Raw genomic sequence first — 121896 nt, 5'->3', positions numbered from 1 at the left:
ATGCTTTTCGACGTTAAAGACTGAAAGCTTTGTAGCCCATGGGACATCTCAGTCTAGAGATACTCTGTAGCTACATTACTGACAAATGAGACAAGGGTCTGTCAGTGACCATGTGCATTGTGTCCAGGATCAGATTACTTAAAACTAGATTTTGACAGGCGGTGCCCTCTGTTGTTGTTGTTGTTGTTGTTTTGTTTTTTTGGGGGGGGGAGGGGGAGAGAGACTCTGCAGCACTTTTAGCGCTGCCTGGTTTGTATTCCAGTCTCTGTAAACCCTAGAGATGACTGTGCGGGAAAATCCAGCAGTTTGAGAAATAATTAGATCAGCCTATTGGGTATCAACAACCATGTAACATCAAAAGTCACTTAAAATCACGCTCTGGTGCTTAGTTTGAACTTCAGCAGGTGGTCTTGACGATGTCTACATGCTTAAATGTATTTAGTTGCTGCTGTGTGAGCGAAAAGGAGGAATGGTGACAATTTAAAAAAAAAAAAAAAGACAGAAGACTAAATTCATTCAGTAACATCTTATTAAATAGTTTTAGGGACAAAGAATAAAACATTTTGTTGCTACAATTAGTTTACACAATTTATATTCCAGAATGTTTAGCAAACTTTACTCCATTAAATATACATTTGTGTTTTTACATCTATTTAAAGTTTCTCAGCTTGTTCTTGGATTTATATTGGTAATGTGTTAACATGGACAGAAAACAATGTTAGAGTAAAAAAATACAATATGAAAAGATAAACAGGATTCCACCAAACCACAGATTTGAAATAGGGTTAAAATGTATTTACTTTTTAAATAAAAAGTACAAGAAAATGGTGCGCTTTCCAGCATGATTTAAGATTCAAAGTTATGATTCGTTTCTTACAAATATTTGCTTGCAAAAACATAAAAACTATGTATATAAAAAAAAACATTTAAAAAGATAGAACACTTAATACACAGAAGTATAGTCTCCAGGTAATGACCCCTTCAAAATAACTGAAAGGGATTGATGTCTTTGTGTTACGCACCTTATGGTCACCTTTTTAAGAGCCATGTGAATGTAATTCAAACCAGAAACAATGTTTTTATTTTGTTTTTTACTGTAACTGGCTGCTTCTTTCACAGCTGTGCGAGAGGTGCATGTGTACTAAATCCTACAATAAGACAGGAGTACAATAATAAAAAACTGGAGGAAGCTGCCATGAGGCACAAAGACATCCCATGTTCATCTTCACATTAAGCGATAAGGCAGGTTTCACTCAGCTGCTTGATAAACAACAGGCTCTTAATAAGGTGACCAACGGGTGTGTCCTCCTCCTGCATTCAGAAATGGTGACAATAAAAATTCCAGAGGAGAAAAACAAGGTACACCAATCACGAGGACACAGATGCATCTTCACTGCAGGGCCAAGAGTGTGCAAGGAGAGACTGATGTGATGGGAGAAGTGCTGGTTGCATGAACATGATATGACACAGAAAACAAGGTCACGAGTCGTGTGCATGCCAGAAATTTACTACAGCAGGGGCCAACCCCCCCAAAACTACCCTCTATCTCCGTGGAAGCTGCTTAAAAGTCTGACTTTGATCACTGCCAGCTCTTAGAGCTAGGTTACATAGTCACGACACATCAGCTGGAGTGCCAACAACACACTGCTTATTTTACCAACCACCTGGTAAAGTCCCTTTGCAAGTCAGCCAATAATTTAAACGAGGGAGATGAGGTTTTAGATTTACAGTTTTCGCACGTCAGTTATCTCTAACCCTGGGCTCTTTTGTGACATCATTACTCTGTTTTTTTACCATCTACTCTGGATGGTCATTCAGTATTTTGGAAAAATCAGTCTGCGACCTCGTAAGGAGTTTCAGCGGTATAGTCAACGCAAATTATATTACTGTAATTGCATATTTTATTTGACAAACAAATGGAAATCTATAAAAATGTCCCAACACCTTTAACCCTACCTAAAGAGTGACGCCCCTGTAGATATTAAGGGTCACATAATTAATAACTATGGTTTATTTTGGCGTAACAAAGTATGAGACGTCACCAAATCAGAGCAGTACGTCATAAATGGAACTACAGCTGGACCTGTTTTAATTAGGTCATTAATGTTCACACCTCCTTTAAAGTCTTCAAAAGCACTGTAGTAATATTTCAGGTTTCCAGGTTAGTGCGTATGAAGTCATCTGGACCCCAGTCTTCTTGGCACCATTACATGTGCAAACAGTACTTCGTAGTAAAAAGGCCCTGATCTGTAAATTCTGAACTATCCAGTTCGACATTTAAAAGTGTTCATCTTTTGCTTTCAAATGCAACATGATAGAAATGGAATGAAATAGAAGCAGCTTTTATATTACGTCAGAAACAACCCTTTCAAAGCCTCTCTCGCCGGGTGACCTTCTAAAAGTACCGATTGGAGCTGGGGCGGAGGGCAGGAGTAGCTGTCAATCATTACCGGTCTTTACAGGGCTTCAACAAGTAAACTAAAACACACTATTCTATTCTGAAAGGGACGCATAAACCCGTTAGACTTTTTCTTTTTTAAAACCCCCCATAAATAAATAAATAGCTTTAATAAGAGATAAAAATGGGGGAATCTGGAATGAGACTAAACTAATCACGTCTCTCAGTAGCAACAAATGTCAATGAAAAGTTTTGGTATATGGTAACAGAACAGCAGAAATACAAATAAAGAGCTTTGAGCGTTTTGGTTTTATAAAAATCTCAAGTGGGCTACTCTTTATTTCTATGCATCATTTTTTTATATTGTTGCCAACTCTGTGGTATTTTTTTCAAAAGCTGCTCTTTATACATAGAAGCAGCAGAGGCACACAGTGTGGTCAGAAAAGAGTGGCTCTGTTTTTGGGGTGAGGGGCACGCCTGGGTTAATACCGTACAGACTGCAAATGCTTTGAAACTTAGTAGGAGATGAAAGAGAGCGCGTATTGATGACTGAGGGAGAGCAGGAATGTGAAGAAGAAGTCATGACCAGAGTTAAACAAGTAAACATTGATACGTCATGACTGTCTGGGAAAAAAAGAACCCCCCCCAAACTGCCACACTGCACATGTGAGCTGATGAAGGGCACAAAAGAAAGAAACTGTTAGATTTATATACTCTATAGTCAGCAAAATACACTGTCCTTACCTCCCAGTACAATTATATAGCCTTTAGGTAAATCCTACCTTAATATACATCCACAGTGACCCCAAAACTGTGAGACAAGTCCCACATGGAGCTGTGCGAGAACACTTATTCTCATGTCATCATTCATCAGTTTCATATATACTCACACAAGGTCTCCCTGACAAGGCCACATGTCCGTGTTACTGTGCGCATTAATGCAGCTCTTATAAATCCTCTGCCGTCACCATGATGATAGAGGCATTATTAAAAGCTTGTCTCATTAGTTAAGAGCCAGCATGTAAAGTAAATAAAGGGTAGCAGATTTAAATTAAAACTTTAACGAGCATGTTCAGGAAAGGCAGAGTTTTGGTCCTGTTAACAACTGATGAATAATACTGACATAATCTAAATAAATGTAAACCGGTATGTTAGTGATTTTCTTTTCTGCCCAGTAATATGGGAGAAGTCTTCTGAATATTAGCACTTCATTATGAAATAATATGGGATGCGAGCCTCTTTAGCGTGAGCGTGTTTTACTGAAGAATCTGTGAAGTGACATTCTACTTTGAACTCAGGAAGGAGGTACTACAAAAATAAATCTCACAATCACTTCACATGGCTAAGGGGACCCTACAAACTACTTCCATCATTCTGCATGACCCCCTGTTGTGCAATGCAGTGCTCGTGCTTGATCTACAGTGGCTGCTGGTGTGTGCATGTGTGGTTGCATAACAAATCCAGAGGGGAACGATTCCTAACATGATGCTCAAGTCCCATATTTCAATCTACTGTGCTTTGAGAAGAATGTATGCAACATAATTTGGGCTGTCTCAGTTAGCAGCGATCACGAGTGAGTGAGCCATTAGACATTCAGCTCCGACTGCCTGACATCCATCTGTCTCCTCCTGGATTACTCCATGCACACATGCACACAAACAGACTGATCTCCACATGGTGACATCTTTTATAGCATGCTGTGGCTTGCTATAGCATGCTTAAAATAGCATAGTGGGAAGTGGGAAGAGACTGATACAAGCTATAGAAAATAAACGCATATAGTGACAGGGTGGGAAGGGGGGGGGGGGTTGGTGCATCACATTTTCTTCCACACAATCCAGTGCCGCTTCCGTCCTCCACTCCCCCATTATGTTGACTTAGTGTACCATCCCTTGCTCCCCAAAATTCAACCATTTCAAGGTTTCTCCAGCCTGCTGGTTATACCCGACTCTCTCCCAGTGCTGCGCCGCCCTCCCCTCCCTTTGCCCCATCCCCGTGTCCCATTCTGTTCCTGCAGGCTCCCTGTAGCCGCCCCCAATGGTAGCCTGTGAACGTTGGGCTGATGGGGAAGTTCTTGAAGATTCGGTGTCTGCGGATGAAGTCCATTCCAAACGGCAGGTCGTAGGATCTCATCCCTTCCAGTTCTGCTGCACTAAGACCAGAACCGCGTTTCAGCTTCCTAATACCTCGTTCTTCAGGAGAACCTGAGGATAGAGAGAGATTAATAATGAGTGCCTTAAAGTTCACAATTAAAAGTCCAGGCTAACAAGGAATAAGCTCCACAAGTCTTCTGCTGCTGCTGTGACTTTCTGATGTTTGTGAAGATGGAAAGAAATTCGTAAGATGCGCCTCCGCCCATTCATCTTCAGTTGATTTTCCAGGTGGCAGCAGGTTACGCTCAGACGACTCTCTCAGCCATGTTTTCTTCCACCTTTCCCAGCACGACCTCGAGGATCAGACATACGACCACCCCCCACATGTAGTGCCTTGTACGATACCTGTACCTGCTTGGCAGTCACAGCCACATGTTATGATCGTGTTCCTTAAAATCTTTTTTGCACGCTCCAACAAACTACCATCACTTTCTCAAGCAGCAATAACTTAAAACACTATTAAATGTGAAAACATTCATTCTTGTTCAAACTAATGAAATTAAAAACCTTACCAGGGATGGTATTGTCCAAAATGAAGGCGACAGACCCTCCGACGAACATTGCAGTGGTGAGGAGCACATTTAGCACTTGGTCAATTTCAACAATGCCTGAGAAAGACAGAAGTCGTGAATGTAGTACAATTTGTTTTTGAAGTTACAGCACTGACACAAAGTTAAACTGATCTAATCTCTGGATTGGAGAAGTCACTGAACTTCTGATTGACAAACAACTACTTCCTGACCCACAGCACTCTCCTACTGTTACTGGTGCTCCTTGTAAAAGTGAAAATGAGTGACTGAAAGTTTGATTTCCCTTCCGTGCACTCACCGGTGACCAGTGGGTTCTGTTTGAGGTAGTTCGGCAGCATCAGGCCAAAGAAGATCGAGAAGCCCAAGACAAAGAGGTTCCTGGAGGAGTTGAGGTCGACAAACTGCAGGTTGGACAGTCCCACTGCTGTAATCATACCAAACAGGGTGCAGAACAACGCTCCCAGGACTGGGTCAGGCAGAGAGGCAAAGAGGGCACTGAATTTACCCACGAGCCCCAGCAGCAGCATCATGGCAGCTCCATACTGGATTACACGCCTGCTGCCCACCTGGAGAACCAATTAAGACTTTTAAAACACCTTTTTAAATAAAGAGCAGGTAACATGAATACAGAAAAAGTAAATAAAGAATAAAAAAAAACCCCAAAACATATAGTGTGTTACCTTTGTGATTCCCAGGACGCCTATATTTGGACTGGAGGAAGTAGAGCCATTTCCTGTCCCGAAAAGACCATCCAGCACACAGGAAATGCCTTCTATAAATATTCCCCTGCAGAGACAAAAAAACATCATAATTATAGTTCGGACCAGACAGTAAACTGCCTGGGCTGTTTGTGACGAACTACTGAAGTATGAGAGCAAATAAGGAGGTGGAAAAACAAAGGTTACCGGTTGATGGCGTGGATGGGAGGCGGAGGAGCACACGACAGCCGAGCGCAGGCGTAGTAATCTCCAATTGACTCGATGATGCTGGCCACCACAGCGCTCATCATACCGATCACACCTGCAGCCGTCACCGTGGGAACGCCCCACTGGACTGTAGAGGTAAAACATGCTGGTATTTTTATCCATCATCATGCTTAATGCCAACTTTAAACTTTCATATTATATTTCTATAGTCAGTCTACAGCATATATACAATTTGTAGACCTTCCTCTTCATTAACACACTCACAGGGGTAGGGGATTTTGAACCATGGTGCTACTAAGAGGATCCCTTGACGTGCGTCTGTGCGGGCGTAGAAACCGTATTTGTCCTTATCTGGTGGGAAAACGTCGGTCACAGTGAAAATGAAACATAACAGCCACGACATGAGAATGGCCATTATGATCTGCATGAAAGAGAAAAGAAAAAGCTTATCAGACTTTTACATAACATCAAAAACATGAAGAAAAAAAAACAACAACACCCTTTACCCTTTTTGTATATGTTTTTATTACTTCTCTCCAGCTATCTGTTTATATGCAGAGTATGTGAAAGAAATCATGACCTTTTGGGGTGTATGCATCAGTTTATTAAATTAAATTTGCCTTGGTTATACTTAGACCTGTTTATCCTAGAAGCTAATAAACTAATACATCAGGAGGTGAGTGTTTGGATCTTCTTTGGATACAGCTTTGTTCACATCATGCTGTCTGACTTCACATGTGGACTAACCATTCTACACATTTGGACTAGGAAAAAAAAATCATTTAATGATTAGTTTAAAAGCATTGCAGCATAAGACCTGAGGCCAATAAAAAGACATAAAAGTAATTTGAGATCGTTTCATGAAAAAGGTATAAATTAAAATAAGAGCAGCAAATAAATAATTTAATGGTGTTTTTAATCACTTCACCAGCAGGGGGAAGAAAGTGACTGATTTACACAGTGCTCAGACAACCTGGGGAGACGGACGTTTGCTCTGCTGAATAATTTGTGACTTACAAGAGAGAAAAATATTAATAATTGGAATGAAAGCAAAAAGTCTAGACACTGTTTGTATGCAGGCACTTACAGCATGTTGTGTACTTACAGGAAACATTTTGAAGACCTGGAGCCTATAGGATGTCCAGCCCTTCTTGGCTTTGTAGATGGGCAGAGGAAAGTGAACATTTCTGGCATACTGAGAGAAGAGCAGCACCAAGAAGATAGTCCTGCAGAGAGAACCAATCCTCCTAAGTTTAGTGGTGACATGTTATACCGCATATTCTCTGCATGACAACCAATTCTGCAAACATATTCCTTTAAGTCCTGCCTATGTCTGACAAGGACTCCAGAGGCTTAAGAGCCAATCAATTATCCTAACGGCCCAAGAAATTAGTTGCAATTACAGCCACAATACCTCAATTCCTGTGGGCGAGAGAAGAGGCCCTCGAGCTACAGTGTAAACAGCTATGACACAGCAGAAGCTGATGTCACACCACCTGAACGTCACATTATGAAGTGCATCATCCTTCATGAATCAGCCCTCTGTAGCTTCACAGCCCACATGATCCAGGGTTAAGTGCTTCCTAGATTAAGTTTTAGTGTGGTCATCTTAGCCACTCAGGTCTGGCTTTAACTAGAGAAGACCCACCCACCTGTTGTTTCAACCCTCTGTCTGTGAGGGGCAGCCAATCAGAAGAAAGCTGTCTTAAAGGGAGAGACGCTAGGACAGATGGACTGAACCAAAGTTGAGTATGAGATAAATAGGGATATTTTATTTAAACTGTAAATCATGCAACGCTTCTATAGTAGAGTATAGGAATATAATTTATATGGAACTGGAAAGCACCACAATGTTACACCCCAGCTGTCAAAAAAAAAAAAAAAAAAAAAAAAAAAAAAAAAAAAAAGTTAAATGTACCTCTAAATGTATCATGACGAAAACATTTAAAAGGAAAACTATGTTGTTTCCATAACTGAAAACAAAGAATTTAAATAAAAAACAAAACAAAAAAAAAAACCCAACTTGCCAAGTAAGTCAAAATTTTGAATCATCTCAACTCAGACATACCTTGAACTTTTGAGATACTAACCCGAAATTTTGACTTACCAATGGCATGTTTTCCCCATAGACAAACAAACTCTAGATAGTGTCTTTTTAAAGACAGTGTTATTGAGGACACATTGGCGTGTCCATACTTACAGCATAGCAATACCCCAGTGTTTTCCAGCCCTCTCCCCTGCAGCCTGGAAACCAGACAAGCCGATGAGGGCCACGGTGGGAGTGATGGTCAGAGGTCCGATGTATTTCAGGAGCATCCCGGGGAGACCCAGCATGCCAATGCACACTTCAACCATGGATGACACAATGATGGCACCTTGGATCTGTCAAAACAAAAATAAATAATAAATAAATACATTTCTGTTCTGCAGAAACACGTGAGCTGACATATATGCACACACACACACACACACACACACACACACACACACACACGCACACACACACACACACGTAGATGTGTGTATATATACATACCTACCTACCTACCTACCTACCTACCTACCAAGATTCATGCAAAATGAACATTTTCATAAATCAAAACACAAAGTAAGGTTTTGTACGTGAGGCTATTGTGAGACTGCTCACTGTCAGTTTGCTTAGTATTAACTAGGTCTGTTTACACTGTACTTGCACATATCAGTACTTAAGCATTAAATAAAAACCCTCAAATTTATGAATTAAAAGCAAACACTGTGATTGTATAGCACAAGGTAACAGAGTCGGCAGCACTGACAGCGATAATCCTGTTTGCCTGGTCTTTCTGTTCTCCTCTGTCACATTTTATCAAACGTCTGTTCCTTCATTCAACAATCTGATTCAGTCTGATCGAGTTTCGCCTCATTCACGTGTCACATAACAAACAATTACTCAACCGGCTTACGCAAATGCAAAAGGTTAACGCAAATTAAGAGCATGTGTCACACAAACCCAAACCCTGCAGACATATAGAAAACAGTAATGTCTCTATTTTAGCAGCATATATACAATGTTCAACTTTTTAAACATCAGCTTAACAGACATACTTTTCAAATTTAGTTGTTCAAAAATGTGTTATTTAAGTGCAGTTCAACAACATTTAGAGAAAACCTGCAGTAAAGTCAGTCACCCCTTCCCACAAAGATGTGGTTTGGAACAGTGTGAGTGAGTGTATGTGTGAGCGTGTGCATGTTTCTTTGCCTTACCTCTCGTATCCTGGGCTGCCAAATGTGCTCTGTGTTGAGGAGCTCTGTACCGTTTAATGCTGGAATATCTGCTTGTGGAAAAAGACGAGGAGATGAGCGATCAGAAACCAACGAATCACAGATCTTTGCAAGGCTTTCCCACTGAAAGCCAGCCAGACCATTGAGATATAATATATTGTAAAGTAAAGATAGATGACAGTCCTCTCTTCACCTGTGTTGTTGCACTTCCATTTCTCCAGTGACAGGATGGCTCTGGCTGGTGCGAGAAAGGCGAAAGCACTGGCCTGAAACAAAGGAAGCCTGAAAAACATGAAAAGCTCACTTTAGATATTAAACACTTAAGCCAACTAAGCCATCTCTTTAAGAAATAAGAGAACCATTTCGGGTTAGTTGTGATGTACTGAACAAAAAGATGACCTTTTTCAAAATGTATTTATTGACAGTTCACAATTTAAAAACAGGGTTATTCAGCCTCAATTCATAATTTAATTGGAGCCAAATCTGCTTGTCTAGGGTGAGATACCCCATCTAGCTGAGGTGCTGTGAAACACTTTCACTAGCTGCATAAAATGTTTTGACAAGAGTTAAAAACAGACTTCACATAAGCTAAATTTCATCAAAGTTGTAGAAATAGTTTAGGAAGTGTGGCTGTTTAAAAATTAGTCACATTTGGGACATTTTTGCCAAACTTCAGGGGGTTTTAGTCATATCTGGTTTCAATTAAGAACTTCTGATTTGTAACCCTAGCAGTACAATCATTAAAAACTAGACTAGACCAAGTATCATTTTTAGTTTCAGTGAGCCAAAATTAGATGAGTGTTCACAAGTACTCCCCCACATGCTGCTCCACCTGACCTTGATTTCCATTTTTTAAAAACATCACTGACAGTATTGCATGAGAATACACCTGGACTGCTGCTGACTAATCTAAGGACAGTTAAAAAGAGGAGAGCTAGTGGGAAGGAAAAAGGAAATGTTTCTTAAGAGGAAGTGAGATTTCATGAGCGCTAATTATGAATTGGCAGCACATCTGTTTGTTTCGACTAAAAGTCAGTGTTTTATGTACAGCTGCTTCTTGTCAGTGCAAATATACAAATCAATGAAAAAACTCCAGAAAATTTTATGTGGGCCTCAAGATTGATGGTTGGCTCCATAAAACAAAATATTTTTAACTCAACTTTATCCCCGTGTTTTTACCCTTTTCATGTTTATCATTATTGCTGTAATGTTTTCTTTGCTTTTCATTTTTAAAATCTGTTTCGTCATGTAGGCTTCATGTGTGCTTCAATGTGTAACTGTAAAACAAATCACTAAACATTTCTGTGTATACAAGTCTCATGTTTGCAGGTAGCAGCTGTGCACACAAGCAGGACACTTTGGGTAAAAAGAGAGACACTTTCACCTTTCCTGGAAAAGCATTTTGCCCTTTTTGATTGACCTCACTTGGCATGATGACTCAGAAATCTTCACTGCATATCACCCCCACCCACTTTCCACCTCTTTACAGCTCTGCACGTGTTCTTCTGCGTCATTCCTCAGTACACATCTCCAAACCTTCCCCCCCCCCTCGTCCTGCATTCAGTCTATCACTGTGGATACGATCGAGTCAGTCACTTGATAGCTGAAGAAATCTGAGCAGGGATGAATATGTCTGTAACCAGGCTTGTTAACAGGTTTGAACATGCAGTTAGAGAAATAGTCAGGTGAAGAAATATTTAAATGTTGAGCACCAACATGACATTCTAATGAACAGAGAGAGGCCCAGAGGACTGATGGGCTGGGATATGCATAAATAATCAGCCTAGAATAACAGTTTTTGTCCATGCTGATCTGCCTTTTTCTTCATTTTTTCTTTTTTTTTTTTCCTTCATTGTTAGGGAGTTATCTGGTACATTATAAACAATCCAGATGTGATGGAGTATGACTATTACAGATACACTGTTGCTGTCTCCCTTTCCCCCCTGCTTTTATCCTCTCCCTCCCTTAGTGGTTTCCATTCAGTGACATTTCTCTGGAGAAACGAATCCACTGAGAGATGGACAGATAAGCACCGTCTGTGACATCAGGGCAGCACTGCCTGAGAGAGGGGAAGCTGCTGGTATGGCAACAATGACGGGCTTAACAAAAAAAAGAAAAAAAAGACCAGACTGTGTTTCAGTCTCCCCCCTCCCCATCTTTTCTATGAAAAAGCAAAAACTGAGCATGTGATTTATGTTTTAGATGTTTTTGAGCACTCTACTACACAATCAGTAAACATATACAATCTACATATTTAATGATCCTTTTTCTGGCATTTATAGCATCATGTAAGACTGGAGATAAAGTTTATATTTTGATAGAAACTCATCAGTTCACAGGGGGAAAAAAATATTTTGCAAGTACAGAATTTACTTTTTAAACTATAACAACTAATCAGCAACCGAAAAAACAAAAACAACAAAACAAAAATCTGTCCTTTTCTGCTGATATCAAAAGCTGATATTAACCTCAGCCTGATGCTGAGACATTACATTTGTGGCTGATAATTGGCACAGACACTGAAAGATGTAGATATTTACCAGGCAATCAGATTTTAGTGGGACGCATTATGGGAAAAGTGGGATGCAGCACTGTTGTGGTCCTAAAACACAGAATATTTTCACTACATTGTTAGACTATGTCTTCAGACGTTGGAGACCACTAACCCTTGCAGAGCTGTCAGTTTTGTAGTCTCCAGATCTGTTCTGTCACAGAAACATATCAACATCTAAATGGAAATGAGGACTAAACTCAAATGTTAAAATGCAAGTTGTATAGAGTGTCTGAAATAGTTTGCCACATTGTCCAACAGGGGGCAGCTTCTTCACTTTCAGATTGACCCATTATATGTCCACATGAACTGTCTGTAAAATAAGTTGTGGGAAAAAAAGGACAAGACAATGGGCTAATAAAATTACCAATAAACGTAAGGCTGTTTGCTCAGCTTGCACAAATCAGTGACGATTCAGGACTAAATCACTTTCTGAAGGTATGACAGCCCCAATTAATGTTTCATGTATTACAGTTAATAGTGGAGGAACTGGCCAAATGTATCAGCTGTAGTTGCTATTAATTTATTAGTTGTCAAAAGGGTTTCAGAGGGTTTAATCTACTTGGGGTTGTGCTGTTGTCCAGTGACTCATCCCTAAAAACTTTTTTTTTAATGAAAGTACAGACCCAGAAGAGGAGGACAACAGTTAAACAGTTACATTTGTGATTGACATGACATTGACCAATCAGCTGAAAGAAGAAAAATAGGGTCAAAATCCACACTTGGAACTTGAGCGCAGAGTTGCACACATATTTTTTTTTGGCCAAGTCCACACACAAAACCTTTTCTTTCTTTCTCTCTCTCACACACACACACACACACACACACACACACACACACACACACACACAATTTATGACCACAATTTGAGCTCATAGAAGTGCACTGAGATTACTCCGGTGACTCGGGAGGCTATTTCAGTCAAGTAAACTCACTGTTGCTTTCAAAACAAACAGCCTGAGATCATACGAACTTCGTGACAAGGTGCATTAGCCGGACAAAAACAGCCACTAGAAGATGGTTATTGTGAATAGGATAACAACAGGGTCAACAACAACACTGAGGTAAGCTGTGGTGCTAAATGATCTTCAGCTGGACTTGAGAGGCTCAAAGTAAGCTATAAAAAGGGTCCACACACCATCGCATCACCAGCAGCAGCCTAATTTGTTGACAGCTCATAGGTTAGATCCATGTTTACGCGTGTGTGAGCTTATGCAAGTGTTGCAGCAGAAATCGACCATCTGAGCAGGCATAATTTTTCCTAATCGTCCTTTGTGTATCGCTTCTAGAGTAGCCTTCTACTGCTACAGCACATCAAGGATTGATGTGTTGATGCTCACATGCCTACCTTAGTTCTAACAAGTAACCTGAGACTTTCTCTCAGCTCAAACCTTTCTGGAAATTTTTTGTGTGTGTGTGTGTGTGTGTGTGTGTGTGTGTGTGTGTGTGTGTGTGTGTGTGTGTGTGTGTGTGTGTGTGTGTGTGTGTGTGTGTGTGTATAAAACCCCAGTAAAGGGGCAGTCTCTGAAATACCCAAACTGCCACCAAAGTCACACAGCTGGGTTGAATGTTATCAGTTCCTCATTGTGTTTGGATGACTAACTGCATCCTTAATGTGATTGTCTGATTAGAGATTTACAGGTGACCACATGTAATGTGATGAGTGTATATCTTTTTCTACAAGGTGCTGATTTTTAAGCCACTATTTGTCTGTTAATAAAATAAAAGGAGGAGGCAGGATAACTTTCACACACTTTTTTCCTTTCCATCAAAGTATCAGTAAAAGTCATAGAGTCAGTGTTAAAATGAACAGCCTGTGTGTGCGACTGTCTGGGTTTATATGAGTGAGGTGATTTGGCCGGTGTTGCTGCTGCTGTGCAGCATGATAACGAGACCAAGACTCTTCCACAACAGGATTGAAAGATTAGGTTTAATAATAAAAAAAAAAAAGGAAAGAAAGAAAACGAGCCAGGGTTCTCTCGCGCAACTGCTCCTTCTTTATGAAAGAAAAACAGCACCTCTTGCCATCATAACTCAACTTTCATTAAAACAGACCCCAGAGATGTGATAATATCCATGACAACAGATAACATTTTATACCAGTCATTATTTTCTGGCAAGTGATAGGAGTGATATAACCTTAAGAGCTGAATAAGGGTGAATCACCGATTACAAAACATACCTCACATTAAGCATGTCTGATTTTATGTTCGTCGTAAATAACAAACAAAAGTAGAAAGTGTAGAAATAGTGCAGAGGGACCGTTACCAAATGAAGAGTTTAATTCTTTGTATTTCCAGAAAAACAAGTATGAAGACAAAACGCGATACATTCTTGAGAAAGGGGGTCAAAGCGAATCATTCCACACATCTAAACTGGTAAACAGGCCATCCCTCCTGGAAAAGTCACTACTGACCAAGACATGCCCGTGGTTAATCAGTTATTGCTTCCGTGTTTTTCACATTGCTTGGCCAGAAGTGATGCAATAGAAGAACCACATGTTGTCTCAATTTCATAAAATATTACAGAAACACAGCAGAGAAATTAAAATGCTACTCATCCATATTTTGATAGAAACTACACGTAAAAGATAAATAAAGCTTGTATGTAGTAGTGCGTATCTTTGTGGATGCAAATTGGACTAATCTGCAGCTCTAAATTAAAAAGATGCAATTCATTTACTCAGTTCATGTAACGCCTAAACACACTCACAGTTACTCAGGGATGAGAGACAGCGGGGGAAGAGAGGTGTGTGTGCATACCTGCAGCCCAGTGTGGTCTGTAGCAGGGTAGTGATCCCCACACAGAAGAAGATGGTCCCTATGAGCTGACTGGTTGCCCACTGATCAAAGCCGACGCACATCGCCTCAGAGAGGAGGAACGGCACCGCAATGGTTCCACTGAAACATGTCAAGTAGTGCTGGAAAGACAAGATGGCAGAAGGTCGTTCCTGTTTTTTTTCCACCATCTACTATAGAAATTTAGTCCACCCCCTTCCCAAAAGCCCCCGATAACAAAGCACAAATGTTTAATTTTATAATTTGGATCCTCACCATCATTCCTTTAGGCTCATAAGTGGAAAATATAATGGGAAGTCTTTGACCCTCAAATGAAACTATCTGCATTGTTTATATGGTTACCATATTCCCAGAACAGATTAGTCTATTTCCCCATTTATAATCAGGGTACCAGTCATCCAGTTCTCTACTACGGGAGTGGACAATCCAGTTCCGCTCCCACCTTGCTCCACCTGGAAATTCCCAAATCTAAAGAAAAGCCTGTTTAGCCTGTTTACCTGTGCAAACCACAAAGAAGTCTCAGGTGAACTGAACAGTTAATTTAATATTTGCATTTATGCATCAGCTAACCATTCTTAACAGGCAGATTATTAAACTGATTTATATTCTGAGCACAGTTGGATTAAGAGGACAGAAGGAAAAAAAAAATAGACGTCACTGACATAAAACATAGCTTAAAAAGCATCTGCCACACCCTTATCATAGAGTGTGTATTTGACATTCTCAGTCCATATTAACCTCCTAAGACCCAAACTCTTCCACAGCATGCATTTTTAATTTCTCTTTGATAGTTGGGCTGATTGGGTCCTCATGAATGTAAAAACAAAGAATTACCAGATTTTTTTTTTTTACTTAATTTTTGTTTCTAAGAAAAATGAGAGCCACATATGAGGATATTCATTTAGAATTTTGATAGAACAGTAGCAGTATAATGTCCTCGTAAGTGGATATCAGGCCCCTGTACAGCAAAATTGAGTACTTTGGTCTAAATAACCCAAAATGTGATGTCCACATATGTGGACGCAGGGTCCTAGGAGGTTAAAACAATTTAATGTGTAGGTTTACCTGTAATCCCAAGAGCACACAGAGATACCAGGGTGGGGTGTCTTCAATGGTGTAGATCATATCCGACCTCCTTGCATCAATACTGTCTGTACTGTCCAATGTCTCAGACATTGAGCTCTACACACATAATGAAACACAAACAGTATTATTATCATTTTAATCCACTTCCCTTTGCATCAGTGCATGTACTTTACATAGGATGTACAGGAAAATAGCTGCCACATGTTGTGTTAGTGCAAGAGAAACGTGTCAGAGCAGATCTGAGGAGAGCTCTGTTAAATGTCTCAGACAGAGCTCTACACAGACAATGAAACACAAAGAAACTGTATCCTGTTAATCTACACTTCTCTTTACATGCATGCTATATGACATGTACTGGAAAATAATGTTACGTCAGTGGAACATGTCTGAGCCGATCTGTGGAATTTTATGAATGGAAAAATACCAGAGGTAAATTTCTGTCTTACAGAAAAGTGCAGTGTCATGGTGACATTGAGAGCAGAGAACCACAGAGGAAGATAAGGAGTCATTCTGATGAGTTGGTCTTTTCTACTAAATATCTCATCAGCATCTTTCTGTACTACAATGAGGTTAAAGTTTTTATGTAAACAAAAATAAACCAGGAAAACAGAACAACAAAACATAATTTTTCTAACTTCTACTTTGGAGATTAGAATTGAAAACAACAGCATGTTTACAGCAGAAGTTTATACTATAAATAGTGAATCACATGAAAGGGTTTTACTTATAATGATATGGCTTTTGTTTTCAGGGAAAACCCATGAATGGATACTTATCATAATTACAGGTTTTAAGCTTCATGATTGCCACTTACTGTTAAAAAAAAAAATGGAGGTCATAGCTCACTTTGGCTTGTTTTTATAAACAATGTAAGACATGGGTATACATTCCCTGATCTACATCCTGTAGCTACGGCATCAGTGCAAATTCAGCCTTTTATGGGAAGAACATTTTAGAGAAATAAAAACTTCTTTAAGATTTGCATACCCCTTTTCAATAACATTTAAGGTCAGCATTTTTAGAATAGATAAAAACTTTGCTTACTTATTTTTGTTGTCTCAAAACAAAAGGTGAAAAGCATCTATTAAAACTTACTGGATGTGATTTTTAAAGAAACAAAGCAAACTTTGCTACACATCACAGAGACATCACTAGGTCTTTAGACCAGTGGAGCATTGAGGGCTGTTTGCTTTATTATTAATAAATCAGTCTTTGATAACAATCTCAAGTATGTAGGTGAAAGATGAGTTGGGGGGAAAAAAAGAAATCACTGAAATTGTTTTGCTGAGCGCTGCTAACAAAAAACAAAAAAAACCAAAAAAAAAAAAAACCACAGAGTCAACAAAAGCACTTTATGAGTACGCTTTTTGAGTCATTGTGCCAAAATAGTGACTTGGCTCTTTCAAAAACATCCTTTAAGATGACTACAAAAACTCATGAGGAATTCACTTTGACGGTTTTTACTCCTAAGCTACCTTTTCGCCTCCTTGATTATCTTTAGTGTAGATGGCCATCAGCTCTGTGTTCTCAGTGTCCTGGTCACCACTGGCGCCGCTGACTCCATTTACCACCACCTAAACAAATACAAAGAGTTTCACGTCAACATTTTACTATCCCAATTTGCCAGAGCATGCAGGAAAAAACAAAAATCACAGTTTCTCAAAAGCAGGTTTGGCGCAATGCTCATACCTTTCGCTTTCAATGTAGGTTTTGTCAGCGTGCCAACATGCAAGCTGAAGCAATGTCAATATTTGTGTGTGTGCGCCAGTCTATATGTTACGCAGTGTGGAAGGCCGGATGCACTTATGTCCCCTGGACATGGACATGTGCTTCCTACAGTATGCAAACTTGTAACCATTCAAACAAATTTCAATAATTGAATATGCATTTGAGGTTTATGTACGAGAGTGCGGCTTTGCTGCATTTGTCACAGCATTTAGGTTAAGAACAATCAGCAACGAGGAGGAGAGAAAGCAGTAGTTTGCATAGTCAGGAGTGTATGCAAATGTGCCCACCAAACCCAGAGTTTTTACTCTACAGTCCTCACATGCAAACATATGGCATGCATAGGCCTCCAGATTAAACTCTGAGCGGTGGAGTGGATATTGAAGGTTATCAGGGAAACATGTCAGATCACCAGGACAATTAAATGCACACAAAATGTCAGGCTCATGTTTTATTTCCCTTTGTGTTCCACTGAACAGCTTCAGTAAATGCCTCCAGAGAAAATTCTTTTAAAGAGGGAACAAAGCTTATCTAAGTTTCTAACAGGAAACCAGCTGGCTCCATGGTCACCCTCAAAGCTCTATGGGAGGATTTATCGTAGTTTATACCTTGCTTAACCTGTGTCACCTGATTATTTAAACATTTAAGGGTATTAAGAAGCCACATGAAAATTAATTTCATGTTTTCCCCCCTCTTTTAGGACATGAAAGGATGTTTGCTAGCACTATTTAAATCTTCACCAGTTCCTGAAGGAAATTTCAGGTTCTTTTTTGTGTGTTTTTTGTTTTGTTTTTAATTTTTTCATTATATGGAAATATTCTGGAGAAGTGCCAAATTAGAGTTGCTTTAGGGGAAAAAAGATTCTGCTAATACAACTAAGACTTTTTCTAAAATGAAAAAGTACCTTATTCAATGTGAACACTTTTAGACTGTATGGAAACAATATGGATATTGTTAACTGTAAACAGTCATTTTATATTGCATGTAGGACAGGCTGGGTTCATTTTTAACTCGTGCTGTATGTGAAACTTAATCTGCAAAGCTGTGCAAATAATGGAGAGCACATGGGGTTTCTTACAAGTTACAAATTATTTTACTTATATTTATATCTTATGTAATTTTATGATTTAGTTCCAATGTACAGCACTTTACGTCAGCTGTGGTTGTTTTAAAGTGCTTTATAAATAAAGATGATGATAATTATAAATAGTCAGTCCTTCTGTTACCTGGGGCCTTGTTATGGGACCAACATGCTAACATATAGGTAGTCCAAATGTCTTTCTCCTCTCCAGTCTTAAGACGCCTCAAGGGGATCTTGGCCAGTCCCCAGACCTCATGACCTGATCCCTGCGCATGTCGAGGATCTACCCTGGTCCAAAACCAGATACAGGTGGTAACTCTATAATAAACCTTACTGTGAGAAGTGGCCATAAGAAAATCATTTGTAATTTTCACTAATAAAAGTTGGTCATATTTAAGATGAAGCATTAATTAACGGTAGGTGTTCTTTAAGTAGTCTAGAAGAAACAGGGTCTAAAAGACAGTGTATGTGCAAGTATTCATCTCAAGGCAAAAGTTCATACTTCATACTATTCTAAACGCTCTGATTTCGACAGTTTCGTTCTCTTGGCTGTGCAGGATTAGCAACTGCAGATATCTGGAAGATGGTTATCTCTGCTGCACAGACCTGACTGAGCACAACAGTCCACACTCTCCTAATTGTAAGGGGCAGTCAATCAGTTGGCTTAGTGTTAAAGAATCCCAAATGGCTTTTATTAAGGGCTTCAGTAAGATAGAGTGTAAGATAAATAAGAATTATTTTAATCTTTGAATCATGCAACGCAATTCTAGTAGACCAAAAATATAAACTTAAAAGGAGCATAATAGCTTCTCTTGTCAGCACAGAACATGGGCAAATCTCCTGCAAGAAGTAAAACACGTATGAAAAAGAATCTCTTAAAACATGCTATGTTTTAATTTAATGGAGCTATAAGAATTAACAAGCATATTTGTGTGGAGGAAATCAGATTTGATAAATGTCTCTGTTGTGATTTTGCCCACTGACCTACATAAGGCAGCGGCCTGGTGCCAAGAGGACAAACAGAGGAAACGGATGGAAAAAGTATTGGCTGCAGCATGCATTAAGTGACCATGAAGTAAGAGGTTCGTGTGCGACTGTCTGCTCCAACACATTCCAGGCAAAAAGCAATGCCAAATATGATTGCGTGAGTCAGAAAAGAGTAATGTGAGGAGATGTAGGACAATCCCAACTATGTGCAAACCCCTGTCTTTGTCTTCATTATACAAGCATGCTTTAGGTGTGGCTGTGGTCTCTGTGGGAACATTTTATTTATGGTTGTATGTACCGGAATTGGGTAGAAATTTGCCCCATGTTTGCACTCCTCTTCATATTTTCCTGCTTCACTGCTGCTGTCCATCGATTTGGAGGTGGTGTTCTTCCCCACGCCCATGCTTGTGTCTTCGTCTTCTTTCTCGTTCTCTGTTACTCCTTGGTCTTGTTGTGGTATGGTTTCAGATGAATCCTTCAGGGTGATTACATCGTCTAGGAGTGCCTCTTCTGCTTAGAAAATGAGACAGATAAGGAGGGATTAATATTTGATTTATTTACAAGGGCAACATTCCTGTGATAAAATCAGGGCACTGCAGGGGATGATGGGTCAAAATTTCTGGTGGAATATATTAAATTCTCAGACTTTGTTTTTTTTTATTCTTAGTGTGATTCACAATAATAAAGCAACAGCATAAACACAATTAAATTGAACTGTTCATTAAGGGATCATGAGCCATTGTTCAATACATATTTAACTAGCTAAGATATTGCTTTTTCACTTCAAGATCTGCATTATTGATACCTGGTGTCTTTTGAAGAACCAAGACAAAGTTAAGAAGTTTTGTAAAAGCACAAGAAATAATTATGACATAGTTCTAATTAAGTAAGATCTGCTTATTGGAGCTATATAATCTGTTTACATCCTGATAGAGAGTTCACAGAAGATTTGGGAAGTGAAAACTACTCACAGGTCTAGAAATCAGCATGTAACTGTTCACATGCAACTTTATGCCACTACTACATTTATGGATTTTGAAAGTAATTCCAGGTCCAAAGCTACTTTTTAAAAATCCAGAAGACACAAATATTACTCCTTTTGAACTTTGTGGATCTAACAGAAAGTTTATCAGTGTGATTGGTTTTCTGTCTAGTTGACAGAATATTTTTTTCCTACAATTCACTTTGTTTTGTTTTTTTTGCTTGCTTTTACATTCATATGTGAAAAGTTAACCAAGTCTTGATTATATAATACCTTAATGTTTTGTTAGTCAAACAAAAACAACCCAAGAAACACCGCTCTGGTCATTATACAGATCATTTTTCACTATATTAAGAAAACGGTCATCTTAATCTGCCTTAATCAAAACAGCCTGCACAAATTATCAATAACCAGATAACTTGTGAACTAACAAGGGATACATGTCAATCAGTAATCCATGCTGCAAACAGGTCTTTGACAAACAAAAAAAGGCACAAAGAGGAGAGCCCATTAAAAGAAAAATAGTATTTGATAACAACAGGAACAAAGATCACTGTGCGATGATGCAGGAGGCAGAAAGAGAAGGAGTTTTAGCAGGCATGGTGCATAAGACGTACTATTTTTTTTAAATCAATGTCATTTCTGTTTTGATCTCTTTTTGTTTATGCCTAAACTGGTTTACAAATTTAAACTGTGCCTTTTGTGGTCAACTGACACATCCCTAGAGGATAAAATGCTGCGAGTATTTTACATGTGACCTATCATCCAAAAGCCAGGTGTTCATGTATTCACATGTCCCTGGTGTGGTGCTCCTGCCTGTGTAGAATTTTAATTAATATGCATGAACTGTCTTGTTGTGACAATAACGCACGCAAACATATAGAAATTACATAAATGTCCCAGATGTACACAGATGTAAGCATAGGTTTCCAATGTGATAAACTAGAAACAAACTCCAGATGCATATTTACACGTCTAAATAACTGAACAAAAATAATAATAGTGACGTTCATTAGGACAGCTGTATTAATGAGCACACGGACAAATTCTCACTGAGTGAAAACTGCTGTATACATCTGATAAATACTCTGATAAATGATTGCCAATGCAGGAAGTGAAGATCTCCACACAGGAAAGAAAATATAACCACCAGCACTTTTTGTAAGTGTGGTTTATGTCACCAGTTGTTATTTTTGTAGTTTGTTACAGCTTTTTAAACTTCAGTGAAGTGATATTGCATGACTGCAGCTGTATTTGTCACTGTTAAGGAGGAGAGACATGCTATAATTACTAGAAACCAAAGGTTTTTTTTATGGCTTGGTTGATCCCTCTAACTGCACTTTTAAAGAAACCAGTCCTCGCTGACATCTGTCACAAGCTAAGGTATACGTGTCGCTTAATCAAGAATGTTTGACTAGACCTTTCATCCTTTTCCACGGCCTTTATCCCCACTTTCTACACAAAATATGTTTAATAGACTCTTCAGTACCACTTTGGTCTCAAAAATGATGGCTGGAAAGCAAATTTTCATTGAACTTGTACTTTTCCATCTCATCGCTATCTAGAAGACAGTACTACTGGCATGAGCATCCTGGTGACTGCCTTTTGTATATTTCTAAATGGCTACACTCGGAAAAGAAAACCTCAAATTTGTATTTTGCATATGTTAAGATTTTCAAAGACATTTTAATATCAAGTACCACATTATTTTTTTAAAGTTAAATCATTTCTGATCACTAGATCTTGACTGGAGTATGAACTAAAACAATTATTTTGATGCATTTCCCGTTTGCTCGTTACTGAATGATCTGGAATTCTAATACGTTTTAACAGCTCTGCAGGAGTATCATGGTATGGAAAGATGCAGACACTCATATTGTGATACTGGTCTCAGTTTACTGAAGCCAGATATAGTTTTCCAACCATTTGCTCTACGAAAAACTACATGCTTACATTTTTAATCTTTAAACTGTTATCAAATGTCAGCAGCTGTCCACGTTGCTTGCGAATCCCATTTTTGTTGCGGCTCATCGTCTGTGTTGGATTTTGTTGCATTTTTCAGTTTTTGACATTTTCAACCTAAAGCCCTCCCAAAATATCCTCTCCCACCCAGTCATATTCCTGCTTGCAGTGTAAGATGTTGGGATAGTTGTAATACCTAGATGACACATCCCATCACTCCTGCCAAGCTGGGCGGTTGGGAGCATCTGTGTGGAAGGAGCAAGAGAAGGGGAAAGGAGGAGGCAGTATAAGAGAGGACGTGAGGGGAGGGGGGGGGGGGGGGGAGAAGAGGGGGAGGAAGCACAGAGAGACACAAAAGGGTCAAGGATAAGGAGGAGGAGGGAGGTGAGACATAAGTTAATTTGACAGATAGCATTTAATCACAAGCAAGAGTTATTACCGTGTGACTGATGTGCCGATTGTAATTCAGACTCTCAGCTGAAACATGGTTTCAGGAAGGCGGCAAGAGCTGTAGAGTATTGCAAGCCTTCTGGCTCTTCAACAAGTGCATGTCTTAAGCACCTTAAATTGGTCTTATGAGAAAAGTGAGGGCCCAGCTGAACTTTAAAGACACTTTAAGCACACTCATAATTGCATGTAAAAGCCATCTCAAACTAGTCAGACAAGTTTTAAAGAGTTAGGACCAGATTGTAATTTAAATTGTAGAACAAAAATCTCTATCGCCTCTGCTAAATGACTCAAAAAGATCTAAGTCGTACAGAGACAATAAGGCAAGTAATTCTGTTATTCTTATAGGTAATAACTGAAAGACAATATCACCAAATGTGGCAGCACTCCTCATTCTTCTTGGCATGTTGATTTTCATTTCAGAGTCATCAATTTTTAACCAGGGGCTTAGATTTCATTAATGGTGGGCATTTGTTATTGTGGAGGCCTTCTACTTAAACACTTGAATCGCACTTGAAATTATGGATGGATATCAATTTGTTTCTGATACTGAGGCCATTTTTAACTCCGCTTATAAGTCTAATTATCTATTAATTACCTTATTCCTGTGAAAACAAAGAAAGGTTTCCATTGTGAATAAAACAGTTTTATACGAGTGAGCACAGAATAGAAACACTACAGGAGAGAAATAAAAATAAATAAATCTTACATGTGAGTCAAGTGTTCCCATCAGGAGCTTGAAGTAATTGTTTTGCATCATACAACCATTTGTCACCATTATCAGTTCCTTTTATCACTGCCAATCTTTGAGGCATATGATGATGGATTCGATCATTTGCTTCTTAATTTTTACCTCTACTTTAGGCTGTGACTTAACATGACAGGAAGGCTCAACAATAAACTTCGCAAAAGCAATTCATTCAACTCCTTTAACACTCTTTACCCTGCAGCTCTGCCTTTATTTTTTCTCTTGCTAATTATTACCAAGTTTAAATCTTCACTAGACACTTACACTCAATTATTTATCAACATTTTGTTAGGTAAACCTGTTCAACTGTTTGTTATCAAATATCTAATCCACCAATCACATTACAGCAACTCATTGCATTTAGGCATGTACACGTCGTCAAGACGACTTGCTGAAGTTTAGAATGAACATCACAATGGTGAGTTGCATAAGTGGTTTTGGACGTTGCACGCTTGTTCGTGCCAGACAGGCTGATCTTAATATTTCAGAAACTGACAAGCTAACGGGATTTTCCCCACATAATCATACCTAAAGTTTACAGAGATTTTTTGAAAAATGGGCTAGAATACTCATTGGCTCAAAACAGAACATATGTCTAATGAAGAGTGTTTTTCCTGTATCAGCATCAGCCTTCCAAGGGGAGACTACTCAAGTAAGCATAATCAATAAGGCAGTGATTCTCATATCTGTGCATTTTCCTGCCATGTGATAAGCAAAGTGTTCCATTAAATCATTTTACTAAAAGCTACTAGTGATTTTGTTTGGCTCTGTTTAAAATCTGTGGGCAAGACAAATTTCCTCTATGCAAAATATTAGCTCAGTGTTATCACAGAAATCCCTGCCATAACTACAAAAATAAGAACATCATACTAAACCACTGTCCCTTAATATTGTCACATGATGAGTTATTAATCTAAGCAATGAATACTACATACAACACAAGAAATGATGGCACTTAATTAAGCTCAGTGCTGCCTAGCCTATGACTCTCTCAGTGCTGTGAATCATCTCTGAGATGTGGAATAGAATAGAAAGTATCCCAGTAGCCTGTCTGCCGGTGATGATCGGAAATCTGTGTCGTTCCCTCATCCCACCCTCACCACAAAAACATGGGGAACTGGAGCGAGAGAGGAGAACTGAAACTGAGTATATGCCATTACACAACAAAATCAAAATCTGCAGTTTTATAATCATGAAATGTCACATTATGTAAAAGCAAACATAACAGGACAAAAACAGGGAAAGTATTCATGTTTGTAAGAGAGACGATATTAGAGAGATGGGAAAGCAGCGAAGAAAGAGTGAGACAAGAGGGAACAAAGACAACTGTTGTGGTTATTTTAAATCATCCCAAAATACACAAGCTGCTGGACATTTGAAGGATCTATAACCATGGTAACTCGATCTGCAGATCCGCTGCAGGCCTGTGCCATGTTGTTTGTTTCCACACCAGATGTTTGTGTTGGCGCTTTCATCTCCAATTTATGTGACAGCATGCACATGTGTATGAGGACCATCCCCTCCAGATGTTAATCTGGGGCTCAAAGTCTAGACGACATTATGCCTGCTGCAGGACTGCATAGTTCAGTTCAGTCTTTAGTTCAGCAGCAAGCACTAAACTAATGCTTAAAACTGCTGCTTTTACAATTACAGTTTAAAGTAGCAACCCCTTTTCCTAAAAATACCAACTGAATAAACTTCATAGAAAAGCATGACTTCAGATGTTTGAAACACAAAAAAACAAACATAAGACTTTAAATGAACTATTACAGACTGGCAAAGGTTTTCAAATAATATTCATCCAATTTAAAAAAAAAAAAAAAAAAAAAAAAATGTATACAGATTTCCAACACGGTCCAGTCAATCTGAGTCAGTCTGTGCTGTTGAGTGCAGCTCATTTGCAACGAGCCGATTGCTTACCTGTGTTATTTGGCACTTAAATTGCAGTCCTGCAACAATTACTATTTAGGGATTTTTTTTTTTTTTAAATCTGACTCTGAAAGTAGTTTATATGAACTTGCCTAATGTGAATTCTCCTGCAAGTGGTTGCAGACTTGTTCCTGTCTTTGAAACAACCATTTAGAAGGAAACAAGATTTCAAGTTCACCGCAATCCACTTTCCCCCAGCATAAAAAAAAAAATAAAAAATTAAATACAATTAAAAAAAAAAAAAAAATGTACCAATGTAAACTCTCTAGCTCATTAAAGGAGACACCTTTTATTTTTTTCCTGTGATCCTATTACGCAATATCGGCCAGTCTTTTACTTTTTATTGTCATTTCCTTCCGTGAGCACTGGTGGGTTGAAGGACAACAGTAGCACTGTACTTCTGTTATTTTTTTGTGTATTCTAATCCATGTCTGGGGAGGTGCTAATGAAAACAAGAGTTATATCTCCTCAAAGCTGATCGTATTTTCTCCTAATGAAACAATGAAGCTAAAGAAGCCTTCTCTGAAAAACTATTAAAAAAAGAAAAGAAAAACAAGCAATGATCGCATATTCCCATCTGCATTTTGTTGTCAGAGTCTTGTTACTTAACATCTTGTAACTACTTCAGTAGGTTTTGTTTTTAAAATGCATTACATACTGGAGGAAGCTATCAGAATCAGAGAAAACAAAACCACAGGAGGTGCACAGTAGAAAAAATTTCCACAACTGTAAGACAGCCAGCAGACATAATAAGGACTGTAACTGGAAACTACTATTCATTGCCCAATGGGATTGGGAAAAAACAAATGTGAATAAATGGAATTAATAGAATTAAAAGTCCTGTATTTGAGAATGTGGAAGTTAAATTTAAGAAACTCTTTTTTTGCTTTAATCTATAAAAATATGATCTATTAAATGTAAATGCTGTTTGTCTGGTTTTGTAATCTTCCTGCAATTTGAAGCGCAAGAACGTCTTTTGTAGTTGTCATGTTATCATGAATCCAAAGTTTCACAGTGCAAAATGTACAGTCATGTACAACGCTGCAAAGCTCCACCGTTTCTCAAGCTTAATAAAGAAAAAAAAAAAAATGTCATTATCATGTCAAACTTAAGCTGCTGTGAAAGTATCTGGTACCAGGAAAAATAAAGCTGCAAAAAATTTTAAAGTGAAGAAAATGAAGTTAAAGTTCAAAGTCTTTCTGACTTGGTAAATGGACTGGTTCTTGTATAGCCCTTTGCTACTCAAGCACCCAGAGCGCTTTAGTTTTTAGGTCTTTTACACACTTAAAAACTCACCTCTACTCATCAGAACTGGATACTTACAAGTTCCTTCCATTAAAAAAAATATATATATATTTTCATGCTTTATTATTTAAAGTTAGTTATGTATATGAAGATAAAGAACAGGGGACTACTTTCATTTGTATATACAACTGTGCCTCACTTGTCCAGCGGATTAAATTTAAAATGAACATGCATTTGTATCTTTTTATAACACAGTAAAGGAAGTGCGTGTCAACTTGAATAATGCCATCTTAAGTTTACCTGTCTTGTCCATGCTTTGCATATGTATGAGACGCATGGAGCAGAGTGTACAAGAGTGAGTACACGGGGACCGTGAGTCTTTAGATGTCATGTGTTGCTACAAATCTAGTTTCCTTATCAACAGGTCTGACAAGCAGAGCTTAACTGTATGATTGTAGAGGCTCCATTGTAGCTTTATTATTTTGTTAAACAACAACAGGTTTTATATTGAAGAGGCTATGATGTAGAACCATCTTAGCTACATTTGTGCTGTTTGCCTAAGTTGCCCTGCAATGTTGAAAAGATCATGGCAGATGGTAGTAGTAGGCAAAAGTGTGCAGGAGGAAATAACAATTAAAGTTGGGCAATATGTAAAAATATTCCAACCGACAATCGTCAGTCCAATAACCGACGATAGTCGATATATTCGAAAATGTGCAGACTTTTTGATGGCCGGAGCAATATAATCATGCATGGACTGATTTGAGCATTTAGAACACAGAAGAAGTCCAAACAAGGATGAACTAATTGCCAAATTGCACACTGGAGGAGAAGGTGCAGACAGAAATGGACTGATACCTCAGCGAGGAGGTCGTAGATGGAGAAGATGATACACTGGCTTTGTGGAAAATGCATGAAGAACGTTTCCCACTGATGTCACACATGGCACGGAAATATCTGTGTATACCAGCCACAAGCACACCTTCAGAACGCGTCTTCAACACCGCTGGTAATATTGTTAACCACCTCCACACACTGCTAAAACCTGATAAACATGCGGATTTTCCTGTCAAAGAATTTATAAAACTTTGTTTGGAGGGAATATTTTACCTTCTTTTGTTTGTTTCAGTATTAATATAGCTACTTTCTGAATAATTCATTCATTCATTCATTCATTCGAGATGCACCAAATCACACAAAAGACTTAACTTTACGCCTGAGGGTTTTTTTTAATGTTCGCTGGAAGAGACATTTTTTTATTTTTAACTTTTTTGTTGACTGGTCGAGTGTGTAAGATAGATAAACAGAGGCTGAACAGAGGCTACTGCCATTCTTTCTTTACATTATGAGTTTGAGTGAATCATAATTTCTTATTTTAACCTGAAATTTTATAAAAAGATGGATTTAGCTCCCAAGCATTGGAGACCAATGCCTGAACACCCAAATAGGTCCCATTTAAAATTCCATGTATAGTACAAATTCTTTTGCTTGAAATGCCTAACCCTAATTGCTACAGTGCATTTCTAAAGCAAAAATGCTCCAGCAAAGGTTTGATTACTGGTTTTGTTCACCACATGTTCTAGAGCGTTCACTACTTACAAAATATGCACGCATGTGGTCATGAGGCAATGAGGTGCCAGGCAAAACCTTACATGACAGGGTACACGTGAACAGTTCTGATTTCACTATGAGGGAGGGGGTGAGGACTGCAAAGAGACTGCAAGGACATGTTTACATTGCTCCACTGGCAGCAAGTTAACCAGAGTTTAGTAGACACAGAGATCCCTCAACAGTAGAGTAACAAGGACAACATGGCTGTAAATACTCCAAAACTGATCAACATAAACAGTGCGTTTAATAAGCAGGTTTGACTGATGATCAGAGTTTGATGAGTCACAAAATTGGAAAAAAACCCTCAACTGACAACCACAAAAATTAACACATGATGAAAGGTAAGTGTTACAAAGGTAAGTGTTTCAAACAAAACCATTTCAGGTTTCGTTTGAAACCTGGACCTGTTTGCTGGTTCAGGAAGCGCAGTGAGCTTACCTTTTTACTTTTATCTCTTGGTGCGACAGGGGAGCAGGGCATTTCATGCTACACCAGCATGGCTCTTCAGCTGTTAACACTCGCCTCATCAGACCTCAAGTTACCCAGAGGCTGCTGGGATACTTCCTGTCATATAGATGACTCGCTCTTTTTGTGTGTTGTATGTAGTTTTGTGGGTTTTTTCTGGTCTAAAATATGATTACCTCTTCTTTTTTCCTCTATTCAAGCAGATAGTAACCTCACGGAGAACACCACTATTTCAAGTTGCTGTAAACTTTCAGCTGATGAGGAAGTGAGAAAAAAAAAAAAGGAAAAAAAGTGTTTCTAATTTCCCTGTTCATGAGAATTGTAAGGGAAGTGGGTTAATTTGGATTCACCAGTTAAAAACAAACCAACAAGCAGGACAGACAATAACATTTAGATCAGGAGATGTTCCCCATTTAATTGCATTTTCATCCTGTTCTCAAAGCATCACCTACACCCACACAGCATGCCACCAGCAGCATATGAACAGATTTGTTACTGTAACAGTACACTTTGCTTATAGGTCATTCCACCTCCTACAGCCTTAGGCATTTTTCCCACCAAGCCCTGCAGCGATTAAAAACTAAATGCATCCCTTGTTGCTTAAAAGGTGATGCAATCCTTTAAGTCTACTTGAGCCAGAGTCTTGCTGGACCTCACAGTAGGACAACCAGTTTCACCTGCTCATAACAGTAGGGACCAATTACCTTAGTTTGGCCAACTGTACAGTTTCATAATCAGCTTTGAAAAAATAAATAAAAATGCATGACCTGGGTTTTTACAGAAAGTTATACAATTTCAATAAAAGTGGGTCATCGCAAAGAAAATGTAACTGAAGTTCATTACAACACTTTACAACAACAACAAAAAAAAGATGAAAAAAAACTGGCTGTGGCCTGACACATTTAAAAATGTGCAAATCTGGGTTATGAATTAGCAGGTGGGTGCAGTCTGCATAGGTTGGATAATGAGGTCAAACTCATTTTCATTGTCTGCAAAATGTATAAATATTGGAGAAAAAAAATTCAGCTGTATGTAAAGACACAGCACCAAACCCAAAGAACGCTTACAATCATTCTGTAATCAAATATAAACACAAATTGTCACAGGGCTGCTTTTGTACAACATGAACTTTTTCACAATTCGTATAATTCGTGGAGGATGTCAACTCAATTGACGGGCACAGAGTGCTTTTAATCTTTTGAGATATATTTTTTTTTATGCTCCATGTGAGAGTAGTACTCTTCCAGCAAACGGGAACCCTCTGAGTGATGCAAGTGCACAGCCATCTGTACAGTCTACATCTAAGCACACTGTTGACACATCAGCAGCCAGCATATTTTTAAATTTCCGTGTGAACATCAGCTGTGAAAGCAACGGTTGGAGCTAAAAATAGAAGTAAATAAATAAATAAAAAAGGACCAACAGTAAAATCCAGGCTTTATTGAGCCCAAATTCAAAATATTCAACTCAGGAATATGCACCTAAATGAATATGTTTAACGTGCGTAATCTAGTTTCTTCAGCAGGGATGCATCACGCTGGCAACAAAGAAAAATTAGCCATAAAAATAGCAACTTTTTCCAACCCTGACCAAGTTGATTTTTTGGCCAAGGTTTTTTTTGTTTTGGTTTGGGTTTTTTTTTTAACTTAAACTCAATTGAGCATTTTTTTCTGATAAAAGGATAAAATGTAAAATCTGTCTTGTGATTGAAAGCACCAAAAAAAAAAAAAAAAAAAAAAAAAAAAAAAAAAAAAAGTATACGCTCAGGGAAACAAATAAGGAAAAATATATCCACGAACAAGCATCAACTTATTAAAAGTTGTGCTGTTGAAATTTTGACTGAGAGCAATTAACTAACCCTCTGATTTTCTCTAGTCTTATTGCCATAAGCAAATGAAGCAACTGAAATACAATCATGAGAAAGGCAAAACTCAAACTGTGTGTTGAAATCTGCACCGATGCAACGCTGCTGTTCTGAGCATTTTGGCAGCTTCCACACATGAAGCGTTATCACTACATTACTTTTACTCTATTAGACATTTGTGTGAAATGTTGTCAAAATTCATGCTGCTTGAGTTTGAGTTAAAATTTCTATTTGTTATAGCATTTACAAGAATGATGATCATCTAATCAACCTAATCTCAGGTCTTCAACAACCTATTTCATTAGAGTTTAAACATAATTTGTCTACAATTTCACCATTAAGACTAAAACCATCAGAGCTGTAACTTGTCACTAAACCTTTTAGTGGTCCCCCACACTCGTTTCAGAACTCGAGGGGGCCAATCTTTCCAAGCTGTTGCACCCAGTCTGTGGAATACACTTCCTCAATTTCTACAGTGTCTGGACTCGGTGGAGACCTTCAAAAAGCTTTTAATTAGGCCAGGGTTTTTATTATGCATTTATGACTGTATTGTGTTTTATTACCTTTCTTGTGAAGCACTTTGTGACATATGTCTGTGAAAAGTGCTAAATACATAAGTAGTACAGTTTCATAATCATCAGTTCCTCCTAAAAATGACAGACTTACAAACGGTGATGCATTTTCTGTTGCACACCTAATCACTTCTTAGGAATTACTAATCACTTTGGTAAGTTTAACCTTTTAATATTAACAGAAATTTAAAAACACACCCAGCACACAGACACATTTTGCAGAGGAAGTTTTGCATGCCACGTGATGCGTGGTGGTGTAATACGGGAGGACATGCGCTCAGAGAGATAAAGAGATGCTTTTTTGAAAAGGAGCTATGAAGACCATAAGTCTCCTTGCAGACAGGGATGCTAGCAGAGTGTCCCTGTCGATAAAAGAGCCTTACAATGAACAATTAAGGTAACCAGAAAAATGCTTAACCAGCTTTCATCGAACAGACTCCTCTAAAAACCAAGTCAATAGGATTCATTAAATTATTTTAGCCAATTTAAGGCAGAACATTGGGTATTTAACAACATATGGGTTCTATGACATCAAATTAAATATAATATTGGGTCATGACGTGACCTGGTGGAAAGCTTGAACTCAGATGGACCACTCCCATTAAGCAAGCAGACAGTAAATAGAGGTCCTCTTTAGTATGGCGGTAGCAGTCCATTCATCATTTGTCATGCTGCTCATTAAATTTTTATGAAACTTACACAAGACGTGGGTTATTGCTCTGTTCCAATAGTTACAAAACTGGTCAGCCTGAGGAAATGTCACATGATTAACACAAGTGTGACAAAAACTGGATGAACTATGGATAAATCCATTTTTTATCTTGAAATTTATTCAATTATATTTCTAATAGCATTTTGTTTTGGAGCTGAGGCTAAAAGTAGAATTAGCATTACTGTCTGCAGCATAAAAAAAACAAAAAAAAACTTATGCTCCATAAAATGTCAGAAAACAGTTTGTTATGAATATAAAAGTAATTTGCTTTGCTGGGCCTGCACAAAATCCATTATACTAAGAGAAAACAGCCATTTTGTAGATAAACTAGTTGAATGTTGCTTCAGCTGTACTAACAGATAATCATAAAGATTCTGTCCATAAAAATTGTGAACCGAAAGGCTGACAGAGCGACTGCAGAAGGCTACCACTTTGGTGTCCTCAGACTCATCTCTTATTGGTTCAGATGATATGGCTAAATTGGCTTTATCAGGTGGAGACCTCCAGCTCACACTAGAGTGACCTGCAGACGATTGTGAAGTAGCAGGAATAAGAATTCCTACCCACCTCTGAGTCTGATGCCATGCTTCAGGGAAATGGATGAAGTGCCAACCTTCACCTTGTGTCAAAGACCAGTTGTTTTCCAAATGGAAGACTTAGAGAATCTCACGGTCTTGTTCATGATAAATGCTGACAGATGGATTGAGGTTGCATCTGCAGTGATGCCACACCGGTGTGTTGTGATAAAGAGAGTTGCCCATAAAAGCGAAGCTGTCGAGTTACCAGTCATTCTATGTCCCTAAGTTCATCCATTTTTACGAGCTTTGGGTAAAGAATGAGATCACAGGTACAAGCAGCACCCTTTCTCCAAAGGGTGATTGGCCTCTCTCTCAAAGATAGGGTGAGGAGTTTAGTCATTCTGGCGAGGCTCAGTATTGCCGCTACTCCTCCTCCACTTATATGCTGAAACCTGGCCCCAGATATGCAATACAAAAAAAGGATGGATAATGGGGAACAATGAATTCTGAAAAATTTATTTAAAAAAAAAAAAATCCCTCATCAAGGTAAGCACTCAAACTACATATCTCTACCAAGGCCAAACTTCCTCCATATCATGTAGGAACTGGGTGCCTCAATTCATAAGTATATGCGGATCCACAGGTATTCTCCTGAGATTACCAGGAAAATGTCTCACAATATTTCTTATTCCAATTTTACGTACATTTGTGAAGATATGAAGCAAATTGCCCAAGTTCTCCACACTAAACAAGAAGTACTTACTAATTTTTTCCTGTTCTGATTTGATACCTTACTCTCAGGCAATGGCTGACAAGTACAAGCAAGTACTACCCATTGTCACTGACATTTGATCCAGCTTTTTGAGTCAGGAACAAAGACCGTGCAAAAGATGAATATAGGTATCACACAGTGGTGGCCATTAAAAAGAATGCAGGTTATAGGCACTTCTCAGACCTCAAATAGTGTTTTATACTGTCTAGGTAAGGACAGAGACAAATATCAATCCCTATACAGAATCCTACATGAAGGAAAAACTAAAAATCTTAGAACCAGATTGACTTCAAGGGTTAGTGATGTTTATTTTAAATCACTTCCCAGTCTGACCAAGCCCCAATTCTAGTAAAATCTTCATGCAAAGTGGTATATAACATTGAGTCATCCTGCTAAAAAACAGACAAAACCAACTAATTGCATAATCTCATTTGTGAAGGTAATTTAACACATATGGGTGTCCTCAGGTGGGGTGCAAGTATTATAAAAAATTTCCAGTATTAGCATCATTTGAAGTACAATGTAGACACAATAAGGTTGGTTTTAAGGGATCAGTATGGATCTGAGAGGACCTCTACAAACATAATCTGAGGCTGTGGATCAGGTTTCAAGTTCTAAAATGTTTATGTAAACAATTTTACATAAATTCACTCAGATCAGTCATTTTAATATTTAGGATATATTTTAAAGGAATTGGTCTTCACTACACAAACACTAGCATCTAAGGAAAAACCACTTATACACAATCACCAATAAATCAATAAATGGCTTCAGTGGGCACTTCCATCCACACATCCCTCCTCCCCCTTAGAGAAAAATCTTTTTTCTTGGGGGGGGGGGGGGGGAATCCATAGAATCCTCATTTTAATTTCACAACTCATTACATCAAGCCAGATGTGACCCAGAAGAAAAGAAGGGTAAAACAGCGCAAATAATCATAATCAACAGCTGTAAGGGTAGGCAGACATACACAAACAAATTCCTCTGTGAGGGAAATGTATGGACGTTGCAATTTCAAAACAATCCTAAGACAAAACAACAGCTCAGAAACAATGCTCCACTAATGCTAAACATAATAAATTATTCACATAAGAGGTTAATACAGCAGGGTATGTTTTTCAGTATTTGTTACGCAAGAGTCATATGGGCTGCCATGCTGGTTTTACCCATTTAATCCACACCTTAATCAATTATATCAAACGAACAAACAGGAATTTAGACGGCTGCATGTGTAGCTGTCAACTTTATAAAACAGATTCCTTTTATTTCTTTTTCTAGCAGAAAATCAATGTTATAAAGCTATAAATAAAACAGAAGTCAACACCACACAAGCAGACACATTTACACAGTACAGTAGGAAGGCACAGCATGACCCAGCACTACAGTGTAATCTTAGTCACATGCTGCCTACACCAAAAAGGGCCAGAATCTGCGGCCCAGTTTGCCTCTATGAGTCTTGTCCTGGCCCCGACATTCTGTTAGGTGAGCCACTGCTCTTTTCAGTGTGACCAAGATGAAATGGTTTAACGGATTAAAAGGAAACAATGTCCAGGATGACTGCAGTTTAGTGTACAACCTTAACCGAACTGGAAATAAACCACACTGAAGTCAGAGAAGTACCTTATTTTACAGTAGCATCGAATAAATACACAGAATGTTTTTAGCATGACTCACAGTTGATATATAAACTAATGGTAATACCACTGCTGTCCATGAACAACCTGTTCATGGACAGCTAGTTATTATTTTTTTTTAAACATAACTGACAGATGAGAGAGGGGTGCCGCTTTGTGGGAACACTGGCAGGAAAATTTCATCACTTCATCCACTGCTCTAAAATAATCTTTTCCATCAATTTCCATCTTTCTTTGTTTTCCTTTTGCTGTTGACAGGACTGGTTCTTAGCCATTTTCCTCCTCCTCAGCACTATGTAGCATCTTTACTTTCCTTTCTTTCCTTGACGTGATCGTGACCCACCACAATTAAATCTCAACCACTGACCTTTGCTCTTGCCAAACAACCAGAATTACCACTTTCCTCAGTTTGGCCTATCAGTCAGGCATTCCATCTTTAAGGTTTTTTGAGGATAACGGATGACAGAGCTTCAAAGGGAACACCTGGTCCCAACAGCCTGTCACATTTCTTTCTATTTCAAGTGCTCCACTTTCATTTGGTCCCCAATATGAATAAGTGTGACTGGCTAAACAGCTTACAGAACAATCTGTGGTTACAAATGGCTTTTCATCTGTATCTTCCCCTTTCTTTCAGACAGTCACTGCTGCACTCACTGAGCTCCCCCCCTCTACATCACAGCACCTATGGATCAATAGCTCATACATCTGCCCCAAGGTTTATTAACTGCCATCTGTTACATCTGAAAGACTGAAAACATTATTAGGGCTGGGCCATATCATACTATACCAATGCATGAGTTAAAATTACCTACCACGCAAATAAACAAGACAAGCCCAAACACTTAGAGCAAGAGCTTTGTCAATAGTATTGAAGTAGTTTGCCTGTTTACAAGAGGTCAGACCGCCAACAAAGCACAATTCTTTGGCTGTTTCACCTCTTGAGGGGGAGAAAAATAAAACAAATCATATAGAAAACCAAAAACACCACAGACAACAAGTACAATCAAGTATGACAGCATGCAAGGAGATATTAGCAACTGGTGATGTGTGACCCAAAAGTAAACGAACCAATGGCACATCACTGGAGCACTCGCTAGGTGCACTCAATATGACAGGAACAAACATTGCATGGAAATTAAGGATGTAGTTAAATGGTGGAAAAGCAGGGCTTTAAACAGCGAGTTAAAACATCCCAGACTTAAGCTGCATCATCGTATATAATGCTGTGTCACTACAATTGCACTGTAATAATGCTGGTATTGGCACTCTGATAAAGCCAGACTTCAGTTTAGGTAGTCTGTCATCGATGACTGTAGATTACTGGGAAAGGATGGAAAACGCCCATCATTCTGTGTTGCAAACACCAATAAAACTTAGTATTTTTTTCTATATTGTCATAAATATCATTTTAGTAAATTTCCTTAAAACCCCCATTATCTATGAAGAAAATGGCTGATTTTAATCTACTATCCAGATAACATTCCTAAGAAAAATCCTTTAAATATTCTTTAGCTGTATTTGCACTTCTCAGTTTTTCATAATTTAAGTTCAACAACTACTTAATTATACTTGTATGGGTTTATATTTGGGATTACATACATGTCTATTAACCCAGGACATCACTCCTTGTGTATGCATCCTTTTCTTTTGCATGTAGTAGGTCAGAAAAATCTTGAGCTCAAAAGCAGGTCACCTCCATGTCGATGCATACTACCTGTGAATATTCATCACCAAGAAAAACAGCTACACAAAATTAAATAAAAGAAAATCTAAAAACTAAACTAAACACAGCTGAAGAAAAAAATGTCACAAATCTTGTCCACTCAAGTGCTGTGAAAACTACAGGTTAAATGACATAGGATAATACCTTGCATGTAAGGGTGGTGCAGGGATGTACTACAAGCACTAACAGACTGCAGTAAGAATTTTCAAAAACACAATTTTAGAGGGGGAAATGAGGCTAGAGGAATTGTTTATTTGTGGACGGGACACAAATGTGCTACTGGCCATTTGGTCTGGCAAAAGTATTTATTTAAAGCTTACAGAAAACCAGCTATGTTACACCACGGTATTTATTTGGTAAATGGAAAAAATGCACTAAATCCCCTGCTTAAACAGCAGTTGCGTTGTGTGTTTTGTGGAAGAAATTTATATCAAATCAGTCCACAACCCCATCAATGCTGGCATTATAACTAATGTCAGCAGTTTGAAAGAATAAAACGGCCAAATCTCAGTCATATTACAGATTAAAATATCTCATGGATTGCATTACTGTGACACTTCTCATGACAATTGTGACTGATCTGAGGACCCTGATGATGACAACCACAAGCTGAAAGCATTACTTTCACAACAAAGCCCCGTGTAAGCAGGTGCAGTTGTATCAAAGGTCCCTGCTCTGAGAATGGCAGTTTCATTTGAAATTTAAACTACTCAGAGAGGAAAATAAAGCAGTCGAGCTGCTACCTGGAATCTGGGTGTTGATACAAAGTAAATTTTATAATGCAATTCTCATGCAATCGTAAATAGCCATGTCACCTCCAGGCACTGCCCATTTGGCTTTTGGGTTGGGTTTTTTGGGCCACTTATTGGTCATGTGATAGATGCACATGTACTGTGAGCATACACCCACCTGCCTAGCCACGTTTCTAGGACACTGCCATTATCAATTGCCAGTAAATCCTAAAAGCCAAATGTGCATTAGTGTAGCAGTTAGTGCTGCTTGATTCATTAAGGGTTTTTATTCATGCATACTTAGCCTATCTGTATTATGTTTTGTGTGTTGTAAGAGTCACAATAAAGCCCTCATTATCTAGAAACCTTGATACATCTGCCCTAAACCTCATACTGATAAGTAAAAAAAAATATGAGCTAAAGAGGAGAAAGGTGACTAGTACTGGAACCCTAACAGAACCCTGGCTATCTGGGCCTTTATTTTCACGGTCACACTTTCAGCATCAGCATCGCCACGGTCGAGGCGGCCCACGAAGTCCTCTGAGGAGAGAGAGAGAGAGAGAGAGGGGAGCTCACACACCTCTAACCGCTAGCGGTTATCTTCTGCCAACTCCAGCCCCTAAACTGAGACGGCGTACAGAGTGGGAAACCAACGCAGGGGTGCCTAACACTCACAAGGCACTGGAATTAAAAATAACGTGGCACGTTTTGCACTCACCTACCTGATAAAAGAGTAGACAGAGTCCACTTCCCTTCTCGGCTAACGCTGGCTTGTCCCCGTGGCTTGTGTTGTTGAAGCTGTGCGAGGCGGGAGGCACGCGCAGACGACAGTTGAAGGCGGAAAGTGGCTCACACGCGCGCAGCGGACGGCGGCGAAGAGATTGGGAGACTGTCCTTAAACCCAGTTCTTCCTAGACGACCTGCTTCCCCTCGGTTTCGAAACAGCTGCGCGTGGACGGATTTCGCCTTTCATAAAGCCACGGGAATGACGCTCATCAGGACGCATGCCCACATCGCCCGTGACATCGGGTGCCTATGTAAGCTTTCGCCCCACCTTAACCAATCAGAAGCGACTTAGAACGTGACGCAGCCCAGACTCCCCCCCCCCTTCAAGGACAGGTTCTGTAATTATAACCCCGCTTGTATAACCTGGCTGTAAGTTTTCTGCAGCCTCCTAAACAATTAAAACGAGCTTTCGGGGCTCTGGGCTTGTATTGTGTATTTAGGGTTCTGTGGAGAACATCCTCACACAGAACATCACATCCTTGGGAACAGCTGTGTTAAGGACCAAAACGCTCTTCAGAGAGTGATCCGTACAGCAGAGCACTGCTACAGGATTGCTCTCCCTCCACTTCAGGACACCTACACCAGGAGATGCCGGACTAGAGCAGCGCAGATACTGAAGGACCCGTCCCATCCTGGCAACAAACTGTTCCAACTTCTGAAATCATCCGGGCTAGGACAGAGAGACTCAAGAGGAGCTTGTATCCCCAAGCCTTCCGGGCCCTAAACCATAACATCCCCCCCCCCCCCCCCCCCCCCCCCCCCCACAAACACACACATACACCCGCCCTCTCACACAGCATCCATAAGTGACTGAGACAGGACTCTCTTCTAGACACCCACCGGCACAATGTACATTTCAAATTCTTTTTTATTTTTAAATATGTTCATATTGTCTGAGTAGGAGTGGTGCAGTGAGCTCAAGGGGGCGGTACTGGGAGGCAGGTGAGCCACAGGTGGTGGCGATTATGTGATGACAGTGTCTTCTTTCTGTTTGTTTCTGTTTGAAACATTGTGTGTATCGCATACTTCACATTCAGATTGTCTGTTCTTATTTAATTCGCTTAATGTACAGAATTCACCTGCTTGCTGCATACAATGCTACTACTGCACATTCACCTAATGTATATAATATATAATGTTCTTCTTCTCTCCCCCTTTTTGCACAAGTCGAGGAGTGTGTCAGGTTACATTTCACTGCGTGTTGTACTTGTATAACTATGCATGTGACGAATAAAGAATCTTGAATCTTGAACTATCTTGGACTCATCATGAGATCCCTGCTTTTGCCACTGTGTTGTAAAACTTTATGTTTTACAACTGATAAATATGTCTAATTACTGACTTCAATCCCAGCTTTGGCCCTTAACCAATTCCTGAGAAAATCAATGCGTGCTTTTTAGCCTTTCATGTCACACATTACAGTGATGTTGTGCAACCTGTTCACCCAAAGCCTGAATGTTCAATCAATAAATATGCTGCTAAATTAAATATGTTCATGTCATTGTCTTCCCTTTTGTGTTAACTTGATCTACTCTGCACATTAATAAGCACCACTTAAAATAATAATTTTACTGTATTCAATTCTATTGTTTAAGTGGGTGGGCTTGACATTATCAGGTTAGTGGTCACTCTGAGGGATCGTATCAAAGTATCAGTGTGACCCCTGTCAGGCTGAGGAACGCATTATGCATGCAGTAATAGACAGTATGATCAAGAAAGACTGGAAGAATAGCCGTAATTGCATAAGCCGGGTCACACAACAGGGCAATGCTCCAAAGCCAGCATGTAACACTAAATACAGAGGAATAGAAATTGACTTTTTATAATGAAAGATTTTCTGAATCATCATTTGAATGCACTGGTTAACCACTGGTTAACCACAATAAAGAGAAGAAGTCGCACCTGTAGACAGCATCTTTAATTACCTGACATCACAAAGGTCCTACTGTACTGTACATGACACTGTGGCACTGTGGAGTCAGCATGCTCACAGATACTAAAGAAAAGGTCTTAGTTTGATGTGTCTTTCTTCACGGTTGTGCAAAGACTCATTTTTGTAATCTGATCAGCAAACATAATCTTCCAAAACAAAAATAAAAAAAGAAGAGAAACATTTAAATATCCCAAATTCCAACGACGCTTACTAACCATTTTTTTTAAAAGTGATTAACATTGAAATTTCTTAAACAAATATTGAGCACTGGTCCTATTCCATCACTTGGTGGAGCACAGATTAGACCAACACAATGCATTAGATATAATTATTAACTTTACATGTATATACATATACACTGGTTTTCTTCAGTGGTATATCAGGTGCAGGTATCTACAGTGCCTTTATTTCAGGCACATATAATACATAGTCATAAAACTGTAGTGCAAGCTAATTCCACATGACATATCTGATGACAAACATGCTTTAGTTCATGTCTTTTTTTTTCACTGTGATTTTTTTCTCCATCCAGTGCTATAAAAAAATCTGAGGAAACAGCAGGCTTTTCCATATGTGAGTGTATATACTGTATGTTATTGTTAAAGTTAGTATCCATGTAGTTTGTCAATTTCTGTGAGCCTCTTCGTTCCTTGTGGCTTTTGTCCGCTGATCAAAGCACAATCAGCATGTCTGTTGAGCCACCGAGGACAAAAAAGTCATCCAAGAATGTCTCCTTTGACATGAGGCAGTTTTTGTAATCCAGAAACAGTCACAAGATACCATTAAAAGAGTGTGGCGAGAAATAGAAAAACCTCTAGTCCCTGCATCTTCACTGGAGCTACATTATGTATCAGGGTGTCTTACGTTATTGTGGAGTCTGCGGCATTGGGTGGAGTGCATGACTTTGCTCTGTTTGTATGCGAGTTGTGCTAATGAAGGAAAACAGCTGAGGACGTCCAGATTCTTATATCACATTTTCAAACAGCTGCATGGAGTTCATGATGTTCTCGTCCTGCAAATAAAACGATAAAGAAAAAACATCTGTCAGCAAATTCAGAAGGAAACAAATGTTCACGCTGATTAGGTCAAAGTTTCAGATATAACAAATGGCCATGGTGGCACTGTTTATAGCCAAAAGAACTGAGTCATTATCAGCAACTGCGAATATAAATCTTCCACCATGTCATGTTTCTTTATAGGGGCACAGATTAGAGACTGAGCTTGTTTTTACAAATATCTAATAGACAACTAATTTCAGTTTTTTGATGTGCTTGATAGAGAAGAAGACTGAATGTAGTCAACTGAGGCAATGCTGTATAGAAGAGTGATGTGAGACACTGAGAAAGTCATGCAGAAAATACAGAAAATGAAATCTAGGGTGTACTTAGAGCCCTAGAAAAACATTCTTTTTCACCAAACTTTATATTCAATGACACTTGAACTGGTGTTTGAGACCACTAACTAAGGAAAAAGATTTACTGAGGTCATCGATCAAGTCATCCCCTGGTGGTAATCCATCTATTACACACAGCCTGTTGGGGAAAAGCAGCAGCATTCAGTCTATTGTTTGTGTTAATTCAAAGTTCTCAGATTGTAATTCTTTTGCGCCTTAGTGTTATCGGTATTTTTAAAAAAAATTGTGTGTAAATAAAGCATGCTACAGTACGTCTACAGTTTGAGTAAAATAACTGGAACACTCTCTGCTCGTTACGTAAATGCACTGGCTTGAATTTTCCATTTTTATCTCTGTTGATTGAAGCATGTTAAAACAGCTGCAGAGCTGCATCAGAGGCACTGACCAATATTTGAGTTTGGGGTAAACAGCACACACAGATGGTCTCAAAATAAATAATGACTAATAATCTAAAAACCCAGTGTTTTACACCAACCAAAACACAAGATAAGTTAGTGTACATACTTTGACCTCAACTACTTGTGAAGTCGGTAAGAAAACTGACATCCACGAAACTGCGCATACAATCTAAAGAAAATTTTGTGGTAAAACAGTTAAGAAACGGGGTCAAAAGTCAATTAATTGCCTCATTACAAGTTTTTACTTGCTGGTAGTGAGTGCCAACACTCAAAACTACCCTTTATCAGGAGATAATGACTTTTACTGTTGCCCAGTTAACAATTTACAGCTTTTGGAGGTGTGTTTTAAAATTTCTTTCTTTTCCAGTACAGAGATGTCTTCCTGGTAAGGCCTACTGACTTTACTGTAAAAAATCTAAGAAAAAAAAACTGTGTTTATGTCAAGGTTGTCTAGCAGACATAAAAAATCTGAAAAAGTAGCCTGCCCAAATAACTAGATGATGAGTAAACACTGTTTTAGTGTTTGTTAACATTGTGTAGATACTGACTGTGACAAATTAAACACCAGGAGCTTAATATAGCAAAATACAGAGGAAGTGCTTTCCTTCAGAGAATGTTCATGATTAAGGATATTAGTTTATAAACATTTTTCAACCAAAATAGTGTATTGATATGAGGAACATCTGGTTCTGGTTATTAACTGCAGAGATATCTTTGAGGATGTGAAGCTGAGTTTTTATCACTGACGTTTTTAAGTTCATGAATTGGGTATTAAAAAAGGAAATTAGGTGTAATCAGGTCTCTTTTCCTTACAGTACTGACTGTGAGAAAGAAGTGGAGACACATATAGAAGAACACAAGATTAAAGGTGATTCAAAAATAAACACGCTATAATTAGTAAAGGCAAAGTCCGCATATAAATACAGAATATGATCATTACAGACTAGAAAGTGTAATATTCCTCCAAAAATAACATGTCAGGGTTTACAATATGTGTGAAGGGAGATAACACTAGTCAGTGTGAGTGCCGTCATGCTGTAGCTGACATTGAACCAAGAACCTTGATCTACTGCAATACTGTAATTGTGATTTACACTGACTGGTGTGTGGGACAAAAAAGTGTGCATCACCTTCTGACAGGTCTCAATGAACTCTTCAATAGTCACTACACCATCTCTGTTCCTGTCCATTTTCTGAAAAAACAGAAAAAATAAGAAGAGAAAGCAGACATTAGTGAGACAATATTTACGATATTTAACTCTTAAGAGACCAAAATGAATGAGTAGGGTCATTTCCAACCAAATTATATTTTACAAAGGAAAACTTTTCATAAATGGCTCTGTTTGCGTTTATACCTAGACGTTTGTCTTTATCTATGACAGATATTCTAAGATGCTCTAATGTAGTTATGTATGGCTTACAATAGCTTTTATGGAAAAGGGAGTCAATCTGAGCCATCACCAGTCTTTTCATCATAACTTTGGGCATTAGTCATCTGCCTCAAGGCTAAATCTTACTACCCCTAAGTCTGTTATCCATGACTCAATGAAAAACTATAATCTAGAAATTATATTTAATTGTGTGGAATCAGAACCTGAAAGAACTTGTCGACATGTTCAGAGGGTGCTTCATCCCGCACGCAAGGGTAGGTATACCTCCCCATCATGTCATAGATCGACTTCATAATTGCCAGCATTTCCTGAAGAGAAGCAGAGAAGGAAAGGGAGTGAATATAATTCACTTTTTACCTAAAACAGCCAACTGTTTCAGTGTTTTGTTTACCTACTATGAATTTTAAAATGTACAAACTCTATATTATATGATTAAAATGGAAATTTAATTTAGTTGTCCCATCTTGGCTGTTTTTAATAAAAACAAAAAAAAGCCAGTCTCTGAGAAAGATGAGATTGTATCAGGGCAGATAGATAGAGACAGACAGCCCTTGAGGCTAAATGTCTACATATGTTTATTTAGCTTGAAACTGCCAAAGGCACAATCATCATTCAGGTCACCTATACCATGGAAAACGAGTATAAGAGCTCTCCTTTAAATGTCTGCGACTGGTGTAGTTTCTCAAAGTGAAGCCAATCAACATGCTATTCTCTACAAATACAAACAGGCATATCTGCCCCAAGAAATGGGCTTAATATGCTTATTAACACCTTAATAAGCAGTTAATAAGCATTATTAAAATGCTTATTAACTGCTTAAATAGGACATAATAGTTATTACTAACAAAAATATATAATTCTGCCTGGTTTAAGGCCCCTGATCAGTATCTAGACCCAGAATCTAGATTGAGAAGGTGAGCTAGTGAGTGTGGTTTTTAAAAAAAACAAAAAACATTTATCTTCTTGTAAAGCACTTAAGTGTACACATATGAAATCAGTTATTAGTTGCTTCTACTTCATGTCAGTTTAAACAGTTTTGGATGTAACAAAGGTGACAGAATATGAAATTTGTCTTTGTCTTGTCAAAAAAATGACATATCTTACACGCACGCACGCACACACACACACACACACACCTCTTTGGTGATGTAACCATCCTTATTAATGTCGTAAAGGTTGAAAGCCCAGTTGAGCTTCTCGGTGACCGAACCTCTGAGCAACACTGATAGGCCGATGACGAAGTCCTCAAAACGGATTGAACCGTTTCTGTCCATGTCAAACGCGTTGAACAGGAAGTGAGCGTAGGTGGTTGCATCTGTAGATGAAAGAAGATGCGGATTTAATGTAGTGCTTTTAACAAAGCACCCAAAAAAGCAAAGGAGAGGGAGACCCAGTTTTCAAACATTGTTAACAAGTTTTCATGATTGAAGTTGGGACTTTGGAAAGGCTGTTCCAGAGGTTAGCCTGCGGTTTCAATTCTAGAACTAGTTTTTGTGTGTGTTTTGATGCGTCCTGTTGCAACACTGTTGCAGTGCATTGTTCTTGGGTTGTAAAGCTTCGCTTCGCCTTCAATTCAGTTCAGTTTTATTTATATAACACCAAATCACAACAATAATCACCTCAAGGCACTTAGTATTGTAAGATGAAGAACCTACAATACAGAGAAACCAACAACAACCAGACGACCCCCCCATGACCAAATATTTTGGCGACAGTGGGAAGGAAAACCTCCTTTTTAACAGAAAGAACCCTCCAACAGGGGTAAGGGGAGGGAGACATGACACTCTTCCAAAAATGCCTCATGTCATTGTACCCAAATAGATCAATTTTTGTGTCACTTTTCTCCAGAAGGCTTTGACTTGTCCGTGTAGTCAACACCCTTTTAGTCCATGGCGATGTAAAACATATTCAGCCAATAAAGCTGGTGTTTCACTGGTTTCCAGTTCATAGCAGGCTTGAGCACTGATGGCTCCTGGGTTGCTCCTGAGCATCCAAAGCAGCTTCCTCTCATTTGAAGGTGGCAGTCTGGGTATTCTTTCAGACTTTGTCATACTGGACTTTTCAGTTTCAGATTAATTCTGACACACTGTGTATTTTTTAATGCTATTAAATTATTTTAATAGGGCAGCATTAAAGCATGATAAACTGAATTTTAACTGAATATTGCAGCATGTGGCTCTTGTAGCCACATACTTTTACTTCTCATACTAAATGCTTTTAACTCATTCCCCCTTTGACACCTACTGGGGTAACCCTTGTTTCTCTTTCCTGAATGGAGGCATATTTCAAGCCTGCTTCAGGAACAAAATAATTGGGTGTGCATCTTGTTTAAATCTTGTTTAACCTCCTAGGACCTGGCGTCCACACATGTGGACATCACATTTTGGGTCGTCTAGACCAGCGGTCTCCAACCTTTTTTGCGCCATGGACCGGTTTATGCCCGACAATATTTTCACAGACCGGCCTTTAAGGTGTCGCAGATAAATACAACAAAATAAAACTAGTACCGGTACCAAAAAAAGAAGATTTATTCATAACACACGTGAAAAGACCGAGGAAAACTGAGTTAACGATAAAAACCATAACAAAATAACGCTGAAAACCGATAAAAACCCTGAAACACATACATTTCAGACCTGAGCCTCAACTCTCGTGGCCCGGTACCAAACGACTCACGGACCGGTACCGGTCTGAAGCCTGGGGGTTGGGGACCGCTGGTCTAGACCAAAATACTAAATTTTTCTCTACAAGGGCCTGATATCCACTTAGGAGGACATTATACTGCCACTGCTCTATCAAAATTTAAAACGAATGTCCTCATATGTGGGTCTCATTTTTCTCAAAAAAAAAAAAGAAATCAGATAATTTTGTTTTTACATTCATCAGGTCCCAATCAGCCCAAATAGCAAAGAGAAATTAAAAATGCATGCCATGAAAGAGTTTGGGTCTTAGGAGGTCAAAGTTATGAAATATAAATCAGGTGTGGAAAAATATGACCCTCAGTCCCTCACTAAAAAGGACAGAAAAAGAGGAGATTGTTTTAATGTCTAACCTCCTTGGGGAAAGAACTGAGAATAGATGGACTTGAATGTCTCCTCATCAACCAGTCCGCTGGGACACTCCTGCTCAAGAGAGGAGGAAAAAGGAGATATACATGTTAGAATAATAATTCAGCTCTATATAAAGCATAGTAATAATAGCAAAGCAATTAGGCTGGTCTCAGCAGAAGGAGCAGCTAGACGCACGTTCTTGAAGCCTCGATACAGAGACTGAAGCTCCTTCCTGGTGAACTTGGTCTGAGCCTGCAGCTGGTCCAGCCCCTCTGGCTGGTGACGCACAGTCGACAGCTCCAAATCACTGTCGCTGCTGTCTGTGGGAGGAAGAGAGACAGAGAGAAAGGGATGGATAGACAGACAGAAAGGAGGAAAAGTAAAGAAGGGGAGAAGGAGAGAGAAGTGATGAAGGGAGGGAAGGATGGAAAGAAAAAAGAGGGAGGATGGGGCAGACATTGAGTGAGAGGATGCAGGTCAACATTCGGAGATGGGGTGTGGGTGGGTTCACACATTCAACAGGAGGAGGCATAAGAGGAAAATGTTCGAAGTTCAAAAGAGAGAATTATCAAAAAACTGTGGAGGAGGAAAAGGCAGGCGAACAAGGGAGTAAAATAAGAGGAGGAGGTACTTTCTTTATGGTGGACATGTCACCAAACTTGGAGGGTCATTTTATGAGAATTCAATCAATGCATCCCACATGGCCCCATCAGAATCAGCTGATATTGTTGGTCAATAATGTATGAGTAGTTTCTGAGCTACAGGCCCTTGAAATATATAAAAGGAAGGTTGAAATTTATCACTTTTTTTTATTGCCTTGTTTAAACATAGTTAAAAACTACAACCAAATCAGTTTTAATCAGGTTCAAGCATTTAAAAATGAAAGGCCATTAAAAAGCACTGAATTCCAGCCAATCTCTATGTACTTCAAGGGCCTGTAACTTGGAAAGTATATTTATAGTATAAAAGTAAAAGTTTGCATGCCTTCATTAAACATAAAAAAGTTATTATAGAACAAAAATCAGCCTATCCTGAAGGTAGACGTGTGGGAAATGTTTCAAATCTGGCTGACTTTATATGGAGCGACTTTCAAAACAAAAGCCACCACAGAAAACCTAAGTTTGATCATTTAGATCAAAGACACTTTCTCACTCAAATGAAGTGTCGTGACATTGGTTACCATTGCACACTAAGAGAAAGCACTGCACAGCCGGGCAAAAAGAAAACACTTTTAAAAAAGGAGGGACGTTTTCTCCGTTTGGTTGGACTCGTGCTGTTACATACTCACCATCTTTAGACAGAAAGAACAGAGGTGGAGGAGGTGGACGGGTGTCGACACCGAGATGGAGTGAAAGAGCGTAAATGGAGAACAGTGGGAGAGTGACAGTAAGAGGAAGAAAAAAACAAAAAACAAAAAGAAAACATGTCAAGTCAGATCGGACGCTGTGTGGTTTACACGCTGGGTCCAAAGGAGAGGACTCATGTCATATTCGGATAAAACACCCAGCAGAGCGGGGAAATATGATACGCTGTGAAACATAAACCCAAACCACAGAGAAGGGGATTAAAACTAGAATGTGATCCGCTCTTCAACATTTCTTTACAGTTCATTTATTCTTGCACAATGTGAGAAGAAGATGGCTTCTGACCTTGTCTGTATGGGTGCAGCTGTCAAAGACGGTCATGCTCTTGTAACCCAGTTATATCAGAAAAGGCACCCGGTAGGATGAAATACTTTCTCAAAAGTCCACACATTTTCCTTTTTCCCCTCTAAATTTTCAGACTGTTCAATGCATTTTTGCAACATTTCTGCAAAAAAGTTTAATTTGCCTGCTAAAGATTCTAATCTAAAATGAATCTAACCTGCACATTTTTAATAATTTCAAATTCTATTAAAGAAAATAACGCTCATATGATCCCATCAGAGCATGATTATTCTGTATCTCCTGCATGATACAAAATAATACAGAATAACCAAGAAAAACTATTGGTGACGAGAGTTCTGCAGGTCAGCATTTAGTTTGTGGAAATAAAAACCTGATTCATTATGAGCCATAAACATTCAGAGTTACGCCTTACTACAATCTAAAACATGGGATGATGGTAAGTATTCCTACAGAAAGCACAGGTCTGTATATCAACCTTTTCGTTGTAACGAAAAGGCTTTTTTTACTCTACCCACAATCCTAAATTGAAACAGTGGCGTCTGATTGGCGGAGGCATCTGTTACCATGGAAATGTTGAACCCAGGGCTCAAAACTTCAGAAAATTCAGACACACAGAACACAATCTACAAAATACACTGAAAACTATTATAATACATTAAGAATGAAAATGGCAGACTTCACTTTGCTGGGATTTGCAATGCATTATGTAATAATGTAAAGTGTTAGGCATAATTTTAGAAAACTATCTTAATCGTTGATTTCTCTTTGGATAAAAGTAAATCAGTTTTTCTTCTTTGTTTTACTCCTCATTTATTTCTTTTAGAGAGGTTTTATGCAGTCAAATAGCCTGTGCCCAAAATGCTTTACTTCTACCTCTAATTTAATTACATGTGAATGTTCCATGTATAGTTTGTAACATAAATAAAAGATAAAATGTCAAATTTAATGGAATCTGGTGAAATAAAATTGACTTGATTGGCAAAGATTCAATTTATAAGCACATTTTCCTTAATGATTTATTATCTGAATAAATAAACCTTTTAATTATATATATCACCTGTATTTAACTCAAAATTATTGCTTCATTGAGGGTGAAGAATCATGTTTTCGAGGGTGCTTAAACATGTTAATGTCCACTAAAGTCTTTAACTGGCCTAAGTAATAGCTGATCTTTCACGTACTCCCCTGGCTGGAGAAGTACCCTGGGGGTACTTGTACTGGTACTGGGGAATCATTGCTCTAACAGAAGTGATTTCTGTAGCTACTGTACTATACACACTCTGAGGTACTGGGAAAGTATGGTTGTTTTTTTAAACATGTGTCAATTTTAATGTCACTAACTGTCACTAAAACACGAGCCAAACTGCTGCACTGGTATTACCATGATAGTTAATTCCCCCTTTAATGCCCCAGTGCTGCAAATACTCACCAGACCATCAAATATGTATTCATGCCAAACTGAAATCAAACTATTTACTCCTGTTTGAAATTAGTATTTCAGGAATCAGTAATACACTGTGTATTTCTATAATTGCCATTTTTAAAAGATTTACATATTTAAAGCTTCGGGTTAAAAGAATATACATGTGAGCAATTATTACCAGAGGTTGATAGGGACTGACTGTCAACTCACATCAATTATTCAGCTAACAAGCTTTAAAATGATGCCTGTGTAAAACCAAGCCAAAAAAAGTCTTTATTGTTTACACCATCTGTGGCTGTCTCATGTCTCTTACAGCTATGTCTTCTTCTCTCTTGATAATCTACACGTATCCAAATTGGGTCAGACACATTCACAACATTCACAAATTGCTCCGTGTCTTTCCTCCTCCTCACTTCCCCCCTCCTGTGGCATCTCACCGGTCTCAGTGATGTCGATCAGGCCCAGCAGGTGCATCAGTTTGAGGAACATGATCACCAGGCAGACGATGCCAACTGTCTGGAGTCCCTCCGTCTCCCATCTTACACTCATCTTCCCCTCTTCTTCTATCTCGTCTTCTCTTGTTATTTTCCTTGCCTCTATTTCGACATCACTGGACTCTCTATAGACACCTGTCTTAATCCATCTGCCTCTCACAGTCTCACTCTTCTCCACTGCCTTTTCCTGTCTCTGAAACAGTGTCAGTCACTCATCACTCTTTTTATGTCACATTTTTTTCTTGATGATTCTTTATTTAGCTCTCCCCCTCTGCCTTTTTAATTGACTGCCTGTTTTTTTTTGTTTTTTTTTTTACCCCGGTGATCTGTTGTGCTCCAATGAATGTTACAGGATTTTTTCCACAATTAAAAGCAGGGTGTGATGGTCCAACTCCCTCATGAACGTCAAATGCTTCAGATGAGAGTAAAAAATCCCCCCAAAAAATCTGGATCACCACGTTAATCCACAGGAAATCCAATCACACAAAGAGGAAGCTCAAATATTCTCACACCACATAGATTAGGTTTTTGGCAAAAAGCTGAAGCTGGCTTGGGATTTCTCCAGTAAATATTATTCCTGCCGTCAGTGATAACAATAAAAAAAATTATCCAAAATTCACAAGGAGGTGCATCAGGAAAATCCACCACAGAACAAATGACTGATGCTGTGCAGCTTCCTCCTCTATAGCCTCCCTCCATATCACACCTTATTCTCTGCTAATTAACCTCTGAACTCCTGAGGAAGCAGAGAAAGTTGCATTTCTCCCATTTCCATCAAAACAACCTCAACACGAGACCGGAAAATACATCAAATCAGTGCAGGACGGCTTTAAATAGGCATGGCTGACAAAGATTAGAATGATTTCTGCTAAATGTGACAAGCGGAAAAATAATTTGCCTTTAAGGACACAGAGAGGGTGGTGACAAAGGTCAACAGGTGTCCTGAATCTCATTTTCCCAGTCATCTCCGTGATCCACTTTCTAATTGTTCCCCCGTCTCTCTTGGGATCTGCAGCACAGATTTAATGCCTCGGTGGAGTCCTGTCACACACTCATTCTCATGTAATAAAGAAAAACAGTGAGACAAGGCTCCCTCGGGCCCTGTGACACTTGTTCAAAGCTCATTTTACTGTGTGCCTCCCTCTAGTGGAGACTAAAGAGACAACATGCACAAAGTGCATGATGTAATATGAGGATGTAATTCCATAGACTAAGAAATTGTTTTTCTCTCCATTCACAGTTATGTCCATGCAGACCTTCTATAATTTCCTACTCATTCAATTTGAAACTTTAGCAATAAAATCCAGCGATAAATCATAGATAACAGAGTCTACCATTAGTGGATTGTATTAACTCCTAAGATCATAAGATGCAGCTTCTTAAGCATATTGCTCTAAATAAACAGCATTAACTGAAAGTGACATTCATCTCACATCATTTGTTTTTCAGATCCTGGAGGATGGAGCCATTAAAATAAGAAAATAATAATTAAAAATGACAGCTCTTACATTAAGCACATACGGGGCTGATTGATGATGCTGGAGGTGACCAGGATGGACAAGATTAGAAATAAGTACATCAGAGGAACAGCTCAGGTTGAGCAGTTTGGACATGTGCAGAGGAGGCAGGATGTTAAAGATGGAGCTGCCAGGGAGAAGAAGTTGAAGACCACAGAGAAATCTCATGGATGTAATGATGGAGGATCCGCAAAGGGAAGATATGGCAGAGGAGGACGCTAGAGACAGATCTGCTGTGGTCTGATAGTTCCCTCAACTCATTCGCACTTTTATAATATTGCTGCTCAAATTCACGGCAGGCTAAAATGACCTTTAGGCCACCGGGAAATGTTTTGGTGCTTCCACTTGCCAGTCCACTACTGCCTGCTATTTTGATTTTATTGATTCACAGTTCAAATAAATCTTTTTATCTTTTACTGTGCCTTAGCCCCTCAGCTCATCAGTGATCTGAAACAAACAGCATTAAAGCTCTTCTCACTTTTAGTTGATTGCCTTCTGATTGGCTGCCCCTTGCAAACAGAAGGTGGGCTGATATTATAGAAGTCCAAGAGTAGAAAAAAGTGTCAAAGCTAAAGTCTAAACCCTGAGCTTTCCTTTCAGAGGAATTAATTGCACATATGCTGAACTTATTTGAAACTTTGGCCATATTAGATAAAACAAGAAGAAGCACAGTAGGTCCTGTTTAACTGAAAGCATTTTCTAAATGTACCAGCTTTGGGAAATTGATGATACGAATCATAAATTCTGAGTAATTTATTAAATTGATCTAAAGGGCTTCTAAGAAACATGAAAATGAGCAAAGAAACCAGAGATGAACAGAGTGAAATACTCACTTCCTCCTTATCTTTTCTTACCGTACACTGACGCCACTTGCCACTTAAAATATCCAACACAAACCGCCAGTAAAACACCAGATACTGGTATCAGAAAGCCCCGAAATAGGGCTCATACATCTCTAAAGCCAAGGCTACCTCTGCCATCGATTTCATCCCAAAATAGGTCCTGGACTGATCCCAAAAATCGACATCAGAGAGCACCGGCCTGAAAGGTCAGTGGTTTGGTTTTAGATCACATCACTTAACTGAACTATAAGCACACACACATTTACACAAACACACACAACAAGTGCCAATGAGTGAATATTTTTCGTAGGGTGAAATCAAAGGAGCTTTTGTTGAGTGCTGATGATATAAATAATTCATCAAATAGGCCACGGCATCTTCTGATTAATAGGCGACCACTAATGTATTGCTGATGCTAAATGTGGAATGTTTTAGCACATACACAGTACCAAAATGGATTCTGAGATAGCCTCCTGATGTGGTTTAAAACATACTTTAATAGATATTTGCCTGTCTGGTTCCCCCACGAGATTATAATCAACTCTGTTGTGAAAACACTGAATTAATGAATATTTAAAAAGCCTGTTGTATTGTATTCTCAATGATGAAACAACGAATCTTTTATAAACACAACTTAAACTCAAAACGTTGAGGCAGGAAAATGTGAAAAGAAAATTAATATCTTAAACTGCAAACACAAAGAGAAAAAAAAATGAGGCGACATAGAGATCAATTAATTTCAACAAAACCTCTTGGGTTACATCTAAGGAAGACCAGTTCAAGGACCAGTCCTGCTTGTCATCCAGATGTATAGGGATTGCACCAGTTGTGACTGAAAAGTGGTGCAATCCCAGACAAATTAACTCTCAATTAATATTAAACTGTGGTCTTATCAAAACATCCATAGTACCCGTCTTTGCTGCTGCTGATGGAATCAACACACTCTTGGAGCTAGAAGATCTTTACCACCTCATACCACAATACCTGTATTCACTTTAGATTTAACTTCCTTTAGCATCACACTTAGATTTTGATTTATTGAGCTCTTGACTTTCCATTTACCACACACACACACACACACACACACACACACACACACACACACACACACACACACACACACACACACACACACACAGTAGCATGAATGTAAATGACAGAAAAAAAAACTCACTCATCACTCATACACCTGGAAGAAGTCACACTGCCAGGGAAATTAAATTAGTGCACATAATTGGAGCTAATTTTTCTGAATTTCAGGAGCTAGACTCCACCCAAAACACTCCTCTTCCGGTCATATGTCTATAAATACCTACTTGCACCACACACACATTTATTCTTGTTTCACCCTCTCTCTGCTCTTTGTCTAGTTTCCACCCGTCTATCCCAATGAGGCATTCCCTAAACCGCAGCCCCTCGTTATCAATAATAATAACGAGAGGCAACTGTTGTGCTTTGATGCTTTATAGATAAAACTGGACTGGATTGAATTGAATTTAACATTTTGCATTTTGGGTTGGTGTCCTACTGACATGAATTAAATAACATAAACAAAATACAAACTTTCATTTTTATTGCATATATAGTTTAGCTTAAAAATGTGGATTAAGCTTTCCTGCCATAAGATCCCGATGCACATATTCAAGATTTAAAACAAACAAACAAACAAAAAACCTTAACTGAGTGTGAGGGTGCACTGCATGCTTCTTCAGATACATACATTTCTCATTTCAGCATTAAACAGTAGTATTTTTATATTAATATTAATGTTAACTTTACAGTATTAAAGCAAAAGCTGATTAAAATTTTGTATGTCGTGTTACACCAGTTCCAGTTCATTGTATTAAACTGTAGTAACTGTTGTAATCAAGTGGTTTAAGATCAGGTGACTGACTTGGCCATTCAAGAATATTCCACTTCTTTGCTTTAATAAACTCCTGGGTTGCTTTGCCTGTATGTTTTGGGTCATTATTGTCTGTATAATGAAACACTGGCCAATCAATTTGACTGCATTAACTGGATATGAGAGGACAGTACGTCTCGGAACACCTCAGAATTCATTAGGTTGCTTCTGTCCTGTGTTACATCATCAATAAACACTAGTGTCCCAGTACCACTGGCAGCCATGCATGCCCAGGAAATCAGACTGCCTCCACCGTGTTTTACAGATAATGTGGTATGCTTTGGATCATGGTCTGTTCCACACTTTGCCATCATTCTGGTAGAGACTGATTATAGTTTCATCTGTCCAAAGAATATTTTTCCTAGAACTGTGCTGACATTTTTAGATGTTTTTTTTTTTTTTTAAGAAAGTGCAATCGAGCCTCTCTATTCTTGAGTTTTATCAGTGGTTTGCATCTTGCAGTGAGCCCTCTATATTTACTTTTCATGGTAGACTTGGATATTGCAATGCCTAACCCCTGGAGAGCATTGCTCATTTGGTTGGCTGTCTTTAAGGGGTTTGTCTTCACCATGGAAATGATTCTGCGATCATCCACCACTGTTGTTTTCCATGGACGTCCCGGTTGTTTTGTGTTGTTCAAATCACCAGTGCTTTTTTTTTTCTTTCTCAAGATGTACCAAAGTGTAGATTTTGCCACTCCTACTATTGCAGAAATTTGTCTAATTGTTTTTTTTTTTCTGTTTTTGCAGGTTAAGGTCGGCTAGTTTCACCTGCATGGAACACTTATTTGACTGTACCACGTCTTTTCACAGCAAAATCTTCCACATGTAAGCACCGCACTTTAAATCAACTCCAGGCCTTTTATCTGCTTAATTGATAATGACATAATGAAGCAATTGCCCCACCTGCCTATGAACTAGCCTTTAAATCAATCGTCCAAATACTTTAAAAAAATGGTGGCACATGTTGAGCTGAAACTCCTAAACCCTTCATCCAGATTGAACATGGATACCTTCAAGTAAAAGCTGAAAGTCTACACATTATGTCCATCATATAATTTAAAATGGAGTATGTTTCAGTAAACGGGTAAAAAACAACAACAAAAAACCCCCCCAAACAAACAACAACTTGTGTCAGTGTCCAAATATATATGGACCTAACGACCTAATGTAGAAAAAACTTAAAATCCATCCAACTACAATAGCAGATATATATTCCACTTCCTGTATCGGTGATGACGCAAACATTCTGGTGACAAGTACTTAAAGATGATTAAGGCAATTAGAAGATGATCCAGGAGTGGGATAATGACACTGCAGTTGGGAAAGTCTTAGTGGGAGATGTTGAAGTAGGTAGTTAAATAGATGAAGGCACATGATGGGAATTTTGGAGGCTACTCAGGGATGGCCAGTGTCCTTCAGGGTCCTGGAGGAGTACTCGGGGCTCCATATTTAGGCGGTCTCAGAGAAAGCTTGTTCGATACTTTATGTATAATTGATGTGAAGTAATGCTAAACCTGGGTGTAGGCTCTAGTATTGGAGGAGAAGAGGAGGAAGAGGCAGAGGTGGTGTTGGAGGAACTGAAGACAGTAGAGATTGAGAGGAGTGATAAATTATGTAAGGACATTACTAGCGTTTTTGTTGAATTTATTACTTATGATGCCGAGCCATATGAGAGGCACTAATGTGCCGACTGGAGCCTTCCGGCTGTAATTGTCTTGGCACAGTGACTGTAGGGCACTCTGACTCGCTGGCCTTCAGCCCAAAACTCTAGTCAAAGGGAAAAAATGCATCATTCAAAGAGCAGTGTCTGATGTTTCTTTTGCTGTCCTAAAGGTACGCTGCCTGTTAGCCCTTCAAGGCTTCACGAAGTATCAGGCATAATAAAAGCCCATTAAACTTTTCAACTCTGAATATAACATTAGAAAGAAATGTTAAAAGCCCCCAAATATTACAACATCTACAGAATTTCGAAAAAGAAAAAAGGGAAAAAAACATTAGAAGTACTTTATTTGGATTTTTGTACTTCACAGACAAAATGTGAACAAAGACTCAACAGAGACGATGTAGTCGTGACCTTTTTTCCACTCTTCACTCAGGCTTTTTTCAAAGACCCTTGTGCTATAAATAAGGCTGCTGAGGTTTGTCAACATGATGTCAATTTCTGATTGAAACATAAAAACTAGGACATTAATGCTTTTGAACATTGAAGTGAAAAAGGTCATGCACTGTTATCTTATTTGAAAAAAGCACACAACATCTAAGAGTTCAATATGTTCTGTCGAATGGGCTCAAGTTCCTCCTAGCCGATGTGTCTGACTCATACACAATATAAAACTTCGATGTAGCTTCCAGATCAGAAAAATAAAGCCAATGCAAAGTGTCTAAAAGCTGTATTCAACATGAAAATTACCAGATGGAGATAGCTGTGGTTTCAAAAAGATATTTGGCAGTATAGAAGTTTATTTCTGTCTTGTCCTCTGTCACCTACCTCCCCTGTTTCCTGCTCAGTCACTCATTCCGAGTCATAAACCTTAAACCTTAAAGCAAAGGTTCCTATGCTTTTGTCACTTGAAAGTAATAACTAATAAGAATAACGTATAAAGCTTAATATTGTATGGTTGTTATTTACATAGCTCTCCTACAAATGCTACCCTGGGGTAAATGCGTTTTTTGGTTAAGAGCACATTAGCTGTGCCACCTGTTCATAAAGAACTTGAAATAAACTGGACTCCAATAAATATGAATTAAACATTTTGAAAAGTTAAATTTCAGTATCTTAAATTACTCCTGTACATGTGTTTCATAATTTGTGAACACATGCTTTTACCTGTGTGTCTGCTCTACTTATATATGTATATTTCTTTCTTTATTTTTATTTTCTTTATATTTTTTTTACAATGAGTGTTGTAATTTCAAACATTTATTTCTTATGATTTAAGCTCACAGAGTCAGGCTTATAGAAAAAGTAAGCTTATTGTTGAAATTGCACTCCTTATATTAATATATTAACAAGTAGTTAAAACATCTTTGCACTGATAGAAAGAGGACTTTCATTGGTCCATTAAGCTCATACTGGACTGTATGTGGCCCACTATGTAAAATAAATTTGACATCTCTGATGTGAAGGGCTCATCAGCTGCTAAACACCACAGTTTCTTCGTCTTCACGTCTATGTTTCATGACTTGCGTTTGTACTTTTCTGTGATGTAATCTAGACAGTATAAAATAAACCAAAATGAACTTATCTTAGTTTGTTATAGGAGGCAGTGTGGACATCACTATTTGATCACTCTCCAAATGATTGACATCCACTAAGAAAGACTACAAATACTAGAGTTAAATTTAAACCCTTTAGATATGCTTAAAAACCAGCACAATGGGTCCTGTTGGTTATATTTGTCCACATATTATTTTCATATATTGTCTATAAACGTATTAATACTTAATAAATATTATTAATCAATTAACATGTAAGCAACAAGTTGTAACTGTTCCAAATTTCATTGGTGATAACATTCAAATGCAGAAAACCGTTGATTGGCTGAAGCGTACAGTTTATTAAAGATACAGTGATTAATACTGGAGTATTATTTCCTGTGTTAAAACTAAGTAATCAGAAGTCTTGGATAAGTCCAGCTGTGTTTACTAGGAGACAGAGATTAATCACAGAGAAATCTGATCATGCGGTGGCGGCCTTTAAAAGTCCAAAAGTTCTTAAATGTCAATTTTTCACGAGCTCATCCTGACAACTTTTTCTTTTTTTGGGCAACCCTTTACACAGTTTGTTTTGCTAAACTCTCAAGGGAGCAGACTATCTTTATTTTCATAACCAAATTTGGAAACAAGCAATGTTATGTAAAGATTTTTGTAGAAGTGTTTCCATAATGGCATGCAACACCACAGTTTATTACATAAACCATAAACCGCATTAAAGCCTCATAACTTAGAATTTATACGCAGTATACAAACATTTAATAAATGATTTATAGCACACTATAATGTAAGCAGGTACAAGTGTTTATACATGCACATGTAAACAGTAATAACTCATTGAGTGGAGGCTGAGGTCTTATAAGTTCAAAAGGCAACATGATACAACTCAGCGGTCTTAATGTAACGTTATAATTGTTGATTGATTATTATTAAACACTTTTGATATTATCATATAACTAACCTACAGTGCAGTGCACTCAGGCAGTGCTTAAAGGTGTATAAAAGTTTACCCAGCAAAGGCTGCAGGTGGGCTGTTACCTTCAAACGAGGACATCGGCTCCAGGATCCCAAACTGCTTGAGAACTGCCATGAAAAGGATGATGACCACGCCGATGGCGAAAAGCTCCATGCCCTGGATCCCCATGACTTCAGAACAGGCAGGAGCCCACTCAGGGCCAACCAAGCCCCCGGGGATAGATGAAAGAAAGCTCGGGTTGATGCGAGTTAGCGCTCTACTCAACAACAAGCGGTGTCAACAGGGATGAGCCAAGAGGCAACAGGAACCGGCCTGGTTAGTGGGTGACTGCATGAAGCTGTCTCCAGGCCCAGGAAGCAGCATGAGAACCAGCTGGATGAAGGCTCCTCTAATGTCAACACTGATGCTGAAGTGGAAAATATGTGGAGGCTGACATATATGGAAAATCTTCCTCTCTGGACCCATGAGAAAAACTGGGAGCTGTGTCACAGGCCATTTATTAGATCAAGTTAAAGGAGACTTTTAGAGCTCACAGTGGAAAAGACACACGTTACTACTCAGCCTCTTAATCCAGCTATTATCAGTCTTCGCTGCATAGCGTGGACTAATAAATCACATCTTGGTTTTAGATTAAAATGTCATTTAGAAAAAGCAAAACAATGCGGTGCAGCGTCGGTGTCCATTTTCATGAGTTTGCACTCATTTACTAGGAGAAAGTCAGACTGAATAGGACAGGCTTATTGAACAGAACATCCAAGAAGAGAATGTGAAAAACCCAGGTCTTCTCATCTTCCATGCCATAAAATGGCAAAACAGCATTAGAGATCATAAATAAATCACTCCATTACAATTTCGAAACCGCATGAGCAATCTCTAAAACCTCAGCTCTGGAAACAAAAAACACTTCTTGTTTTATCTGCAAGCTGAGAACTATCTGACTCTCTAACCTCAGCGGTATCCACTTTAAACGGACCGTCCAGTCAAGACGGAAAAAACTGAACTTTGCTCAAAATAAAAAAATTCGGATGAAACAACAATCTACCCCGAAACTGATGGGACTTACTTGATGTTTAAAATCATTTAAACAATCACTTTTTTCTGCTCTCGTACTCTTACAATAGGAAGTAATCCCCACGTCCACCATTCAAGCGTAAATTGAGCGTCCACAGTTAAGTTTAAACTTGGCATCGCAGTCCACTCTTCATTGTTTGGCCAAATCCAAGTCCAGATATGGAAGAGTATGACCCCTGAGAGAACATACTCAGAGCAGCAGCAGCAGCAGTGTCCGGGAAGGGAAATCCTGAGAAACTGAGAGTCGCTGTGGGGAATGAATCCTCCCCCCTCAGTGTCTGCCTCACTCGCATGCACTTTCCCACCCCTCTCCTCTTTCTCTGCAGCTTCCTGAATTAATCTGTTGCTGTTTCTTGCTACAACTTTTCACCCCTCAGCTCAGTTGCTCCACCTTAAACCTTGTGCACATCCCGTCCTTCTACTTTTTTTTTTTTTTTGAACCTCTGGGTTCCTCCTTTTCTTCCCTCTGTCTATATGTGCTCTGGAGCTTTCAGCCTCCTCCTCCTTCCCTCTCTATCTCATCCGTTGTTCCATAACTATGGCCAATAGCAGACTTTCTCCCCACTCTGTTGAGCTCTTTTATGCAAACTATTCATTCTGCATCCACCTTTTAAGGCTTAAAACATTTTGGGGAGCAAGTTGCAGTAATGCTCATTTATAAGAGCCCTCGATAAATGGCCTCTGATAAAGAGCTTTATACTGTCAATAAATAGCTGCTATCCGCATGTCACTTTGCGGCCGTTTTGCATCTCTTCCGTGGTTGTTTTTTCTTCCTTTTCTGGCTACTTTGTGTTTCTTTGTGACAATTTTGCACCTTGTTTTTGCAGATATGCAGTATTCCTTTTGAACATGTGCCATCTTTGTATCAGCTTTCTGTATTCTTTAATTGTTTTGCATTTTTTGTGGCTACTTGAGTCACTATGTCGTAATTTCTTGCGGTTTTTAAGCTGTTTTCCCTTTTCTGTGTTCCCATTTTGGTCTATTTTGCATCTGCTGTAGGTGTTTTATTTTTCTTTGTATTCATTTTGTGAGTGTTTTACTTTTCTTTGTGATGTTTCTGTACCTCTTTGCAGTAATTCTACATCTCTTTGTGGTTATATTGTGTATTTTTGTAATTTTTCTTTTTTGGTCAGACTGTATTTGTGTTTGTTTTGCATCTTTTTTGCAAAATGATTTCAGTATCTTCTTGTCATTTTGAAATTTTTGTGCACATCTCTTTTTATAATAGTTTGTTGTGTCTTTGTGGCAACTTTGTAAGATGTTTTATTTTATTTTTTTTATTCTGGTACATGTTTTTAGTTATTTTGTACCTTCATTTTGCATCTTATAGCTTTTGTGATATTATTATATTGTTATATTATTTCATTAATCCACATATGATACACATTACACCACTGTGGCTCTGCCAGCTCCATTACTGTCACCATCCTCAGCTGATCCTGTTTGCATATGAGGGCTGGAGTCAAGAATTCGAGGTTGAGCAAACGCAGAGATCAAATAGGAACATCAGCCTCCCTACACGTGTAACTTCTTGATCTTTCCACTTATCTGTTTTACTCTGAATCAGACGTATAAAGAGTCCTAATTATGCATCGCTAAACCATTTTAATGATTACACAGAATTACTGGAACATGGTCCACAGTTTGCCAAGGATAACATGGAAAAATATAATTGAGTGAGTATCAGCGTGCATAAGTATGGTTGTGTGAGTGTGTGTTTAGCAGGTCAAAACAGGATAACTGATGACTCTGCATTTGCTAATGCATCAAGATAAGATGTGTGTGTATGTGTGTTTGTGCGCGTTATTGTATTGACTTGGATGGAGAAAGGAGATGCAGATGGGACGCTGGAGTGGGAGAGATCAATATCTCTGTGGTGAGGTGGTGGAGATCCCCTCTGTTTTTCCTGCTTTTTGTGAATTTAACCAGAAAAACCGAGGTCACCTATCACTGACAGAATCACGTCACTGGTTACTCTGTGGTGGGATTTATAATGAGTGTCAAACTTACATTTTTCACACAGCTTTGAAGGAGGATTTGACAGGAGACAAGCAATAATGAGCCAACATTAAATACACACACACACACACACTGCATGCATGTATCTGGGCATGTGTGTATACTTATGAATAATTGTGTATGGGTCTATTCTGAGAAAATATCAATGCTGGCGGATTTCCGTGTGTGTGTGTGTGTGTGTGTGTGTGTGTGTGTGTGTGTGTGTGTGTGTGAGAGAGACCATTAGGACACTAACAGGGTTTAAAAGGTAGGCTTGTTGCTGATGCTGACACAGCAGTCGGTAAATAGGAAGAGAGGACCCAGACTGTTTCCTCTGAGTCAGACATATCAGCAAAGATCTACTGAGATTGGAAGACACACTTAAATAACACTTAAGCCTCTTCAGTACAATAGCACCAATTCACAAGAAATGACTCCTTGCTTCACAAGTTTTAATATTTACATAAGAAGTTTGACCAGCGACTAAAATTAGAACTTCAAGCTACAGATTAGAACACAGATGTTATTGCCTGTGCGCTGACGTTGCTTACCAGTGCACCACCGTGCTGCCCTCAAATATGGAAGCAATACCTTTTCATAGAGTATAAAGAGACAAAAACATAATTTACATGTAGAAATTACTGGCTATTTCATTTGTTACACCTGTTCCAATCACAACCCATGCATTTAGCTATGTAGAAATGATTAAAATGACCTGCTGTAGTTCAAACTGAGCATCAGAATGGGAAAGAAAAGTGATTTAGGGGACTTTTTATAAAGATGTTTGTTCTATACTTTTCGAATGTTTCATAATCTTGTACCGTCTCTGTTCAGAAAAAAAGAGACGGTCCGGAAAAAAAGTGTGAAAATGGATGAAAGTGCTTTGTTGGTGACAGAATAACTGCTCGTTACAACCTGGTATACAGAAGATCATTTCTGAGTGCAGAACACGTCGAACCTTGTAGATGACGGGCTACAGCAGAGAGAGACCACACCAGGTGTCACTCCTTTTAGTTAAGAGTAAGAAAACTAGAAGCAACTTCACTAACAGACTGATTCAATTCCTAAAAATACACAATATCTGACTGACAAATTATCATATTATCATTAATATTTGTCATTTCAACTGCTGTAATATTAATACTGTAAGTAAGTAATAATGTGACATTGTCTGTTCCTACCTGAGCGGTGGTACCTGGCTGCACTGTGGCCACAGTGAGAGAGGCAACTGGGCCGAGAGAGGCGCCTCCTGGCCTCCACAGAGAGCGCAGCCATCACAGCTCCCATAATCAGCTGAACTGTCACAATAGCAAGACGTCTAACAGGAGAAGATCCAGATTTTAAATGACTGAATGTAAATGCTTGGTCGTGGAGATCAATGCTAACAAAATGCTTACAAATGTCTGAGCCGCCCGCCAAGTTTGACTCCGAGCACTGAAAGTCTCAGCTCAGCCTGAGAGGAGGCAAACGAGCAAATCTCACCTACTAACAAAGGCAAATGGAAAAAGCGACAGGTGAGAGAGACGTTTGTGTGTGTGCGCGCGTGTGTGTGTGAGGCCACATTTGAAAATCTGTTTGAGTTTGCGACACCACGTCACAGCGCGAGAGGGAGATAAAAAAGAGAAAAGGATCAAACAGCACAGCAGAGCTTCTGACCTTTCACATCACACATGTAGCAGACGCCCCGACATTTCTTTTTTTCTGCCTGTCTCACTCCCTTCCTGTCTTCAGATCGTTCACCTCACATAAACATGACTTCGACTCCTACTGTCTCACAAATTTCTGTGGCTCTGGAAAGTCAAACAACTCCCCAATATCTGTAGTACCTCCAAGAGCATAAGGGAAAGTTTTATGCTTGTCTCTTTTGTGTAAAGAAACCTTAATGTAGTGCTGTTCAGCAATACTGCATTTGGATGTACGATCAGACTCATGCACACAGACGCTCAGACAGCAGCTGTGAATTTAACAGACTGCAAACAAATCTGGTTGCTGTAGAGTTTTTCCAAGTAAAACAGCAATTCTTCTCCATTTTCTCCAGCGATAGAAACTCTGTTTTAAACATACCTGCAGATTTCCTCCACACAAGGGTTAATGGATAAAATAACCCAAAGATTATGTAGTTATCCAGGAATGCCGTAAAACTGCTCATGTATATCTAAAAATGTAATCATAAAGGAATATAAAGACAGGTGCAGCTGTTCAGCCTAGGAACAAATGAAGCAAGGAGGGAGTAAGAATCTGAGCTCCAAGGGAACAATTAAAGCAAACACACAGTCCCACTGCATGTAAAAAATATGACACGTGTACATTTTACAGGTCCACTAACTCTTTGCTTTTAGTTTACTCTTACAGTATGCTTTGAGTTATTATCCATTTCCATCCCATCATTAATAAAAACTGCTGGCACATTTCCACTGGCAGATGTTATGGCATGGGCCACACATGTCCATGCCTTAACATTGCCTGAGCCATGCTTTGTTTCATGAGCTGCTTCTTTCCTCCTCTATACTTTCTCTCCCCATCATTCTGGTACAAGTTAATCTTGGTTTCATCTGCTCGAATCTTTTTTTATCCAAACTACACAGACTGAGTCTAATCTGACCTTCTTGTTCTTGAATGTAGCCAGCGGTCTGCACCTCCATGTAAGTCTGTATTTACATTCATGAAGGTCTCCAAAAGTTGATTCTGTACATCTGGACGTAGCGTTTTGTGGGAGAAACGTTTCGTCACTCATCCATTCAGACTCACCTGACTGCAGGTTTCCCCAATTATAAACTTATAAACAGTAAATTTGCATAATGACTGAAACCAGCCCACTGAAGGAACAATGGACTGGGAGGTCAGTTCCTTAATCATAATTATGCAAATTCTCATGACCATTGATCAACAACCACTGATCAATGACTACCATTCACAGAGAGTTGGGGAATGGCTGCAGTCATAGAATTGTAAGATGGCGAAAGATGTACCTTTAGGCCCCCTCCTCGATTCAGAGATGGTCTTTCCCTTTTCACGTAAATGACCTCCTTGACTCCGCGCTCAAACCAGCGTTCCTGCCTGTCCAGGATGTGTACATCCTCATCATTGAAAGAGTGTCCACTGGCCTGTAGGTGTAAATAGACTGCAGAGTCCTGGCCTGATGAGGTAGCTCTTCTGTGTTGGGGTGGACCAATTTTTGGCGCAGTGTGTTTTGGGGTTTAAAAGCCACAGAGACCCGGTGTTTTGGTCAGTGGTTGTTGATCAATGGTCATGAGAATCTGCATAATTATGATTAAGGAACTGACCTCCCAGCCCACTGTTCCTTCGTGGGCTGGTTTCAGTCATTATGCAAATTTACTGTTTATAAGATTTGGGGAAACCTGCAGTCAGCTGAGACTGAATGGATGAGTGACGAAACGTTTCTCCCACAAAACGCTACGTCCAGATGAACAGAATCAACTTTTGGAGATTTACTTACCTGGATGATTGAGCATGCATCAAGACATTCATGAAGGTGTTTTTTGAACAGAGACTTTGACAATGACATGCCAACCTCCTCTTATTATTAAGTTAGATGTTGAGAAGCTGTTTTTCTTTAACCAGTTCTGTCATTGGGCACTGCAGTTTTCTTCTGAAGTCTTTGAGCTGAGCACGTATAATCTCTTTAAGAAAATACCAGATTGATGAGATTTTGAGATAGGTTTGTGTTTTTAGCCTCCCTCCCTCAATTAGATCATCTCTTTGGACATCACGTTGACATACAAAATGCAACTTTTGTTGTTTTTTTTAAACTTGTACAAATATGGAGAATAAAACAGGCTTATAGCTGATTTTCTTTAGACAGAGCTAGTCAAGCTGTTTATCACCTTATTTTTTAGTTGACTCTTCAGACCAGAGCCGATTCCAAAATGTAATCTCATTTTCGTCTTCACTGCATTATAATGAAATACTCTGGCTTTGATAGGCGAGTCTCTGCTTGGTTTATCTATCCTAAATAGAAATTATTGAATTATTAGAAAATGGAAAAATAAATAATCTAATTTATTAAAATTTGTCATTTCACAGTTTTCCCACCAAAGACAAGGTCTCTATCATTTTGGATATTTGCAGTAAATTTAAAAATCAAAATTATAAAATTATAATTTTTAGCCCATAAAAAGCTGTTTTTTTGACTGTTGTCATAAAACTAAGTTTGAACTGAGGAATGTATTTGCCATGTTATATCCACTCTGTCCACCAGAGGGCGTCAGACACCAAACAGCAGAGAAGAGCCACTCGTGTTATTTCACTGACACAAGAAGAAACTGGAGATATTAGATCAAATTTTGATTAGATCAAGTTTGTATATGATCTGATTACTGCCAGATCATAGACAAGCTTACTAAGCCATAAATGAAAAGGAAGACAATGTGTGGTTTCTCACGACATCTGTATCCATGTTTGACAGGAGAACATCAGGAATAAAACAAAGCAAGAAATTTAATTTGTAAAGCCTGCCTCCCTGAATCCACCCTGTTATTCGCAGTATGTTCACGAACATGAGTGGAAATCTGCGAATGCAAGGAAATCTTTAAAGGCTGTGCACAGATTTTAAACACCCTGCTGCTCAGTCAGAAGAGAGATGACTAAATCATCCAAGTCTCTTTAATGCCCGTTTCTTCCCAAACAACCTACCCCAGGGACATAAGATGAAAACTTTGCACCAAGTGTTGACAGGAACTGCCCTCTACACTGTCAGTAAACAGCACCCCAGACATGTAAACTTGCTCTACGTCCTCTCCAACTCCAAGAGCTGCAAAAACCATTTAGTGGCCATTGGGGGAAAAGATGGCATCTTTTTCACACTTTTTACACTCCTGCTGTCTTTGCCTCACTCCGTCAACTTTTTTAATTTTCCAATTAAAACTAAATCCAGTCTTATATCCATATGAGATAATCTCCTTTTCATAAACCCACCTCAGCCTGGCAGGTTCAAAGCCAGGCCTGGATGTGTGATTAAAACAGAGTCTTACTTTTCCGCTCCCCTCGCGCTGCTACGGTTGTTTTATTTTTAAATTTCTCTTTATCCAGCACTGAAATATCCTCTCATATTCCCTTATCTACCTCTAGCTAGCTGATCACTGGAGACCTGAGCAGAATTTGGTTAGAAATATTCAAACAGGAAACAGCTGAACAGCAGAGAGTTTAAACTGAGGAGGAGGCAAAATAAGTTTTTCATCCATCATCCAGAGTTGTGTCTTGTCACTGCCCTGATATCCTGAGGTGTCCTCACCTGTCTGCACAGAGTTTAGGAGCAGAAAGGGAAACAGCAAACATAATGAGTCTGAACAATTTAACAAAGAAGGTGATACAAGGAGGGCTGATAAAGAGGAAACAGCGGGCTGGAAAAGCAAGAAGTATCAGGTGCTGATTCAGCTGGTGGTGGCTTGATGATGTTTGCTGGACGAAAGGACAGAAGAGGAGGACAGCAGATAGACTTACATCTAATCAATGTTGATGGAAGGACATAGAGATACATTCATAAAGGACAGATCAATAAAAAGGAGAATAGAAGAGTAATAAAAATCTAATTTTGGAGGTCCCAGTGTATGCTTAACACAATAAAAAAGAGCACTTCTTGATTCTTATTTCCACAACATATTTTCATCCTTAAAGTACTTGTGGCAACATTTGTAAAACAAGGCAGACACAGGCACATATTCAGCCTGTTCATAAAGTCAAACAACCAACACAATCGTACCATTGATGATGTACTGTAATACTTCAAATGTCTATCCATTTATTTCTGCTTATCCACTTCAGGGTCATGCTGAAGCTGGGTCAGGGTCAAGCCTACAGCCAACTTTAAAGCCCAAATGACCTGACCCTTGTGCCTGTTTTTGGACTGTGGAAAGAAGCTAGAATACCTGGAGAGAACCCACAGAGACACAAGAATGTAAACTTCACATAGTCCCCAGCTGGGGGATTTAAACCCAGGGTCTACTTTCTGCGAGGTAACAGTGTTAATCACTACACCACCATGCCAGCTTCCTTTAAAAATGAACTTTCAACTTTTGTTGCATAAATGAAAGAATTCAGCCTCTGTGGTTACAATCATAGCCTGCTCTTTTTATCTACATTTAACCAGCAGCATTTGTAACTTTACATTAAAGTTAGGCAGTTTAACTCAGTGGTCCCAAACTAGGGATCAGGTCTCAGGATAAGTCAGTGAGATCATTATTAAGAGAGAAGAAGAAGAGGAGGAAAAAGAAAGCCCTGATGCACCAATTCTATTTGGTATCTTTGGAGCCTGAACTATCATCAAGCCATCTGAGAGATTTTAGAGTTTCTGAAGAATTTCTGAAAAAAGGTTTTTGCTCAATTGACCTAAGTTTAAAAAATTGTCAATTTCCATCAGATAAATGTGAAGGACTACAAGTATAGACAAACATATAATAAAACTACTTAAGTTAAAGCTGAAAAGTGGACTTTGTTACTTATATGACAATAATGAAAAGCATGCATGTAGATATTTTTGAACTGGAAAATAAATAAACAGGACAGAAAACAAATCAGCTTTTGTTTATAAATCATTTTAAATCATGCTTTTTATTTGTTTTTGTTTCTAATGTCTCTGTAAAGCACTTTGAATCACCTTGTTGTTGAATTGTGCTATACAAATAAATTTGCCTTGCCTTGCCTTGCCTATAATCTGCTGTTTTAATAAGCGGAATGAAAAATGCACGACCGAACAAAAAAGAAAATACCTTGAACTAGTGTCCCGGTGATGAAGCCAAAGAAGCAGCGCAGCAGCTTGGTGATTTCCTTTTCACAGTGTGCCCTGCATGCATTCATCATCCAAACTTTGGCCAAATAGACCACACAGTGTAAAAAAGAAATGCTGATCTTGCAGGAAAAATCAGGAATGTGATAAGACACAGAAAAGTCTTCTGATATAAAGGTTGTTTCATTTGTCCCACTTTGCTTACAGGTGATCTTCACTTCCTCCTCCTCCTCTCTCCACTACCCTTGGTGTCTCAGACGAGGTGACTCGAATCACCATTGCTTTCCTTAAACACGACCCAGTCTGACAAACCACAAAAGAATCCCCCCCCCCCCCATCGCCGCTTTTCCTGTTTCAGCCATCATCAGCCATCGTGGTCACTGGGACCACCGTGTCAACGTGTACAGTCACGAAGAAAGAAATCCCAATATTCTGCTTAGCTCCCTCCCTCATTTTCCTTCCATATCTAATCCGACTCATATTACACTTTTCGTGTTACAGTCACTGATATCTCTTCGTCTTTCAGTTTCACTGATACAGCCTTCTTATCTCACTCTTCTTCCCTGGTGTGAGAGTAACTTAAAGTAGAGATTAAACTTTATGCTGACTGAAATGAAAGAAGTCATGCATGCCAAAACAGAGTGGAGCTGTGCAGTATAGCTGACTTTATTTATAGGAACTGTTTATTCGTGTTTTTCCTGTTTTATATCACTTTAAATTCAATATCTTTAGACTACTTTAACCAAAACAAGAAGCATAAAAACATCATGGCATACTTTAAGTTTGTTTAGCGGCTAAAATGTTAATTTTCTTTTTTTACGGAGAAGATATTATGAGTTTATGACTTCATAAATCACGAGAGACAGGAGTATTCCCAGATGAAAATGTTCTACAAATCAGCCTCTGAATAATATATGAACAAACCTCGGTGCTCAGAATACAAATGGGATTAAAACTGGAACGTTTGGTTTGTGCATTTGTGAGCGGAGTGCAGATTTCCATAGATTTCTATACATTTTAATTAGAAACTGCTATTTTACATTGAAAAAAATGCAAGCAACGTTGACACAATGGAACTTACAGTTTATTATAATTATTTTTGTATTCAAAGTTTTCTGAAATTTGCTGTTTGGATGTTTAAATGTGTAAAATAAGCATTAAATGTCTAGTGTGCAGGTTTTGATGAAGAAGACATGTTATGGAAGCTAAATAAATAAATCTGTGCCTATGAAAAAGTCTCATCTTAACATAGATGATTCATTCATTCATTGCAGATATCTGCCTCCCACCAAGTGTAAGCACTTAGTTTATTATTAGTTTGATTAATCTCAGGAATAATCGTAGAACACAACACATTTGTGAAAAAGCCTTTGTTATCTGGCTTTAATCCTTTCTTAACCTTAAAAAGTCCAGTCAAACTTAATCAAGCTTGAATACATGGTTCATAAAACTAGACACGCTTCACTTGATTTATTCACAACTTCACCCATTGAGTGATAAGTAATCCTGAGCTAACAGGAGATATCTGGAGTGATTAATACCTAACTTCATGACTCACTATTGCAACAGAAACATATGTTCAAACATTTCAGTATCCCCTTGGAATACAGTGGATGGATAAGAATACTGTGCAGCCTACACATTACACTTAGAGGAGCTGTGTGGCCATGGACACGTATTCCATGAAGCTCCTGGTACAGTTTTTGTGCTGATGTTAATGCCAGAGGAGGTTTGGACTGTCGCCAGAGCATTGGCGACTTTTACATACCTACCTTTGTGACCGATTTGCTGTGGTTCCTAAATTCTTCCACTTTACATAAAACCACTTACAGGTGAATATCTAGGCAGACTGCATGGCTAGGTGCTTGATTTTACACACCTGAATTTAAAGATTAAGAGGTGTCGCTCAGTAATTTTGTCCATATTGTGTGCTGTTGTCTGAGTGCTTTGTAATGTCTCTGTATTTACTTGATTATTATTATTTTTAAATGTTTTGCAGTCGGTTTTGTGAAGATATTTTTTTGTAATTTGCGTTTTTATCAAGCTGCAGTGCACTAAGCTCTCAGAGCCATCACATTATGTGGATGATGTGTACTAAGAACTACCTCTTCAAATTCTGAGGTAACACTACTAATTAAAATTTTAAATGTAGTTTACATCTTTATACACGCAAGTAGCAGAATGATCTTAAATATATTTAATGTGACATAAACCATGCCAGCTACACATAAAAGTTGTACATGGTCACTGTGATGTCAGCCAGTTGTGCGTAAAGTCCCATTTTTAAACCTTGAGTTGAGAACATTCATCATAACTGGTCTATTTTTAAATCAAACCTCAAGGAGAGGGGAGGATGTTACTGAGAAACCAAGGAACACTGTACAATTATTCCTGAGAGACTTACAAACCAAAACCTATAGTGTTTTATTGATTATTTTACTCTTAATGGGAACAAGATTCACATAATGTGTTATGTACTGTAATGAATAAGACTTTTAACTAGCTCTTGAGGCCATAAACGCAGTAGGAAAATAATTACTGAGATCACAAATTGAGTGAAAAGTAGGGCCATTTTCCTATAGAGTGCTATGCAATCAGATATCTTTTTACAACCAGGAGTCGCCACCTGCTGGTCATTTGCAAGAATGCACGTTTTAAGACAAGCAATTCTCTTCACTTTTCACACACATAAACATATGTCCTGCAAAGCTCACCTCAGTTAATATCTGCATAAAACATGCTACAACCAAGAACAACGAGCAGGAAATTCAAAGCCAATCAGTAAAAAGTTTCTTTTTGAAGTTTCAGCTTTACCAATTTAAAACTAATACTGAATAAATACATCAAGACTAAACATAAGTGATTGAAACTTGACTACATTACCAACTTATATGAAGTGGAGACCATTTAGATAACATCTAGTGCCAAATCCGTTTAATGAGGGTTCCCGGGAGAACAAATCTGCTGGACAGCAAATGTACTGCATCATGCAGACAACAATTTTCTATTATTATAGGTTGATTTCTAAAACCAAGCCCACAGCCTAATAATAAAGGGTTTGAAGGCCTAATGGTTGTGAAATTCAATTCAATAAAGGCTTCAAACAAAGGTAAGAACGAGCATCCAAAATCTGAAAGAAACACATTTATGTACACTGAAATGATCAGTGTTATCCTTAAAAACACAAGGTACCTGAAAATAGAAATGATTAAACCCACTGTCTGTAGTCCTTCGTTTCCAGCAGTGTATAAACTGCAGTTATCCTGCTCAAACCCTGCACACTGTCTCTAACTCTCCACACCTAAACTACACCCACACCACTGATTCACATCTCCGTCTCTGCGCTGCTATTTTTAGCTGCTGGCCATTATCGAGGTGAGGGTTTGCCCACTTCCACTGCTGAATCCCTCTCGCTTTTCCCTCGACACCGCTAAGATGAAATAGATCCCATCACAGCCCCACTTTTCTTTCTCTCTCTGTGATTGTTAGTCCTGTTCTTTTTTACTCACTGCGCTCCTGTTTCCTGCAAACAAAGAGCTTATTCACTGATCTCACAGCCAGAGGCAAAGAGGAAAAGACCTGAAGGATTACTTGAATCTGTTAAAGATTGATGAAGTGCATTAGTGCACATCAAGGCATGTAAAACAAACAAACAACCTCAAAACTAATAGATGTAATTTGGTTGCACAGGTGCTTGGGTGGAAACCTTCAAGGTATAAATATCTGTGCTAAATCACTGGAAGTCCCTCTGCGCACAGTGGTGGACATTATTTTTATTCTCTGCTGGAAACAGCCCGATATTAGATTTATAGTTAACTTTCTATTTTCATTTAAGCAAGCATGATTTAAAAGCAGAAATACGAGAAGTACGAGTTCTTCAAATGTGTCCATGTGGATAAAATTGTTCTGCAACAGGTTTTAGAGAAAATGTACAAAACAGGTCTATGACTGTGTGTGTAGCTCTCCTAATGGGCTTTATTGATTGCATGGGCTGGCCAGAGGAGTGGGCATAATTAATGACTATGACCCGAACTTGTCTCTATAAGCCCGAAAAAACAAAAACAATCCTGGAACAATGATGCAAAAAAAACATATCCAAACATATTTTCCAGCATCTCCACATCCAGGCAATATAAGTTTTATCCACTCAGTGATGAAAAGTGTTTTCAAATATTAGAAATCGTTTTGTCAAAAACTTTGATTACGTTTTTAAAAAAGTGAAGAACTTCTACCAGAGCCATTACATTACAGCATGAACTGAGCTCAGACAGGTCACAGCCACAGACTCTGCCTCATTGTGTTATTTAAATTTAAACTTTAAACTGATTGGACACAGAAATGCATGCCTCCAATGATAAAAACAAGCAAACAAACAAACAAACAAACAAAAAACAAATGAAAATAAAGTTTAGGAGCAGAATACAGTTGGGGACAAATATGGTGTTATGAGGCAGGGATGAGGAAGGAGAAGGAATAGAGACAGAAGTGAAGTAAGGAGAAGGATGGACAGGAAGAAGCCAGGGGTAGGACAGACAGATGATGAAGGAAAAGTGAAGGAATGAAAAAAAGGAGGGATGAAAACAGGAGTAAACAAATAAGAGAAAGATAGAAGGCAAGTAAGTCAAGAAGGAAGTAGAAGAGGCAGCAAGGAAAGAATAAAGTCTGCAAGGAAGAAAGATGATGGTGATTAAGAAGTGACAGGGAAGGACAAGAAGAGGAAAGGAGGTCATGAAGTGCTGAAGAATTGGCAAAGAAAGGAAGACCCAGAGGAGGCAAAGCCCTGATGAGAGCACACTGAGATGATTTGGGTTTCTTCTTGTTTTATAATAAATATCCAGAACTAAACTATGGATTTTATTTGCACTGTAGAAATGTTTTCTTACATTAGAGCTATTTTAAAATCAACAAACATCAGATAATATTTTCTGCCATTCACAAGCAGGCTTCAGTAAAACACATGTATATGTGTATAAAGATTAAAATTAAAAGAGTCTCTTTTCCTCCCTGCGGGGAAAAGACTAACTGTGTACAATAACAGCTGGACCACTGGGTGGAGCAATAACCCCTTTGAACAAACCAAGACTGGAGGCCTGTAAAGCCAGAGGAAGGAACAACTATTTATAATGCAGGGTAATATGCTCAGAAGTCAAACATAATTCTCAAATGTAGCTTTGAAAGGCTTAAGTAACCATTTTCTCTGCTACACTGCAAAGCTAAAAATTTCCAGTATTTCAAGTATTACAAGGGCTACAAGGGAAAGTGGAAACAGTTGGAGAAAACACAGCAGTGCATACAATCAAGGCAGGGAGACAAGAAAACATAAAACAGGACACAGGAGACAACAGAGTATCAAAATAAAACAGGAAGTAGCAAACAGGAGGCAGAGACATGAAAACTCTGGAGTGGCTACACTACACCGAAACACAAAGAAGAAGACTGTTTTCATATTTAAAAAAAAACAAAACAGTGAGGACAAGTATCGTTCAAACATCTGGAACAATACTAGTGAAGGTGCTCTAAGGTTTAATTTTGACTGCCTGTTTCAGTAGTTTAGCTTGTCAATATGTTGCTTATTTTATCGATTATATTTTTAGGGTCTCATTTTACTTATTTACCCCCTTTTTGTTAAAAAAAAAAATCAGCATTTTTTAAACTTCTAATTATTGTATTTTGTTAATCGGTTTTAATTCACTTACCTGTGCTTTTTATTGTTATTGTTATCTATACAGTTTTGTGGTTGCGACCTCTGTGCATCTGTTTTCCTTTCAAAGACAAAGTCAATAGACAGATAAAAAGCAGTGCACAGGAGGCGTTGGAGAGGGCATTCAGGTTTGTGGACAATATTAATGGTGACCGAGGGTGTAGAGGTTTTTGATAAATGAGCGTATGACTTTAAATTATCTCTTGGTACTTGACCCTGAGGTCAACTGACCAGCTCAGTCTGCAGGAACTTTGGGATTCATGTGTCAAAGCCATTGATCAGTTCAAACTCTTTGTGCTTTCACCCCACATGTCACACTCAGCCTGAGATGCTCATGTCACTCCTCTCACCTTTGTCCTGTGGCTGCGTGCTGGCGATGATCCATTTCACCAGGCAGCACTTCATCAGAGCTCTCCGAGAGAACCGCGGCTTCTGCCACTTCCCAGAATCCTTCACTCTGCCCGGTGCAGGCTCGACGCCGTTGGCATCTCCCAGCAGGCTGCCATCGACCACCTTGCCATCCGCCTGGAGAGAGGGGAAGGGAGGGGATGAGGGAGGAAGAGGAGGAAGCGGGAGAGAATTCAGCACAAAATTAAAATTAAACAAATCTGACTGAAATGTTCAAATGGAGCCAGAGATTATGAGTAAGTGTGTGTGTGTGTGTGTGTGTGTGTGTGTGTGTGTGTGTGTGTGTGTGTGTGTGTGTGTGTGTGTGTGTGTGTGCAAGCCTAGAGAATCTGATTAATCTCTGAACTGCAAGTGTTTCAGGAACTCTTTAAAGAGGTTCAGAAAGAGTTCAGTTCTGGATCTCTTTAGTGTTTTATGAGGTTTTATAAGCACATGAGAGCTTTTCCATTGCCACCAACTGTCTGCTGACATGACGTAACAGTGAACCATGACAGTAAAACAGGGAGCTGAACGATGCTGATGATGTTAATACCAGTTGCTGTTTCCCTCTGTTGCTGTTCCCTTTCTTTAACATTGTTTGCAGCCGCTGTTAATGAGAAATATTGATTAGAGCTGCTAGACTATTCCCACCTACTGAAATTAGTCACATAAACATCTCTCAAATGACATTTAAGAGTGTTTCCACTGTCCCAGGAGTGGAAAGGTCCATCCTTTCATTAAGGAGACTGGAGTTTAGCTCTCACTGGGGGCTATTTTTAAATTTCTTTTGCACCCACCAATTGATTTAGGCATTACAAGTTCTTTGTTATAGTAGATTTGGAAAAAGATGGGATTTGGGGTTTAAAAAGACCCTTTCAGAATATTTAATGCATGTTGGAAAGCTTCGTTTTCTAGGTTCCACGGGTACGGTGTCCCAGCCCATCTGAAAGTGATGGCCAAATCCTGCTTTACAGCATTAAAGAGTACGTTTACTGCCTACAACAAAAAAATCATAACCACTGAATATTTTATAAGTCATCCATTTGGACAGAGCTGACCGTTGGGCCTCACCTCTGCCAATTCAACGTTCTGACTTGGACCGCTTCACCGTGTCTGTGTAGTTGGAGCCTTTGTAATGGATTATCAGTGAGGTATCCAAGGATGTTAGGCTTCAGTTTTCCAGAGTAAAAGTCTTTATCTAATTAGTCCTATATGAATTTAGTCCTACTTCATTTCAATAGATGCTTCATCTTATGGTACAATAGAAGAACAAGAGTTTAGCAAAGATTATCATGTGACAAAAACAGAAAATTAAACATATTAATAACCTGAAATAATTATGATGAATAAAACAGTATGGGGTAGGTTATTTTTCTCCATATAAAACCTCTAGAGCTTACACATATGTGTGCCTGTGTGTTGTACCAGTACTGTTTGCCAGTTTGCTACTGTTTGCTAATGCTAGCTAGCTTTCAAACTAAGCTAGCTAGCATTATTAATGCACCCTCGCGCACAAAAAAAACAACATGGAAGTGGCCAGTGATAATATAGAGAAACTAAAAGATGCTAATAGCTCATCATTTATATACATTTTGTGGCGAAGACAACGGCGCATTTATTCAAACAGGAAGTTTAAAGTTTAAGAGATAGATCAAAATAACAGTTACAGCAGCACAAACGATCAGTGGAGGACAACAGACAGTATAAGATGCAATTAAAGGCCAATAAACACATGGAATCATCCAGCACTGATTTAAGAGATTGAGATATCAGTACTCAATACTATATTGACTATACTACATTTATTTTACACAAGCTTCTGTATGGTACATAAGTCAAAACTTTGACGTTGTGAGTTTGTACGTCGAAATTCTGACGTACTAATCTGAAATTTTGCCTTTTTTTTTCCTTGACAAGTCTGCCTGATACTTTTTCTTTTACTTTTTTTTTCCAGTGGCAGATAAACCTTCTTACTAAGAGCCAGACAACAATAACACAACTGGTGAGACACCAACAGTGTATCAGTCACAAAACAGTCTTGAAATTTAAGTAAGGACGGTTTCATATTTCTGGCTACAAATAAAAGCACACAACGTATCTCTGATACCTATTAGATCCAAAAGAAAGAATAAGAGCAAGCCATGCTTAAAGAGATTATTTCCACTTCATCTACAAATATCATGCTCTCACATCTTTAAATAGCTGAAATAACTTTAATTTCAGATTAGTTAAAAGCCTCATTCTGTTCATTTTCATATTTCAGCTCCCTGTAATGCTTACCATGCAAGCCCCATCCCTACCATCTCATTCATATTTAGCATTTATCCGCTTTCATCAGAGGAGATAACCTTTTTGGCTCTAATATATTTTTCAATTTCTTTCCTTCACATCTTGGCATCCTTTCAGTTTTTTTTATCCAGCAAACATTGATTTGATCCGATGCGATCTCTGATTTACTGAGAATGTCTTTTCTTAGATTCTCAATAAGCTCTATTAAGCTGCTCCTGCTGGGTGCATGCAAAATAGTCACATACACACACATGTGCAGGAAGGAAGATGAAAGAGGTGAACAGTGAACAAACAGACACCCCGTTATGCTATTGGCAAGAGAGGGAAGAAAGGGATGACAGAGGGAGAGGAGGGGGGAAAATGAAGATGCAGGGTGCACAAACAAACACACGGAGGATTTTTAACAGCTATTTGATTCTGTGGGAGTCTGACCATGCAAATCCTTTACTTTAAGGCAGAAAGGGAAACAGAGAGAGCGAGAGAAAAAAAAGAAAAAGATGTGAGGAGAACAAGGTCTGCTCATGTTCCTGGAAGAACCGAAGTCAATTACCATAATGAATCGTGGCCCATCTGAGGACGGCCAGAGGACAGAGGGATGGAGGATGGGAAGATAGGAGGTGAAGATATGAAAACACTTTGCTGGGGAATACATTTTCAAGGTTATTTCTGTGCATCTTCCACATGAACAGATTGGTAAAAACAGCGAAAGATGAGTGGAAAAAGTGGCTGAGAGGGACAACTGCGAGGAAAGAGATGGATGAAGATGGCTTGTATCGTAATGACAACATACAATATCTGTTTAATCGCATGTCAACAGTGACATATATGCTGCAAATGTGCTCAGCAGTGACTCGCTTCTTTGGAGAAGTAGATTATTGGAAAGTGTTGTTTTCAGCGTGGCTTTTAAGAGAAAGTCCCAAACTCCAAAGTGAGGGCCGTAAGGCAAACAGATGCAGACAGGCACAGTGCAAACAACAGAAAATGCAGCCCTACATTATTTGTTTATTCATGGGCTGCTGGACATGTAGGCATACTCACAGTCACTCACTCACACACACACGTTTGCAGCTAGTATCTTCTGTTTCTTAACGCTTCAGCTGGCTTTGTCCCGGGGCGGCACTTCCCATTCGTAATGTCTGTACAACATCCACTATAACACTCATGCACATCCTATAAGGGACCCATAACGCTCAGAGCAAACAGAGGAGCCAAGCCGTACGCATCGCTATGCTCTGCCATCAATTATTAAATATAAGTTGCTGGGTTGTTACTTCAGCGGAGGTTGGCTAATGTGAAGCATAAACTCTGGCCTTATTACGTTACAGAGCGAATCTGGATCACTCTAAAATGAAACACAGTCAAAGAGAAACGAAGTTAAAGAGGACTGATGGTGTTTATGTACTCAAAAGTGTACAGTTAAGTCCACAATTTGTTGGAGAATTGCACACTTTTTGTAGTTTTGCCTCTGTCACCACCACAGTAGACTTTAAATCAGGAGTGTCAAACTCAAATACACAGTGGGCCAAAATTCAAAACTGGAACAAAGTCGCGGGCTAACGTTAATATTTATTGAAATATATTTATTGAAATATATTTATTCATCCAGATATAAGAATGAATCTTTTCTTATGGACTCAAACACGTTTTGCTGAAAAACTGAATCTGGAACAAGCAAAGCTTAATACTAAACAATATATATATTAGCTGTATAATACCAGTAGGCCAGCTCTGATAGTAATTTGGTGTGGCTTCGTGGGCCAAATGTAATTAGGCTGCGGGCCAAATGTGGCCCGCGGGCCAGAGTTTAACACCTATGCTTTAAATGAAACAATAAGCATCTTTAAGATGTTTTCTGACAATGTCTAATCTGACCTTCTTGTTCTTGCGCGTAATCAGTGGTTTGCACCTTCTTGTAGACCCCCAGTCTTTCCATTCATGAAGCCGTTTCTTAATCGGGACTTTGACAATGATACATCTGCCTCCTTAAGCATGCTCTTGACTTGGTTACATATTGTGAAGTTGTTGTTTTTAACTATAAAAATAATTCTCTGATCATGTACTTTACTTGTCTTCTGTCTTCTTTTAGGCCTTTAGGGGTTGCTGAGCTGGTCAGCGCATTCCTCGTCTTTAATTATGTACCAGATGTTGATGTGGCTACTGTTGAAGTTTCTGCTTTATCACTCATTGGTTTAATTGGTTTGTCATCCTAATGATGGCTTCCCTCACTTGCACTGACATCTCTTGGGCTTTGGGGCACAGCACTTTGAATTATATTGAGATATTAGGCTCCATTTGTCATTAAATAATGAGAGAACAAACCTCACTTGGCCATGAAACTGGCTGTAATTCTAAAACAGTTCATGTAACGCAGTTTTGTAAAGCTGGAAGTCTGCATTTTACTCACACATTGTTTAATTTGAAATCCACTGAGGTGGTGTACAGAACCAAAACTACAATAATTCTCTTTTTGCCCAACAAATTATGTGTTTAACTTTTGACTGTTATAATTTCTGCATGCTTATATTTCTATACATAGCCAATGTTTCAAATAACATCAGATTAAGTTATTATGTGTGAGCCAATTCACAATTCAGGCAGCTTTAACCACTCGGTTTCAGGCAGTTTATTTCTACCCTTGGTCCTTTCAGGCACACAGTTCTGGCTGTGAGACAGTAACTGACCCACCTGCTGTTCAAACCTTGTTTAAAAGGGCGAGCTTTTCAGAACAAAGTTGGGTTAAAGCTGTGAGTCGCAAAATGCAGAGAAGGCTAAAATGATGGCGCGTAGACATCTGAGACAGAGGATGGACTCAGGGGCCACAATGAGGCCCAGTGTGAGTCAGTTAATGATTAAACTTAAATTCAAATCATGTAATGCACCACTACATGATAGATAATTAGCATAAGAATCAATTCCTATAAACCTCTGCACATTTAGAAAGACAGTCGCTAGAAAACTTCAGCTTGGTCACAGAGATTGGTGGACAAAGACAAACATGGCAACCCAAAGACAACAGACTTTCACAAACAAGAAGAACAGATGGAGCTGCACTTCCTTCTGGTACAACGACAGAAATATCTCATTCCAAACTGAAATGAAACTCAAATACCAGGAGTTCAACACTTTCTCAGACCAGAACAAAATTCAATATTTACTGTAGGAAAACAGTGCCAGGACCTGACAGAAAACTAACACAACTGAGCTTCTCTCTTTAATTCATCTCCATCCTTTTCCCTCTTGTCTTATGATTATAATTAACTTGAACCCCTCTCATCAGATACATTTTTTATTTTCTACTTCTTGAGCAGTATTAGTAGAGTTTTGGTCACTTGGAACAGCCATGCAGGCTGTAAACACAACACTGTGTAACTGTTATGGAGAACGAATCAGGGAGCTGTGTCAGCAAGCAATGTTTACACTGTCAGCAAACACGGATCAGCATTAGCATTAATTTGGTGTTTTATTTCTGGCCACCTGTCGAATCTAAGTCCAATATATTTACCTTATTTTAGCACAGCTTCATTTCCTCTATTTTCTTTGTTTATTTATCTTAACTGACAAACTAATGAGGGAATTATCAGGCTGTTAGGCTTATAAGTGCTTTGCTTTCCTCGACAGGTAGTTGCTACGCTATTTTAGAGTGAAAATGTAACATGAATTTGGCTTTTTAAAAATGTATACTAGTCAAAAACATCTGCTATTGCTTTAAATGGTTATGGCTGCATGGTACTGTAGCTTTTAATGACGTACAGCACATTTGTTTAAATGGTGACAAATTTGAAATGTGAAACCACGAAACATCTCATGTTTCGCTACAGTCCACTCCAAGAGTTAGTGTTGCAGTATAAGTACTTAGGAATAATAATTGATGGCTCGCTGCCTTTTACAACTAACATTTAGTAACTGCTGTCAAAAACTTAAACTGAAACTGTCCTTTCTGTCCCGTTAGGAAAGTAATAGACTTTCAGCCTCTACTCCTACGTCAGTGCTCATTTATAGTGACATGATTTATATGCACGTATCTTCACAATGCATAGATATGCTTAATACCGTCTCCACTGGGGCTTATTCCAAACTCCACCGAACGTTGTATGCTGGGGTCGGTTGGTCTGGTATATTCATGTCATAGACTAAACCACTGCTACATTATTATTTAGAAGGGATTTCTTGCCTTGCTCCTTTCTTAATCCATTAGATTAATGAAAAAATTGTGGGCCGTCACTGCCTAAGATTCATTCCTGCTGTCTGTCCTGAAAGTTTGCACTGAACTTTAACAAAAGAGCCTTTAAATTAGTAGCTTGCTTTCAGAATCTGCAACAAAATCAGCTCACTAAATTAATTTATGGGGATTTTAAATAACCTAGAGCCAGTTACTCTGGGCTGGAAATGTTTTTCCTGAATACCGTTACCCCCTGTAGGCCAACACAATGACCTTTACTGTTCTTTTAGTCATAATTGGCACTGAAAGTCAAAAAGGTTGGTTATTTGTGTTGTATTTTACTATTTATATTCACTGTTTTTCACTGTGTATCTGTGGGTTTTTTTATACAACTACCATTAATACTATTGGTGTGTGTCTTGGCAAGAACAATGTGGATGTGAATTTTTAATTTTATCAGTCATATTATTAAATAAAGGTTATGTCACAGTCCTCTATCTGTTGGATATTTTTGTTTATTTGAAATATCTTTTGATTCCCAATTTATTTAAATTCCTAAGTGTCAGGTTCACATGTCTTAGTCCCGGTCTCAGTGATTGTTACTTCCTGTTTTATTTTGATAGGCCCTTGTCTCGTGTACTGTGCTTAGTGTTACTTCCCCTTGTCTCAATAGTCAGATTTCCTTCAGTGTATTCCCTTTTTCAGGTAATGCCTGGTATGTGTATATATATTGCCCTTTGTTCCTGTTGTGTTGTCCCTAGTGGTTGTGTCCTACCTTGAAGTATGTTTAGATTTGTTTGTTCTTCACCTTGTATTATTTTTGTATCCAGTTTAGGTTAAATAAAAGTGCTTTTTGTTTACTGTTTTCAAGTCTTGCATTTGCATCCTACTCATGCCTGCTGCACAGTCAGCTTGCCTGACAGTGCCTGAGTGTCTGCATTTGGGTCTTCATCTTCACAACGAATATGACAGATTAAGTAAAAAAAATTAAAAATTGCTTATGGCAAGCAGAGCAAAACTGAATCACAAAGGAAAATTATGGGTAGAAGAAATCAGTTCAGTGATGCTAAAAGAGCTGCAGGCTTTAGTAATGAATCCCTGTGTGATTGTCACAGTAAGTGAGAGCAGCTTTAATTTATTTGTAGTAGATATTTCCAAACCACTTTCCCTTCTCTTTTCACACATTTTAACCAAATCATTTCTTCCCTATTTTTGTTAAAAAGCCTAAAAGCCTAAAAGCGTTTTATTCTTGGATTCTTAGTGTGAAAATAGTGCACAACACATAATGATTCAACAATTACGAGCCTCTACAGACAACAGAAAAGGTGAGAAAACATGCACACTCTCACTGTGATTTAAGGCACTGTTGCTGACATTATTTGTGTTTTATTGGTTTCTGAAAATGGCTTACACTATGTGTAGAAAAGATGTATAAGTGGGGCCGATGCCATTCAAGATACAGCAGAAGTATTTTCATGCAGAAAGTCTTAAGGAGTTAAATGTTGGGCAGTCGTGTTATAAATTATGTTAGAATACCTGAGAAGGACATTTGAGAGTGAAGTCATTCTGGGAGAATGGCTTAAAGAAGCTCATGACTCTGTGAAAACACAGCAATATGAAAAAAAAATGAAAGTAAAAGTGATGGAAAGAGGTCTAAGACAGAGAGAGCGGTGTATCCTTGCAATGTTATAACAGCGGATGGGAGTTTCCATTAATAATTTATGAGTGATTAACGAGGCCACAGCAGATTCACTTTCTCTCACTTTCTCTCTGACTCTTTGTGTCAGTGTGACTCAAACTTAGCCAGCAGAGTTCATCTGTGCTCCTCTGCCGCTTCTTCAAGGTCAGCATGAATTTAAACATGCTGTTTTTTCTAATGGCCAAATGGGGATAACTCCCCTGGTTGCAAAATGAAGTCAGATTGTAAAGAGGCTTACAGAGAAAATGTACTTTTAAGTCTTACTGAATACAGCATGATGTTCGTTTTACAAATTAAAGTCCCACTTAGAGGCAAACAGATGAGAAAGCAGGGTGTGCGTTGGGTTGAACTAGCTTGGGCTTGGGCACACCTAAAACACAGCTAAAACATCACAATGAGACCTGACAATGTTTTTTGTTTTTTTGTTTTTTGCATATTTGTCAAATGTAAATGTTTCAGAATATTATATCCAGTTTATAAAAATTCAATTTATCAAGGAAATAAAAAGCTATCCAAGTCTACCTCCCCCTGTGTGAAAAGGTAAGGTTTCTTGCACCCCTTTTTAAATCCTGAACCCAATTTATTGGGAAAGCTAAGCTCAGTTTCACTAGTCACACTCAGACCTGATTACTGCCAGATCTGCTAGATCAAGAAACCTCTTAAACAAAACCTGTGTGATACAGTGAAGTGGGTTAAAAGATCACAAAAACAGCACATCATGCCATGATCTAAAAAACAGTTGAGAAACAAAGTCACTGACATTTATCAGTCTAGAAAGAGTTACAAAGCCATTTCTGAGGCTTTGGGACTCCAGTGAACTCCAGTGAGAACCATTATCCTCAAAGCGAGAAAATCTGTAACAGTGGTGAATCATCCCAGGTGTGACCAAAATTAGAGCGCATCAGCGACTCATCCAGGACGTCTCACAAGAGCCCAGAAGATCTAAAGAACTGCAGGCATCACTTGCTTCAGTTAAGGTCAGAGTTCAACAATAAAAAAGAGACTTGGCAAAAATGACATCCATGGATGAACCACTCCTGATGAAAAAAACCCACAAAGGCTCAACTCACATTTGCCAAAAAACATCAAGATGATCTCCAAGATTTTTGTGTTAGCTTTCTTCATGTAAAACTGCATTTCTTTAAATTTGCTAAGCTTATTTTTGCTTTATATCAAAAATTATTTGATGATCTGAAAAATTTGAGTGTGGCAAACATGGAAAAAAAAGTAATCAGGAAGGGGACAATTACTTTTTCACAGGACTGTATATACAGTCTGTACTGAGACCATTGACGTGCATTCGAAGCACATCTACAGAAGACGATATAGAGGGTGTGCAGACTATAAATAGACCAAGACCACCATATACGCAGTTGTGTTTGTGTGACTTTGATGGACACTACATTGACTCACACCGATTTCAGCGAGACTGCTGCTACTGCTGTTACTGATGTTGTGTTAGTTTCTTATAATGGCTTACGCTGTTTTTAGAAAAGAAGTATAAATGAGGCTGAACCCATTCAAGATACAGCAAAAATATTTTCATATTGTCGTTCTTAAAGAGTTAAATGTTGGTTATGGTGTTGGTTATGGTGTTTAACCATAACCCTAAAATCTCACCTGAAAAAAAATCAATGATTTATGTTGCTTTCTGTGCCCATAGGCAAGACACAACCACACCATGTGACTGTGTAAACGTCCCCACAGGGAGAGTTAAACCAGCACACACCTCCACATATAACTGTCGCACCTACAGAATAACAACCAGCTATGCTGCAGCTCAGTGATACTGCACTTTCAGAGTTCACTGAAACCCTCCACCTGCACAGAAACAATCAGATTAGCCAGATACAGCTGGTGAGCGAAGTTTTGTTCTGAGGATAATCTGAAAGTGATTTAGGAGTGATACCTTCATTATAAAGAGTTTGGAGAACTGTGTCATTTTCTGCCATTTTAAACACACAAGAGTAGAAGCCAGTGTGTGTATGTGTGCGTGTACTCTTATATAAGCTACAAACATTAGCATATGAATAGTGATAGAAGCTCTCCCCTTTTAGTGGGGGACTGTTTCATTATAAGCAATAGTAAATGTATAGGGTTACTCTACACTAGAATTAAATAGCTCTTTATCATTTTTTCCTTATCTTGTGCACACAAGTTTACAAGTAAAAAAAAACTTTAATATTTTTTCAGGCTATTAAATCTGAAGTAAGGAAGTAATCTGAAAATAATATTAACCTACAATGTGTCAAGGAGCCCCATTGTTTCACTAAGCAATATTGGATCTACACTGCAGACAGCATTAGTAAACAGGGAACACCACATAGTGTAAACAATGTATGCTATAACCAGCGATATCCGTTCATTGCACAATTGCAAGCACAAAAGCTTCAGTTTGCATGTTGGTTTAATTGGCTGTGAGTGTTTGTCTCTGTCGTTCAGCCTTGCAACTGACAAGCCTGTCCAGGCTCTATGCCACCTTTTCCCTTATGATGGCTGTTTCATTGTCCTGTGGTTTTGAACCCACGGTTTGGGTTTGTTGAGACTTTCTGGTTAAGTATTAAAAATTCTGTTTGATTATGGTTTTCTTGTTTTTGTTGCTTGGAGCTCTTATACTTCAGGTTTTCTTTACTTCTGTAAGTGTCAGCCTCATAGTCTCAATCAGGTTTTAGTTTTCCTTTGTTTTGACTTCTGCTTATTATTTCTTGTGTTAATTTCTAGTTATTTCCTGTTGATTAGTATTACAGGGTTTTTTCATTCCTTGGTATCTGTACCTTCATGTTGTATCGGGTTTATTGTCACTGCGTTTAGTCTTCAGTTCTTGTTAGAGTTAGAATCACTTGGTTTAGCTTCATTGCTTTAGTTAATCACTTAATGACTCATTGTATCTGGTTGTTAAGGCTTCATTTCTGTGTCATGTTACTTCCTGTTTTATTTGTCTCTTATGCCACGTTTTAGTTTTAGTTTTCCATGTCTCGTTATCTGATTGAGTTCAGCTGTGTCTAGTTTCCTAGGTGTCTCCACTCTCCCCCAAGATTTACTGTCTCCCACCACAGTCTCAAGAGCATGAAGGAGATTCCAGGAGATAGTTACTCTAGGAGAGCTGAAGGTTATTACCCATCAGCAGAGTCAGTATCTGCTCCTCTCTATAAGGAGGAACAGCCAACAAAATGACCTCCCGCAGCCCACTGGTGGGAAAGTCTCTGACCAAACAATCAGAAACAGATTTCATGAGGGTGGCCTGAGGACTTGTTTATGTGCTTTTCACACATAAACAAGTTCACTCTGAGCACATGTAACTAATGTTAAAGGGTCTGGAGAAGCTGTGAAGAACGTTATGCTCCCTGTAACATTGTTCTTCACAACCAGTTTGGTTGTGGGTCAGTGATGGTCTGGAGAGGCATATCCTTGGATGGACACACAGACTTCTACAAGCTAGGCAATGATGCCCTGACTGCCATTAGGTGTTGAGATGAAATCTTTGGCCCTATTCTCTGCCTTGTGTGATGAGTCTATATAAGTAGTTCCTGTAGAATGAAGTCATTGATACTGTTGACTGGCCTCCATGGTTGCCTGATCTAAATCCAGCAGAACACCTCTGGGACATTATGTTTTAATCCATCTGATGCCACCAGGTTGCACCTCAGCATGTAAAGAAGCTCAGTGATGCCCTGGTCCAGATCTGGCAGGAGATTCCCAAGACACCCTCTGTCGTATCATTAGGAGCATGCATCATTGTCAAGGATGCATACAAACATGTAAGTTCATACAAACTGCTGAACTGCCACATCACTTTGATTTTTTAGGGCATCTTTGTAGGCTGATAATTTTCATTTGCATCAAACGATGTAGCATCCGTTCATTCCTAACACATTACCCAATCCATATCAGTATATATATCCAGAATGATTCTTTTTCACATTGAGATCTGATGTGTTTTTAAAGTGTTCCTTTAATTTTTTTGAGAAGTTTATATGATGTTCCTGACATATTGCCTGTGCTCTCTGCCTGTTTGTTTTCCTTGTTTGCTCTGCCTTCTGCGCCTTTGTTTTTGTTTGTTTTTTAAGACCTTTAGATTCAGTTGAATTTCTGTTCTGGATTTTCATGTACTTCATACTCCAGCTGAATAATTTCTCTTTCTCTTTTTTGTTTTATCAAGGTTTGTGTCAGGGACTTTTTATGCACCATCTGACAAGCTGGGATATACACCAGCCCCCATGACCCTGAACTGGATAAGCAGAAGAAAATGGCTGGATAGGCCATTATTGTTTGTGAACAAGGTTACATGATTCAGTCCTCTCCTGTTCCTCTCTCTCTCTTCTTACAGAAAAGCTGGATAATGCCACAGAGTAACCATTATGGTGGTTGGCAATTGGACCATTAAGCAAGTGCAACATTAATTCCTTCAAATTCTGCTCCCTCTGTCAACTGAATGCCATTTAAATTGTATTTAATCAGCTACTGTTGTTGTAAAATATACATCTGTCGTGCAAGTTTGGAAACACCAGCTTAGTGTACAGTCATTTCAGCTTAATCTCTAGAAACAGTTGCATGAAAACAGTCCCTGTAGACAGCAAAGTTTTAAAAGGTATCCACTGGCTAACCTGGGAACCACAAAGCACTGGTTGAGAAGTTCCCACACTGGTTCTACTGGAACCAGGGGGAAAAGGGAGAAAATAAAAAAGATTATGATGTTTCTTCTGTTTTCATCCTAACTACTACAACACAAACATTTATTGTCTCCCAAGTTATATTTCTCTGTCCTATTTATTGTTAAGCATTCCTTTGTAGAACTCTGAGGAGATCTAATTGATCCACAGGGCTGCAACTCAAAGCCTTAACCTGATTTTAGACAGAATGAAACTGAGCGTATGCACACATACACCAACACATCCACAATGGGAAAACAACAGTCATTTCATTAGCCCCTCATTTTAATATTTATTGTATCTCCTCTCCCTGGATGTCTGCGCAAATCTGTTCTCAATCGCTCCATCTCGTCACCTCTTCATTCCTTCCAATTTATTTCACAGTCAATCACTCCTTCTCCATCTCTCTCCCGCCTGCAGGGGCACCTCCCCCTCCTCCCCCTCACACACATAATGTCACCTGTCACCATGCTCCTCTCCAGGTGAAGCAGAGATACCAGCTGGGATCTAAACAGAAGGGAAGGCAGACTCAGCCTCTGCATGCCCATGTGTGCTTGCATATGCGGGGAGATAAGGCGAGCAGGCAGAAGGAGGAGCGTGGTGACAAGGACTGACAGCACAAAGGGAGAAGTACAGTGAATACTTGCTAAACCCTCGCACATAACCCATCCAGGCTTCCAGCAGAGTGAGATGCTCTTAAATCTCTGCCTTGCATTTGTGAAGCAGCATGAGAACAACGCAGCTTCACGGGGAGTTGGTTCATTTTGTTGGCACAGTGTGTTGACAAATAACATGGCACAGACTGGCTCTAAAATAGGAAACAGCTGGAGTTATGACATCACTGGCAGCAGAAAAATGAAAAGATTGTGCTTGTCCTTTTAAAATAAATGAAATAAAGGAAAATTCTTCTTATTTAAAACATCTAAATGACAAGAAGTCAGCTGGAGAAAACTCTTGGATAACACCCTCTGTGTTCAGCACGGCGAAACTAAAACTGCCATGAGGATCAGGAACCAGCAGATCCTTACAAACAATAGAATGTGGAGTTTAAAAGAGACGAGGGATTGGTCTAATGAAAAGAAAAAATGAAGCTGCCTTATGAGCAAAGTAGGAGCTAAACATCTGATCCATACCAAATATGTCTCTTGAGAGTCCTCCATCTTTATGGAGAGGAACTTCTGAGTGTTTTTTGTCTGACTGGAAGCAGCTGGGGGAAAAACACCCCACATGTCATCACCTTGTTAGGTTTTCCTTTGTTTTTAATGGCAAGTGTGTTATATGGTCTTGTTTGATTTTCACCAACTTAATATAGCTCCTTGGCTGCTAAATGCTTCATCAAGTCCACCAGCTGGTTTGATACTAAGCAGGAAGTGTACCGATGGTTGATTTTATCAGGGATTTTTTTTCTTTTTTTGTAAAAAGTATCTTGCAGTAGCTAGAAACCATGTTACTGCTGAGATTTGACCAAAATTGCAAAACTGCATCTGTAACACAAAAATAGCAGGAGGAGCTCCACAGAGATGAAGGAGCATCATGCAGAGCCTGGTAGTGATTCCTTATGGTTTTGTTGCTAAGAGCCCATAGTACATATGTCATTTAATCATGTTAATGTACATTCATGCAGCTTTACATTCTTAAATGCCTACAAACTGCACACTCCTTGTCTTTATTTCCTCTCTCTGTTTCACCAGCAAAAGAAAAAAACGGGGCATTGTTCCATGTCACTAACGTTTTTAAATTTAACTGGCAAAGATGTCAAATTTCAGTTTTTAGTCACGTGGCTGCCGCAGTGCCACAGTGCCGAAATTATGCTCATAACAACGCAGTCAAACAACACATCAGGACAGCATTCATAATAACAAAGACAGATGGACGCATCGGGACACCATGCTGAAAACACAGCCAAACGGGAGGAAGCACAGCGAGACGACCAAAGTAAAGCCGCAATGATACAGATGCCTTTTGTCAGCTCAGAACTCCACGTGGACAATCAGCCAAAATAGTAGCCCCAGGAGGTCAGCGTGACTTCAAAAAAAGAGTGTGACGTGGACACTCTGATGGACAGACCTCAATTCTTTTTCTCCAGCAAACAGGAGTAGCCTTACTTATCTCATACTGGGATTCTGAGCAGTCTGAAATATGCTTTTTTTTATTTAGCTCCTCCCCCTTTAAGCCAACCCTCAGCTTAAACCAAGTCTCTTCTGAGTGGCTGAGCCTACCAAACAGAGCGGGAGGTTTGACAGGCTGCTATGCCCATAGGGACAGTGTATGCCTGAAATTATCATATTGATAACCTCTCTCTGACATTAATATCCAAAATTAAAAGTGATGTTCTTGCAAGTTGAGCTCATTAATTACTTTTATCATTTTTAATATGAGCTTCCACCATTAATTCTTTTAAAAATGTCTTCATTTTTGATTGGGTCTAAACCTAATGAAGACACAGTTATAATGGTGGAAATGCACTGCACAGTTACGTAACAGTCAAATATTGATACAGCCAATGTATTGATTTTGTAAAGCACAGACAGCAATTGTTGTGCTGCCAGTAGTGACAAGAGATCAGAAAGCCCTCATACGTGTCATTACAGAGGATGATAATGATTGGTGCATTTATATTAGTTCATCTTCTTCTTGACTGGTTTGTTTCCTTCAAGCTTCTGTCTCTTTGTTTGATGAGATCCTGTCAACTGTGTATGCAATACCTCTCCTTCTCTTTGTAAAGTCATTTACCAGATAAATTAAATCACACACCCAACTGCATATACAGCATCTGAATCAAATAAATAGGTGATAAAGTGATAAAGCTTTGACAATGAGCCCAATTCTGTTCTCAGATTTCTGAAGAAGGCAGCAAGCAGAGCTGTAACCTTTACTGTAAGCAGACAGAAAATATCTGCATTACTGTTGTTGCGATGTGGCACAGTGCGGCTCTATATGTGAAGTCAGCAGCATGATGACGAAATTATGAAATATGAAAGCAGGCTGACGGTCGACAGCTGATACTATTTGTGTCCTAAACGCTGTCAAAGCGAATCATTGTGTCTGTGGGAGGATAGCACATCCATATGGACTGCATGCTGTGTGTGTTTGTGTGCGCACGTGTGCGTGTGTGTGTCAGAGAAGAGCAAGAGTGAGACTTATATTGATGTGTGAGCCTGCATGTGGTGAAAGAATTAATACTCTGGGGAGGCTCAGAGCTACAGAAGAGACATGTTTCAATTATCAGCCCCTCCTCCTTCACACACACACACACACACACACACACACACACACACACACACACACACACCAGTCAGTCTGAAACATATCACATTGCTTCGTTCTTCTCCGGACAGGTCAATAAAAATACTGGCAGATAATAACAACACATACTGATCAGTGACTGATATTCTTCAGCAGCATCTTTGCACCTCACTGCATTTTTACCCTTTTAGGTCAATAATACTCCGTTTTTCTTGGTAATATGAAGTTGGCTCTGTGTGTGTGTGTGTAGCTTCCTGGTAATATAAGCTATGGTAATCATAAGACAAATGGAAGACTTTGGAAAAACAAAACAAAACAACTTGACCTTGGTGAGCTAAAAGTTTTCTGTTGTTTTTCAGAAGCTCTCTTTTGTGTTTGCTGATGAAGTTTGATCAGAACTGTGCGGTGCCCATCCCTGTTCCCACTTCAACGGATACAGTTACCAGACCTGGTAAATTATTTAATGAGTCTACAACTTCCAATCACCCCACCTATTGAGCAGGTGGGTCCCGAAGACACAGTATCAGGTGCAGCATGAGGGTGAGGGTGGGTGTGTTGCCGTCAGCCTGTCTACCACAGATTCACTCATCTTGCAGGCTTATGTGTGTGTAATAGCTATGATGGGTACACTCCCCTAAAGCAAAATTCCACTATAAAATACTTGTTTTGTGATCTTTACTTGCAGTACAGTAGTAGAAAGATTTAAATAAAAACTCTTATAACAGGGAGAAGTATGACTGCGGGCTGTTTTCCATCCCAGACCTATGGAAGTTTCTGCAATTCAAACAAACAAACCAACAAACAATTTTTGCCATTCATAACTCCAAATTTTGCATTATTATCTTGAAATTTTGGCTAACTTGAAATTAGGGTTAGATTTAGGGTTAGTCTAAGACTGACTAACAGAAAAAAAGTATTTTCAGTGGCAGGAAACAAGCCTCATACATACAATACAATATGGCATACATCTCTATCTATTTCTATCTGTGATGGGTCTCTAGCCACACACACCAAAGGTGGAGAAGAAAAAATCCTATTTTTTAATTTAAATCATCACATCTGAGTGTTTATTCACTAAACATCAGATTCCAGCAGTGTTACAGCTACTTAAAAGAGCTTTTCACTATTGCCATCAACTGCAGCTAACAGAGGCTAATAGTAGCTAACAGTGACAAAAACAGCAGCGCTACCAACAGGTCAGCATATCCTGAACAGCTCACCTCAGTACGACTCTCATTGTTCAGAAGTGAATGTGTCGGACCCGTATTGGACTCCTTCCACAAAGTTTGACATCTTCGTCCACAGTAACTAAGGGTGGACAATTTTAACCTGGCATTGACAGCTGAGGTAAACAGCAGACTTACAACCTTCTACAGATAGGGAAAGAACTCTGGGCCGGCTCCAGATCCAGTCCTAACGGTATTAGAAACATGTTGGTTGGCAACATCTCTTTTGCTGACTAAAACATGTTTATCCTATAACAGCCACAGTGGCTAGGATTCTGCACTTGAATTGGGAGTGAAAAATAAACGTAATTGAAAATTGAACTCAGTTCACAGCTTAAAGTTTTTACACATTGTTACTTTAAGAGCTAAAAAGGTAATTAGGGGATATTAGTGATTAAGGAGGATGTTGGGGAAGCTAACAGGGTCAACAAAACATAGGTTTGGCAGGAATGTGCAGATATGAGGTTTGAGTCCACCCCTCAATACTCATTTCACGTACTATTTATAGTTGGCTACAAATATTCTTTTATACACATTTTGAATATTTTGTTTTCAAAAAGCAGTCACCTCTTGTTGCATCACATCTTTATAAAAACATCAAGAGTTTGGAAATTGAGGAGACGAAAATTTGAAGTTTGACAAGTCAAAAGTTTTCCCACTTTTGTTTGATGTGAGATTTTAGCTGTTTAGTAGTTCAGGGCCTCCTCTGTCACATTTTTTTTGTTTGTTTGCTTGTTTCATAATACACCAGAAGGATTGCTGCTACAGCTCACCTGGTTGAACTGGTGTCTGATGTGCCAAAGGCTGAAGTCCTCATTGCTTGGGCCTGGTTTGAGTCTGCCCCAGATCATTTCCTGCGTGTCATTCTCCCCCTCGCTGTCCACTTTCCTGTTAACTGTCTGCCCTGTCCTGTCAAATGAAGGCTAAAATTCCAAAAGTAAAAATAAAAAAGAATAAACACCAAATGTTTTCACTGGATGACAGGTCTGAATTGTAGGTTAGTTTGAAATACGCAAAGACTTCCCAAAGAAGAAAAAGTCTGAATGGCAGCATATTTTGCTCTTAAATGTGCATTACACAGCTTTAATGGCGCCTTCAAAGATCCTCAATTGCCAGTGTGATGTGCACTAATACACAGACTCTGGCTTTTAAACTGTATGCTGATGATAATCCAGATGGTTGCTCTCCTCTTTAGACTGCAGGGCTCAGTGTCTATGATTTTCAAAAACAGTCAATTCTGGAAAAATTTGCCGTTGGTCACACAGCTTTCAGGACAGTTCTCCACTTTTTTCAGTCCATCTTACATGAACTCAGGGCCAAAAATGAGGGCCTATCTGGGTTTGTTTTTCCTTTTTGCACGGTTGAATTTTAATTTGCATCAGTAGATGAAACAACGAGCTGCACTGACAGTGCTTTTTAGAGGAGTTTCTGAGCCTGTGCAGTAATTTCCGCCACAGAATCATGTCAGTTTTAAATGCAGCACTATCTTAGATCCTTAAGATCACAGCCATGCTATTTTGGTTTTCAACCTTGTCGCTGTACCACCGATAACAATATCCTAAAATTCTCTTAATAATGAAAACGTGATTCCTAAATGATTAAACCACTTGCCCGTGCGTCCTGTCCCACAGAGGTGAAAGACTCAGCCTCTCTAGGATATTCTCATAGAGCCAGTCGTTTTACTAATTAACTGCATCAACTACAAAGTGTTCCACCAGGTGATTTTTTTTTTTACAGCTTTCACAGTTTTGGGGACATTTAGTGGTGGAATCAAATTCAAACTGAACATGTATTTTTTTCAAACAGCCAGTGTTTCTTAGTTTCAGTCATTTCTTTATACCATTTTTAGTTAAATATAAGTTTTAAACTATGTCACTGTGTTCAGTTTTTTACTGACATTTTAAAAACTGAGATAATTTCCTAAAACAGCAGACCTTGGAAGTTTTAAGTAAACATTACTCAGGTATCAAACAAGCATTAAACCAGATGAAACAACAACAGGAGAGAATAAAAGCACTGAGTAAATTCACATTTATCATTATCCAAATGAATATTTTTCAAACTGAGGCAGAGTGTGGCATAAAATATAAAAATGTCAGGCTCACTCTTTCAACAGGCACTCTGATATTGCTGAAAATGACTCAGAATGAGAAAACAACTACCAACAATATTGATCACGCAGTCATTCTACAGCAAATAATAAACTGAAGTGAGTCACCCACTGAAACAGCAGGTGCCCAGCTCCCTCACAGCGTGATTTAATTCAAACACCTGCATGTCAATAGCCAGAGAGAAAGGAGAGATAAAATGATGAGGTAGAGGTCCTGCAACAGTCGACCTACAGGAGGTACCAAACTGGAGCAAATAACAGCTGCTAAATGCAGAAAGGAAAAAATGCCAAGCATTGCTTTGTCCATGAAATGTCAGAATTTGCTTCTTTTTTTGTACTTTGTGCCCATGCATTAGGTATTTTTCATCTTAAACATCATACATACAGCATGGTGACTGAAAGAACCACGAGTGTACACGCATACGTCCATGCACACAGACCTCAGCTCTCCATCTGATGTTCATGTGATTTATTGATCAATTTACTGACTGACTTATTGACCCACCGAGTGACCGATGATGAGTATCATCAATCCCAAAGAGGCTCTGCACTGTCCTCAAGCTTGTACTCCAACCAACTCCAACCAATCAAAATCTCACCACTCAGAGCTCGATGCACTTGTGAGTTGTTTGCGTGTGACTACCAGCTCCTGTCTGAGATTATCAGAATTTTATGTTGAAACTGTTACACACATGTTGCAGCCTCCCGTCTCCTGCTGAATGATGTGTGTCTCTCCTTTCTTAAATTATATTTTGCACAGGGTTGCCCTTGTTTTCCAGCCCGCTATATTAAAAAAAAAAAACAGCCATAAAGGGAGAAACTTGTTCTTTCTGGGAGAATTAATGAGCACTGCCTTGCAAGGTGGTAGAAGTCACTTTGGGGAGGCTGGGCTTTCACTTTACAGTCTATTACCTCGGATTTAGACTCAGAGGCTGCTTTTTGTTGAGATCTGAGCTCCTAAACTGATTCATCAGCATGGAGGAAAACACACACACCGGCAGAATTACCAGCACAATCCCACTCTTTCGTTAGAATCGAGGATTATTACAGATTTGAAGTCACGAGTGAATCACATAAAGGACGTCTATTTCACGCACACACATTAATAATGACATATATAAACCACACGTTAAAAAGAATTTGATGACAGGGAGCAAAAGTCGCGGTGGGAGACGTGATGCCAAGTGACACTTGCTGTCTGCAGGATTTCTGCTGCGCGCTAAAAGCGAAGCGTCTCCTCCACAGGCAGCTTCCACAGCTGCAATTACATAACTTCACTCCGAAACTCAGCTCTCGGCAAAAGTGAGAGGGAATGAGCCAACGAGGTCCGCGAAGAAAGAAAAAAAAAATTGGTTAAAATATAAATCAAGCCAACAAGTAGCCGGTAGAGGAGATGCCGCGCGTTAATTCAACTTAAGACGCGTTTTTGCTTTTGCAACCTGCAGAAAAGCCGCCTTTTTTAAATGCCCGATTACAGAAAATAATCATTCGATGTTGATCTTACCTGCATGCTTTCCTGTGTTGTAACGGCGACAATGATAGCTGATTTTTGCAGAGTGTGTCCTCTCTGCGCGGATTCTCAACCTCCGACTGCCGCTGCTCTGGATGCAAAGGAATGCACGCGCGCGCGCGCGCGCGCGCGCACACACACACACACACACACACACACACACACACACAGAGAGAGAGAGAGAGAGAGAGAGAGCGAGAGAGATCCACGGAAGAGGCGGGGGGTGGGGTAAGGGGTGCAGCTGGAGGATGGAGGAAACAAGTGGACTTACAGCCTGATGATGTGAAGTCAACAGGCTGGCCGTGGGTTTAATTCCGCTGGGATGTTGATGTTGTCTGAAATAGCATACGCAGAATATTTAAGACACATTCTGTGATGCACTTTTGTTCATGCTTTTTCCTTTCGAGCTGATAGTATCGCTGCTGCAATACTGATTTTACGCTCTAACTAATGGTTTCTTTACATGTTCATGTTTTTTTTAGAAGACTTTAATTAACTTTTTTTGGTTGCCAGGTCCCTCCAGAGGACTGAATATTACACTTCAGTCAGTGTGCTACAATATGTTATACTCAGTTCAGTCTAGTTTAATTATATAGCACCAAATCACATCTGCATTGTCTCAATGCACTTTTACTACAATAATACAGAGAGAACCCTTAAAATCAGCCTCTTTGAGCAAACACTTGGCGACAGTGAGGGCATCTACCGCAATGTACAGTGCTGCTTTCAGCGGATAAATAATGGGTTAATAAAAATGTTTGAGAGGCCAGGGAAAGCCTAATAAATTAGCAGCTAAAACAATATTTATAGCTGCAGTGCTTATTATTGTAAGAGCACTTAATTGAGAATTTATTAGAATTGTATCTGCAGATTCTTAAGCAAATGGTATGCTGATTTGCCAGTTCTTCTCAACAAAATCATCATAAAAGAGCAGTTTTGTCAATTAAAACAAATTATTAACTAACCATTTTTAGCTGAGTGCCTTATGAAGAATTGGTGCCAAGTTCTCTCTTGCTCTCTAATAACATAATGGATTATACTGAGAGTCACAACAGCGCATGAATACAGCAAAAGGACACATCAGTTTCTGTCGTTTCATTCGTCTCTTTTCTGTCTTATCATCATCGCTGCAGCCAGTTTATGGGTACCAAGTTAAGAGAAGGGTGTGTGTGTGTGTGTGTGTGTGTGTGTGTGTGTGTGTGTGTGTGTGTGTGAGTGAGAATTACGTGATTGTCATGAGAGTTATTGGTACAGAAATGCAATTAAAGCCCTGGTGGAGAATCAGTGTGTGCTCAGTGAGGAACTGAATCAATTCTGGCGACCTTGGTTCTCTGAAGCTGCCCGAAGCAGAGAGAGAGCGCTTGAGAGAGCCAGAAAGATGGAGACTGTAACGAGATGCTAAATAGCAATCAAGCCAGGTCAAGCATCCTCAGACATCACGCTGATTGCATAATGAACAGCCAAGAAATGTAAATAGCCCGAAGGATGAATGAGGAAAGGCCATCTGTGTAATAAAAGTGCCACCAAAGCTAAAGACACGATTCCACGTGCTGGCAGAGGCTCACGGCAGCACGAGAAACCTTCCTGTGCAAACACACATTCACAATGAGTTTAGTTCTCATTTTGCTCACTGTATATTTAAGAGGTATTGAATTGAGGCTTGCACAAATGTTATAGCTGGTGTACAAAAGCTTTAGTTCACTCGCTCAGTTATTTCTTAGAAATCTTTTCCCTCAAAAACAGAAACACATACTCGTGACCACTTTACTGGGTACACCTGATCAACTGCTCTTTAATGCAAACATCTTATCAGCCAATCATGTGGCAGCAAATTAATACACCTCTCTCTAAGGTTTACAGAGAATGATTTGAAAATATCCAGTGAGCCGCAGTTCTCTCAGTAAAAGTGCTGCAGTGATGCCAGAGGTCAGAGGAGAATGAATGGCTTTGAGCTGATAGGAAACCAGCTCAAAAGTATGCAGAAGATCATCTCTTTTGCATACTGTGGTCTTTTAATACCACCCGAGAGTTGTTTAAATGGCACAGCCTGCCTGAGGATTGTTGCTGACCATGTCCATCCGTTTACAACAACAGAGCAACCATCTTTAGATGGCTGCTTCCAGCAGGATGGCGCACTATGTTACAGCTTAGATCATCATGTCCTCCACAGCCATCAGATTGCATTCCAGTAGAGCACCTTTGTGATGTGGTCAAACAGGAGATTTGCATCAGTGCAGTGCAGCCAATAACGCAGCAACTGTGTGACGGTAAAATGTCAATATGGACCAAAATCTCTGAGAAATGTTTCCCGCACCTTGTTGAATCTATGCCATGAAGAATTAAGGCAGATCTGAAGGTAAACAAGAGCCCAACATGGTACAAGAAAGGTGACTACTGAAACGTCTGGCGAGTGTTGAATTTTATAAACTAGAGCCAGTCAAAATGTGGGCCATTTGGTCAATATGTGGGCCAGTGGGATGAGGGATAAAAATGATGTGCAGTCCCACATAAACTGGGACACTTGGACACTTACCTGATGATGGCAGACTCATTGAACTTTCAAACTTCTCTCAAGTGTCTACGACACTTACAGACCAAGATTGCTCATTTCATCGAGTGCTGTGCAGCTGTTACTGCCTCAAGTTTGGGGATTTTGTTTTTCAGGTGAAAAGAACAAACAGGCTATGGTTTGACATTTTATATCAATAAACATTAAAGGAAAATACTTTGGCAGACACTCTCTTGAACACAGCAAGGGAAGCAGTGTAGCCTCCAATTAAAGTAACACAAGCCTGAATCTGCATCATTTTTGGAGTGATGTGAGCCCCGGGTGTTATCTCAGCATGGAAAACTAAACTGGCATGGACATAATTTAATGGTAAATCCATGCCTCGGTTATTTCTATTAAAATCCTTGTGTAAAGTATCCTGCATCCCATCACATAGAGTTTAACTTAACAGGAGGATTAAACAGCCCAGAAGGTTTGAACAAACTGCCTTTAATGTTGGGAGCGTCTCTGATAAACAACTGATATGACCAGATAAAGCAGACAAAAACGACCTTGCCTCGAGCGCAGCTCAGAAGCTCTCAGTCATATCAAAAGATCGTTTTTCAGCAGGTGAAACATTTTCCATTTTGTCAACTTTAAATCAGATTTACCCAAAAAATGCACACAGAGGAGGGGTTTCTGGCACAACTTTACCTACACCAAGGTGCATGGAGAAGAAAGTGTGAAGAGGCTAAAGCAAGACTGTCGAATTTATTTTACATCGTGGGCCACATACAGCCCAAAGTTAAAGAAGTTTAACTTTACATTTAATCTCTGTGATATCTTAAAGTGGTATTTCAAAAGTATATCATTTTTTGTTCATGACAAAAAAAAATAGTAATGGTAAAAGGACTCAAAGCATTTTATATGAAAGAGTTAAAGCATCAGCCACACTTGCTGTATATAGAACAGCAACCATTGTTTGGCAAGCTGAAACAATAACAAAGTTATTCTATTTACATCCAGTGTTGGTGGAGGTTTGCCTTTCTCAGGTAAGCTTTATTAACTTATTTCAATATTTAGTGCTGCTTTGCATGTGCCGTTTGTGGTTTGTTATTAAGGATATAACTTAAAATTCTCCAGTTAAAAAAAGTACATTGATTTCGTAAGATGATGTTATACTTTATTTTTAATGGGCGCGATGGTTGGATGGTCATGAAATGTTGAGAGGGTTGTTGGTAATGCCTCATGATTCATGAACAGAGTAACAAATGATGAAGCATTTTTTAATGAATTCAAAGTTAATTATGAAGAAAGTGAAAGTGTTTTACAAATATTTACGCATTAATCATTATGATGCATTAGCATCTCGAAGACTGATGTCTACTAACTCAGTGTTATCTACCACACAGTCCTCATTTCAGTTTTTTAGAAACTCCTCACTGACACTTCATCACCATGTGTTTAGGTTTCTTTTCTTTTATGTCACATCCTGTTTTATTTTGTAATCTTGGGTTTTCATGCATGCCGCTGAGTTTTACTTTCACATGTTGCCGTTTTTCCTGCCAGTTTTTCTGCACCACCTGTTTCCAACCAGTTATTCACTCTCCCAAATATATATACTCTCCCATTTCCCTCTGTCAGTTGCCAGATTGTCTTTGTACTCCAAGTAGGCAAGCTTTCCAGGGATTTCCTTATGATTTGTTTACAAGATGATATTTACTGTGTCTTTCAGAGATTTTTTTTCCCCCTCTTGTATTTTGGCTCCATGTTACTCATTATTCTCTGTATGACTTTCGCCTGTTTGTTGGAATTCAGCTTTTTGTTTATTTACAGAGCAGGACTTTATCAAACAGATTACTTTCTTTTTACATCCTTTCTCTGGCAGGGAAACTCAAGCAGATTTGACACCGTATAAAGATGAAAATTAGTCAATGTCACAGTAATGCAATATTTATGTTTTGTGTCACGTGCACAGGCAAAACATTAATGCTTGTGGTGAACAAGCATCCCACTATCATATTTCTGTCTTGTCACGTGATGCAAAAAAAGAAAAAAGAAATCCTACTTGTAAATACTTTTAGCCCTTTTTCATTTGTACCTACTCAGCTTAACTTGAGCTTTTTATAAAAACTTTTTAGGGTTTTAAATTAGGTGGTAGGGTAGAACCTGCTACTAGGTACTTTTTTTAGCACCAACTCGACAGGGTTTCCAAGCGATCTGAATGGATCTGAAAATGTGACATCAGCAGATGATTGGCTAGTCAGTGGCTCGTCATGAGAGGGAAACGGCAGCAAAAACACCAACACCGTGTTTCTCAAGTCTGACAAAAAGCCATACACTGAGCAGCACGTATACCATATATTCAATTACCTCCATTATTGTGTTGTGTTTGTGTTGCACACAAATGACGTCACGGACTTTCACTATCACGCCATTACTTTTGCTATCACAACCCCACGCACATTGAGGTGGTACTCAAATGTAATGGAAAAGCAAGCAAAACCAGAGTACTTGTGGAAAAGAGGCTTTTGCAAATATTCTGGAGTGGAAAGGTCAGAGGGTCAGCAGAAAGGTATAACTCTGGTAGTTATACTGTTACCTCTAAATTAGTTTTGACAAAGCGCATCTTTTCTTGTCAGCTCACGTTATCTCAGTTATTTCTTCTCCATATTTCCTTTGCCTCACTAGCTTTGCGTAACACAGAGACACAACTGCATACTGTGTTCACAGCGGGTGACCCACAAATAACCTCCTGTTCTATAACTAGCGAGCATTATTTAGAGGCCAGCGGAGGAAAACAGCAGATTAATATTTGAGTGACAGAGTGAGTGAACACTTTTACAAGAAGTCTGCTTTATTTTACTCAATCGTCCAAGTTCAAGATCTTATTCTCTAAAATACACTTTCAGCACTTGGTTTGGCTTCCCTTCAGCAAGAAAGAATGGCAGTTATTGGAGAAAACGGCTCAGTCGGACAAACAATCAGTGAAAAAAGGTCAGCTACAGCTGAACTCCAGCATCTCGCACCACACAGTGATGGAAGCGTGATGGAAAGCACTCTTGCTGAAGATCGACAGCTGCTCTCTGATCCCTGTGGGGGGTGTTGGGTGGGCTATCTGATGGTTCAGTCAAGCTGTTTCAATCTATTGCTGGTCCCCCCCCCCCAAGGACACCCATAGTCTTTGCTGAAAAGAGGAAAATGCATCAGACACACAGAGATCATCTCCTGTGAGAGGAGTGCACAGATGTGGAGGCAAAGCTGGGAATTCTTGCAGGAGAGATGAGATATGGGGCCACAGACTGCATGAAAGCAAGACGTAGCTTCCAGGTCTGAAAAGGGAAGCCTATGCACATGTGCCTTTGACCTGCAGCCTTTCTAACGGCCAGCAGGGGGCAAATTTTGAGGTTGTGAAAGGATGGAGTAATTTTCTTCCTTAGGTTGTTTTGTTTTTGCAGAAGCATTCATAGAAATCTGTTTTATATAATAAAAAAGTGTGGACTTCTGTACTTTAAGCATATATTCCTCAATCTTTTCTATTTTATTATCTAGTGGCTCCTTCTGGAGTCCTGAATTAAAAGCACCAGAAACATTATGCCCTTATAACAATTTGTTTTTAAGGCTTGTTTTTAAGACTAATATGGAGACACATCAAGCCCTTCGGTTCTTGTGGTCATGGCAGTGGTGGTTGTAGCCTCAGTGAACATTAGAAACATCAGAAACAGCATCACTGTTCCCAGACTCTTAAAAAATAACATTTCAGCATCATGTGAAAAATTTCTTCAATGATTCACGTCATGTCTCCGCTCATCAAAAATTCAGTGACTCATTATATCCCGTGGACTCCCTTTGAACCACCTTTAAACTCATCTAAATCTTTTGCAGTGGCCAATTATTTATTTTTTAAACAAAATCCACTGAGACCAGCTCAGCATGTTTACAGCTCACAGAGGACACTAATTGCTTAATTGCATCATGCGGTACAACGGCATTAAAGCAACAGCGTGTATTTTTTGTTGTTTAATTAGATTGTCCCTTTAATTTTTTAATTTATGTGTCATTGGGGTTGTAGCAGAATTTCCCAAGGGGGAACATAGTCTTTGGTCAGTTAGTCTGTTTTATTCTGAGTTTAGGTCATTTCAGTTTTCTGGCATTTCTCACTACTATAGTTAAAAGAAGGCTTATGTTTTCCTCTTTAGTCACTTAAATCTGGCCGCATGGCTCTGTGCAGGGACCGCCTCTACTTTTCACAAATGCAAGGCAGCAACATCAGCAGCAAGTCTACAGCAAGACAGAACAAAACAGGCATCAGTGAAAACAGATAAGACACTGATTGACTCAAAAATGGCATGCATACCATGAATATGGGAGTGGAGGTGGGTTACTAAGCAGCTTGCAAGGGATAAATATGCTTATAGTGAACATCAACCAGGTGAGGGTGATACTACCATTTTATTTTATAAACTCAAGGTTTCATCACAGAGAGAACACACTGGGAAACACAGTCAGCTTTTATAAGCGCAGTTAAATGCTAACATTTTTACACAAGGGTTATTTGGCTTTTGAGCATTTTTGCTCGAATGAGATAAAATTAGATCCCTGACATTTTTCAGACATCAACGAGACAATTCCATAGCAGATTAGCCCCAGAGTCCCCCCCCCTCCGCCACCTTCTGCTACTGTAAACTAATGTGCATGAATGTACGCCGTGCCTGTCGGCTTAAAGCCCGTCAATGTGAAGGCAGGAAAAGCTGGTGGATGGGGCTTGATGATCAAAGCACTGTAAATCCTGCCTGCTGCTGGTGGAGTGGGAGAGCGGAGATTCCCCAAGAAAGAGCCTCACAGCTGGAATCATACAGCTGGTAATTTTCCTTCACCTTTGAAAGAAGCTGAAGAAAAAGAAAAACACACACACACACACACACACACACACACACACCAGCAGCAGCCCGAGAATAATTTGCCCCTCAGAAGGATTTCATGTTTCTATGGAGAAGAATGTCTATTTTTAGGAGTGGTATAAATAGATCTTTCTGTAGCTCCAAAGCTTGGATTCTTGTGTGAATATCCCCCCGAGCCTTTACTGTATATAATTTCTCTTATTCATGTGTCTCTATGGACATTTTTTTATATAACACAGCCATAGATTTATCTGCCTTCCTCCTGAGCAAGTGTGTGTGTGTGAGTGTGAATGACAGTCAGAAACATGAACAGTTAGCGGGGAAGTGCAGACAATGAAGTGTAATTTGTCTCAGTGACATTAGTGCTGAGCTGTATGGTCTCAGTGCCTGAGTGCAATAGGCATCAGGTTGTCACATTCAATGAGATACACTTTCCAAAGCCCTCCTAGGACAAGTAAAATCACCAAAAGCTGAGAGGTAACATCCTTCCTCACAGAGGAACACCACTGGAGCTGATCAAACTAAAAGGCAGTCTTCACTGATGTCCCGGGTACAACATTCGCTTCATCGCCAGGCTTTGGGAAGTGGACACAGAGAAGCAGAAGGACTACAATGACTTTGGGTGGAGGCGAGATGGGGGTGAAACAAGGAGCAACTTTGTAGCCGTGGAAACAGTTGCTAAGGAGCGAACCGAGGCTTTCCCAGACAGAGAAGAAACAGAGATGTGATTGTGATGGGAAACAAGGTGCAGTAAGGCACTTTCCTATATTACTAAATTGTACAGGGTACAAATCTCCAACAGAGTAGCGCCTAAATATTAATTTCACTGTTCTATGGATTTAGCTTTTTTAAAAATAAATCATGACAACCATGAAGCCTAAGTTAATGCTTGATACATGTCTTATTGTACTGAAAAAGACAATAAAAGGAGAAGAACTCAATGAAGCTCGGAGATTTCCTACTCAAATATTAGCTCAACATGATTTGAACAGATGCTGATCCATCATATAAGGTCATTGAGATAGCTGCCTCTTCTCCTGGTGACAAGAGTCAGTGTATAGTCTGGATAAACACCTAGTGTGGAAGGACAAAATCCCCTTTAACACAAAGAAACCTCCAGCAGAACCAGGCTCAGACATCTGATGTGACTGGTTGGGGCAAGAGATAAAAGGAGAGGACGTGCAAGGATAAAGACAAAACAAACTAGACAGAAGGTAATGACATGAAGCAGTGGCCTATAAACATATGGTGAGTGAAAAGAGGGGAGCAGAGAAGAAATATTTAGTGCATAATGGAGATTCCCACAGCCTCACCCCATAGCAGCAATAAATAAGGTATACTTTATGGCTAGCTAGTCCAACCCTATGATTTAATAGTGACTATCAGCAACAACTTGCAGTTGAAGAATACACATTTTTCCTTTTGTACTGGCTTTAAAAACACTTAATTTTTAGAAGAAGGATTAAAGGATTTAACAGTCGGTCTATGGCAATCAGTTTTTTAAATACTAAATCAGAACAGACACTAATACAGAAGTTTTTTTTCTGAGGACTAACTAATTAATAACTTTATTAGGCTCTAATATTGAAATTTATTCAGTGTTTTCCCAGGATTAAGATGCACTTTTTAGCAGTGTCTGTAAATCACATAAAAGGCATCAGATTAGGCGAGAAATGTGTCATCACAAACCTGAAAACAGGGCTGCGTTTTTAGATAAAGGATAATAATTGTCTTCAGTGCACTCTGATATGTGCAAATGAAGAGGAAATATGCACCAGAGCCTGCATGCTAGTTCAGGCAGGCAGCTTGAGCAACACTGCATCATACACATGCAACATCACACCTCTTCTCACATCACATATCAAACAGTTCAATTCAATTTTAATTCAGAAGCGTTATTTCAAAGGGGTTTGTACTGTGCGGCAGCCTACAATATTAAAGAGAGAGATCCAATGATTAGAGGATCCCCTATGAAAAAGCACTTGATGATGGTGGAGAGGAAGAATTCGCTTTTGAGGAGACCTCCAGGAGAACCAGGCTCAAAAGCTACTCTATTTATTTAATTTATAGCTTACACTACTGCTACTATTATACATAGGTTAGATTTTTTTATGCACTATACTTTCAAAAGTATTTTTTCATCGGACTTCAGATGCATATGAATTTCAGTAACATTCTTACTTCATAGGGTTTAATATGATGTCGGCCCACCCGTTTGCAGCTAAAACAGCTTCAACTCTTCTGGGAAGGCTTTTCACACGGGTTAGGAGTCTGTTTGTTGGAATTTTGACCATTCTTCCTGTAGTGCACTTGTGAAGTCAAACACTTAGAACGGACAAGAAGGTCTGGCTCCACTTTAATTCATCCCAACGGTGTATATCTGTTTGAGGTCAGGGCTCTGTGCACGCCAGTCAAGTTCTTACACCAAACTGAGTCCTCCTGAACCCCAAACAATAATCCCCCCTCCATCAAACTTTACATTTGGCACAGTGCAGTCAGAGAAGTACCGCTGTGCTGGCAACCACCAAAACCCAAACTTGGTGAGCTTTACACACCTGCATCCAACGCTTTGCATTGCACTTGGTGATGTGAGGCTTGGCCATGGAAACCCATTCATTACACTATCTACACACTGTTCTTGAGCTAATCTGAAAGCCAGATGAAGTTTGGAGGTCTTTAGCGATTGGCTCTGCAGAAAGTTGGCGACCTCTGCACATTATATACCTCAGCCTCTGCTGATCCCGCTCTGTGATTTTATGTGGCCTATGACTTCATGGCTGAGTTGCTATCATTTCCAATCGCTTCCACTTTGTTCTAATACCACTAACAGTTGACTGTGGAATATTTAGCAGCGAGGAAATTTCATGACTGGACATGTTGCACAGGTGGCATCCTGCGACAGTCACTGAGCTCCTGCGAGTGACCTATTCTTTCACAAATGTTTGTAGAAGCAGTCTGCAAGCCTAGATGTTTGATTCCATACACCTGTGGTCGTGGAAGCGAACACCTAAATTCAATGATTTGGATGAGTGAGTGAATACTTTTGGTATTCACTTAGTAAGTAAGTAAGTAAGTAAGTAAGTAAACTTTATTTATTAAGCGCTTTTCGCAGACAGGCAATCACAAAGCGCTGTACACAAATATTAAAATATTAAAATAAACAATAAAATCAATAGACATTATATACAATGTAAAAGATCAAATGTAAATAATGTAAAAAAAAATAAAATAAAATATGTAGATCAACAAAAGGCTTGTTTGAACAGAAGAGTTTTTAACTGTTTTTTAAAAGAATCCACAGAGTCAAGCAAACGTAATTGTAGTGGTAAACTGTTCCACAGCCTTGGTGCAACAGACTGAAAGGCTCTGTCCCCTTTTGTCTTCAATCGGGGACAATTCAATAGTTCTTCTTTTACACTAAGGTGAGGGGGAAACAGTGTTTCAGTTCTCCTGTATGCCCCGTAAATGTGGCAAACTAACAATAGAAAATCTTTGAATCTTGAAATCACAAGGACAGGTAGTTGGTGTGTGAGAGGAAAGGATAGAGGGGAGATCTGCATAAAGATATCCCAGAAACAAACAGGAACACACCCTTTCAATATGAAGGGCTATTTAGCTGCAAAGCTTCACATCTCTCTCTTGCTCTTTGAACCTCTCCACCATGCCAGTAGGCTCTGTGTGTATATTTATTCATCACTTTATCCACCGAGTGTTAGGATTCCAGCAGAATCCAGCTCATCTCCCTCTCTCTTCGCTCTCAGGTGGAGTTGGCTACAGGTCTGGTTTTGCTCCTGCCTCCTCCTCTCAGTCAGCACACTGGTCTCCCATCTACTCATTACTCTTGGATTCAAAAGGCCAGCTTAAACCTCCACTCTCTGTCAGTTTGTCGTCACCTTTGTGGTGGTTATGAGACTCACTCCCTCTGAGTAACTTACCTCCCAAGTGATCTGACTTTGCAGTTCTTGTTCACCTGCCAGTGGTGAGCTAAGGCTGGATCAAGATTGGAGCTTTCACACCAAGAAAACTGAGCACTTTCTTATAAGGATTTATCAAAAAACACTAAGCTGTCAAGGAAAATCCAATCCCCTGCTCAGTCTCTGTGCAGCAATGCTTACCAGAGTGAAACTTACCTGAATCCTGATTTAATTCTTGCTTACGTAGTTATGTACTTTAATCATTTGGGTCCATACATTCGTACAAATAACCCACTTATTCCAAAACCTGATGACTTGTCTGAAAATGTATAAACACGCCAGTTATTTAAAAATTCACTAAGTAAAAGCTTTTTTGAGTAAAATTTTGAGGTCACATGAACACGTGTTGGGCTCTTCTCGTGATTGCTCATTTCTATTCAGTTCTGTTCCCACTTTGTGTCCAAACAGGAATGTGAATGTGTGTTTTCTTTCTGTGCTTTAGTTTCTATATTTAAAATGAGGAAATAAGCTAAGCTTAGAAACACATAACTGTCATGGTGAACACAGTAAGAGCAAACAACCGCATTAATTATTTGTTCCACCTGAACTTCTTACACCCAGATGTGGCTCCTGAGCCTCTGCGGGCATCTTCCTCCCCATCTGCATCGCCTCTTCTTCTCCCTTGCTGCTGTGAAATCTGAGTGACAGAAAACAGGGACAAAGAGGACATCCCATTAATATGCTAATCCATGCGGGGATGACTTCAACACGCCGAGCATAGTCAGAAATACACATATGTCAGCTATGAGGCATACTGTGCAAAATCAGGGCTCAGGGAGGAGGAAGAGGAGGTGGATACGCATTTACTGTGGATGGGGTGCATAAAAAGCTAAATTGGTGGGTTTGTGGGGATCCCCACATCCGCACATCCACACATTTATCCCACTGAATAACATCTGAAATACTGAAGAGAGGAGTCTGAAGCAAGGCACACTGTGGATTGTGTGTGACTGGCATGTCTCTGCCATGTGCGGCCTTGTTTGCTCTTTGCTGGCATCAATAATCCATGCGACCTGCTCTTATACACAGACGGATGAGCACTGGGGGCTTATATAAGAGTCAGGTCTAAGAGTCGGGACTGACCCTCCGGGACCTGACTGGCTGACAAGAGAAGTGCAAACCACGACAACATAAATCTGTTTACTGGACAGACTTTCATCTGTTCTGCAGCACTCGCACTTTATACAGGCGATATTTTCAGAGAGAATCCACTGTATGGCTTGACACTTTAAATCCACCAGCGGTTTGTTTCGTTGCTGCTGATAAGGCCGATAGTGGTGTGAAATGGGTTTGAAAGATGCTGCCGGCATCTCCTGACCGAGAACAACCTGCTCTCTTCTCTGTCTCAGTAAATGTACCGCGTCACTGTCAGTAGACTCCCCCTGCCTCGCAGAAGAAGACAGAGATAGACAGCCAGGCAGAGTCTTTCATCCCATTCCCCTTATCTTCCTGGCCAAAATCCCCTGCCTCCAGAAAGCAATTTAAAGGCCAGACAGAGGAGAGGGAGCGAGTCAGAGCGATGCAGGAACGCAACCTCATGATAAACCAGCAGGCATCTGGTTCACTTGAATACAACAGTCCACATCCTGAAGAAGCGAAAGCCTACTACAGTAAAAATGCATAAAAATATTCAACAGTGAAATACAATTACATCTGAGCACCATCTATTAACAAATATAGACATGTTACAAACAATATAAACATTTGATTATGGTTTTGAGTGTATTTCTGGTAATAAAGACGTGTTTCTGAACTTACATGATAATATTAAGACCAAGATCTAATATCGACAGGCTGACCGGGAGCAGGTCCAAAGGTTCAGCCACAGACCTGTGTGAGATATGATTCCTCAAACTTTTCTTTGTGAAGAGCGACACTGATTAATCTCTGACAGTGGCCCTGCAGGAGCCTGTGATCTGTCAAGCCCCCTTAATGGGTTGACATTTGGGGGAGGTGCTTATTTGCTGATGATCAATACCTGACTCATGTCCATACAGATTAGCACAAAGACCAGAAATGGAGGAATCAGCTAGTTTGGCTGAATCCCAAAAGATAATCTTCTACAGGCAGAGTTGGCAAGTAGAAATACAAATACTACTATTAAAAATACTTTAGTAAAAGTTGAAGTACTGATTCAACTACTTAACTCAAGTAAAAGTAAAACAATACAGGCTCTGAAATGTACTCAAAGTAAGAAAGTAAAAAGTAGTTCTTTGGAGGACGTTTCTATTTTTATGCAACGCTAACTGAACCTTGTGCTGTATTAACATAATAATAAATAATATCAGTAGATTCTAATTATACTCAGCTTGACTCTGACAATGAAATCACAGCTACTGTGCACCAGTTACACATTGTTCTTTACTTTAAACCCATCACAGTACAGCAAACTAACCTCTTTATCCTGCACTAACATGCAGCCTTTAAATAACACAGTTAGTCTATCTCAGTTTGCTATGCAGCATGTTTCACAATATGAAAAAAAAAAAAAAGATCCCATGTTCAGACACAACATCTGATTTTAAAACATGAGGACTTACATGTGAGCTTTCCTTACCTTTAATTCTAACCTCTCTTCTTCCTCTCCTGTCTTTCTTATCTTTCTCCATTTCTGAGTTTCTATGCTCCATCCTCTGGTGAGTAATAAACGAACAGGACTGCCTTTCATGTGTTTAGGCTCAGATCAGTTTGATGTTTGGAGGCTGGAAGTATTTGTATTTGTACTTTTACTTCCCGCCTCAGTCTACAGGTTGGTGTCACTGTGAAACAAAACTGGATTTTGCACTTGTTTCTTGTGTTGGCCATATACTGTTATATACCAGCACTTGTTTCAGTTTCAGGTGACTTCTCTGATACTTGTTTATCATGTTGCTTTGAAAACTCCAAGCTCTGCTGCTAATTTGCATACAGTTTATTCAAATGTTAGTGATGGGGGATGGCATGTAATTAATTAATCAAATTTGATTACTAAAACAGAATAAATGAGATAATTGTTGTCAGACATTCTGTTTATAATAACGCTCTCACTTTGCCTTTTAGTCCTCACTCCCAGGCTGCCACATGTCTCAATTCATATTCATGTATTTATTTTTTTCAGCTGAATTATGATTAAAGTTCTTTAAATCCATTAGAGTGATAAACTCTGTGTGTAAAGTACATGATAGCATCACACAGTGGCTGCAGATTTGCTGGTTGCACATCCATGATGCAAATCTCCACTTTGGCCACTGTGGAGGCCATTTGAGGAAAGTGAATTCACTGGCAAGTTTGAGAAACCAGTTTGAGATTATGTGACGTTGCATATCATCCTTAAGCAGAAGTTGAGACTCGTCAGACCAGGCAACGGTTTTCCAATCTTCTGTCTCAGCTTCCTGTCCTTTGCTAGCAGGACAGTCACCCGGTGTGGTGTTCTGCTGCTGTAGTTAATCTGCTTCAAGGTTTGATGTGTTGTGCACACAGAGATGCTCTTCTGTATAGCTTATTGTAGCAGTTGGTTATTTGAGTTACTGTTGTCTTCCTAGGAAACAGTAACTCATATGACCTTGGAGCGAGTTGTGTGGGAAATTCCCAGTAGCAGTTTCTGAAATAACCAGCACAACTACAACCACAACACGTCCACTTAAATCACATTTTCTTCCCCCTCAGATCCTCAGTTGAAGTTCAGCAGGTCATCCAAACCCCGTCTGGATGACTAAATCCATTCAGTTGCTGTGATGTGGTAGGCTGATTAAATACTTGTGTTAACAAGCAGTTGAACAGCTGTACCTAACAAAGTGGCTGTCGAGAGCGTATAAATAATCCCAGTGTTTATATGAAATGTTCCTCTGAGTTGTGCTGCCTCGAGCTGCTTAAATAAGAAGATTTTAAAAAGTATTGGCTCAGATAATAAGCGGTTCACTGTGCTTGTTAAGACAAATAATCAGTGTTGAAGACTGGGTGGTAATTATCACCTTCTGGATTATATCTGTTAAGAACACAATCTACGGTAACTGTAATCTAATTAGATAGACGAAAACAAAAACGATTTCCAACAATATCAAGTCAGCACGACACAAAAGTCACACACTCGCTGTGGAGCTCTGAGTCACAGACAGATTATCTGAGTGGCCTGATTTTGTCAAAGTCGGCTCTGTCCATTAAGCAGAACTCAGACACACAGCTCTGACATTATTATAAAGCACGGCTGATAACGCCGTTTAAAATTGTGGCCAATTCAGGCGTGGAAACCCCAATCAGGCTGAACCCTCCTTGCTCTCTTCCAGGACGTGATTAATCTTAACCTGGATGGCAGTGCTTAATTAAATATTGAGGCAGCTTAAATGGCTGCGCTGTCGCTTTGTTTTATCGGTCACTTCCTAAAATGACAGTCCCATCTTTTCCCTCGCTCCTCTGCATCTGGAGACAACACACTTCTGCTCTTATCTGAAGCACTGGCTCTATCAGGTAGACACAATGTACTTTAGGAAGTAAAATAATGCGAGCACAGCTGCACGCACGGCTCTGTGGAACATTTCATTAGAGGGTAAAAAGCTGGTGAGTGCTGGAATGAATTTAGACATTCAGGTACTAGGAGTTATGAAGCACATCTCATCAGATCTATCTGACATGAATGAATGCATTAAAAAAATCCTCTTTTCGTGGCGCTGGGTGAAAGCTCAGCCCTTTCAGCAGAAAAATTCAGATGGAGTCTGGGATTACAAAAGCAGGCAGTCTACTGTGAGGTTATAATCTGCGCTGTCTCTCCCCTGCTGTCCCTTATCTCTGGCTGCCTTTATCCTTTATTCAACTGGGACAGGTAAAAGCAAAGTCAGATTGCTCACTGACAGCCTGAAGATGAGAAAACTCCTCTAAATGGGGAAATGTTCTCAAAGGAAAAAGTCTGGGAAATATTTACTTTGTTGCTGTGTGGTAACAATGAGAAGACTGATACTAGGTAAAAAGCATACCACCACGTTTGGACACGCACACACAGCCAGACTAGGTCCTGAAAGAGCAAAATCCTTCATCCCTAAAGCTAACCAATTAACCCGTGGTATACTGTTTAATCCTTACATAAACAAACAATTTGCCACTGAGCATTAACTAACCCTCTCAGTCTCCTGGCAACTGCTAGGCGGGAGATATGCTTCAGTTTTCTGTATGGATTAAAGATACATGGTGCACTGTTCATTTTGCATAGAGCACACATGAAGGTTCATGCTGTTTTTAAACTGTCCAAGATGTTAGGCTAAACTAAGGCCAGGACAACCTATCTGCAGACAAGAAAACAAAGCAGGTGGTTATAGGCCAGGAGCAGCCATCTACAGCTAGCCCCAAGCCCCAGCATTGTATGAAGTTATGCTAGCCCTCCTGTTAAGGACATGTTTTTACCCTTTAAATTAAACGAGGTACATATCATGTGGTATTGCAGGTAGATACCTACCTACTTGCGATGGCCTTAATTGTATCCAGTCTGTATGCAAACCTCAGTGTAGCCTTAAACTTGTTGGCTTAAACTAAAGCCTGAAATTGGCTGTTAAACTGTGGGATGCTCCCCAGCCGAGCCACTAGGGGGCCTTGGAGACTGACTGGAAAATAAAGGGATCATGTCTGAAGGAGACCCATTGCAGAAGCCTGGGTTCAAATCTGCTAATCTTGAAATTATTTTATTGCACCAGAAAAGGTTTAAGAACGATTACCAAGTTAAGACAAGTGTCTAGTCTGTAAGCTAGCCTAAGCTAACTACAGCCTTTTTTTTACCCAGTCTGAATTTCTACAAACCTTAAACCTTCACTTTGCTGTCGCTATGCTAAATCATCTATTTTTACAAGGACTAAGCTAATTAACATTAACAATTAAAGTTTTTTCATGAGGCTTTATTTCAATTAACTTTCCTAACAAAAACATGACCTACGACTGGTCTTTGGTAGGCCTGTGGTGCTCTTTCAAAGATTTTGTTTGGAGCTCATAATGTTGCATTCGTAGGGACGATGATGAAATTAACATAAAATATACAAAAATAAAAAAATTTGGGATTTATAATAAAGTTGGGGAAAAAAGAAGCTAAGTTTACATGTTTTCAGGTGTCTCCATTGCATAAAAGCTGCATGTATAGAAGCACCAGTGAAACCTGGAAGCCATGTTTCTACCACCTTCTTTGCTGTTGTTGAAATCTCCCATATATTAAATTTCAGGCCTCTTTGAGTCTCTCAATTATAACATGTCTGGGTAGACTAATCAAAAAGACTTCTGTCTTTTTGTAAGCCTCTGCTGCTCAAATGTTAGTTTCCAACAAAAACATTAAAAACAAGTAAATCAAGACTAAAACAATTATTGTACAATTCTGGGTTAAAACAATGTTTCTGTTCTGCCTTTTGTTCCCTGTTTTTATAAAATTGCTTTGTGAAATTGAAGTAAAAAAATCTGCTACCTTAATTTTTCCAATCTCTTAGCTTGATATTTACTAACACTACCAGCTAGTTTGTAGTTATGTCATGTGGCAGACTGCTTTGTGTAATGAAACACAGGCCGTGCCAGATGCGTCTGCCAGTCAGATTAAAGCTTTATGAGGATTAAACGGACTCTACAGTGCCTACTGCCCTCCAACACAGATAACACAATCAGCTGCAGCCACACACTCTTGTTTCTCAGATGCATTTCTTGCTGCATGTTAAGTGATTTCTCTGAATATGCACAAGTTTGTTCAGTTTGGTCATCGACCTGCAGGGGCACAGAGCTGAAGCTCCAGAGGACCCTGACTCAAACAGCTTATCTATGATGTTTGCGATTCTGGGAAAATCCATTAAAATCCCCTTTGTCTGGTTGAATAACTGAAATGCAGTGAGTTCACAGTTACACAGTTGGAAACAGATTATGAAAAAGGATGCTGGGCAGCTGTTAGATTTAAGTGCAAAATAAACTGAAATACTTTTTGAAAACTGCAAAATTGTGTTTTGGACCATGAAGATCTTTTGTGCACAGTCTTTCCTGCAAAGGAAAATTCCCGAATGAGGAAGAAAATCATCAGGATTGCAATAAAAAAAACAAAACTATTTTAGTCAGTTTTTAACTTTGCAGGTCATTTGTTTCACCCGAAAAATAAAATCAGAAGTAGCAGAAGAGCATCACCTAGTGGCCATTTCTGATTACTGCGTCATGTTGACTCAATGAAGATTGAATCAATACGATTTGGGGAGGTTTTTAGGAAAAATAACAAGAGTTTGCTGATCAAGTTTTATAACCTTAAATGCAAACTTGGGTCTTTTCTTTTACAACTGATAAAAACTGTGCAGTGACGGAACTGATTTACATTTCTTAGCTTGTGAATGTGAGAGAAAACCCCCCCAAAAAACAGGACATTTACTTTTTTCTTAATGATTCTGATGATGAACAGGCCAGATGGATCGCTTTCATTCTTATTAACTCTTAGCAAAACCCTGTTTTTAAATAGAGAACATGACCTGTTTCTCAAAAAAAACAAACAAAAAAACAAAACTATTTATAACAAGACAACAGACAGGAATGACAATACTTAGAGGATTTTTGTTTATTTGTTTCCAAATCACAAAAACTTTGATTTTTTTTTTTTTAGATTTGATTCCTTTCTTGAGCCGTAATTTCACATCGCTGTGGTTTGCAGATGGTGCAAAAAAGAAACATTTCATTTTACAGCTAGTGTCAGTGTTAGATCCTACATTTGATTACACCTAAACTCAATGTGCTCAACATAAAAGATAAAAACTTTTTTAAAAAGCTGTGTAGGTCTGTACCTTGGTGCAAATGAGCATAACAGCTTAGAGATCTGCAAGGAGTGTGATAAATACAGAAAGAATATTCACACATGTCCAGAAAAACGAGACAAAATTATTTTTAAACAACCTCAATTATTTATTTGGGAATGAATCCATGAATACAAAAACATTGCGTTTGACTGACAGTGCTGAACCACAGGAAGTATTTACAAATGTGTTATCTACAAAAGAAAAAAAGGGAGGAAAAACGAAAAGGAAATATGACATTTTAAATCTGCTTTCCCAAAAACGGGCAAAAATAGAGAGCGACTCTAATTTAGATTGAGCAAGTGCTGACATTTACACTGGGGACGTCTGGACCAGAGCCGGGTGCTCTGAGGCTTCACTGCATCACGCAGATGGCACCATTCATACAGCTGACAGCTGGCTGCTTATAAAAGGCCGACCTTCCACCGCGGACAGCAGATCAGAAACCTCGGGGCAGAGTGATCGACCGCCATGAGATCACTTCAGTGCTTCAATCACTCGGGACAAGTCGCAGTCGTCTCGCTTTTCTCTATTCTCCCTTTTTGGTCTGTTAGAAACACCTTAAGAAGCCTCCTCATCAATCTTCGGTGCCAGGTAGTATTTGATGTGCCCCATGTCAGCAATCTTGTACTCCACCACTGTAGGGAGAAAAACAAAACAAACAGTCAAGTCTAGGCCACGACACACCAAACGAAGAATCCTGCAGTCATTTGAGGGAAGAGCAGATGCACGTACCCAGGGGGATATCAGCGGACATGCTGAGAGTGACGGTCTTGGAGAGTGGCGTGGCCTTGGTGAAGAAGTTCAGGTAGTTGAGGGCAAAGATCAGCTGGACGGGTTCATTCATCTCAATCGTAACCTAAACACAGGAAGGGAAGAGCCAAGAACTTAACAGGTGCTGCCACACTCACTCAGATCACCAGCTCATAGAGTAAATAAGAAGCTCTAAAGTAAAGGCCTTAATTGCTGTCTCAGCATTAAGATGGCAACAAATATTTAAGAATACTTGATTTATTTAAATTAAAAAAAAAAAAAAGTTGGTCTTAAATCTGCTGGTAACTAATTGATGCCTTTAAATAAACAGTCATGAATTCATGACACTGAAACATCTGCAGAGCTTTCAACCTCCACCTGTACTCTGTACAAACAGCAAAAGTCACTTCTTGGTAGAAACTTAAACTGATCCAGTCATAGGTCAGTATTTCTCTCTTTTTATTTTATTGCGTTTTTACTGTTGAACAGCTTGTGAGTGCATTACTGCCACCTTCTGGCAGTAATAGCACATTACACCAGGTGCCAGTTAAAACGGAGCACAAAATGCATATTTAAACCATCACATTTTAATTATTTCACATGTAAATTTTATGCAATTGTCTTGCCCATGTCTGCCAAAACATGCTGAGCTCTCATACTCACAGCCTCGTCCTCTTTGTCCACATTGCTGGTCTGGGACAGCTTGATGTTTCCTGTGCCCAGCTCGCCTGAGGCGGAGAACTTGACTCCATCCTTGGCGCAGGAGATCATGACGGCGTCGCCGATCTGTGAAAGGTCACGGCAGATGCGAGCGAACTCCCCGGAGGGCATCTTCACCACACAGCTGTACTCCTGCTCCTGGAGGGACCGGCAGACATGGAAAGGTTAGCAACCGTGTGAGGAAAACCCTGCCGTATACAAATTGAGGATGTAACAGCTGACTTACCGGAATACCAAGCTGCTCCACATCCAGGTCCATCAGTTTCATCTCATAATCTGACACCTTCTCCTGGTCTGCAAGATTGAAGAGAAGCGGTAAATACACCACCGTGACACCACCAGTCAGACTGATGTTACTGAATAAACATAGAATTCAAACTTACTGAGAGTCTCAAAGACGAGGGCGAGCGTGTCTGCATTGTCTTCTGCTCTGAGGGTGATGATGTCCTCATTTCCGGCACACTTCAAGATTTTTGACATACTGGATAAGAGAGGTAAAAAAAATAAATCAGTAAACTTTAGTCTCGCTGCATTATAAAATACAACAAAACTAAATAAATAACTAATATAACCACGTCATTCACACAATAAATCAAATCCTTTCCGCAAAATATAATTGAAAATTTCAACAAGTAGTCAGTAGTTAAATAAAAATATCATTCAGTCTGTTCTCTTTTTAAAAGAAGGACCTGCAGCGACAACAGGCTAAACAATAAAACAGTTTAAAATAAATATTACTAACAGTCTAATTTGCCGATTAAAAAGCGTTGTAAACAACTAAACAGGCAGTGACGTAGGAACGGAAGTGGTATTTCCCGGGTTCAACAACAATTCCCGCCAACTATCCCGGCGCACAGTTTGGCGCTAAAACGCTGTCACCGCGCAATCACAAAGCAGCGGAACTCTCTCAAACTGCTCCAATCGTAATTTAAACTTTAAAATGTTTTTGCCCCTTTAACAACATCTTATACAAAGCGCGCCATTTCAGAGCGGTCACTAAAGAGTTAACTAAGTTCAGGAGGCAGACATGCCCGGGCAACTCCGCCAAGATGGCCTTGTTCTTTGTCAGCATCAGAAGCTGCATTAAGATGTAATAAAGTGCGCTTAAAAGGGGCTAAAAGCGATCGTGAGACTCAAAAATAGTGACCGCGTCACAAACCAAGCAGCCATTTTTTTTCGTGTTATTAGACTCGATAAACTTTGACAACTCGACCTGTCAACCTGGGGACATTAGTCAGCAGAAACTCCTCTTAGCTAAGCCCCATCAAGAACCAGCAACGGGCTGGCATCAAACGGTGTTAAGACAGTATTTTCTACCTATAAGCTCTATTTTTTATGTTTGGTATATGTGCTCCACCTGCTCAGGTTGACTCCCATGGCGAGGTTCCTATCGCAGCGGTACGAGTCGAAGCCATCGTGCCGCAGAGTGAGCTGCACCAGTGAGACGTGAGAGGAGTCCATGCTCTGCAGGGAGATGCCGGACGAGCTGACGTCCCAGCAGGCTTCTGTGATCAGATCCTTCAGAGCCTCCAGCACCTTCTTCAGGATGGAGCCCTGGACCAGGCGAGCCTCGAACATGGTTGCTGTGGAGTTTTATGTCTGCGCAGATGAAAAGATGAGAAAGGCTTCTCTGAGAGCTCAGGTTTTGTGTTGCTGGCGAGCACAGACACGGCACGTGATTACCACTTTCACGGTACAGAGGAGTTTAAGCTGGAAGCGCGCGCTAACAGCCAGTTTTAATGATTCGGGGGCGCGATTGCGTCATTTCCGTTTCCTTGTCGACGCCACAACCGCTTAAAAGAGTGGGCGATTATTTCAGCCATGTTGGAGAGGACAATTTTGTAACCTGGACAAATTATACAGAATATTATACAACACTGTACAGCAGGGGTGTCAAACATAGGGCACGGGGGCCAGAATCGACCTAGCAAAAACTCAAATCTGGCCCACTGGACAATTTTGGAAAATGTGGGCATCACGTTTTGGAATTTTTTTCAGACGTTTTACAGGCTTTTAGTACCGATAAAGACCTTTCCCATAGCCATTCATACAACACCAAAGTAATTAAGAAATACATGAATAAATACCATAAAAGTTCTTGTTCCCTCCGGGTACTCCGGCTTCCTCCCACCGTCCAAAGACATGCAGCTTGTGGGGATAGGTTAATTGGATAATCCAAATTGCCACTAGGTGTGAATGGTTGTCTGTCCCGGTTGTTCAGTGATGACGCGACGAATCCTACTTCCGGGTCTAAAGTAGTAATATGGCTTTTGTGTTGTTAACATGTTTAATGTTATGTATTTTCTTCTATTTGATCTCAAAAAGCTCCTAAAACAGTCAGTGATCCCTGTTGACCTCCCTCAGCTTTTATTACCACTAATCATTTATTTAAGCTCAGTTTTTAAAACCTTAGGATGTAACTACAGCTCAGCCCATGCAGCAGTATATGATTGACTAACCTCGTATTGTGGATGGATTATCTCAGTTGTTCTCCCGGCTGAAGTTTGGTCCTTTTACAGCATCCTGCCATGCGATTACATTTGTTTCTGACCACCGAGAACACTCACGTTAACTTTTATCGAGTGGAAAAAAAGTTAGCTTGTTTATATTATGCTAACATAGCTGTGTCGCTAGCGGTCACATAGCACATCATTATATACCAGCTAGCCCAACTTCAGTAACCCTACAAACATCACTGCTGTTTAGTTTTCTGTCTTCATTTATGCTGGAAGTGATAGCAGAGCTGTACGTTTTAATTTGTTTCCAAAACCCCGCAGTCAGGACATGCTATATTGTATTTAGATAGAAGCTAGCGAGCTAACTCCCTGCTAACTTCTAACTCCGTTAAATGTCATAAATTCCGTTTTCATGGATGCCTGGATGCTAAACTCAATTGTTACACCTGGTAGAGCAGAACGCTGATCATTTTATTAAAGATGAAAGACTTTAGACAGTTTTTCAACTCTCAGTAATGCCACAGTGATCATTTGATATATGGACCTGCAGCAGAGTTTAGACCCAGATACGGCTAGTGACGTCAGACTGAACAACCGACAGACTGGCGACCTGTCCAGGGTGTACCCCGCCTCTCGCCCTATGACAGCTGGGATAGGCTCCAGCGCCCCCCGCGACCCTGAAAAGGATAAGCGGAAGTGAATGGATGGATGGAAGTTCTTGTTCATCTAAAGAAAAAAAACAACTTTGTTTTATACATACAGGACAATCTGGGCAATGAGCAGTACATTTATTTCTTAAAATGTAAGTCCAAAGTGTAGCAGCTGCAATTTATTTTACTACAAAACAAAACTGAGACACACTGTTGTGATTTAACTTCTTTTTCTTATATTATGGTATCAGTCAGATTCAATCTGTAGTTAGACTTCTTTTCAGTGACAAAGTATTGAATTTAAATCAAAGTGGGAGCTAATCTTCACATCCAAAGTACTTGTTCTATATAAACAACAAAATGTATTTGTCATATAAAATGACCACTGTAATATGACTGTTTTGCATGCTAAATGTGTAAATTAACTGTAGCTATCACCTAACTATTCAAAATTTTACAAAGCTTAATAGTTAGCTAAATGTATCTAGTCTTTTTAAAAATAGGTTTACTACAAGTGCAACAATTTTGAACATCAGTTAGGATTTTCCAGTTTAAAAAAAAAAAGTAAAAATAAAAATCCATCACTTCCTTTTTTATTTTAAACTTGGTCCAAAGGCAATAAAAATGGGGCTTCCTCCTTGTAAGAAAACAAGTTACGTTGAGAGAACACAAAGACCTCAAAAACCTTTTTATTGATGAAGTACTTGGTTTGACAAGCACATGGTGTCACAAATTACACAAATCACATCTAAAGTCTGGTGCATACATACAGGCACACATAGAAAAGGATGTTACGTTTGCACGGCCATTTAACCCCTGAGAATGTACTGATTCAGGCCACTTGACAGGCTGGTTTGACACTTGATTCGGATATGAAGCAGCAAACAGTCTTACAGAAAAGCAGTCTGAGGTATTAAGTCATGTCAAACAGGACAGATTATTTTTAATTTTTTAAGTGCTGTAGCAGGTGTTTCTTTTGTAATTGGATGGGAAGAAATTTGTGCAGGGTTTAAGTGCAGAGACTAAATTTCTCTGTTTAGAGATCAGAGAGTATGTAGTTGGTTGCCATGGTGACGATTGGGGCTCCTGTTGGTACACCTGGGAAAGGACCGCTGGACCCGGCGATGTCAATGTGGGAGTACGGCAGAGGGGCTTCAGAATCCACGCCGTGCTGTGGTGGGCACGCACAAGGTAACACAGGTCATTCCACACGAATGCACACATTTCACATGAATAGCAGATGAATAAAATCAGCAAGCACCTTGTCAAGTCCTGAAGCCATGATGAGGAAAGCTGCAGGTGTCTGATGTCCTCGAGGTGTAGCAGAGGACGGCAGGTTGTTGCACTGCAGGATGTCCTCGTACTCAGACTGGCCCTTGTGGAACTCATAGTCCTCGCGCCTGATAGTAGACACCTCAAACAAATCGCCCAGCACCTCTCCGGCTGCAAGGGAGAAGGCCATGTATTAGTGTAAATCAAAGGCAGCGTTCTGCCAACTGAAGGCAACATTGTGCTAGTATAGGAGAAGGTAGGGTCATTTCACAGAATGAAAGTCACAGCAGACATTATCAGTGGTATCTTGCAGCTGCCCCTCAGCTAACATCAGTGGTTCCAGCTATGAGATCAGCAGGTTTATAGTGGTGTGGGCTGAATGCATGAAACAGGAACAAGATAGGACCCTGCACTGGTGGAAAGAGGTTTATGAAGCAATGTGCTTTTACTTCTTTTCAAGTATTTGCAATTCTTACAATAGCAGCATCTGCTGGGAAAACGGTAGTACTGCAATTTTATGAAAGCCTAAACTACAAAAACGTGCTAGGCCAACAGGAGTGGTCTCACTGACAATATCATTATAATTTGCTCCAATAATAGTTACACCGAAAAAAAAAAAAGTTAAAAGCTGTTGAAAACATAGATTCTAAAGAGGTCACATGATTCAATTTATATATAAATAAGCTTTGAAAGGCTGCCCTGTTTTAGACAGTCTGTGTAAAGATCTGGGAAGATTTTTCTAATTAATTAGACCCTAAATCAGGTCCCATAAATCTGTAGTCTGCACTAAAGTTATGTCTTAACTGAGTTCGATGCAAACATAATTCATTTTTTAAAACATATTGAAATCCAATTAACCAAAGTATCTGAGTAAATATGCAGCAATCAAGGAGTCCATTCATTGAATAATGGTTTTAGCTGTAATTGAAATGAGCAGAACAGAGTAATTCAAAGCATCATCTGTACAGTTAAAATAACTAAAGGACTGGTTATTCGGCGTTTCCTCTGTCAGTGAAGTTGTCTTGGCTGTTTTGGTTTGTACACCTGGCAAAACAGGTGAACTAACTCAACTGTTAACAAAATGATTCAGCTCCAGCTGAAAGAGCTGGAGAAGCCTTAGGTAAGTAGATCTATAATTGTAAATATTTCTCACCTTTCTGCCACTGAGCAGCGTTCCCGCTGCGATGGGCTGGTCCGTTATCCATGATGATCTAAATCAAAAAGTTCCAAACTTAACTTAGTACAACAATGATGATTAAAACACTGCTCTTATTTTTTTTTCCTATCATAAAGGAGGGGTCACAGATTCTTTGTTTCATTTAGCTCAGAATTCAGACTGTTACTGTTTATGTACCACAACAACAAATTTAGGTCAGATTTCTAAATGCCAACTTGATTACAAAGAGATTATGAGTAAAATCCATGCTTTTCTCAATACGCATCACCTGACTAGTTTAGAAGATCTTAAAAACAAACTGGGAAACTGATTTGGGAGAATCTACCTCAGACCCAACTGGGCAAACTGTAGTCCAGTTTAAACTTGTACATAGTGGTCATTGGTCTGCTGATCATCGTGTGACTGATGCGGAGGATCCTGACCACTGTTGTATGTTTTGGCTTGTTTTCTAAAATGTGGACAAACAGCACATCCATCTCCATTGATTTCACCGTTTGGGGTGGCCCCATTAGATATCTCTCTAAGTGAACGTGACTGCCTT

The 121896-nt window shown here is 39.3% G+C and overlaps 4 protein-coding genes across 13 annotated transcripts in view; all 4 read right to left on the bottom strand.

The window, feature by feature from the left end:
- Positions 1-511: 511 nt before the first annotated feature.
- slc23a2 (solute carrier family 23 member 2) lies at positions 512-38449 on the bottom strand. Of its 9 annotated transcripts, none has more exons than XM_085294967.1 (16): positions 38130-38449; positions 22637-22685; positions 19795-20009; positions 17179-17277; positions 15683-15799; positions 14582-14739; positions 9462-9550; positions 9251-9318; positions 8208-8389; positions 7113-7233; positions 6272-6428; positions 5987-6134; positions 5762-5867; positions 5380-5647; positions 5064-5159; positions 512-4602 (listed from the first exon to the last, which is right to left on the bottom strand). In XM_085294967.1, exons 2-16 carry the CDS (start codon positions 22683-22685, stop codon positions 4337-4339), a joined length of 2139 nt encoding a protein of 712 aa, XP_085151093.1. In that variant the 5' UTR covers positions 38130-38449; the 3' UTR covers positions 512-4336. The 9 variants fall into 9 exon arrangements, with proteins under 9 accessions (XP_085151093.1, XP_085151095.1, XP_085151092.1 ...); XM_085294969.1 differs by having other exon boundaries at positions 19795-20006; XM_085294966.1 differs by having other exon boundaries at positions 38134-38449.
- Positions 38450-40100: 1651 nt separating this feature from the next.
- LOC146562789 (calsenilin-like) lies at positions 40101-95293 on the bottom strand. 2 transcript variants are annotated; one of them, XM_085294962.1, is made up of 9 exons: positions 95202-95293; positions 92361-92510; positions 74283-74457; positions 46579-46703; positions 46386-46455; positions 44470-44648; positions 43537-43641; positions 43073-43135; positions 40101-41142 (listed from the first exon to the last, which is right to left on the bottom strand). In XM_085294962.1, the coding sequence occupies exons 1-9, from the start codon at positions 95205-95207 to the stop codon at positions 41095-41097; spliced, it is 921 nt and encodes a 306-aa protein (XP_085151088.1). In that variant the 5' UTR covers positions 95208-95293; the 3' UTR covers positions 40101-41094. The 2 variants fall into 2 exon arrangements, with proteins under 2 accessions (XP_085151088.1, XP_085151089.1); XM_085294963.1 differs by lacking the exons at positions 74283-74457; positions 92361-92510; positions 95202-95293 and adding an exon at positions 58483-62627.
- Positions 95294-114412: 19119 nt separating this feature from the next.
- Positions 114413-117553, bottom strand: pcna (proliferating cell nuclear antigen). The gene is made up of 6 exons (XM_085294959.1): positions 117158-117553; positions 116184-116281; positions 116027-116094; positions 115744-115938; positions 115063-115186; positions 114413-114965 (listed from the first exon to the last, which is right to left on the bottom strand). The coding sequence occupies exons 1-6, from the start codon at positions 117376-117378 to the stop codon at positions 114889-114891; spliced, it is 783 nt and encodes a 260-aa protein (XP_085151085.1). The 5' UTR covers positions 117379-117553; the 3' UTR covers positions 114413-114888.
- A 2026-nt stretch (positions 117554-119579) lies between these two features.
- The window catches only part of LOC146562787 (putative aminopeptidase W07G4.4), a 7754-nt gene continuing 5437 nt past the window's right edge, over positions 119580-121896 (bottom strand). Inside the window, exons 14-16 of the mRNA XM_085294956.1 lie at positions 121332-121389; positions 120168-120349; positions 119580-120077 (exon numbers count right to left, since the gene is read on the bottom strand). Coding sequence (XP_085151082.1) covers positions 119943-120077; positions 120168-120349; positions 121332-121389 — 375 coding nt within the window. The 3' untranslated portion in view covers positions 119580-119942. The remainder of the gene's footprint in view (positions 120078-120167; positions 120350-121331; positions 121390-121896) is intronic.

The sequence above is a fragment of the Mchenga conophoros genome, linkage group LG12 (genome assembly GCF_057382185.1).
Source record: "Mchenga conophoros isolate Kocher_MC1m ecotype Shallow Benthic linkage group LG12, M_conophoros_male_GT1.1, whole genome shotgun sequence".
Classification (NCBI taxonomy): Eukaryota; Metazoa; Chordata; class Actinopteri; order Cichliformes; family Cichlidae; genus Mchenga; species Mchenga conophoros.
The sequence above is the reverse complement of the archived record's forward strand: the minus strand, read 5'-3'. Positions and strand labels throughout refer to the sequence as shown.

Excerpts from the sequence above, each read along its gene's own strand:
- pcna (XM_085294959.1), bottom strand. The coding sequence starts at position 117,378 with ATGTTCGAGGCTCGCCTGGTCCAGGGCTCCATCCTGAAGAAGGTGCTG. Across the intron at positions 116,095-116,183 it reads CCTCGTCTTTGAGACTCTCA|ACCAGGAGAAGGTGTCAGAT; the intron begins GTAAGTTTGAAT and ends TCAATCTTGCAG. Across the intron at positions 115,939-116,026 it reads TGGAGCAGCTTGGTATTCCG|GAGCAGGAGTACAGCTGTGT; the intron begins GTAAGTCAGCTG and ends CGGTCCCTCCAG.
- slc23a2 (XM_085294964.1), bottom strand. The coding sequence starts at position 36,610 with ATGCAAAAGAAAAGGATGCATACACAAGGAGTGATGTCCTGGGTTAAT. Across the intron at positions 14,740-15,682 it reads GTGTGCTCTTGGGATTACAG|CACTACTTGACATGTTTCAG; the intron begins GTAAACCTACAC and ends TTGTCTTTCCAG. Across the intron at positions 9,319-9,461 it reads ATGGAAGTGCAACAACACAG|ATATTCCAGCATTAAACGGT; the intron begins GTGAAGAGAGGA and ends TTCCACAAGCAG.
- LOC146562789 (XM_085294962.1), bottom strand. Across the intron at positions 46,704-74,282 it reads CACGCAGCCACAGGACAAAG|ACAGCAGCGACAGTGATTTG; the intron begins GTGAGAGGAGTG and ends TTCCTCCCACAG. Across the intron at positions 46,456-46,578 it reads TGTATCGAGGCTTCAAGAAC|GAGTGTCCCAGCGGACTGGT; the intron begins GTGCGTCTAGCT and ends TCTCTTGAGCAG.